The following is a 142,730-nucleotide window of genomic DNA, read 5'->3' as shown; positions in this document are numbered from 1 at the left end:
TACAACACCTGTTTGGAGTCCCTTATAATTCTACTGGCCAAGCAATTATTGAGCGTGCACACCGCACATTGAAAAATCTTTTGTCTGTTTTGAAAAAACAAGGCAGAATTGATGTGAGCCCAGAAGAGATATTGATGAAGGCATTGTATGTGCTGAACTGGCTTAATCCTAAAAGTGAAACTGAAATGGAACCTGTTGTTATGCACCATATCAAAAATGTCAAAGATTTTTCTGAAAATGTACCTAAGGTTAGTGTGTTTAATCTGACAACACAACAATGGGAAGGTCCTATGTCACTAATAACCTGGGGAAGGGGATATGCTTGTGTTTCTACAGGTAACCACAAAAATTCGTGGATCCCAGCAAAGTGGGTGAGACCTTGGCTAGCTAACAGAGAAGAAAACGATTGCAATGATGACAACCCTTAACCTCAGAATTATTATCACTTTTAGCAAAGGATGTAGCCAATGTTGAGAATACCACGCTGTAAAACAGAGCAGCAATTTTTTGTTATTGGCCATGGTCACAGTTATGAAGAGATTGATTGTATGTGCTGTTTGAACTTAAAAGATAAAAAGATAAAAGATTTGCAGAACAAGAAAATAACAGAAGATGTTGGGTTTTTTGGGTTGGATGCCTTGTTTGGTTAAAAGGAATATTGAAAACAGGTCTGTTCTTGTTAATTGTAATTGTATTAGCCTTAATATTCTCACCCTGTATTTTGCACTGTCTTTAAAGCATGATACGGTGTATTGTTAATATTATATTAAATAAAAGAGGGGGAGATGTAGTGACAGAGACGCCCCCGGTCCCGGGGGGTTGGGGTTGTCGCCAGCCTGGCTGAGAGGTGAAGCCAGAGACAAAAGAAACTAAAGGAGCACTATTAGAAGGTAACAATGAGTGAGCAATCGCTGGACACACGCGTGCAGAGCGCGTGGACAGTACATGCAGCCTATCACATTATTGTATAGCACGAGTTACAACCAATCACATTGTTGTAAGGCGCGTGGAGAGGGCAGCTTTACTATAAAGCTAGCCCAGTCCGACAACAAAGCCAACTCTGTGAACATCACATTGATGTGTCAGGTTCCGTGTCTCGCATGGAAAAAGCAACAATCAGCAAGTTTGCTGATGACACCAACCTGGGAGGAGTGGCTGACACGCCAGAAGGCTGTGCTGCCATCCAGCGTGACCTGGACAGGCTAGAGAACTGGGCGGGGTAAAATTTAATGAAATATAACAAGGGCAAATGTAGAGTATTGCATCTGGGCAAGAACAACCCCAGGTTCCAGTATAAGTTGGGGGATGATCCATTAGAGAGCAGTGTAGGGGAGAGGGACCTGGGGATCCTGGTAGACAGCAGGATGACCATGAGCCAGCACTGTGCCATTGTGGCCAAGAGGGCCAATGGCATCCTGGGGTGTATTAGAAGGGGAGTGGTTAGTAGGTTGATAGAGGTTCTCCTTCCTCTCTACTCTGCCCTGGTGAGACCACACCTGGAATATTTTGTCCAGTTCTGGGCCCCTCAGTTCAAGAAGGACAGGGAACTGCTGGAGAGAGTCCAGTGTAGGGCAACCAAGATGATGAAGGGAGTGGAGTACCTCCCTTATGAGGAAAGACTGAGGGAGCTGGGTCTCTTTAGTTCTGAGAAGAGGAGACTGAGGGGTGACCTCATTCATGTTTACAAATATGCAAAGGGTGAGTGTCACGAGGATGGAGTCAGGCTCTTCTCGGTGACAAACAATGGTAGGACAAGGGGTAATGGGTTCAAACTGGAACACAAGAGGTTCCACCTAAATTTGAGAAGAAACTTCTTCTCAGTGAGGGTAACAGAGCATTGGAACAGGCTGCCCAGGGAGGTTGTGGAGTCTCCTACCCTGAAGACATGCAAAACCCACCTGGACACATTCTTGTGTAGCCTCATCTAGGTGTTTCTGCTCTGGCAGGGGGATTGGACTAGATGATCTTTCGAGGTCCCTTCCAATCCCTAGCATTCTATGATTCTATGATTCTATGAAACCCTTACAAAACCCTCTGACTGGAAACACATTGTCAACCTCATTGTCACTGTCATTATATAAGAACCAGCAAATTATGCAGGTGGCTTTTACACATCAGAAGGACTTTACTTAGGGGTTTCTTGCTTTAGAACAATTTGTTGCGTTATCGTCATGGAATGCTTATACCAAAGAGTACCTCATGCTGTCACTCATCCCATTGCATCAATGACACTATCTAGGACAATGGTGCTGCTGCAAAGACACTGGTAGGTCTTTTTGTGTGAGACACAAGACTCTTCATGCCAAACCTGAAATATTCCATTACGGAAAGCTATATAGTAAATAAGTTGCATATAGTAAATAAATTTCATTTGTATCCTGCTTGTTCATCCCTTTACATTTTTGTCTTCAAAATATGTATGGTTTCTGGAGTATATTAGGCCTTACTTACCTGTTCATATTAAGACTTACCTCAAAGTCAGAGAGAACAACAAAACTTTGAATGAAGAATATCACAAAGTTTCCTGGGAAGAAAAAAACCCTCAGAACTCATCTGTAGAGAGAAGGAATAAACCAGATTAATATAGACTGTTTTGCTGCTTATTAAGCTGTGAAAGATGTAAAAGTATGAGGCATAAAGAGATAGATGTGATACACACAGTGGTATGTGCTTCACTACATAGTCAGAAGTAAACTAGATAATCAGAATGATTTCTGAATAAATGGAAATCTACATGTTATTTTTCTTGAATGTGAATTCAATCTAAGTTGTATACTACTTTGTACTATCTCTCTTCCTTATATCTTGCACATACATATAACTTTAAAAGACGTGCCTATGCACTTGCAGACCATGATAATGGTTGCTCTTCAGTCATTTTAATCCAATCTGTAGCATATTACTTCTATTTAGCTTCTATTCTTACATCATCTTTTGTTCAGGCCCCTTCTCATTGCTTTTGATAATCTTGATTCTACAGATTTGTTGTGATTAGGGTAAGCTTTTCAAGCACAGTGGCTTTCACTGCTTGATGGTATTCAGAGAGGGATGAAAGTGCACATACAAGTCACTATCTCTAAAGTATTTCAGACCTAGACATATGTATGTTTCAAGTAACTGTTCTGTGTCAGATAAGAAAATTGCTTAGGGGACAATAATTTGTGGCTGTGAAGATTGTACTCTCCATTTCCTTTATGTCTGCATTTGGTTAACAATCTTTATTGATGATTTAGAGAATAAATGGCTGATCAGGAAAGAAGAGTTCAGCAATTAACCTGCACTTCAATGCCTCTCTTGTTCCAGTTTATCAGCATATTCTGGTTTGTGAATAATCTGTTGTCTTACATGCCCTTTTCCTGTGCTGAAAGCAGCTTGCTTCTGAGGGAAGGTACTGGAAAGAAGTTTATGTAAAGAAAACAACTTTGAAGTGTTATGTCCAAAGTGCTGGTACTGAAATAAATAGCTGAATGGTTCGCTTTCACAGACAAAATATCCAAATAGAAGTCTGTGAGGTTTAACTGTTTAGCTTTGTAACCAGTGTGAATGTCACCCTCTTGTTCCTGGTTTTACGCCATCCCTGGAAACATTCAAGGCCAGGCTGGACAGGGCTCCGAGTGACCTGATATAGTTGAAGGTGTCCCTGCTCATTGCAGGGGAATTGGACTATATGACCTTTGAAGATCTCTTTCAATACAAACTATTTGATGTTTCTATGATTTTACTTCTAGGACTACTAAATGTGGGCAGTTGGAGGGAGAAACATCATTACATAATCATGGGACTGAATTTGTTGGGAGGTTGGACTTCCTGATGAAGTTGTAAAAATAAAAATATCAAAATGTCTTGCTGCGACTCTGAGCCTAACATCACCTGAGTAATCATTTGCTCAAGGCTGTGATAGGCTTACTTCCTTCTCAGTGGGAATGAATGTCTTCAAAATGGGCTTAATGAATTTGGTATCCAGGAACATATGACAGCTACATCTGAGGGTATATAAAGTAACGGTTTTGAAAAACTACAGCACTGCTATCTGTGGAACCAGGCCACTGAACACTGCTACATCCTAACAAGCTGTTGTACAAAGCTGGACCATAATATTCAGATACTGTATGCTCTATGTATATAGGATACATGTGAATACGTTTATAACCATGTACCATAAATTTACCATTCCCCACAAATGCCATGATTACGTTTTCAGTCAGTTATTTTGAGATTTTCGTGTGACTGAAGCTACAAGCTGTGAAAAAAAGTATTATTAGCAAGGTTAATATTCACAAGAACAAAACATGCTGGGAACATCTTCAGTAAACACAAATACATTTTCTAAGAAAAAAAAATTGCACCCACAATTTGAAAAATTAAGAAAAAATACTGCTTTTTCCCTTAACTATCATTCTGTCCGGTAAAAAAGCTGAAGATGAAATGTAGAAAACATGCCCTTTTATATATATATATATATTCCTCCAATTCATTCAAAAATCAGTGCCACATTTGCCACCTTCCTGTCATAGGTATCAAGAACATTTTACATGAGCGTTTACACATTCCGGTCTGTAAACCAGCTGTTTCAGAATTGTGTTGTCGTAGGATTTTTATTTGAAAAAGATCTGATGATTTAGTATTTAGCAATTCAGTATCATTTTCTTGCTCCATAACCTCTTCTCCAGTCAATTCAATTTCAGAACACACATCTGGTGAAGGCCAGTTACACAAAGAAGTATTTCAGCATGAGTTTCAGCATGGATTTCATCTATTTCATAGCATCAACAGATGTTGATAAATAATTTAACTCATTTGCAGGGTTTTTTTTGAGTACTACTGTTATTCAAGGCTGTGTGATAGGTCTCATTTTGGGACATCCCTCAACTCATTGATAGTGTGTCTGCTTCAGTATTACCCGTTCAATGTACCTGAGAGTCATGGAAGTTTCAGCATAGCACAAGACTGCTAGGTCACTGGCAATGTAGGTCTGGTACTATCCTCTTCCCACTCAGTCCTAGAATTTCAATCCACATTCATTGAGATGGTTGCTTTTTTCATTTGAACCCGTTCTAAATCCTTATTACAGATAGTATTGCTCCACCATCAGCACAACTGATCTTGACTGAATATTGTCTATTCTCTGTTACATTATCCTGGTCACTCCAGTCTTTCCTTCAAATTTCTGATCTAACTTATGTCAAATTCACTTAGGGCTACACATACCTCTTATTTTTTTAGACAATTTTAATGTAAGAAAACCCAGATATATCACTGTTTTGTTCCCTTGTGAACATCTTATTTCAATAGTATTATTTCCCAGTTCTCCATCTGATTAATTCCATCCTCTGATTTAACCATCTTCTAAGGTTAAAGAATTTCCATTACTTTGATCATAATTTTGAAACCTCTTCTGCACTTGTGATAAGATATGAAAATGCATTGATGTAGTTTGAATCACAGTGCAAAATTAAATAGAGACACCAATACAGGTACTTGTTAAGACTTGAGAAATCAGGTAGCCCAATAGTGGTGAGGCTGCTGCATCTCTCTGTCTCTAGGTTCACCCACTAGCAAAGCTGAATGTGTATTCTCAATAGGCAAACAAACACATACACAATATAAATATATGTATACACAAAGCCAACCACACAAACCGATACAGACAGAAACACTCATGCAAACAGAGATGCTACTAACAAACCTGGATGTATGAACCCCTGAGACCTGCAGCCCCATGACGCTTCCCGGTACAGACCCCCCTCACTCACAGATACAAATCCCCATACAATCCTTCACACACACATATGCACACCCACACACACACTGGATCTCATTAATTGGCCTGGGACACTCAATCTGCCCTGCAACTGGCACTGAACTCCACAGTCCTCCAGTTACCTCAGACACTCACAGACACACTGGAGCCCACACAGGCAAATTAGATAGATTGGTGCCTTGGGTAATCATCAATCATCAATGAAATCTAATAAGAACAAATACCAGATTCTGCACCTGGGACAGAGGAGTAACAGACACAAGTATAAACTGGGAGAGGAGTGGCTGGAAAGTAGCCCTGCAGAAAGCGATGTGGGGGTGTTGATTGACAATGTAAGTCATCAGTCTGTGCCCTGACAGCCAAGAGGGCAAACCATAGCCTGGAGTGCATTAAAGACAGTATAACCAGCTAGGTGATTGTCTCACTGTATACCTTCAGTACTGTGTGCCATTCTGAGTCCCACAATTTAAGAAATATGCATCCAGAGGAGGGCAACAAAGCTGGTGAAATGGCTGCAAGGTATGTCCTGTGAGGAGTGGCCAAGGACACCAGGTTTGTCTAGTGCGGAGAAAAGGAGGCTGAGGGGTGACCTCGTCACTCTCTACAGCTTCCTGAGGAGGGGACGTGGAAAGTGAGTTGCTGCCCTCTTCTGCCTGGGATGCAGTGACAGGATGTGTGGGAATGATTCAAAGCTGCTTCAGGGATGCTCAGTCTTGACATTAGGAAACATTTATTTACTGAGAGGGTGGTAAAACACTGGAACAGGCTTCCTAGAGAGGTGGTCAAACCTGCAAGCCTGTCAGTGTTTAAGAAGCATTTGGACAATGCCCTTTCTAACATGCTTTAACTTTTGGTGAGCCCTGAAGTGATCAGGCAGCTGGACTACATGATCATTGTAAGTCCATTCCAACTCAAATTATTCCATTCCATTCCATTCCATTCCATTCCATTCCATTCCATTCCATTCCATTCCATTCCATTCCATTCCATTCCATTCCACTCTGTTCTATATACACTCTGGATCTCCCAGAAACTGGCCTTAGACATGCAGTCTCCTTGCTAGGGTCACAAAAGTGATTTGGATCGTTCATTGACCAAGGAGGAAAGGAACACAAGGGTAAAATTACACAAGTTTTATTTCATAACAATGAGACAGATACACCACCTCCATAAGGGAAGGAAATGTGTTCGTAGGGATGTTACAATATGTCTTGAAATGAAATACTGAGCATAATCATCCAATAACATAAGAAAATCACGTTCACTTCCTTTGAAGTATCCTCAAGGATTCTGCTATGTGCTTCCTATGCAGTCTGGTTGTTAAAACATGACCTTCTGTGGTACAGATGTTCCTCTTCACCTGCCAAATATGAGTTAATGTATGTTCTTCTTCTCTAGGGTATCCTGCTCATGTCTCCAGTTGCTTGGCTCTCTGACTTGTAGTATCCACTGCCAGCTGCTGCCACTCAAGACCTTCACTCACTCCATCTGATGGCATCACAATCACATGGGCATAGGACTTGTTGTCTGACTCTAATTGTTGGCAATTACACCTCCAGTCACACAGAAGTGAGAGCCCACTTAACCACAAAACCAGTCAGTAATTGATTTTAATAAGACAGGACAGACTATGGCGATCAGACATTGGGCACGGCCAGACAAGTACATGAACCAGCAATCTGTTTACATGTGACTGGTGTCTTTTGTCCCTTAATTCCAATTTCCCATGCTTCTTCCTCCCCAAGCAACTGTGATCCCTCCTATTCCCCACCTTTAGTTCCTCCCTTAAACCAAGGAACCATCCTCTGATCAAGTTTTGTACAATACTCAAATGCTTTTCTCCTGCATCCTGTGTTAAGTCTCAGACCCATGTAGATAGCAACACTTGTGTCTGCAAAGTGATGCAAAGAAGCTGTCTCCTTTACTCACCTGAGTGGCTTTCATGCCTGGACAATGGTCTAATCACCTTCCTATGACAGCTCCATGAGGAGCTAAACGAGGTTGTGCCAATTTCTCCCAAGGTTAGAGGTAGTTCTCCAGCCTCTCATTTTTCCTCTGACTATGTGATTGTGGAGATGAGTCTTTAATCATTAATGTAACTGTATCTATACAAACAGATCAAAATGAAATGTACATTTAAAAACTAGGAAATTTATCTGTTCTGCTAGTCTGGGATTGAAATAATGATGTCATACTGAGGATGAATTTTTAAAGCCTTGTTATCCATTCACAGATGAATTGTTTCAGCAATTTCTGTCAAATCTTTCACAGTGGCTGAACACAACCCTTTTGCTTTTCCACTAGTAACAGTCTCCTACATTGGAATGCATCATAATGTTATATGACTGTAGAATGAGTCAGAACACTTTACTGACCATAGAAAACTAACATGCATAAAACATATCCATACATCGAAATTATTCATTTTCCATGTGAGGAGTAAGAAGATCTGGGTCACACAGTAGTCCACTAATCATTAGGTATGAGGCAACAGAAGGGTGGGAGCCTGTGATGGGAGGTGGCGGGAAACAGGATTCACTCCCTTTGGTGATACCTTCTCTGAAGTCTGCCAAGTTCTAACATGAAACTGCATTTTCAATTCATTATATAATAATATTAACACAGCTTAAAATATGTCAGATATAATGTACACATTTTCATGTTCTCTATAAAACATTAGGAATTCTTTCTTCTTGTCTGTCCAAACTATGTAGTTGTCATTTCCTTGGTCTTTCTTGTGGCAGGTTGGACAACAGTAATGGGCCTCACCAAGTGATACTCCACACATAAGAGAAGTTACAAAAAGCATGCCCTTTATGATAACAGGGAAACAATCTGCCCTGCCTTCCTCCAGCTCATCAACAGCAGTAGATGATTAGAAAATGACACAGATCTAATTGCAAGATTTCTCAGTTCATACTGGAAGGTCTTATGCCTCAAAGAGCCTATCAGCACGCATATGGAATAAGGTCATCTTCCTCTAGAGGTAAGAGCTGTAAAATTCCAGCATGCACATTAGCTTCCAGGAACACGTGTTTCAGAAACAGGGCCACAGTGTTTCATTTCAGTTTTCCATGTTTCTCTGGGGTTAAATTTGGGGCTTTTAATAGTTGGGGGAATAAATTACAATCATTCTTTAAAGGGACAAGGAAGTCTTCTATGGAAGAGAGGAGAAGGGAGGGAGGGAAGAAGGAGGGAAGGGAGGAAGGAGGGAAGGGAGGAAGGGAGGGAGGAAGGGAGGGAGGGAGGAAGGGAGGAAGGGAGGAAGGGAGGGAGGAAGGAAGGGAGGGAGGAAGGGAGGGAGGGAGGGAGGGAGGGAGGGAGGGAGGGAGGAAGGAAGGAAGGAAGGAAGGAAGGAAGGAAGGAAGGAAGGAAGGAAGGAAGGAAGGAAGGAAGGAAGGAAGGAAGGAAGACTGGTCTGCATTGCTGCTCCTGCAGAAAAGAGGCTTGCCGCTATTTGTGTGCAGAAAAGATCTCAGTTTCTAAGAAGGCTCTGAGGGAAAGAAGTGGAATGTCTGGAGTAACTAAAATGCTACCTACAGCAGAGCCTTTTAATTCATTATATAATAGAATTAAGGATTGGATCCTGAGGAACATTGATGAGGGTGAAAGAGAAAGAAACTGGCCTACTGATTGAAGCTTGGTTTGTTCAGCTCCTCACAGCTGAGTAAAGGAGGAGTTTTGTTTGGTTGTTTTTTTGTTTGTTTTTCTGTCACAGACGTTGCATATGCTTGGTCATACTGAAGGCTCCTGGCACAATAATACACACCTCTATGTACCAAAACGTGTTATCTGAGCTCCCTGAACTCGTTGGAACCACTACATGCAAGATTGCCTCCGCACTCCTCCTGTTAGAGAACTGAATCTGTCCACCTGTAAAAGAAAGAAAGAGAGAAATGAAGAGGGAAGAAGTAAAAAAAAACAAAACAAAACACACATGCACACACACACAAACCCACACCAAAAAAAAAAAAAGGAAAAGGTCTCACAGCTCATAACTCTCATAACTCTCATTTCTGCTCATACCTGTAGTGAATGTCATGACAAAAAGGAGAAGCAATGGCTATCCAGGTATCTTCCTTTCCCTCAACACCACTGATCTCAGATACGTAACCTTCCTTCAATCAAGTGAAAACTACAGATCAGTTGAATCAAATATCATTTCAGACCTTCTGTGTCCCCCTGTCATTTGTGGTATCCTTATGCTTATCCCTTATGTGCTCTACAATTTCCATACAACACCCCTTACAGATTACTTCCTTTCTCCCCTCTTCTTTTTACTTTTTGTCTTCCCACTCAAGTAAAACTCATCATTTCTAAATGTGTTTTCTGTAACAACTAAACAACCCTTTTGCATCAAGCCCTGCCAAGCTTCACAGTTGTGATCAGACTGTAGTTTTGTTTGTCTCCAGATAACAAAGCAACCTTTTAAAATTTCCCATTATTAGATCTTCAGACAACTACTTTTTGTCATCTTATAAATGCTTGGGAACACAAGAAAGTCTTGGACTTCCCCCATCACTTACCTCGTCCTACGAATCCTACCTTCTGTTCTTTCAAACACACATCAGTATGAGAAGTATTATACTGAAGGCTGAAGGCCTCCTTCGATTTGGCAAAACAAAACTAGAACAAACCATGTTCTCCTTGCCATGAGTATCCTGTCCTGCAGTACTGATGACTCCTTGGCCAGCTGATCCCAACTTCTCTTACAGTTTGCCTCCTCTTTCAACTACCAGCATCAAACATGCAGGCCTACCACTTCTTTGATTCTGCCCAATACACCAGTTTGTGTGTGTTTTAAAAATGAGATCCAGTGGGAGAATGTACAGCGTTATGAGTGGAATAGTAAAAGAGAAAGTTTCGCATAAAGCTAAGTCTTCTTGTCTATCAACAGAGCAACTATGTTGGTGACAGAGAAGACAAAACTGGAAAGAGCACAGAGAGGAGACATACATTGTTTCAGTCAGAAGAGGGCTAGATGGAGGCTTAGAGAGATATTGAAATAAAAAGACAAGGAAAGCGTAAGTTTAGTGACTTGCAATACCACAGGCTGAGATGTAGCAAGTATATATGCATGTCTTTCACTTAATCAATATCTAACATTCAAAATATGAATATTGAGTATATTTGTTGTCACTGAAGTTGAAAAAATACTTCCTTAGCTTCCTTGACACTCTGCAAACAATTAAGTGTAGTAGCTTTGCTTCCTTACAATATACAAATAACATATACCCAGTCAGTGAATAAAGTGAGGGTCACACACTAGCAGGTCTAAGAAACATAAGTTGCATTTTATGAGGTCAGTGGGACTATATGGGTGGGGAAGGAAGTCTCTCTGGCTGACAGTATTTAAGGTACTTTTAATTAACACATATAGCTACATATTTGATCATGCAGTGGGTTGAATCTGAATTACATTAATAACCTTTCCAAGTTTGATGAGTGTAATCTGTTTATCAGACTGCTGTGCAACAATGCACACAAACTCTATTATATTTCGTAATTCTTATCACACCCTGCGAAAATAACTTATATGGTTAGTTACACTCACTTTAGAACATTTCTCTGGCAAAGAAGAAGGGAGTGATAAATAAGAATTAAGTCCATAAATACACATATTTATGGTGATGTTCTGTCAGTAACCAGGCTACTTCTTATAAGAGAAAAATATCTCACAAGCTAAAGTCCACATGCAACTTTACTGCTCCATTTTTAAACTGGAGTGCCTTGACTTCTTCGTAGAGAAAGATAAAGGACTTTAAATTAAAATTAATGGACATCCATAACTAAAATATACATATCTTGGGTCAGAAAACTGCCCCCATATGTAGGATGTGTGCATGTTAGGCCTGGGCACGTGAATGAGTGAGTCAGAACGCCGCCCACAAGATATGCATGGGAATGTGACTGAAAACAGTCACAACATGAGTGTGGTGTGTTTGGGATAACATTTTTTGAAAAAACATCCAGGCTTATATCTGTAAATTTATAAATTGAGAACTGTTAATAAAAGTCAACTCAGCCTGGCTCAGCTCTGCCTGGCTCTGCTCTCACTGCTAACAAGAACTCTGTGCCTGTGCGTCTCTGTCTGCATCTGTATGAATCATTCTCATCGCTGCAGTGCATAGTTTTGTAGTAACAGTATTAGAGTTTCTTTGCTTTGTTGAGGTGTAAAGAGAAATATAAAAACAATATTTTTTATTAATAGATCAACTGTATTTTCAGAAGGAAACATGGAAGTTGAAGCCTGCATGAAAGGCAAGATTAGAGCCATGACAGCTGTTCTCTCTGCCTGACACTTTGGAGCATACTGAAAGGATGCAAATGAAATCTAACTATGTACAGTTCTCAGAAGTGTAACTGTCATTGATAGGCCTTGCAAAAGTATCTCCACAAGATTTCCCATAAGAGCTACTGTATTTCTAGGATGACATCTCCCTGCTCTTATCTGTACAATGACTGAATTGTTGTCTCAGTAATGCTAAGGGGATCTAAGAAGGGTTTCAATCAGTGTTTGTATTTTGGCAAAGTAACATAGCCTTGTGTCATTGGCAAAGACCTTGAGCTGGCATTTCCTGAATGACACTCTGCCTTTAAAATGCTCCCAAGAATCTTTTTGCACCAATCCAGTGGTCATTAAGTAGGAGAGAAAGCATTTAGATGAGCCAGCAAGAAAGTCAACATGAGAACAGGCAAATTGTAAATATGTTCCATGGAAGATCACTAGTGCTTTTTCTAACAGCAAACCCAAAGCAGAATCTGCAGGATAATGGTGCATCTCACCCAGCAACACAACAAAAAGCACCTCCCAGGTAGGCAGCATGCAGCATCTCCTAGTAACTGAATGCACCCTGGCACTTCAAGGAGACTCCAGTGTTGCTGCTTGAATAAAAATGACTCCCTCACTAATGCTCAGACTGAGCTGCCTTTCACTCTGGTTTTGCTTTAGAACTCAACATCACCTTCCTTCTGCACACCTCATGTGACTTTCTTTAAAAGGTGTCTCTCCTAAGTTACGGGCTCTGGATGTGGACTCCTGCTGCCTTCTAGTGCTATATATATATGTATGGGGTTTTTTGTTTGTTTTGTTTTGTTTTGTTGTGGGGTTTTTTTTTTGTGTTTTTTTTTTTTTTTTTTTTCTGTCTGCAAAGAAGATAATATTAACACTAGCTGAAGGGGCTTTGGATCATGTGGCAGTGGTGCACAACTTTGAACAGATTTCTATGCCTAGATCCCTTGTTTTTTAAAGTGTTTAGTCTAGTCTTCATGTATGCATTTATTCATCAATTAGTTAGCACAAAAGACCAAATCCTTATAGTATCACGTTGTTAAACTTGTTTTCACGTGAAGACAAATTCTCAAAATGAACTTTGAGATTAATTTTTTTCTATGGTTCTGACTGGTAGATCAAAACAAACCACACACTAATCAAGAAGAAGCTGATAAAATGTGAAAGTATTCTGGTATCGGGCCTGTGAGAAACTGCAAGAGTCAACAGCGTGACAACAAGTGTTGGTGGAAAAATACAAGAAGCAAGCACTGTATGCTACTTGATACATCAACGATAGAGGTATTGATACAGGATTGACACATCAAGGACAGAGAGGTATTTCGTGACAGACAAAAAGTGCTTTTATGGCAGTAACTTTGGTGAGAACACAAAATATATCACTTACGTAATGACTAACTTACCCCAAAGTACACACACCAGACTTTAAAGGCTGTACCTTCTAGAGATTATTCAAAATGTGCAAAATGCAGGCACTGGGTGAGTGAATGTCGTTCAAGGGTTAATATAAAGGGGGAGCCAATTAACCCTTCTCAGGGAAAGAGAAGGTGGGGGCCGGGATCACATGCCCAAACAATCAAATAAATGCAAGTGGAAATTCATGGCCCGTGATCTCCTCCCCACAACACCTGGAAGTGCAGTGGTGCACTTGGCCACCAGCCAATCAGTGACAATAATTACTACTGCAGTAGTGCTTATTCCCGCAGGAGTGTGGCGGTCTTTAGGACCTACCATGCATGCTTTGTTAACAGGTCGATCATCTGCTACCAAATTGGGTTTATTTGTCTTACCTGTAGTAATTGACTCTGATTATCAAGGTGAAATCAAAGTTACGACATGGACACCCATGCCACCTTGCTACATCCCTCAAGATCAGCGACTTGCTTAGTTAATACCCTTCTATAGTGTTACCCCTGCAGGGAAAGGGCACCAAGGAGATGGTAGCTTTGGAAGTGCAGGTCAGCCCCAGATTTTCTGGTCAAAAACTATTCAGGCAGCACAATCTATGCTTACTTGTTCCATAGATGGTCAGAAGTTTCAGGGTCTCCTAGATACTGGGGCTGATGTCTCTATCATTTGCAGCTCTGAATGGCCTGTTGAGTGGTCCACTGTCACTCCCGCATCCACTATTATTGGAATGGGTGGTATTCAACAGCCACATCAGAGTGCATATCTGTTAACTGTACTTGGGCCTGAGGGGCAGCATGCACAAATTGCACCATTTATCATGCCTATACCATGTACTTTATGGGGTAGGGATGTATTAGGCCAGTTTGGCACTGTAGTACACATTGATTCTGAACAGCCAAAGTCTTTTTCCTAGGGGTCATTTATCAGCTGTTCCAAACATCCATGCAGGATGTATGCAAATCGAAATAGACAACAGATAGTCCAGTTTGGGTAGATCAATGGCCCCTAAAAAGGGAGCGGTTGGAACAGTTATAGAAATTAGTTCAAGAACAGCTAGCTGCAGGACATATTTTTCCAATGTCAAGTCCTTGGAATACCCCAGTGATTTGTATTCCAAAGAAAAATGGGAAATGACTGCTTCTTTACCATATTGCTACATCCTGAGGATGCCCCCAGATTTGCATTTTCTGTTACTTCACTTAATCAAGCAGAGCCTATGAAAATATACTATTGGGCAATATTACCACAAGGGATGAGAAATAATCTAACCATTTGCCAGACAGCAGTTGCAGAAACCTTACAACCCGTAAGGAAGCTGTATCCCTCAGCTTGTATCTGTCATTATATGGATGATATTTTGGTTGCCATGTCATAAGAACAGGAACTACAAGAAGTAATGGAAGACTTACATAATGCTATACAAAAGGTTGGATTACAAATTGCACCAGAAAAAAATTAAAAACTGCCCCATGGAAATATTTGGGATGGCAAATAACAAAACAAGAAATCATTCCTCAGCCAGTAACTTTTAAATTCCATAATGTCATGACCATAAATGACTTACAAAAATTGCTAGGAGTCATAAATTGGCTCCCACCTATTTTGGGTATCACCATGGAAGAACTGCATCCACTTTTTATACTTTGGAAAGGAGACCCAAATTTATTATCTACTCGGGTTTTGGATGACAAAGCTCAGTACGCTATACAGAGAGTATCCGATGCTATTGAACAAAAACAGGGATGGCGACGCAATTTGCAACTGCCTATTTGGCTGGCACTCATAGCCAGTAAATTCCAACCATTTGCAGTACTGTTTCAATGGGACAAATCCTTAAGTGATTCTGTAAGAGTGCTGGAATGGGTTTTTGTAGCTCACACACCAACAAAAACAGTTTGGACAATTAACGAAATGTATGAAAAACTGAGGGATTGAAGGCACGGACTCTCAGTGCGGGTGAACCAAGAGACCCTTTATTTTGGCAAAGCACTTAAATTTATAGTTAGTATCTGTTGTACACGCATTTAACTTTCTGTTTTAATTGGCTTATGGCAGCTGTCCACGCACTCAAAGTTATCTTACCATTGGTCTACTTAATTTTTCACGCACTCTGGCAGTTTGGCTAACACATTGTAAATATATTTTCTTGTACAAAAACATTCTGGTTTCTCATTCTATTTTGGTCAAGGTCATTCCAGTAACTCAAGATGACTGTAAGATAGTCCACAATTCCCCCTTTTTGTTTTTCAACTAGCCATAGACCTTTCATGTTGGCTAAAGTTATCCAAATATTAGTCTTCGGTTGAGAGGGAAGCCAAAAAGCATTGCTCATGTCCAACAATACTAAGATGATGCTTACGACACATTGTAATACTCACAACATCGACATGCTCTACAGATGATCAGAGAGGCTACATTATGTAGTCCCAAAGGGTTGGGACTAGTCGATTGTGGATCACACCTCTTTGTCATCTAGCTGAATGTCAGGTAGCAAATCTCTGTCACCACCAGGTGCCGCTTCTGCTTCTTCAACTGTTGACTTCAGCTTCTTCAGGGACGGTCTTACACAATGTGCAAGCACCCACTGCGAACCTTGATCTATAACGACATAAGCATAACCTTTTCCCCATGTTATCAATTGATGTGGCCCTTCACATTGACCATTAACTAGTGATTTGATTTAGCATGTTTTAGGTCATACTTGTAAAGTATTTCATCACAGGGGGAATTAGGGCTGCACCACTTAGATATAAGTGATTCATCACATACAATGCTTTTGACAATCAGCTTTGTGGTGTTTCCCCTACTTCTCCCCCTTTTTGTTTTTACAAAAAACATTTCAGAATCAGATGCGTGCGTTGGACCTTGACTATGTACTCAGAATCACAAACCAAATTTAGAGGTTCCTCCTTAAAAAGCTCCAAGTAATGTAAAGCTGTGCCAAGTTCTAATATTGGGTTGAACCTTCAATAATTTTTAAGCATGACGCTAATTGTTATCTTCACACCAGACCACGACAGCTTTATGAGACTTCCCAGAACCACCAACAAAAACTGTGCAAGCATGTGGGATCGGACCAAATACAAGTATGGTATGTGACCTGATGTCAAAGATTTGCAGGTTCTGCAGCAATTTACATTTAGGCATGCCAAAAGCTGTGCTGTTAAGAAAATCAGCTAATGCAATTTACAAGGACAGAGACTGCAGATTAAAAAAATAAAAAATAAAATCAAATTAGACTTCACATATATGACAAAAGGATCATGGCTTATTAAGACATAAATACATTCCCTGCATTTTTTGATCGGAGTAACAATCAGTATATCAGTCTGTTAGCAATCTCATCCTACCATCCCACAATAGCCACAGGTTGTTTCTACATTGTTACTCTAAATAGACAAATCTGCAAGTCCAATCAAATGCAGTCAGCCTCTAAGGTTGTAATAAAATTATTCATCAAAATCTAACTCCATTTTGTCTGTCATGTTTATTGGATATTGTTTTTCCTTACCAGATCGAAGTCCTTTTTCAGTTCTTTCAATGTAGTGTTGGCTTTACCGAAATTTTGGCTGCCATTACTGATAGAAATACAGTATTCAAAATTTTCTTGGAGATTTCTCGCTTGCAGCAAGCAGATCTACTTCACAAATCTTGACCTGAAAGATGTATAGGGCTTTCTGGCAAATACAAGAATTCATCTGTTAAAACTTTGTTCCAAATTTGGCAGTTCATTGGTTTCAAAAAATGACCTCTCTTGCTTTCTTTCCCATGACCTCAAAATCTAGCATGGTGAATTTACTTAGAATTCTCTTACAACCAGTTACCACAGAATAAATCTATTAAAAGTTTTTTGGTTTAATTTCACAGCTTCATTAGAACCACGGATCTGCTAGGGATGCCTTTAAATTTCACCCTTAGACTCCTTCATTCAGTGTTACAGTTCTCCAGCAGCAATATTGCTGGTGTGGGGGGGGGGGCATAATAAAGCTCCCCTTTCATAGGCTTTATTTAAGAACTAAATTAATTTTCCACAGTGGAACATCACCTGTATGTCACTAGGATAATGCTAGCTTTAAATAGAGAGCACCCATTGCTTCAAAATACTTTCTGTAGCACTGGGAAGACCAGCAGGGTAGTAGTTAATGGTTATTCATAGTAATTTAGAATAATTAGTATCTTTGCAATGCTAGCAACACAGTAGATAGTTTCAAAATAATTTATCTAGCAAGTTCAGTTCATTGAAGGAAATAAACTGATGCTGAACTGTGCAGTGCTCATAAGTACCCTTAAACAGAGTTAACTTTTTTCCCATGGAATGTGTAGAATTTTTATACACAATGCTTTTGTACCTCACCTTCATGTGAAGCATAATCTGGAGGACAGTGAAACCTGACACCCCTGTCTTCAGGTTTTCTTGTGCTTTGGGATGCGTGGATGTTAAGCAGCATGCTTTTCTATTCTCTAAGATGCCATTTCTGTCCACCAAGTAGCACTGTTCAATTACAGAAATGCACAGTAGCATCCTCTGGCCATAATACATGGGTTTTCAACTAGAATTCCATGCTGGCTTGAAAGAACTAGAGAAATGCTAGAGCCTCCATTTCTGAGCCCCTGTATGCAGATTTAAGTACACGGAAGATTGTATTACTTATTCTCAAACACCTCCGCTGGCTCTCTGTTCTCTTGAGATCCAGTTCTAAAGTACATTCTCTTCTCCAAGTTCTTCCTCAATTCTTTCTGCTTATCTTTTTCACAGATCTTAGTTGTCATGGATTAACCCCAGCTAGCAGTCAAGACCATGATAGCCATTCACTCACTTGCCATCAACCCCTAAGTGGGACAGGGGAGAGAACCGAAAGGGAAGGGAGAAACTTGTGAGTTGAGATAAAAACAATACAACAACAACAATAATAATAATGACAATAACAACAAAAACAACAGCAATAATAACACTACTACTACTCAGTGTAATCCCTCATGAAACTCCAGTCATGACAAACAGCCAGTCCTGGAAAGGTAACCAACTTGGTCCTGAACAGCTGATCCCAGAAATTGAAAGCAAAAAGGCAAAAGGTAGAAAGGCCAAAGGACCAGCCATAAACTGTCAGAATGACAAAAGTCCAAATTAACACCAAAATCCAAATGCAACAGAACTCCTAAAAAGAACTAATCAAACTAACTGGAAAACTTGAACTAATGGAACAGACCAGCCAGAAAAGCCAACTCCAATTATGTACCAAGCATGACACTAATTGTAGGGAATATTTGATTGATCAACCTGGATGTCAGTTTAGGTGCTGTCATGTCTGTGTCCCTTCCATACCAATTTGCACCTGCAGCTGGATGGCCAAAGAAGTCCTGGTCTCTCTGACAACAGCCAGGATATCAGTGAGTTCTCACATTCCTTTCATACCAAATCCCAAAGACTGGAAAGATACTAGAAGAAAATACTAACTCTGTCCTAGGGAAGAAGCAGCATTACTTCACTATTCTCATAGTAAATCTAAACCAAAAGACTGTGCTAGCTACTAAGAAGAGAAGATTCTAACTGTGCAGAAAATTAACTCAATTTCAGTCAAACCAGCACATCAGTCTTTTCTGTTCACACCCTGGACTGTAGTACTTACAAACTGGGGGATGAGAGGCTGGAGAGCAGCCTTGCAGAAAGGATCTGGGGGTTTGAGTTGAGGGCAAGTTGAACATGAGCCAACTGTGTGCCCTGGCAGCAAAAAGGACTGACCATGTCCTGGGGTGCATCAAGTGCAGCATAGCTAGGTTGTCAAGGGAGGTGATTGTTCCACTCTACACCGCACTGTTGCAGTTTTGGGTGCCTCATTATAAGAAGGACATCAAACTATTAGAGTGTGTCCAGAGGAGGATGACCAAGATTGTGAAATGTCACTTGGTTGTCTACCTTAGAGAACAGAAGGCTGAGCAGGGACCTCATTGCAGTCTACAGATTCCTCTAGGGGGGCAGCAGAGGGCAAGGTGCTGATCTGCTCTCTCTGGTGACAGTGACAGGACATGAGGAAATGGAATTAAGCTACATCAGGGGAAGTTCAAACTGGACATTAGGAAAAGGTTCTTTACCGAGAAGGTGGTCTGCCACTGGAACAGGCTCCCCAGGGAAGAGGTCATGGCTCCAAGCCTGTCAGAGTTCAAGGAGCATCTGTAGGATGCTCTTAGTCATATGGTTTAGGTTTAGGTAGTCCTGCAAGGGGCACAGAGTTGGACTCAATGATCCTTACGGGTCCCTTCCAACTTGAGATATTCCATGATTCTATTATTCTAATAAACCTTCAGGAAAATAAGCAAGACAGCTGAGAAGATTACAATAGATCATTCCCCACTGTGACAAACAGAAGCAGTTTTCAGTTGTTACTGCTACCTTCTGCAAGAGAACTGCCAAATACATGGGAGTTTTATACCTTTCATTTTACACTGTGGTTAAATCTGAGTAATTTCCCACCTCACACTTCCAGCATGTAGCAGATTTACTGAACAATGGCATTTCAACAATTTTTGGAGGGATTGTCAAGTTTAGCTTTGATTTCCTGTATAGTTTCTGAAGGACTTTCTTCTCTCATGTTTATGTTTGTTGGGAAGAGAACAGCTTCAGTCACAGACTGCAAGAGCAAGAGGCAGTGAAAACCCATCCCTATTATGGGATAATCAATATTAAAGGCATTATATTCTGGAGATTGGCATATCACAGAATCACAGAATGTTAGGGATTGGAAGGGACCTCGAAAGATCATCTAGCCCATTCCCCCCACCAGAGCAGGAACACCTAGATGAGGTTACACAGGAAGGCATCCAGGCGGGTTTTGAATGTCTCCAGAGAAGGAGATTCCACAACCTCCCTGGGCAACCTGTTCCAGTGTTCTGTCACCCTCAGTGTGAAGAAGTTTCTTCTCAAATTTAAGTGGAAGCTCCTGTCTTCCAATTTGTACCCACTGCCCCTTGTCCTATCATTGGTTGTCACTGAGAAGAGCCTGGCTCCATCCTTGTGACACTCACCCTTTACATATTTATAAACATTAATGAGGTCACCCCTCAGTCTCCTCCAAACTAAAGAGACCCAACTCCCTCAACCTTTCCTCATAAGGGAGATGTTCCACTCCCTTACTTATATTTGTGGATCTGCGCTGGACTGTCTCAAGCAGTTCCCTGTCTTTCTTGAACTGAGGGGTCCAGAACTGGACACAATATTCCAGGTGTGGTCTCCCCAGGGCAGAGTAGAGGGGCAGGAGAACCTCTCTCAATCTACTAACCACTCCCCTTCTAATACACCCCAGGATGCCATTGGCCTTCTCGGTCATAAGGGCACAGTGCTGGCTCATGGTCATCCTGCTGTCCACCAGGACCCCCAGGTCCTTTTCCCCTACACTGCTCTCTAATGGGTCATTCCCCAACTTATACTGGGACCTGGGGTTGTTCCTGCCCAGATGCAAGACTCTATACTTGCCCTTGTTATATTTCATTAAATTTTTCCCTGCCCAGCTCTCTAGCCTGTTAAGGTCTCGCTGTCTCTAGACTGTCCAGGTCCACTTTAAACATATATCAATTGGGTTACTGCTAAAAGGGACAGTCTTTTCTGTCCCTTCCCAACCTGCACATCCTCTGCTTTCCCATTCATACTCCAGTTGTAGCATTCATACAACTCCATGAAGTCTCCTACTCATAGTCCAGAATTTTACATATAACTTTAGCTGAAATTGTTTTCAGTGAGATCAGTTCCTTGATCTAGGTCACTGCACAAATCTTTGCTGTCAGCACAGATAAGTTGATGAGGATATACAGCTGCAAGCAGAGGAAAGAAAGAGTAAGATTGTCTGTCTCAGCAGAGGCTTGTATTCTTGTGGAGTTGAAATGTTTGTGGGATCACAGCCTCAGAAGGAGCTCTCATTTTGCGCTACAGTGTTTTAAAGCTGTTTTCTACGAATATGTTGTCACCAGCAGGTTCCTGAGCATACCAGTCTGTACATGGGAGATGGAATGAGTGAAGGGAAAAATCATGTTTCCCGTTGAGATGTTTCCACATTTGACCAGTATTTAAGCGCTCCCTGGGGAAGAAACTGGTACCCAGGAACTACCAGGCTTGTTCTGTTCATGAAACACTTCTTCTGCCAGCAGTTTTATGCATCTAGCTATTCATTTCCTTCTCTGAAGAGCTCAGGAAATACGTAAGTTAAACGGAGTGTTTCACAGTAAACAGAATTAATTGTTCTGACACTTCCCATGTTCTTTTTCTCTCAGAAAGAAAAGAAATAATTTTATTCCAATCCAAACTGGAGTTATAGTTTGTCTTTTCCACTAATTTTTCCAGCCAAAAGCTAGGCTTATATTGTGGTCATTTTGTCTAACCCCTTACTATAATCTTGTACAGTCTCAGAGACACTGTACTCTGACATAGAGTGGTGCAAGGTACCCAGATTGAGATCCAAAGACAAAAAGCCCATTGGTACCTTACATTATCTTACAGAACCACAGCTCCATTCCCTTTCAGCTTCCTAAGATTCTTTAACCTTCACTGCTTTGCCTTTCAACTCCAGTAACTTACTGTGCTTATTTTTCTGCTGGGCTTCTTAGAAGAGAACAAGTTGTATGTTATGGGATTGTTTTAGCAGGGCAATTTTGCCTAAATCCCAGGGTATTTAGGAAATGTAACTTCCCATCCCATCTGCACAACTGTTGGTCTATTTGCTCTGCTTGAGCATAAGCATGCAACAGAAAACAGACCTTTTTGAAATATTAAGTAGCTTTCTGGAGTCACTCTACAGATGAGCAACAGTGACCTGAATCTAGCACAGATCTGCTCTAAGTATGGAATAATTCCAAACACTCTTATTGAAGCAACAAAACACTGTGATAATTGCAGTTTATTTGTCCCCCTCTTCCTCTCAAGTCAAACAGACAATATAGAAAAAAAGTACAGTGCTATTCCAACAAGCATTTGCAGTTCCTGTTCACAAATCCATCAAAAATTAGAAATCTTATGCTTGGTCAAGAATCAGGGACATAGCACACCTCTAAAGGAAATGAGTGAAGCTTGGGACATGGATCAACAGAGATTAGCAGATAGAAAAGGCCAATCTCAGATGTTTGAAAGAATACAAAGATTGTGAGAGATGTGTGTAACTTTATAAGAGATATACCTATACATTCATACTTTCTAGGGAGTTCATAGGATTTCAGTAACAACACACACAAGATAAATACACATTTCTCACTTATGGCTGTACATTTCTATTGCTAAGACATGGCTGTGCGGTTCATGAATTTTATTTTTCCCCCTTTTGCATCTTCAGAAAACCTGTAGTGGCCCATATCCCAGTAGTCTGCGAGTTAATTTAGTAGGTCTGGGCATTTGGGTAAAAAAAGCTAGCAGCAAGTATTGAATTTACCCAGCTGGACTGCAGATTGCTGACTGGGGGATCTCCAAAAACCACCAAAGCACCCAGGCAGAGGTACACAAGTGGGAACGCAGGCGCTGCAGATCTCAGTCCTTGCTAGAAGATCTACAAGCCTGCTGGTTCCACCTGTATATCAGGGATTCATGCATGCACAGTTTACAATGCTGCTTTGATCTTTGCCTGCAGTAGAGCAGGAATTTCAGGGATGTTCGATAAGGTGCCTTTAAGACTTTTACAGGCCTATGTTAACTAAACATAGAGGTTCTACTTGTGAAACACACAAGGCTAAAGAACAATTAGTGTGATATATGTGTTTTTCTGCTCTCCATCTGCAGTTCCTTGAGAGTATTTACAGTTCTTCTCCACACCAATCTTGGGTTATATTCCCACAAACTGATACACATACTTAGTAGTCATTAAAAATACAAGCAGGTGCATACTCAGCTAATGTACATAAGGGTTTTCCTCTCTCTGGTTTAGATTTAGGTCCATTAAAGCTCAGGAAACTATGCTCTAAGCAGAAGTGAGTGATGGCAGAGAAGTAATAAAGCAGAGAACAAGTCTGCTCTCTAGGCAGAAACACACTGCTTATTTCAAGCGAGAACCAAAACACATAAGAAGTCTAGATATAGCATCCAGAAAGATATTATAAGGTTTTAATTTACTGATATATGTGATTATTTTCCAGCAATCTGGGAAGGAAAATGTGCTATTTTAGGCTTCTGAAGTGATAAATCTGCCATTGAAAAGATCTTGAAAATTTTATCCACTGAAAACAGTTCTACTTCAAAACTGCCTGTTAAACATGTCCTCTCATGTATAAGTAGTACACTTCTTACTCTTTGCCTGCTATTCTATTTGCTGTTCCCAGCTCCTCCCTTTCTTCTTCATTCCCCTTTCTTTCCTTGTCTGTCTTCTATAGCTGCTGTGTGTGTATCTTGCTTTCTCTACCTCTGTCTCCCCGCTCTCTCTCTCACCCTATTTTTTTTTTCTCTTTTTCCTTTGAAACTCTATTCCCCTTGGCTTAGCCTCACCCCTCTCTTTTATTCTCCCCAGCTATTCTGTCATGGGTGGTTTTCTTCGCTTTGGCTTGTGTGCACATTCCAGCTCTTTTCTCTTCAAGACTTAACATGTTTCACACAGTGAGATTACTTATGAAACAGATTATGCTTTGCTATTCTGACCATTGTTTTAATAAGTAACCTTCTTCTTTTGCTTTAAACATTATGAGATCTGTTTGTGTGTCTGGATATTTGCAACTCACTATTGTGTAGAATTCTGTGTCTGTAAAATCTCTGTTTAAGTTGGAGCACATAATTGACTACATCAGTGTTGGAGACTTTTTAGTTCATGTACCCCTATTGGGAAAAAAAAAAAAAAAGTATACACTCCCAATATGCATATATTTACTTATTTACGAATTATATAAATGTACTACTGAAGTTCTAATATTTTTTTCCTGCACCACAATGGGTCTTACACCTCACTGTAGTGATCACTGATCTATATCACGCATCCACACTGTTGCATAAGGTATACTGATTTTGTTACCTTTAAGATTGATCTGAGAATCTGATCTATCCATTGCAGTTTGGGATAGAGAGCTCTTGTTTCTCCATTTCTGCCATGCCTTGCCTGTGATTATTTACATTTTGTGAGCAGTAAATTTTTCTGGTATGATGTGGTAATCTGCTTAGTAGAGGAAGGTTTCAGAAACTGGAAAAGTTTTTGAATGCATGCATTGCAAAATCCTGCAGCATTGAAGAAAGAACATTTAAACACTGCCTTAAAATTAATCCCTAGTAAAGGACTGAATGTCGTCTTGCCTTTCACCAAGTGCGATTTTAAACAGGGTTTGGATGTTGCATGAGCATGCATGTGTCCCTGTAGCACAGGAACTTTTCCCGAACTCCCCCATTCAGTAGCAGCTCACTCATTCTTGACCTTCATTCCACAAGAAGGCGGAGGTTTGGGGGGGAATATTCCATTACCATAGGGGGGAGGAAGTGTTTCTGCAGCTATCAACCAAAGCAGCTAGTTGACCTTTTTCCTGACCGCGGTGCAATGGTACAGTCCCACAGCTCCTTTCTAGGGACATAGGGCCACAGTACTGAAACGAGGAAGAACGGAAAATTTCTCCTGAAGTCAGTTTATTTTTTAGAATAGAATGGGGGGGGAGGGAGGAGGGGGAGAGGGGAAAAGGGGGGGAAAGAGAAGGAAAGAGGTCTGTTGTGATTAGTGTCTACAACCCCTACAACCCCCCACAGAGAAGATTAGGAAAGAAACTATACTGTCTGGGAAAATGTAGGTATTTCTGTTATTCTGCATATATATAGGACTGCTAGAAAAGGCTGTGCTGTGTAGAAACTAGCCCTAGCTTTTTGAGCTCTGGTATGTATCACTATCTGCTGATAGTATTTTAAGCAGAACTTTATACGTTTTATGATGGAGAGGGATGTCTAATGTGCATTTGTGCTTCTCTGTATGTACCAGTGTTCTACATTTAAGGGAATCATGGTCACTTTATTGTATGTAACATGAAGCTCATGCTTCAAACCAAAGTTACTTTGGCAGCAGAACCCCAAAATTGCCCTCTGTGCTGCCACATAAATATTTTCAAATTGTAAGGCCCTGAGTTTTGATATATTTTCCATTCTGTCCAAATGGGCACACTCTGCTTACTCTGTAGCTTGCAGCACCTTAATTTGCTGCCACTTGTCTATGTACCTCACTGAACAGTAGGTACAATCAGGGGGCTTTGCAACATGCCCCATGCTCTAGCATTTCTCCATGTTCAGCCCAGTGACATTTGTAGATTGACGAGGTAGATTCTTGTTCTTCTAGTCGCAGGAGCCAGGAGCGACCCAGAAAGATGCTTCTAGCCCTTTGTTCCTACACTGGGAGCTGAGGTTGTCCTTTCAGGAGAACTGAAGAACCCTGGTTGATTCATCCACACCATTGCTAGTTGAGTTAAGGTGTGTTACTACCTAGAATCAAGGAAGCACCTCGACTATGTGACGTTCGATCTTGAACATTTGGAAGTGGAGTGCAAGTAACGATGTAACGAGCTAACTTTAAGCCACAACACAACAACAGCCACAAAACAACAGCAGGTGCCATACAGCAACATGGATTTCAACAATGTCAAGAGAGACTGATCAAGGATGTTCATGCTGCTACTCCTGCACTGCCAGGATTCCTTTTGGCGTGAACCTAGCACGGAGCCTGAGCAGAAAAGACTTGAATCGCGGATGGAAGCCGGTGCCGCCCAGCGGAGTGGCTAAGGGAGGGGGATGGCTCTGCACCCCGCTCCATCCCTGCGAGCCCCTGCTGCAGCAGCCGGAGTCCGCGGCGGCAGGGAACGAGAGAGCGGGGGGGGTGTGGGGGGGTTGGGAGAGAGGATGGTGACAGCCGCGAAAGTGACAGGAGTGGCTGACCGCCGCCTGACAGTGTGGAGCCTCAGAGCACAGGCGCCCCCAACCCCCCACCTACCCCCCATTTGCAGTCGTATGCTGCTTCGCTAGGCCGGGCCTCTGCAAAAGAAAGCAGGTCGAGGAGGGAAGGGGGGGCTAGGGAGAGAAGGAGGGGCACGGCGAGAAGGGGAGGGAGGGGAGAGAGAAAGCGAGCGAGCGAGAGGAGCCTGGAGAAAGGGACAAGGCGGATGTTAGGAAGCAGCAGGAGGAAAGACTCCTGCAGGAGAGGAATCCTGGTCGGGGAGAGGAGAGGAAAAACGTTCGCAGAGAAGGGCCTGGAGAGGAGCGCAAGAATCGGGAGTGCTCGCAAGCATCCGACTTACTTAAGGCATGGATTGAGGGCCAAGGGCTGTGCCCGGGGAACAAAGTTGCTGTATAGGTGCAGAGCGAAAGCGACCGGGCGCAGGCCCATCGAGATGGTCTTTCCCCAACTTTTCTGGTGCCAGGAGGCACGGCTTTAGAGGGAAGGGCTCCTGCGAAAACTGCCTGAGTAATGCTGGAAAGTGACGGGGGTGTTTCTGGAGTCCTGCAAAAGGTATTGTGGCGGGTGACCGGGCCGGTGGGGAAGTGCTTTGTGAGCCTGGCTGAAGAGGTCGGAGGAAGAGAGCCATGACTGAGGATATAGTTGGGTCTCTACCATCCAGGGTGGGAAGAGGGGGAGACACAGAACAAATGAGTACTACTTTTGAAAGGGATTAAAATTCCTAAGGATTTTTTTTTTCTCCTTTCCTGCTCTTCCTCTTTAACGGCTGTGTTAGTGGGACTTGGAGTGCTCAGAAGGACCCTGTCCTAAACCCGTATCTCCTGTCAAATGCCATGTGTAGGCAAAGAGAGAAATGCTGTATGAAATTGTTCATGGTTCCCAGCTCACAGAAATTACTATAAAACCCAGATATCTTCCACACATACGCGGTTTGTTTCGTCTGCTCCTATGCTAATTTTTTTCTTGCTCTAGCTACTTGAAGAGCCTTAGGTAAATGGTGCTTTTGAGGTCTCTGCAGGGGTAGATGTATGCTGATGTACATTCCTGATTCTCAAGGAATGAAACAAGGAAGGCTTTGTGGCCTTCTCTGTGTGTAGGGTTGTTTAATGGGGACAGATGGCTGTATGAGTGCTTGTGGCAGAGAAGAGCTGTGTTAACCTATTTTTCAAGGAGATGATGCAAGTTACTCATGCTAAATAAATCTGAATGTGGGAGGGGCTGTTGTGATGCGTAATTTTAAATTTGCATTTCATGGATCCACTGAGATGATTTCACTTACTCTGAAGTTTGTCTTGCCATTGCCACACTTGTTTGGCTGGGGAGAAGAGAGAATATCAGCTACCTCCCCTGTAAGTTCTAGAAATAAGAGAATAAGGATGTGGAAGCAAATCTCCCAAAGGGCATCCTTTCATTAGCAGTGATATCAAGTCATGCAGATTGATGTAAAACGAGAGTGAGAGGGCAAATGGAAACAACAAAGTCAAGACAGTGGGAATTAATAGATGCCACCAGACACATCTGTTATAGAGACAGGTCTGTAGCCTCACCTGGGATGAAGAAGGGAGGCTCCCTTCTTTGTTATGTGAATTTTAGTCAGAAACATGGAAACTGGACATGGGTGCATCTCTTGTTTAGTCACAACTGATACACTGCCTCAAGCCACTAATGCAAGATTTAGTGATTATTTTTAGGCCTTTCTTCATTCCCAGTTTGAAATAATTCCGATGCTGATGTTCATTGGGAGCAGGAAAGGAAGAGATAATCTACAATATAATAATCATTTTTCTTTGATGTTAGCCAATCCCTGTGCTGGAAAAAAGAAAAAAAAAAAGTGTTTTTCTCTAGAAGCTCATTCCCTTAATTCAACAGCTTGCACCATTTCAGTTTATTTTGCTAGTGTTTTGGCAAGTCTCAGATAACTGCATGCAATCACATCCTTTACTGCCTTTTGCATGTATGTCCTCTTAGCCAAATTGCACATGTGCAGTGTACCCCTCTAGCCACTAAATGTTTTTTCTTGCCTTCTGAGTTCTATTTTACTTTTTTGCACCTGCACTGAGGTGCACATAAGTGTTTGTATGGCCATGTGTTTTGATACTTGGAAATACTTCGGGACATTGGAGCTTGTATGAACCGGGATTGTATCCTTTCTACTTTAATCACTGAGACCCTGCAGAAAGGCATGTTTTCTTGCTTTGTTCTGAGGTCCTCAGCTCTTCCAAGATGTCACCTGTGGCAAGAACAGCTTGGCTTATAGAAACTGATTTTGGAGAAGGCTGGGCAAGAGATGTCTCTTCTCTTTTGCCCATGGCTGCTACTGTCTTCAGCTTCTCTGTTTGACTTGCAAGGTGACCAATGACACAGTGAAAGTGCCTTGTGGGGGAAAGGCAGCTGGTAGCTCCAAGGAACCAGCTGTGTATTCTCAACTGTACTCCCATAGGTTGCCAGCAGATGTGTCTGACAAGAGAGCTGATCCCCCAATCCATTGAGAATTGTCTTCTTTATGCCCATACAAATTCACCGTGTGCATCCTTCTTTGTGGCCAGGTGCACAAATCTTCCCCTTCTCCCCTTTGATATTGCATGTGCCATATGCAGAGAATCATGTAAGAGATCACTATAGTTTCGCATGCCTTACCTTGTAGAGCCTCCATTAAGATAGAGTTGCTCTGTGGTCAGCTTTTCTTCCCTGGATACCTGTACTATTATGAGATTTATGCACGCTTTTCCTCTGACTTCAGGAATGCCTCTCTCTATAGGTCTGGTCCCCTTACTGTTTTAAAAAAAGAAAATATGTATTTTGTTAGGAAGTTTTATGTCATCTTACAGCAATACAGTTAATGTACTTTTTCCAGCTACTGACTCCACAAATTCAGAAGTTTTTCAGCTCTTTTCAACCTTATAATTTAGCTTCTGCCTGTATACATATTGGGTTGGCCATCCCTCTTCTCTCCCTATTTGCTCTCTTTGGCAACCGTGCAGTGTCATGGACTTCAAGGGTGTGCACCAATGTAGCTTCTGTGGATTTTATACATAATTCCATAGATGATGTACAGCAGGAAACTACACCTCTGTCTCAAGTGGTGCTAACTGTGCTATGTAAACAGACCCCCAAAAGGATAAACTCCTTAAATATTCATGTCAGCCATGGTACTCTGACATGTGAGCAGCAAAACTGCTGAGTAACAAAATGCCATTTCATACTCTTCTTGCATTTGATTGATGCAAGGACTTTTAAACTTAGCAAAGAGAAGAACTACACTAGTACTTTCTTCTCAGAAGCATGTGGTGCTTTGAAGAAATATTCCTTTGCCACCAGGAATAGTATCTTGTTTTAAGTGCACTATTAATACATGTGTTGTTTAAAAAAATAAATTTAAAAGTGTGTACTTTATGAAGGTACTGGCACAGTATTTTTATGGAAGATGCTGCCTTTCCTCTTAAAAAGTCACCATGGAGCAGACTGATGTTCCTGTCGCAGGGGCTACTTGAAAATTGTTCTAGTGACTAGTTCTGAGAAAAGAAGCAGCTTTGGAAGTCAAACACTTCTAGTTACTGGTTTCAATTTTCTGTGCCTCCAGAAGCCCCTGTGCATTCTGCTACTCAGGCCTTGCTTGTCAAGAAAATTTTTAGTCAAATGTTTCATGTGCACACACCCACACACCCCTTCCATATGCATGCATACATACACATGCCCATGTATGCGCACAACAACAGCTGAAAAGGAGAAAAAAAGTAAAATCCTGGACATAGAGAAGATGCTGGATATTATGAGAACATAGCCTATCCAGTCTGAAAACTGCAGCCTTACATATAAAGGTTTGATCCTTAAGGTCTTTAGTTAACTTCCACATGGGAATTCTTACGAGCCCAGACCTCTGTATTGACACATACATGACTTCGTTTTCAGACAGACTTGCCCTTCCTTCCTTCCTTCCTTCCTTCCTTCCTTCCTTCCTTCCTTCCTTCCTTCCTTCCTTCCTTCCTTCCTTCCTTCCTTCCTTCCTTCCTTCCTTCCTTCCTTCCTTCCTTCCTTCCTTCCTTCCTTCCTTCCTTCCTTCCTTCCTTCCTTCCTTCCTTCCTTTCCTTCCTTCCTTCCTTCCTTCCTTCCTTCCTTCCTTCCTTCCTTCCTTCCTTCCTTCCTTCCTTCCTTCCTTCCTTCCTTCCTTCCTTCCTTCCTTCCTTCCTTCCTTCCTTCCTTCCTTTCCTTCCTTCCTTTCCTTCTCCCCTTCCCTTTCTTTCTCTCTTTCTCTCTTTCTCTCTTTCTCTCTTTCTTCTCCCCAAGCTTGCCAAGTAAATGACTCCTCTGTTGATTCTGCAGTTTCTAAGTGCCGTTTTTTTTTTTTTCTCTGTGCCATGTCTCTGGAAAATATCCATTGTGTCCAAAACGCTGGAAGCTAGAGACTGAGAACTACTGACTCTTTGTAACATATTTCTGGTTTAGCATACTAACGTTTCTCCAAGTTACTATGAAGCTTTCAGAGGTCCCTAAATGACCTGATCTCTCTCCCACTTACTGTAAAATACTCACATGACATGAATCTGTTTAACCCTGCTGACCACTTCAGAGACAGTGTGTAGGATACAGATGCCTGCGTGGAGGCATTTAGCATCAGACTTACCACAGGTTCTCTCAGATCCTGAGGATGTCTACAAATGGAAGCAGGATTTTGGCAGAACTTTCTTGCTAACTATTCTTTAAGAAGAGGGTGGTATATCACAAGAGGGATATTGTAGCTGAGATTTCTGGACAGGTTTTAAATAATTTCAGTTTGGAAATTCAAATTTTACTTTTTATAAAACTGTTTGCATTTCCAAATGTTAAGTTTTACTCACAGCTAGGATCTTTTTGATTCCAATAAGCAGAATTTGAAATTTTTTTTGCACCAGGAAAATGTTTGAAAGTATTCCTTCTTGGTTTTGAGCCAAGAAGAAGCTGCTGGAAGCACAGCTGGATTAGGATGCTTGCCTGCAGTTGTTTCCCAGATGGTTCCATCCCTTGCTAATGTCAGTAGGCTTTGAGCTGGTGCCAGCAGCAATGGGAATGCAAATATGTACTAGCATTTTCACTTTTCAGTGAGTTTGCTAATCCCATTTGGGATTTGCCATGTGTTGTTAATAAAGGGGCCATCATATCAGCAGTTGCCACTGCCATCATTATGGTATCAAGAATGGAATAGTTCTGTTGAGGAATGTTCATTTAATTACTAGAGTCTTCTCCTCCTCCAGTGTCTAAGTATGCTAGAAATTGATAAAGATGCAGTACAACATCATTAGAGAACAAACAGTGCTGATCTTAGTATGAATCAGTGGTCTACTCAAATCTAGAAGATAAATAGAGGCTTGATAGAGGGAATTTTCTGTTGTTTGCGTGTGTCTTGGTGGTGTGTTCTGCTGGGACATGCATGTGGAGTCAGATGCTGAGAAGTAATCAGGTTTTTTTTTGGAGCCTTACTGTAGCACCTTTTTGCTCAGGCCTCAGGCTGAGCACCAGAAATACATTTGGTGAAATAATGTAATGGGAATGATGCATGACTTGTGTACTTTGTTTTAGTCAGAAGTCCTCCTACGCTGCATGGAAGAATTCTGTTGACAATTGCATGTTTCTCATGGAGAATTTTACCCGTCTTGAATTTTAAGTGGCTCTGGATGGTCTCAGACAGCGGAAGGTTCCTGCAACTATCAGATTAGTGACTATATCCCTGTTACATGAAGAGAATGGCCTAAAAAATAGTTTCCTAAGTAGATCCTTTTGATTCTGTCTAATTAATTACCCCCAAAAGAATGTGTGTGGTGACAGGACATAAAGAAAATAAATCAGTCTTTGGAAACAGAGTAAAAATAAAAAAATTAAATTCTCTAAAAGAATCAAGCTAAAGCAAGTTTTACTGCCTTTAGTAAAATAATACCAACTAGACAACTCTAACTGAAAGAGTATCAATAGGCTCATGGAATTGTTGTACCTGTCTTGCTTCTCTTGATTGATAGTCTGTACCAGCCCACTGTGTCTAACAGCATTGTAAAGAGTTGTGTGAACAGAGATAAGAGTGTGAAGAGAGAACTTGCCCAAAAACCTCAGAAAGCTCTTCTAAAATAAGTTTTTAGATTATTCTTTTGAAAAAAGCTCTGCTTTCCCCCTACCCTCCCAGATCACAGCAGATCAGTCTAGTGTTTGCTGCTGTATTTTATCTTGTGCTTCTGAACCTGTGATGTTGAAATTGGACAATCCCTGATTTAGCACTAATGCAAATGCACATGTGCTGTTTGTATTTGCCTGTGTGAACTTCTCTGCCACAACTGAGAGCTCAGTGAAGAGCAACAGAAGTGATTAGGAGACTATTGGGAATTTTGGACGTGTTATTAAAAAGTACTAGCTTAATGGTGACTGAAAAAGGGTTGCTCTCGAGTTTCTGTAGTACCTGAGAGACTATTGACAGGGTCCTAGGCAATATAGCTAAAGTAAAAGGACTGGCTCAAATTTCCCAAAGTAGATTATTTCAGATTCAGTATTAAAGCATGTTTTCTTCCAGCTAGCATCTAAGTAGATTGTAGGAAGTCCTGGAAGCCCTATTGCTTATGTAATTTAAAAATATAACTATGAAATCTTAAAGGCATATACAGACAAAAATCCTGAAGTTGCCTGGGGACTGTAGGCCAGATGTTGTCTAAATAAAGATGCCCATTGCCCTCTTTTAGTTCCTGTTATTACAGTCTCATCAGCAACTGGGGGAGGGACTACTTTCCTTGACAGAAAATGCATCTGTCTGTGTTATAAACAAAATCTGCTGTGTTATAAACAAAACTGGTTGGTATCCAAGGAAAGGAAATTGTGTGTTGTACTTGCTCTGTTTTAGGTGCAATCCTTTGTATTTAAAGTTGGACCTGTCTGTAACAAGAGCAGTGAGCTCCAGCATCCACACTGAAATATAAATAAGCCTTTGAAATATTATAGGAGTCAGGATGAGCTCTGAGATTTATATGTTATTGTTTTCATCTCTGGCATGAAAAGTAATACAAATATGCATTACAAAGAGATGCTATGAGCCTGAAATACTTTTCTACTGTAACCTGCTTGGCCTTCCCTTTTCTTCTTAAGACTTTTTCTGTTCTGCTGAAGGATTAGTGGCACATAATGTGCCTGTTTCCTGAGGATGGAAACAATGAACTGGAAATGCAGGATGGAGGAGGAGAAGGGAAGGACCTTAGAATGGAATTGGCTCCTTTGCAGGCTCTGCCAGTGGCAAGTTCAAATTTTTGATGGGGCTCCCTAACTCACACTACGCATGGGCTTCACTATGATGCTTCACTTCACAGCTTGTAGTTCCACCCAGTCATTCCCTTTCAAGTCATTTCTCTCTTCTTTGCAGCCTGGATCTCACTTCTCTTCTTCAAGCTGCTATTTCTGTCTCATTGCTGTCTCAACTGTCTGCCAGACAAGACCCAATTTTGGGCAACCTGATTCCCAAAATCAAAAGTGAGAGCCTGGTCTAAGCCTTGAACCAGCACGAATCATTAATGTTGTCCTCTAAATAAATATCTGTATCTCATTGATAAAAGACAATTAGTGTTAAAGACCAAGTTGAATAGGAACCTCATATTCTCTGTTCCTGTTGCTCAGTTCAGCGATTTTAACGGTGAGACCAAGGTACTATGAGGGAAGAAGACTGAATCTGCATAAAGATTATGGATTTGGAGACTGGAAGAGAGCAAAACTGCAGAAATCATCTATTTTCTTAACATTTTCCCAGAATAAGTTTGAGGTGTCATAGTTCCTGCCTCTGTATTCTTACTGTGATTTGAGAGATTGCTACCAATGTAGCTCCCTAGTTGCTTGTTAGGGCACAGTACAGTAACACTATCTGCAAAAATGGTTATAGACAGACAGTAAGTGTTGGTGTGCAGTTTTGTGGATCATGATCAGAGCAGTGCAGGATTATTTTGTAGAATTTTAGTGCCTAATGGGAGCATGAGACTCAAACTAATTGTGGGACAGACTGAACTCCCATTTAGACAGTGGTCATGTAAGGATGAAAACTGGGTGACAGAACTCTTCTCTGAGCCATTTTCTCTCTCTCATAGCTTTCTAGTTCTGTGCATATATTTCCACATCAAATGCTCTAATTTATGTGCTGGAGCTAAAGCTTGTGTATTGTATAGCCTGTTGGTGCAGTTAGGAAAATTTAAGGGAATCAGCTTGACTGATGATAATTTCATATTCCCACTTCCATTCAGGGAATAGGTTATGTTGCAGGCCACTGTTAGGGCAAGTTTATGAAATCAAAAACTGAAATTTGCAATAGGTGTGGGGGTATAATTGGATGGAAGCTGTCTGATAATCAAATGCACAGATTGGGGCCGAAGGAGGAGGTTTGGATGGCAAGATCAGGGCAACTAACAAGACTGTGCTTCAGTGCATTTCTGCCTTGTTTTTTTTTTTTTGAAGAAGCATTATTTCCTTGCTTCTCTTAAAAGGAATAAAAACAGTGATGATAAATGCTGCTAATAATTAAATAGTTTTAAAAGTTAAAAGCCACTATATGTAAATACATGCAGCCAGCAATTTGAGAACCAAGCTCTATGACACCCCAAGGCTATGAAACTGATTAAAATGGAAAAAAGTAGTTATAATTAACCCTTAAATCATGCAACACATTCTCTGAAAACCCAAGTTGCCTGCTTGAAGCCAGAAAGGAGGTTAATAAAAAGACCAGCACTTAAATGAAGATGTTTTAATATTATTAGTTCTTTCAGTAAACTGTTTTGAAATGTTAATTTCTCTCATGGAACAAAAGGCAATTTCAAAATGCAAGGAATTACCATAGAACAGGAACTTTTTTCTTTTAGCTCACTGTCAGTGCTTCCACTGCCTCGTAATGGACAGCATAAGTCTGGACACTGTGAATATGAATAGTATGCATTTTCTGCTTACGCTAAATATTCCTTACTGTAAACCCCTTATGAAGTCAAAAGCAAAATTAGAGATGAAGACAATAAGTATATTTTTTAAAAAATGAACACTCTTTAGTGCAGCCAAAGAAAGTCTTAATTGTTACTAAAGGGCTCTGCAAACTTTTGTCCATAAATAACAGCTTGAGAAGATTATTCTCAGTTTGTATTTCGCCCTCCATTGTGTGTTTTGAGTGTTTGTGTATAGATCTCAGTACAGGAAAGACATGGACCTGTTGGAGCGGGTCCAGAGGAGGCCACCAATATGATCAGTGGGCTGGAACACCTCTGCTATGAGGACAGGGTGAGAGAGTTGGGGTTGTTCAACCTGGAGAAGAGAAGGCTTCAGGGAGACCTTATTGTGGCCTTTCAGTACTTAAAAGGGGCCTATAAGAAGAATGGGAACAGACTTTCTAGCAGGGGCTCTTGAGACAGGACAAGGGGTAATGGTTTTAAAATAAGGGAGGGAAGATTCAGAGTAGACACGAGGAAGAATTTTTTTACAATGAGGGTGGTAAAATACTGGCACAGGTTGCCCAGAGAGGTGGTAGATGGCCCATCCCTGGAGACATTCAAGACCAGGCTGGACAAGGCTCTGAGCAACCTGATCTAGTTGAAGATGCCTCTGCCCCTGCTCATTGGAGGTTGGACTACATGACCTTTGAAGGTCTCTTTCAACCCAAACAATTGGATTATTAGTATAAATTTCCATTGTCTTAGGTTTATTAATATCTTACTTATGTAAACCACTCTCACTTTTCACCCCACCCAAGCTTTCAGGCCCTTTATTTCCTTTCCAGTGTCCTGACAGTGCCTTTAATGCCCTTTTTCAGCTCTGTGCTTAGTTTAACTATGCAGATTTGCAGATGCTCTCACGGACTTGGTCAGCAAATGTCAAGGTTATTTGTCTGATTTGTGTCATTGCTTTTCTGGCCATTGCAAACACTGTGCTCGACCTCTATCATTTTCCATCTGTCAGCAATCAGATCTTGGTATATAATAAAACTTTCATTTCAGACAAAAAAGAAGCAAGATCAACATTTCTGAGTAGATGAGAACGTGATTTTACATAATACATCCTTTGTTTACTGACTGTGAAAAAGTTTTGGATAATCTGTAAGAAACAGACAATTATTCCAGCTAGAGGAAATCTCTTGTGAGGTACAATACTGAGGAAGAATTCCTTTAAGATTAGTTATGTATTAGCACCTAGAGCCTTTGTCTCAAAATTAAATTAATAAACTGAACAGACCATCAAAAATCCACAAGGCTTTGTTACAAATTCCACTCTTCTCTCAGATATTTTTGAATATTTTGGAGTCATTCAAAATAATCTCACATCACAACTGACCTTAGGTCTCCTGCAGGAATTGGGGGCTATGTGACTACAAGTTCTTCCTGCTGCTTCTGGTTTGCTCTAATTTCACAGAACTCAAGAGAAACAGCTACATTCCATTCATGGAGAGGAAGAACCTCTCAGGCCCTCATCTTTGTTCATGAGGCTTGTGCAGTGCCTGAACAATCCTAGCTTTTTTCTTAATCCTAAAGGCATGCCTGAATTTCTCTGGCAGAACCCAGACAGGTGCATGGTTCAGATAAATGCCTAACTGCTATTTGATGTCAGATTTTGCAACTTCCCAAAGAACTCTTTTCTCTCACTTGTTTAGCTAAGAAACCAGGATGGTGATGATTATATTCATCTGTCATATTGAAATATTGAACATAACTAACTTTTGGTAATCCAGATACCATAGCGATGGTGCCAAAGTGAAAATTGTGATAGTGTTGTTGACTACCATAAGCAGATAACCTGGAGACTTCCATCTCTTCCATCTCTTGGAGCTTGGTACTAAAGCAAAGGTAATATATAACTGGTCTATTCTGATTGATTTGGATCTTCACTGTTTGATATGGTTGAATCATTAAAAGACATTTGGATTCTCAGGAACTGTAATTCTTTTCAGATGCTCTATGATTTTCAGGATTTCCAAGGAATTGGAGATCATTCTACTCGCCAAGGAAGTATATGCCAAAAAGTGGTTTAGAATCCTTTATGGAAGGTTTAGCATAAGAAGGATTGACAGCTGGTACATGGGTGGCAAGTCCTGTGCAGCTGGAAGAGGGAGAGGACAAGAAGGGGTATTTAAGGAAGTCTGCTGAAGGATCCTGTGCAGTGAAGGTGTATTACTTTGCCATTGGATTTGGAGGAGAATGGAGGACAGTGAATTCCGTAGCAAGGAGTGGTAATCTGTCTGAAAGCAGTTTTGGAAGAAATAACAAGCTGAGAAGAGCATGGAAAGATGTTTGTGTGGACAAGAGAAGAGTGTGGTTTAAAAGCTGGAATGGTTTGAGTTTTCTGTTTAAGTAGTTTGGTGTGGGGAAGAAATAGTAGGAAAACTGAAGAATGGAATATTAGTGTCTTTGGGTGTAGTCAAATTCTGCACACATCAAGTGTTGGGGGAAGGGGCAGGGCAGGGGTTAGCAATTTAGGGGCTTGGTACTCTTTAATTCAGAGAGGCTAGCACTTGCCTCCTAGTCTCCCTTAAATGCTTCCATGATGTTCTCTACAGTTCATTGTGGAGTAAGCATTTTTCATTGAGTTGCGGAAGAGGCAGAAAAAAGCAACAAAAAAAACCCACAACAACAACAGATTTGCCTTTTTTAACTGCTAAATCAAAACCAGCTTTTTGGTTTACCCACAATTTATCTCCTGGAAAAATAATTTTCCAGTGTAATCCAGACAAAGGCTGTATGATGCCTCATGAAGAGCAGTGCATACATTGCTAGTGTATAAGGTCTACCAGGGTAAGCTAAACAGATGTTGTAAGAGAGACCTGCAGATAGGGAAGGAAGGAGAACAACTGGATACCATGGAGCTAGAAATTATTTTATGGCTGCTTCTTGGTAGCAGAGATTTTTTTAGTTATATCTGTTTTTTCTCCTTACACATTTCAAGACTTTGACCTGAGATCCAGCAACCAGAGCATGTTTGGGTTATATGTCCTGTTCTGCCACTTGTAAGTTATGTGATGTCAAGAAAGTCTGAAATATGGGCTGTTTTAAAACCTTCTGTAGATGAATGCAGTCCAATTAACTAAAATGAAAGTTTTCTTCCTGTTGCTACATGTATTTGCCTTCTAAATTAATGTTTAAAATGTTTAAAAGTCTCTATCAGGAGTTGGCTGGCCTAAAAAAAAAGGGGTTTTAGGTGATGTAATGTTATGGATTGACTGGCTGTCAAAATGTCTCCATGTAGAAGAGTCATGCAGGCTTGCTTTCAGTGCCTTGTTTTTGGTAGCTCAGGCAGTATTCTTCAGCTTTGTTCCTAAAGAACTCTGCTATGTGCTTGGATAGTTCTTTCTGTAAAGAAGGGGTGTCTGATCATTCAGCCTGGAATTTTCTCCTTTTTAAAGTTATATCCAGTGGTGTTTTTCTTCTGTGATGTATAAACCAATATACAGTACCTGTATTACATCCATCCTCCCATTTAATCTTCATTTTTCATCAGTTATACCAAACTGATTTATTTTTCTTTTTCCTCATAAATCAAAGTTTTTGCTTCTTCTTGAGGTCCCTTTGGTTTCTGTTTATTTTAGTGATGCCCAGGGTGCCTTTGGTTCATCTGTGTTTGGTGTTCTAGGTTCTTATTAGGGGCAGTGTAAGAGAAGTGTTCCATCCTGTCCAGTAGTTTCTCCCCCTCTTTAGTAAAGCAAATCAGATTTCACTCCCTTGCCTTTTCTCATAGTCCCCAGGCTGTTTTTGTCTCTGCTACGCTGAACTTGCTGAAATCCCCCATTGCTAGGTTTTCAGATAACTGCAGCGAGGCTGCCCATTGTAATTACAGCTCTTCTCTCCCTATGTCGGACAAGTTATTGAGCCATTTCTCTATGTTGCCTGAGATGTTTTTCTTTCTCCTTAGCTATGCTTCACTGTCTCACTGAAGACATTGAAGTGTTTTCAATGCTCTGTGCAAAGAGCACCTAAAGAAAAAAAAAAAAACAAACCATAGTGGCTTTATGCGGGTAACCTACATATTACTGTCATATTTCTGTGGTGTGCTGAGAAATGGGCAGATGGAGCCAGGAATACCTTGCTTAGCAAAATTATTGTGCTGGATTGATCCAGTGCAGTGCTGGTTTAGGCTACATACTGCTCCCTGAGTTTGAAATAAGACTTTCTGTTGGGTTCTTAATGGCGATGGTAGAGTTTTGTTTGGTTTTGTTTGGATTTTTCCCCACTTAAGGTAATAGATTTGGATTTGTGTGCTTTTCCTGGCTGTAAAGCCATCCCCCTATTTGACCTTAAATGTCACGTTTGCTACCTCACCTATGACATATTAACAGGAAAAATACTGTTTAGCTTCAGCAGTGTTGTACAGCTGTATGCTGAAAGGGACAAATGCCTGTATCTGAAATGCAGTTTCATGCGTGTCAACAGTGCAAATTTGTCATAAATGGTGAAAACTCTCCTGTCATGACTACTGCCCTGCAGAATCCTGAGAATGCAAAGTGTAATTATAAGAGACAGAATTCGGAAAGCATACAGGGAAAATGGAATGGAGACGTTCCAAAGGACATTGCCAAAGATGCAAAGGGTCAGGACTTAAGTAAGAATACAACCTATACTGTGGGACAGATTAACATCGATCTGGGAACTCTCCCACCACTGATGCCACAAATGTCTCAAAATCTGTGTGTATTGTCAGTGTACAAAACAACCGGGACTGAAGTCTTGAGGGGTGGGAGGTATGGGTATGCGGTAAATACTGGGTCTGTTATCACACCTGTATCTTGGAAGCAGTAAATGCTGGAGTGGGTGTATAAAAACTTCCAGTTCTGTATTATTGTGTCATTGTGACCTGATTTCTGTTTCTACCTTCTTCACAGAAGCCTCTGTACTCTGATTTGGGAAGATATTAAAACACTCCCAGAAATCTCTGACCATTTCAAGGGAGTGGTGTGTATTTTTTGGAGATGGTGGTATCTACAGAGAATCTTCATGGATTCTAATGCTGGCATCAGTGCAAGGAGCGTGGTGGGAATGGGTTGGCTCTGGATGGTCTGCTTCTTTCACCTAGTCATGTCACTAGAAGGTAAGAAAAGATTTATATAATGTCATAACTTAACAAAGTTTTTTCTAGTAAGAAAAAAAAAAGTGTGCTCTCCAGTATGTTTAACCTAGTCCAGATGAGCATTTAAGGACGTCTTCCTGTTTGATGATTGATCCCTATCTCATGAGATGTAAATACATATTAGTAGTGTTTCTAGTGGGACAGCCAAACCCTCTTATGAAGGACCATTTTCTATCTCAGAAGTGACAGTATCAAAGAATAAACCTTTTACCGTGGTAATAAGCTCCTTGTTTATTGATTGTGTGTATTTGATTGTTCTGTTTTCTGCAGAACAGTGTTTAGATTTCTTAAAGCAAGGTGCGACTTAAAAGAGTTCAGTGGCAGTATTTATTATTTACTGCATGGGGGAGATATGCCAAGCCAAATGCGGCTTACTTTCTCTCCAGGTGCCTGTGCTCGTTCATGAAGCAAACTTTCAGGCGTCTTCCCTCCCTGATAACCATTCACTCCAGAGTCTGTGTCCTGGAGGTCTGGAGGCAAACTTTCAGGCAAGGCCTGTATCCGTCACGGTGCAAACTTTTAGGATTCTTTCCTCCCTGATAACCACTCGCTCTGGAGTCTGTATTTTAGAACTCCAGAGGCAAACCTTTAGGCAAGGCCTGATAGTCGTATGCAGAGCACACTTTCAAATAAACAACAAAATTCTCAGAAAAAAAAAGTTAATGGAGTAGAATAGCAGGAGGGCTGGCTCCAGCTGCGTACCTGTGCAGAGGTCCACCCAAGCATAGAAAACCATAGACTTTTGTATTTTTACAAACCATATTTCACTTTGGGTTCTTCTTACTTCTCACTGGATCTTTTTCTCTGATTCCACATGGGCCTTTGTTTTGTCAACTGTAGACATTGTTTATTGTCCATAGCCTTGCAGGTACTGTTTTGTGTAAATAAATCCTTTCCTCTCAGTGAAGTGCAAAATAGGCCCTATTTTGCTGATGTCTGTAATGTCTCCGCGTTAGCCTTGGATCGTTGTTTTTCCCAGTCAGTTCTGTTTTTCCCAGTCAGTTCTGTTTTTCCCAGCAAAGTGCAAAATAGACTTATTTTGCAAGTGTTCAGTGTAGTTTGTCGTTGCTTTTGGTAAATATGAGCAGAACTTTACAGCTTGTAATTTTAGCAAATCCAGCTTACTAAATAACATGAAGGGAGGCATACATTAAACATCATATAAGCTTATATCTCTAAATAATTCATTATGTTTAATGTGCATCTACTTAAGCTAAATGATTAATATTAAACTTGAATTGGGCTCATCCACTGACCTGTTATTAGTGAAATCATTGCCATACAACCCACTTATTTAGCAGGGAGAGCTCAAAGTGAGCTCATCTAGGCTGTTGTATTTATAGAATAATGTGGTTGACTCGTAGTCAAATTGCATACAGTAGGAAAGGTATGCACGAGACTCCCTGTGCCCACAAGTTACCGGTGTTCAGTGTGCTGTTCTGCTTCCTTGTGGGTCTCCTGGAAGGAGTTCTTAGTCTGGCTATGGCTCAGGTCCTTAACTCCCCTGGAGCCTGAACCAAACTGTTCTTGGTTTGGCTGGGGGAGGTCAAGTGCATCCACCACACCATCTGAACAACTTGCATCGTATAATAGACATGGAGACAATACTTTGCACTAGCAAGAAGAGGCAGTTTGTGTTGAGCTAGCAGAGGAAAGGGAGCAGAGAGCAGTGAAGACAGGATAGAGAAAAGGTGATTGGGGAAAAGATAGGCCAAGAAAACTGGAGAAAAAAGAACAGATGATAGGAGGGAGGGTCATGAAAAGTGGGACATAAGACAAGGGCTATGAACGAGAGTTAGAGAAGGGCAGGGGTATTGTAAACAATTATTTTGTTTGTTCCAAGAAATCTCCTTGCAGCTACATGTGCTTGATGAACTGCACTGCTTTGTGATGAATGTTCATCTCCTACATATGTGAAAGCCTCTGAAAAAGGAGAGGAGGGAGAGAGGGAATCAAAGGGAGACAAGGAAGCAAAGACCTAGAGGGAAGGAAAGGAGAATAGCTTGACATCTAAGAAGAGGGCAAAGATTGTGAAGAAAAAACATTACTTTTTCTTCTTAATAATGAAGAGGAAGGCTTGTTAAATCACCGCTTCTCTAGATAGAAGAGGAATGGAGTGGGAGACAGTTCAGACAGGAAAAAAATGATGTAAGATACAAATTCTTAAATAACTGCAAGTCTGTTAGTTGCTGACTGAAAAATGATTTTACAAAGTACTATTTTATTCCTTAGTATAATTGGTAGAGGAACTGAGACAGAAAAGCGAGAGAAAATGCCCATTCTTGGCAAATATGAAGTAACTCAGCGATGCCTGTAGGAACTAACATTTTTGGAATTCAGTGATCACTCCTGTAAGTTTGTAGAGATAAAATAATTTTGAGGACACTGTGATACAACTTCACACGTCACATGGGTGAATTGCCTGGATTAAAATAGGACAGTAAAATTCTGCCTATGCAAATGAAGCAGTAAAGGTGCCCATGAGCTGAATTTCAACATTCAATTCAGAGTCAGGGGAGTCAACACCTTGCATTGTGATGGTACTACATGATTGTAGGATTGCACTCCAAAGCTAATTTAAATCTCAGAGGTATGTATTATTGTTGTGGTCAAAAGGCAAGGAAGAATTATGCATTAGGGGAATGAAAGATAACTATATAGAAAGCTTTGCTTTACTGTAGAGTTATCTATAAGAAATATAAATGCCTGTATCCATTTTTTTGACTCATTATTATATACAGTAGAAACTCAAAATTCAGGTTTCAGATTTAAGTTGAAAAATATAGGGAATATCCATTTTGGTCTTTAGTTTTTGTATGGTTTCTTAGATGTTTTAGGTGGTGTCTAAAATATGTCTTACCTCTACCTGAAGAGGATTGACTGAGTGGAAAAATCGATCAAGGTAATTTTTCTTCCAAGTGTTTCTCAGGCTTTTGGGTTAGATTTAAACAGTATGAATGTGAATCACTATTTGTCTCAAACTAAGCTTGGTTTGAAATTTTCTAATGGTAGAAAAACAATGTTCATAGAATCTTAATGTAGATGGTTAAGGAAAGAAGGAGAACTGTAGAGATTAGAAGAAAAGTAGCCAAAGTATTGAAACCATCTTTCTATGCATTATGAAGAGAGCAAATACTTTTAATGCAGAATTATTATAGAAGAAAGGCAGTACTCTTTTATAGGACCTAGTGGGACTCTAAACTCCTTCATGACTCAGAAGTAAAGAAGTTCTTATACGCAATTGAAAATGTTTTTGTTGTTGTTGTTTTTAATGCATAAAAAGGAATTGTTAGGCTCAACTTATGTGATACAGATGTAGTATTTTGACATACTGATTTCACTAGAAATGATTGTGTCTGTCCAGAATTTGCCATAACTACTTTTAGACTAGAAAAAAAACCTGCATGGGAAGCAGGAGGGAAAACTGTTTTAGAAACAGAAGATATTTGTAAACTTATTATTTCAGCTTTATGAAATGAAACAAGATTGCACAAAAGTTTTCATTTGGATTACATTTCCTGATGCTTATGGCTCTGAAGAGTTTTTGAGGTTTTAATTTGGGAAGCATTATTTTTGAGCTACATACTGTGTGAAAAATATATTTTTTTCCTTTTTCTCAAAAATATATGAAGAAATACAAAGTAATCTTATTTCTGAGAGTATCTATATGTAGGTAAATACTGTATGCAGTTTATAATTTCAGTTTTTTTAAGTTAACCTCTCTGATTATGAAAGTGAAGCACAGAACTTAAGAATGCCTGATGGGCTACAGTTGAAGTAGCTGAGAGCAAGTGATAACTTGCTAATGAAATAGCTCTTACTAAGGCACAGAGTTGAATTTTCCGTGGAATATTGTTTCTGATTTGACTGAGTAAAACTGTAAAAATTCAACTGTTAACACAAGCAGTTTCAAAGGAACAATGTGCTCTTTATGTTAGTGGCTGCATTTATTTTATAACAAACTCTCCAGCCTGCAGAATGGGTGGACAGACAGCCTTTCTAAATATCTTCTGGAAGTTCAAGATATAGAGAGGATAATTCTTCTGCTTTGATTGAAACTTTTTGTGTTAAGTGTCTCCTTGGCAAAAAGTGAATGTGCAGGAAAAAGGTTGTGAGGTCAGGCATTCTTATTTTTCCCGTATCTTTTCTATTAACTGTCATCTTAGGTTGTTGTAAATAATGTATTGAGTGCTCAAATTGGCTGGATTTTAAAGTGTAGGAAAACTATATTTTCCTCAAAAGTAATGTTCAGAGTAAAAAATACAATTGCTTTTTGTTCTATTTTATAGAAAGAACGTTATTTTACTGAAGGAAAAACAAAACAAAACAAACTTTTTACTTCAGTTGCTTGTGATTTGTGAGTTATTAAAATCCTAGCAAAGATTTTCTGTTATGTTCTTCCCAGTTCTTTCCTGATACTTCCCTGCATGCCAGAATCTTTACCACAGGCCCGGAAAGCCCAGAGCAGAGGAATCTCTCGTTGACATCCGGAAGGTGAAAGGGACTGGGCTGGATATGCATCTTGTTTGTAAGGGGAGGGGTGTCTGAGTTATCCCATCGGTCGATCTCAACAGCTCCACTTGATTTGCTTTCTCCCATAATATTAGGTTGATACAAAAGTAATTGTGGTTTTTGCATTGTTGAAATTGGCCATTTGATGTTGGAATACATTCTTAAATAACTGTGGTTGCACTATATGTCCTTTTAATGCACTTTTCTCACTCTGTGTTTTTTTACTACTGACTTACTACTTGCTGTTTATTTTATATTTACTTTAGACTATGGAAATGATGTTAGACAAAAAGCAAATCTGAGCGATTTTCTTATTTGAGTTTAAAATGGGTTGTAAAGCAGCAAAAACAACTCGCAACATCAACAATGCATTTGGCCCAGGAACTGCTAATGAATGTACAGTACAATGGTGGTTCAAGAAGTTTCACAAAGGAGACAAGAGTCTTGAAGATAAGGAGCATGGTGGCTGGCCATCTGAAGTTGACAATGACCAACTGAGAACAATCATCAAAACTGATCCTCTTAAAACTGCGTGAGAAGTTCACAGTATCACACAGTATCACAGTATGTTTGGGATTGGAAGGGACCTCAAAAGATCATCTAGTCCAATCCCCCTGCTGGAGCAGGAACGCCTAGGTGAGGTCACACAGGAATGTGTCCAGGCGGGCTTTGAATGTCTCCAGGGAAGGAGACTCCACAACCTCCCTGGGCAGCCTGTTCCAGTGCTCTGTTACCCTCACTGAGAAGAAGTTCTTTCTCAAATTTAAGTGGAACCTCTTGTGTTCCAGCTTGATCCCATTGCCCCTTGTCCTATCATTGTTTGCCACTGAGAAGAGCCTGACTCCATCCTCGTGGCACTCACCCTTTATATATTTATAAACATTAATAAGGTCACCCCTCAGTCTCCTCTTCTCCAAACTAAAGTTGCTGAAGAGCTTATTGTCGACTCTTCTATGGTCATTCAGCATTTGAAGCAAATTGGAAAGGTGAAAAAGCTCAATAAGTGGGTGCCTCATGAGCTGACTGAAAATTCTAAAAAAATCATGATTTGACATGTTGTTTTCTCTTATTCTATGCAATAACAATGAACCAAATCTCAATTGGATTGTGACATGCGACGAAAAGTGGATTTTATACAACAACCGGCGATGACCAGCTCAGGGGTTGGATCGAGAAGAACCTCCAAAGCACTTCCCAAAGCCAAACTTGCAATAAAAAAGGTCATGAACACTGTTTGGTGGTCTGCCAGTCTGATCCACTCCAGCTTTCTGAATCCCAGCAAAACCATTACATCTGAGAAGTAGACTCAGCAAATCAATGAGATGCACTGAAAACTGGAACTCCTGCTGCTGGCATTGGTCAACATAAAGGACCCAATTATTCTCCATTATGGTGTCCAACCACACGTTGCACAACCAGTGCTTCAAAAGCTCAACAAATTGGGCTACGCAGTTTTGCTACATCCACAATATTCACCTGACCTCTCACCAGCTGACTGCCACTTCTTCAAGCATCTCAACAAGTTTTTGCAGGGCAAATGCTTCCACATCCAACAGGATGCAGAAAACGCTTTCCAAGAGTTTGTCGAATCCCGAAGCACAGATTTTTATGCTACAGGAATAAACTTATTTCTCGTTGGCAAAAAATGTGTTGATTGTAATTGTTATTATTTTGATAAATAAAGATGTGTTTGAGCCTATTTACAATTATTTAAAGTTCACATTCCAAGCCTGTGTTTACTTTTGCACCAACTTAGATTATTCTGTAGTCCCTGTACTAGGACATCCCCATTCCCAGGTATGTACCATGGCCCTGTGTTGAAACTGTTCGCAAGCCTCAGGCTGACTCTTGCTGCTTGGAGGACAATAGAAACTATTCATGCTGCAACCAATACTGTTTATATTCAAAGCTAATTAAAACTTCAAAGAAAAGTAACAGCGCCGTTGTAATATATGATATATGAGACTTTCAGTATGTGCTTCAGTGAAACTTTGGAAGACCCAAGCTCACTTAAAAATAGTCATTCATAAAGCTTAAAAGCTGTGCTACCTTGCGAATATCTCTGCATTTCCATATCATAGACCATTTGCCTGTCATTTCTCTCTTTCACAGATGGTACATTACTTCTGATTTGGGTGTGAGAATTCCTCTATGCGGATGACAACTTCAGTGTTCTGATAGTGTCAGCATTTTGCTCTGACATAGCGAGTAGTCAAAAAATATTATACTTCATGGAATTCACTAAATACATATCCCATTGGCTTCAAATAGCTTTTTTTATTAATTGCTTGTCAGTACAGAAGTAATACAGGAGCATTCATTGAAGGAATGACTTCACAATATAGATTTATCCAAGACAAAAATAAAACTAATTTTCACATAGAGGTTGGGTTAGTATATGTTCACTTGTATTAGGAGGCATATTTTCTAAGTGTATCTTGTTTTTTCATGTTAAGTCACTGATGAACTGGAAAAAAGACTTTTTTGTTACAAAAATAGTTATGAGCAAGTGGGATTTTTTTGGCTACTTTTATTTTGTTTTTTACTTGTTTCATCAACTGATTCTTGAAAAGTAAAATAGTTGTTACAGTTGCATGTGTCAGTAGCCACTGATATGTTATTTACTTTGAAACAAGGAAACAAATTCAACAGCAAAGTCAATTATACTGTTAAGCGGGCAGTCTTTATTGTATCAGCACTGGGCAACACAGGGGATGTTCCATCATAAGTGCTCCAATGACTGGATGCTCTTGCATTGCTTATATTCACACAATTATTGCATATTCATTATGATTTTGGAAATGTTTAACATACAATACATCTAATACTAAGAAATAATTGCATAATCATAAGGTTAGTATGAAGTTAGTTAAAATTAATTGTTTCTTACTCGAAATACATCTGTTAATTACTAGTCAAATATAAGCTAAGCGCTCTGCTTCTAAACAATGTATTACTTAATCTTCTGTCTCCTTCTTGTCATGCAAAAGGATCTAAAACTTGAAAAATATCTTCTCATTTTGCAGGTGGTTAGAAAGCATTTATCATGTCAATTGATAAATGATGGGTACATCTTTTATAACTTAATCGCAGTATACATTAATTAAGCAGTTTCTCTTCATTTCACCCCTTTTCAATATACTTGCAAAATCTTTTGCAATGTAGATCTACAAAATATTATGATCTTGTGTTGCAGTACAGCATAACTATCTGTTACCCGATAGCAGTACCAAAAAGAACATTGTAGCATGTTGAACATTAAAATTGGAATCACAAACATAAACAACTACTTTAACTAAGTCAAACTGGGTAACTGTGAAGTAAGCTTATACCACATTTCTTCAGAACTCCAAGGTGTATCATCTTTATCAACTTCACGTAATACTTTAGTTTATTCCAAAAAATATTTGCAATTGCTCATATTTCAATAAGGGTCTTTAGTTTGTAACAAAATTCAACTTTATCAAGACTATAATTACCACCAATAATGCTAACAAGTGATGTTTTGCAGTTTCAGATTTGACCTGTCCAGACATTTCTTTTAGTTCCATTCAGGCTATAATAGTTTCTACTAGAGACTCGTGTAAAGGCCAACTTGGAATAAAAGAATTTTTTACTTCAGTTATACTTTTTAGAGTCACTAAGATCAACATGAAGAGAACTGTAAGGTGTTAGGTCCTACTGGTTCCGACATCTGTTTCTTATCTGGTGCTTTCTTCACTCTTGAATAGTGAACCTAGGCAGGTTGCTCTTTGATCTTGATTGCAGTAAAGGCCATCAGCAACCCCTGGAACAGTCCATTCCACTAAAGGTTGACCTGAAAAATCTTTGACATAAACTTAATGTCTTGGCTTGAAAGAAAAGATTTAAGTTTTCCTTGGCTCAAGCCTTTACTCTAATTCTGAGCAGCACTAAAGGTAGTGCTTGATTCTACTTCAAATTAGTTTCTTGACAAATTTTATTTAACTACTGTTTGATTATATGATTCATATTTTTTCTACCTGCCCACTTGCTCAAGGCTTGTAGGGAGTATGCAACTGGTAATCAATCTCTAATGCTTTACTGAGTTGCAGCACTACCTGTGCAACAAAATGTGGACCTCTATCAGAGGACATCACAGTGGGTACTCCAAATCAGGATATGATTTTATTTAACAAAGCTTTAGTTACTTTTCTGGCTTTACTAGTTCAACAGGGCAATGTTCTGCCAACTTGAGAAGGTGTCTGTTAATACTAGCAAATACTGATACCCACCTTTTCTAGGTAGACTTTGGAGAAATATATTTGCTAATGTTGCCCTGGTACATTTCTTTTTCTAATTGTTCCTATTTGTACCCTACTTATACTGTTAAGATTGTTATCCAGGCATACTGCAAGGTATAGTTTACTGATGTTGTTTCAAGCAGACAGCCATCCAGAATCAGAGACATCACTCTCAGATCTGTCTCTGTCTTTCCAGCAGCTTGTCTTGCAGTATAGTCTGCCAATTTATTTCCAATTTCCTGATCAGTGTTTCCCTTTGATGCTCCTTGAAATGCGTGGTGGCAACTTTGCTAGTAAGAGCACAGCTTCCAACAATTGGAGGATTACGTTTAATCTGTTTTCCTTGTGCTGTTAATAAACTTTGTTCTTTTCAAATGGCTTCATGGGCATGCACCACTCCAAAAGCATACTTTGAATCAGTCCAAATATTCTCTTTGTATAACTCTAAAGCTTGTGTGAGTGCACCTTTCTGGCCAGAAGTCCTGGGAGGCAAAAGTTTAACTTTGATTACCTTGTGGGTAGTTGTTACGGCATACCCAGCTCTGTGTACTCCTTGCTTTAAAAAGCTACTTCCACCGGTGAACCAGGAGTCTTCATTGTCTTCCAGTGGCTGTTCCTTTAAATCCGGTCTTCTGAAGTAAACAGCTTCCATTGTTTCAAAGCAATCGTGGGCCACAGGCTCTGAAACAGATCCACTAAGCAAAGAGACTGGATTGACAATGTTAGTAGTGACAATATTCACATCATCTTGTTCCACCAATACCACCTGATATTCAGGAATCTTGAGGGAGATAACAATGATTACCTTTTTGTTCCGGTACTGTTGTGACTGTATGGGAACTAATACAGTCATTTTCTTTCCCATAGTGAATTTACGAGCTTCAAGTACAACAGCTGCCACAGCTCAAAGACATCCAGGCCAGTCTTTGCTCACTTCATCTAATTGCTTAGGGAAACAGGCTACCACTCATTTCTGAGGTCTTAATTGCTATGCTAGAACACTCAAAGCAATGCATTGCTTTTCGTGTGAGTACAACCAAAATGGCTTGGTGACATCTGGGAGATCAGGGCTGGTCACAGGATCTGTGTATATGTGACGCCCGCAACTGGAGCGAGTGACCTTATGTGAGTCTGTCATCTCTAGCCAATATCAAGCCAGTAAGTGGGTTGGGAAGGTAGTGGGAGATCAGAGAATCTAGGGGATGAATGGGATACATGTTTGTATTTGTGTGCCTCTGTGAGCAAGTCAGCTGGAGGAGCTATCTACTGAGGGGATCATGAAGTTCAGACCAGCTACTGGGGAGACCATAAATTCTGAGAGTTCTTTTAAAGACTAGTCAATATATTGTATATCACTGTGCAACTGCAGACAAGATGATCCAAGAGGCAGCTCCTGGTTCGGCTGAGTGTCTAAGGTCAGTTACTGGAGGGATCCATAGTGTGTGTGCCTGTGCACATATGTGTAAGTGGGGTTCTGTGGAGTGCGGCAATGCTTCAGCAACTGGCTGCAGGCCTTGGGGGCTCACACATCCAAGTGCCAGCAACCTGAGAGAACAAGAATCCAGTGCCGGGTACTGGGTAGACTCATGCCTCAGTCCGGTTAGTAGAGGATCCATGGTGTGCCTGTATGTATGTGTGAAGGGATGTACTACAAGCTTCTGGTGCTTATATATACAGGTGCGAGCAAATGGGGAGACCACAGATCCAGAGGTCAGCTACTGGAGACTAAAAGTTTAAGAACAGTTCTTGCAGGGATCCGTATTTTATATAAATACATATAAATTTCCCACTAACAGACCTTCATCCTGAGCAGCCTGAAAGGGAAGCAGGATGAGGCCGTTGATGGTGCTGTTTCTGTTTGCATGACTGGTGAGTGTTTCTGTCTGTGTTGACCTTTGTAGCTGGCCATTTGTATATATGCAGTGCCTACATGTGTTTGTGTGTGTGCTTATTGGGAATACACACTCGACCTATTGGCTGGACCTGGGTACATGCAGCTGCAGCAGCCTTGCTTATGTGAGGTTACTGGATTTGGCAACCCCTAACAATATTTTTGCTCAAGACCAGAGAATGCTTTCTCTTTCCAGGACTCTTAGAGAGCATTCACTGTCTTCTTCATGTTCAAGGCATGATCATACAAGGCAGAATAAGCCCAGTAATATTTCAGTTGTTTTCCAAAAGTCTCTTAAGTCAGAGAGCTTTGCTACTTGTGGCATTTAGCTGCAGACCAAAGCAAACTGAATATTACCTTATACGCTATTTACCCTATCTACTGTAATTTAGCCTGGCCTTGAGAGGGGTGTTGATAAAGATGACTTCTATACCTCCCTTCCATCTTATTTAATTCTGTGTTTCTATGGTCTGGTGATTCCTAGCACCAGGTTCTAATCCCACAGGTAAAGGGATTCTTTCACTGTCTTCTCAGGATCAACTTTCTCTTCAGTGGCTATAAATTACCTAGACTTGTGTTCTATAATTCCCTCTTGCACCACTCCACTATGAATACACTGAGGACAAGTGTTCTTCAGTCTGGAAAGCTGTTAGGTGATCTCTGCCTTCATGAAGGTTGTCCAAAGGTCAATCATCCTTGGGTGAATAGTCATCCTTTGGCATCAAGGGAACGTTTTGCCTATAACAGAAGCACTAAAGTGCGTAGTTTGAAAGTATAGGCTAACCAAAATGGGCAATCATTAACATACCTATTCTGAACAGCCTGATCTGTAGTATTGTAGCAACTTCCAACCTCTGCCCAGTTGATCTTCATGTTGACATTATAGTATAGTGCAGGCCAAGAGATTGATTTGTGGTGTAAATATAGACTGGTAGTAGCATAAGTCTTTGCACATTTTTTGACCCTTTCAAGGACAGAGGACACTGAAATGAGTGTGTAGTTTAGTTTGGGTTTGTTGTTTGTTTTGTTCTATTTTGGTGGTTTGTGTGTGTGATTTTTTGTTTGTTTGTTTATTTGTTTGTTTAGTTTAGGGGAGAGAAATATATTACAATCTCTGATCAGCTACTTTTCCTTGAACTAAAATCTTAATAAGAATCTTAATAAGAAATCGGAATCTCATTCTTCAAATATGTAATATTGAAACAGAAGTAAAAGAAGAAATGTCATCATTTTATGTGTTTAAAAGACTCCACATTGCTCAGGTACCTTGATTATTCCTAATTTTTAACCCAAGGTGGAATATTGTTCTGTTGATACTCTGAGGTTACCTCAGTAAGTCTTGTCTCTAGCAGTATCATTGACTGTCCTGAGTCTGGGTCCAATCTGATCTTAGAAGACCCTTGATTTTGAGCCAGATAGAAAGACTGTAAGCCATTTTTCTTCCAGGTTGGAAATAAAAATAGTGAGGGACTTCTGACCATAGTTCATCAAATGAGATTTATGCACAAAAAATTCTTGTGTACTTTTCTTATTTTTCTAATGCTTCCTGATATAAAATATTCACTGTGAGAAGGACAGTTCTGTTTTCTTCAGGCTGCCTATGAAATATTAATGTACTTGAATGACTACATACCAGTGTACAGGTATAAGCCACTTTGTTAGTACTGAGGTAGCATTCCATGTCCTCAGTGTGCTGGGCCAGACTAGTATTATGCTTTTCTTCAGTGCGGATAGCAATGATCTGTTCAGCTGAATTTACCAACCTGTGAAATGTTCATGTGCTTGATAAAGATTACCTTGCTCACTGGTGAAAAGCTGTATAGAGAATATGCTTCCTGATAGTCATGGAAGAGCCCAGGCTACTGAGCAAGTCTTTTCTATTTTGTCTCTTCTCCTTTCCTTTCTCACTTTCCATCTGCCTTCCCATGCCCTAATTATTTTATTTTCACATAGATTTTCCATGGGGGAGTTGCATTATATTAATACATTAGTAAATTGGAGACTCAGACTTGATTAGAAAATAAGGTCTTTGTTGGAAAATGACCTTGTTAATTATTCCAGCATATCAAAACCAGGTTTGGGAACCCAATGGCAGAGTACTGACATAACAGAGTGCAACCCTGCACTCTCTAAAAAAAAGAAAAAGAAAACTCGCTAGAAGAAAAACATTGAGATAATGGAGCGAGTTCAGAGAAAGACAACAAAGCTGGTGAAGAGTCTAGAGAACAAGTCTTATGAGGAGCAGCTGAGGGAACTGGGGCTGTGTAGCCTGGGGAAAGGAGGCTCTCTACAACTATCACTCTCTACAACTACCTGAAAGGAGTGATAGGACAAGAGGAAATGGCCTCAAGTCGTGCCAGGGGAGGTTCCGATTGGATATTAGGAAAATTTTTTTATGGAAAGAGTTGTCAGGCATTGGAACAGGCTGCCCAGGGAAATGATGGAGTCACCATACCTGGAGGCGGTTAGAAGACGCATAGATGAGCTTCTTAGGGACATGGTTTAGTGCCAGAGATAGGTTGACTGTTTGACTTGGTGATTCTGAGGGTCTCTTCCAACCAAAATGATGCTGTGATTATAACCCCTGTGCAAGACTGTGCAACTGAGACAATAATGTGCATGGGAGAATGCCAAGTCCCTCTGCTGCCAGGACAGCCTTTCTTAGATGTTTTGCTGCTCAGTGGAGCCCTCTAAGCTGAGCTATCCTCAAGTACTGAGCTGCTCAGCATTTTTAAGGTCTGTTAGGTAATTTTAGTGGGGTTGTGCTTTGGCTGTAACCAGTAACTCTTTCCAGTACTGGCAAGTCAGCCCAGGTATTTTGCACAACTTTCAAAGCAAGGAACTGCATCGGCTCCTCAGGAAGATCTAAGAAATATTAATATACGATCTCCTGTAGGAGTATAGGAGACATAATTTCAGGGACACTGAAGAAACCTGATGTCTTGATAAACTTGCACACTTGATCCTGGTTGCTTTCGGATGAGTCTACTCTTTCTGCTGATTGATGTGGAGTGAATCCTCAGGAGCATTAATAGGGGCAGTGAAATCAGCAGTCCATTGGGTTTTGGGTTTTTCTGTTTGGGTTTTTTGGGGTTTTCCTTAAATGGTTGCGGTTTAGCCCCAGTCCCCCATCACCAGCCAGCAACTAGAACCATGTGCTGCTTGCTCACCCGTTTCCCACATCTGGTGGGATGGAGAGCAGAATCAGGAAACAAAAGTCAAAATTCATGAGTTGGGATAAGAACAGTTTAATGGAACAGTGAAAAGGAAAACTAAACTAAACAAAAAACCCCCAAAACCACAAACAAACAAAAACACCCAATGGCAATAATAATAATGAAAGAACATAGAAAGCTAAGGATTCACAATACAATCTCTCACTATGTGGCAACATGGATGTGTGGCTTGTTTTCCAAGTAACTGTTCCTCTGAGAACAGTTCAGCTCACACCGAAACCTGCCCCCTGTCTGGGACAGCAGCTGCTGGTTGAAACAACAGCACTGGATTGTGATCTCCCAAAGAACATCCTGGCCCACCACATTCCTCAGCAGTGAGACTTAGTGCCTCACCCCCTTACAGCCAGCCCCCAGTTTTAGATGGACCATTACCTTATATAGTATTGAATACCCCTTTGACTAGTTTTGGATCGGCTGTCCTGGCTGTGTTGTACCCTCAGCTTTCTGTGGAAAGATAACTCTGTCTTGGTCGATGAAGCACATAAACAAAGCAACAAGATAGAAAAATGAAAATGACAATAAACAAACAAGAGATTGACCTTCCAGAATTTAAGAAAAATAAGTTAATTTGTATAGTATGTACCAACACATGTAAATACCTATTTGATGGAGTTGTTGTCTTCCCTTGTGTCCTTACTATAAATTAAATGTGAACAGAAAAGTGCACGTGCTTCCATGCTAGTAACTTCCAGGGTGGTCTCAGATCTTGACGTTCACTTCTGGAGAATACTATGTGTATAGCTTGTGCTTTATACCCGAGCAGAGAATAACATCTCTAAGAGCAGTCAAGCCTGGTACCTGTCTCCAGTGGTAGATTTAATAACAAAGGAAATGCAGATAGTTGTTGGGATAAGTCAGGTCTGTGAAATTCTGCATGTACACTACTCATGAGCAGTATGTTGCAAGAGACTATTTAATACCAATCTGATAAAACTGAAACTTGTACACAGGCTTGCAACCTAATGCCCAACTCCAGAACAAAGTGAATCCATTGCAGGATCCAACTGGGTCATCATCCTCAGCTCCCACTGAAAATTGGTTCCAGAGCTGGAAACAAAAGTATCTTGACCTTGTGTCCACATTTACACCTATAAACAAAATGGTCAACCATGATCCTTAGGAGACTGGCATGCATTTATATAACTTACCTCTCTGTCCCACCCTTTCCTTTCTAAAAGAGAATGGCCTTATCTGTACTGCTCATTATGACAACTCTGTTCCACATTGTCAGTGTGTTTACAGTTTGCCTGGGAAAGTTTTTTGTCTGTCCAGAATATTGCCAAGCAACTTGCTAATCATGAGTTAGCTTGATTATGTGCCCAGTGCCTCTGCTCCTGTCTTGGCCCTGCTTAATTTGTTAGCATGAACGTAGCCTGTCATATTTAATCTCAAAACATGAATCTATATTCTGTTTGTAAGCCCTCTACAGGATATATTTTGTGGTTTGGTTTCCTGTGTTTGTTTTTGTGTTGTTTAGTGCGGTTTTTTGTTTGTTTGGTTGGTTGGTTTTGATTTTTGTGCTTTTTTTGTTTGTTTGTTTGTGTGTGTTTTTTCTCTTTTGTTTGTTTGGTTTTGTTTGGGTTTTTTGTTTTGTTTTGTTTTGTTTTTTTTTCTGGAGGCAGTCTTGTGAAGGACAGATAAGATTTTAGCCTGACCTTTTTTTTTTTTTTTTTTTTTTAATATATATATATATATATAAATATATACATATATAAACAGAAATACTTCTGGATACAACTGGAGAAACATCAGAGATTGGCTGGACCACCCACCCTTCTAATGGGGTAAGTATTTCTCTTGTCCTCGTGATTGCAACTCTGCTGGGAAGACATGCATGCCACTGATGAAGAAAGGGAAACTGTAACCAATGAGACTTTTTAAATGCATTTTGTACATATAACAATTTGAACATGGTATGTTATGCAAAGCCAGAATGTTAAAGAGAAGGATACTGTGTGGGATACTATTGCCACCTCCTTATGCTTTTCTACCTTCCGCTCCTGGGGTCTCCAGCCATCCCTTCACACAGATTAGACTAGACTAGACTAGACTAGACTAGACTAGACTAGAATAGAAGTAGAATAATTTCAGCTGGAAGGGACCTACAATGATCATCTAGTCCAACTGCCTAACCACTTCAGAGCTCACCCAGAGTTAAAGTGTATTATTAAGGGCATTGTCCAAATGCCTCTTACACACTGACATGCATAGAGCGTCGACCACCTCTCCAAGAAGCCTGTTTGAATGTTTGACCTCCCTCTCAGTAAAGTAATGTTTCCTGATGTCAATTCTGAACAGGTCTCCTGTCACTCCCTAACAACCTGTAGCCCTCCATCCAGGCACTCCAATTGTGTGACTCATTTCACCAAGTCTCACTAATACCAGTGAGATCATGGCTCTGGGAACTGACCAATGCTTCCAGTTCATCCTGTCTGTTTTTCATACTGTATACATGGGTGTGCAAGCATTTCAGATATGCTTCTGAGCTCTCCATGCTCTCAGGAGCAGCATAAGTGTTCCCACTAGCATTGCCACCCTCAGGTGCTGCCATGCCAACCTTTGGCTTACCTTCAGCTCTCCTGTTGGTATCCCCTTCCCCCATCAATTCTAGATTAAAACTGTCTCAATTAGTCCTGCCAGCTTATGAGCAAAGATGCAATTCCCTCACTGGGACAGGTGGATCCTATCAGGCCCCAGCATACTTTGTGCCTTGAAGACTCTTCCATGGTTATAAAACCAATGTTTTGGTGGAGGCATCATTCCTGAAGCCAGGTATTGATGTCTTGGGATCACCTGTTTCTTCCAAAGTCTTTCCCCATTACTGGGAAGATCGAGGAAAACACTGCCTGTGCTCCTGAATTTTTTAGCATTCTTCCCAGGGCCCTGACATCTCTTTTGATCAACCTTAGACTTTTTGTTGCAACATCACCAGTACCCACCTGAAAGGGCTAAAGTGGATAATAGTCTGAAAGCTGTCTGGTGACATCACTAATCAGAGCCACAGGGAGGCATCAAACTGCCCTGAAAAGAGGGTCAAGTCTGCAAATGGGTGCTTCCGTTTTGCATAGAATGGAATCACCGATGGCCATAATTTGCTGCTTTTTCTTCTTGGCACTGGTCTTAATGCAGGTCTTGTTGAGAGGAGTTAGTCGATCTGACCTTGGCAAGAGTACTTGCACTGGTTTCTCCTCTTCTATTTCATTATGTCTTTCATCTCTCATACCCAGGGCCTTGTACCTATTCCGTAAAACTAGTTGAGAGGGTAAGGAGGGGTTTCTCTTACAGCTTCATTCGGTAGCCTGCTTCCACCTCTCCCTGTCCCTCCCTTGTGTGTTCCTGCTGGCACAAATCAGATCCTGGACTTGCCCTCATAATGACCATCCTGATTTGGCTTTTGTGCATTGGCGATGACAGAGCACAGGTCCAACTGTGGTGAAGTTGGATAGGAGGGACTTCTGCTTTAATGTTTTATCCAAAGAACAGGGTCTTGTTTATCTGCCTCATTTGTTTGTATTGTGCATCTTGTCTCTGGAGATAAGAGAGGGGAAAACAGGAGGGAAGAAAGTGTGACTCTCTGATTTTAAGATTCTCAATACCATGTGACAGGTTTGCATGAATTACATTTTCTGTCACAACAGTTCTTAGTTGCAGGTTTCAACAGCTCTTCTTTACAGGGTCATATTTGTCCTGTCTAGAGCCCTATGCCGCACATGCCATAAGCAGGTTCAGTTCTTGGCAAGGAGAAGGGAGGAGAAGAAGAAGGCCTGTCCAATATTTTTGGTGCAGTTGAAAACTGAATCAATTTTTTTTTAACTATTTCTTCTTCCTTTTGTCTCCCATATATCCATTGTAGTGGGATGAGGTAAGTGTACTGGATGACAAGAAACGTCTGATCCGAACCTTTGATGTCTGTAATGTGGCTGAACCAGGTCAGAATAACTGGTTGCGCACTCACTTCATAGAGCGACGTGGAGCCCACCGAGTCCATGTCCGCCTCCGTTTCTCAGTGAGAGACTGTGCCAGCATGCGCATTGTAGCTTCTTCTTGCAAGGAGACTTTCACACTCTACTACCACCAGTCAGAGGCTGACTTAGCCTCTCAGGAATTGCCAGAGTGGCGTGAGGGCCCCTGGACCAAAGTGGACACTATTGCGGCTGATGAGAGCTTTTCCCAGGTGGACAGCACTGGGAAGGTGGTGAAGATGAATGTTAAAGTCCGTAGCTTTGGGCCACTAACCAAGCATGGCTTCTACCTGGCCTTCCAGGACTCAGGAGCCTGCATGTCCCTGGTGGCAGTCCAAGTCTTTTTCTACAAGTGCCCAGCTGTTGTGAAAGGATTTGCCTCCTTCCCTGAAACTTTTGCTGGAGGGGAGAGAACCTCGCTGGTGGAATCACCAGGGATATGTGTACCAAACGCTGAAGAGACAAGCACGACTGGATCTTCAGGTGTTCGGCTGCACTGTAATGGAGAAGGAGAGTGGATGGTGGCCATTGGACAATGCGTCTGCAAGGCCGGTTACCAGCCTATTGATGATGAACGAGTCTGCCAAGGTGAGAGACCTTTTTTCCCCACCTCTTAGACAGACTATTCTTTGTTGGTGTTAGTACTATTTGACATTTGCCAAAAGTTCACAGAGCTAGGATATTAAATAATTTTTCACAGAGAACGCTGATTGCAGCCTTTTCTGACATATTTAGTGCCCCAGACTGCAGCTGGAGTGACCACTTCTTGGTGCTGAGAACATCATTGGAAACCCCACTCAGGCCTTAGTTCAAGCTGCCACCACAGACAGCCTGTTGTGCTACATATACCAAATTATCAGGACTTGTAACTAACCAACTCTAACATAGTTCCACTACTTTACCAAGGGGCAAGAGCATTAAAGGAGAGATGTTACATGGAGCAAAGCTGAGCCTGGAGCTAATACACTCTACCATCCTAACTCATTTTGGCCCTTTTGCTTATGCTGTTGGAACTAGTCATAAAAAAAAGGAAGGGGAAAAGGCAGCAACCTGTTTATGGGACAGGAAACATATAGCAGGGTTCTATGAGGCTGACTTGGGAAGAAAAAAACAGTTATAATGGTATTATCATTACCTCTAATGTGCTCTCTGCCCTGGGGTTCATGGTATTTTCTGTGAAATGCTTATAGGAATAAGTATTATTATGTGTCACCCAGTAATGACATTGGGCCAAAATCTGGCCAACCGTGAACACCCAGTCTAATGTCATGACTGTCTTCCTTTGTTAAGCTGGAGACAGTCCATTAGACCAAACTGCTAATGTTGGTTATATAATTTTGTTTACAATATTCTTCTGGTACTTTGTTGGTTTTAATCCACATCTACTCAAAATCTATCATCAGTGTAAAATGTTGCTGCACCACCACTACTCTAAAAATTAAATGTAATGTGGAACATAGTTTTGGCTGCAGACAAAATTTTAAAGTTGGATTGTAATTTATTCGAATAAGAGTTTGGCTGGGACATTGAGAGTACAAATATTCTGATTAACACCAAGTGCAATGTGGATAGTTAATGGTTGTCAATGTTACTTTAAATTCCTGTTTCATGAAGTGATTGGGGTAAAGCAAAATAACTTTATTAAAACAGAGTTCATTGTGCTGGAGGCTTATAAAGCAATCAATAAAGGTAAGTGACTTTTATTTGTTTGAGCTTTGAGAATGATTAAAATGTGTGTGCCTTTTTATCCTGCTCTTTTCTGAGAGAAGTGTAACTACATCCATATAGTGCTGCTACTGAGACAGAAAGCTCAAACAGACATAGAGCAGCTCTATAAGGCATTAGCTTTGCTGTGTGCATCAGTTGCATGATTATTTCAGTATGCAGGTAAAGTGTCAGTCAAGAATTCAGTATCAAATAGTAGTCTTAAGCACTCAAAAATGTGGAAATTAGGCTTGACAAATAAAAATAGGGATTTAAAAAAAATATGTCTTGGTTTTTTTGAAGTATTCAATGAAAGCTTATATTCCCTTGCAGCCCCATTATCACGATGATGAAAATGGTAAATATTTTAAAGAATAAATGAAATTATGAAAGTCTGTCAAACTACAAAACACTGCTCCCATCATTTACTTGCTGATATTCCATAAGCAGCTTACAATAGCCAAACACAACCATATAATGTGGAGCTGGTGAAGGGTCTAGAAAACAACTCTTATGAGGAACAGCTGAGGGAACTGGCACTGCTTAGCCTGGAGAAAGGAGGCTGGGGAGATACCTTATTGCTCTCTACAACTATCTGAAAGGAGGTTATAGCATGAAGGGTTTTAGTCTCTTCTCCGAAATAGCAAGTGATAGGATGAGAGAAAATGGCTTCAAGTGGTGCCAGGGGAGGTTCATACAGGATATTAGGAAATTTTTTTCATGGAAAGGGTTGTCAGGCATTGAAACAGGCTGCCCAGGGAAGTGATGGAGTCACCATCCATGGAGCTGTTTAAAAGATGTGTAGGTGACGTTTGTAGGGACATGGTTTAGTGCCAGTGTTTGACTCAGTGATCTTGAGGGTCTCTTCCAACAAAATGATTCTATATTTCTATGATTCTGCCCACAAGCTTTCTCATCCTATTTTCTCAGTATGTCTTGCTGAGAAGGGGGAGTAAGAGAGTGGCTGGGTGGGCTTTTGGCTGTTTGCCAAGGTTAATCCACCGCATGGCTTCTCCTTTCTTCTTTCGCTGGATGTTTCTGAGAGTACTGAGGAAGCAAAAGATCTGCCTTCTCTTCTGTAGGAGCTGTAATTGGCTCTTCCTCTGTAGGTTGCAAGTATGTACAAAGAAATCAGATGGAGAAGAGGATTCTATAAAATTGCCTATGACCTGTGGCTCTATATAGTTCCTTCTGATTGCAGGATGAATCACATCTGTCTTATTGATAACTGCAGAAGCCAGTAACTGTGCACACAGCTGTTTGAGGGCTCATTTGGGAAGAATATTGCATGATTATTTTTGTGTTATTAAAAGATGTCCTTCCTCACCAGCCCGCATAAACTTTTTTCAGTATGTGAGGCTGAGGAAATGTTAAGATTTATGTTAAAGCATAAGCCTCAGTAGTCTGCTAAAAGTATGCATATACTATTAGTGAAAATAGAAGAAAATACACAACAAGTTCATCTCAAATTTTAATGGCTTAAAAGTTTCTTCCTTTAAAACCATACAATAAGTTACATTGCAGGGACCTGTGGAAGTCATCTGCTCCAACCCCGTGCTCAAAGCAGGACCAAATTGGGTTAGGTCACTCAAGACCTATTCTAGTCTAGTTTTCATTATTCATAAAGTTGAAGATTTCACAATGTCCCTGGGTAACTGTTCCAATGTTTGATGACTCCCATGATTAAATTTATTTTTCCTATATAGAAGATTGTAATTAGATGTAATAAGATGTTATTACAACTCGTGTCTGTTCTCCCATGTTCTTCCACTTTGTGCCTACACCTCTTTATTATCCCCCCATTTCATGGCTGCCATAAGTTCCACGATCCCCCCAGCCTTATCTTCAGTGTATTTTTCTGCTCCTGAGTAAGAGCTTTAACTTAAAGGTAAACTCACTGTTGATAATAATGTTTGGTGTCTTGTGCTAGGTTACATATTTTTTTTTCCTTACATTTTGCTCCTTTCACCAGCTTCTCCAGCCTTATACTGCTACATGCACAAACATTTTTGTGCTTTTCAAGTAGTTTGCTTATTTTCTATATCTAGCTAATCATAGGTTTATTTCTTGGCGAGGGGTTCGGGGGGGAAGGAGTGTTTTATCTAAGAGTTACCTAGATTTTTATTTTCTAATGTGTCTTCTGCATGCTACTTATGCCATCTTTCTTGCATTATAACAGCAATGTCTAAATTGTATTTCTACAATATGATCAATTATTAAATCCTTTCCATTGTCCTACCCTCTGTAACTGCCGAACTCTGTCCCTCTTTGCAGTTGATTCAACTCGGGGCTTATTCTAGCAGCGCATCCCATTATCTAGTTAAAGCAAGTGGCATAGCCCATACTGCATGCTGATCTTGCTTTGCCTAGAGTAGTTCTCATTTGAGCTCTGCATAGCTCTGCACATCCAGTTTTCCCTAGGCCTCAAATTCGGCTATGTCCATTTATCCCTGCAAGTTTGAGTCCAATGACAGCTTTGACACACTCTCAATACTCTTATGTCTGGTAATCATTCTTGCTGCCCCACAGTACACCTGGAAGCAGAATTCCCATATGAGAAACAGATTGCTTGTCTCAGTCAAGAAGAGAGCAATTTATGCTGCTCTAAATGTCTTCCTATGTCTCAGCTCAGTTCCAGGTCATACCTGGGTACAAAAAGTCAAAGTGTCACCTCTATCACATTCCCTGAGAACACTGCTGGGGGTACCTAAGGCTCTGTTGAAGTTTCCAGCTGCCCTTTGTGGTCCTTCTCCCCTTGCTGTGTTTTGTTTTGTTTTGCTTGGAATATTTTTTTTCTCTGCCCTTATTGTCCAAATGAGCTTTTTGGTGACTTTTTCTCTCTGAACTTCTTTGGTTCTTGGTCTGTCCCCACCTCATTTTCATTTTCTTGACACACAGCCCCCACTACACATTCCATTATTCCAGCACTTTTCTATGCCTGTTTTGATATTTGTTATTGTTACATGTCTGTCAGAAATTGCTCCTCTGTCCTCCCAGGTAGAACTTGTCTCCAGTGAGCAGTCGGGTCAATACAAGCAACAGAAGGGCAAGTATTGTAGGGGGGAGCTGAGGAAAACTGGGTCAGTGTCTTTGAGATGAGCTGTACCCAGCTGTTGTGGCATTCTTACACTGTGTCAAGATATGAAAAGTAATTGAGAAAACCTGAGAGAAAAGCATTTGCACAATCTGAACTCTGCTTTCTCCTTTCTTAGTAACCTTGTCTTGATGGAAAGTGGCAACTTGCTTTGCCCCCTGAGGTGCTAGCTCTCCAATCCTCTATTCTTGCATTAGATGTTGTGAATAAATGAGAACTAAATCTGTGTTTTCTTGGAAAGTACTGGTGCCTGGGGGATGATCAAGTCATACTATCCCCAGTGACAAGGCCTGTGGTTTAACTGGTGTTCACAGAATCATAGAATGTCCTGAGTTGGAAGGGACCCACGAGGATCATCAGTTCCAACTCCTGTCCCTGCAAATGACAATTCTACAGTTCACACCGTGTGTCTGAGGGCGTTGTTCAGTCTCTTCTTGAAAACTTTCAAGCTTGGGGCTGTGACTACCTCCCTGGGGATCCTGTTTCAGTGCTTCACCACCCTCTGGGTGAAGAACCTTTTACTAATGTCTAACCTAAACCTCTGCTGGCACATCTTCCTGCCATTCTCTTGGCTTCTGTCATTGGTTGCTGAAGAGAAGAGATCAGCACCTGCCCCTCCTCCTCTCCTTGTAAGAAAGCTGTAGACTGTCAGGAGATCTCCCCTTAGTCTCCTCATCTCAAGGCTGAACAAACCAAGTGACTTTAGTCACTCCTCATACAGCTTCTTCTCCAAACCCTTCACCGACATTTTAGACCTCTTCTGGACACTCTCCAGCAGCTTCATATATTTTTTATACTGTGGTGCCCAGAACTGCACACAGTACTCCAGGGAGGCCACACCAGTGCAGAGTAGACCGGGACAATCAGCTCCCTTGTCTGGCTGGCAATGCTGTGCTTGATGCACCCCAGGACGTGGTTAGCCCTCTTGGCTGCCAGGGCACACTGCTTGCTCGTGTTCAACTTGCCATCGACCAGAACCCCCAGATCCCTCTCTGCAGAACTGCATGTTCAGCAAGGGTTGCCATGTCCCAGGTGCAATTTTTGGCCCTTGCCTTTGTTAAACTTCATGTGGTTGGTGGTTGCCCATTTCTTCGGTTTATTCAGATCCCTCTACAGTGCCTCTCTGCCCTTGAGAGTGTCAACAGCTCCTCCCAATTTTGTGTCATCGGCAGACTTACTAAGTATTCCCTCTAGTCTTATGTCCAAGTCATTTATAAAGACATTGAAGAGTGCTGGCCCTAAGATGGATCCCTGCGGAACCCCATTATGGACTGGTTGCCAGCCCGACATATCCCCATTCACTAGAACCCTCTGAGCCTGGCCCATCAGCCAATTGCTCACCCACTGCATTATGCATTTATCCAGCTGTATGCTGGACATCTTGTTCAGGAGGATACTGTGAGAGACAGTATCAAAGGCTTAATTGAAATCCAAAAAGATCACACCGGCAGGCCTCCTTTAGTCCACTAGGTGGATAACCTTCTTGTAGAACAAAATTAAATTTGTTAAGCAGTAAGAAGGGAATGTAAGGTACATGAAAACTGAAAAATGTCATAATGAGAGATGGAATCTGTCTGTGTGTGGAAAGACAACCCGAGGCTAACTTTAACTGCTGGAATAAAAGGAAGTGTCTTTTGCCTATTCTTCTTGCCCTCTGTGGGCTGAAGTCCTGAGTGCAGTCAGGTAGCATATCTTAGGGAATTTTGAAAGAATAAAAGTACTCATGGATGTAAGCAGTTCCTTGACTAGATGCAGAGGCAGGGGCAGGGCTTAGGTGGAAGCAGAATGCGTGTGACAGCTGTATGGCCTGTGAAGGCCATTCTTTAGCTACATGGAGGCCAGTGAGGGTCTAATGTAGGCAGTCCAGCCTTATTTGCCAAAATTGCAAATGTTAAATATAAGTTACTATGAATTTTAGGTCATAGTCTTTTTTTTTTTTTTTAAGGTGAGCTTATAATTAGGAAGGTGGAGGAGATGTGAGTCATGTATAATCACTGCGAACTGGCTTTGCTTGTGGCATGCTGTATGATTTAATTTTGCTATTCTTCTTCTGGAAGTAGAAATACCCAAGGGCAGAAAGAGGGTTTCAAAGCATGATCCTTTGACCGTATCTGCCATGCCTCCTAGAAATACCAGTATGAGTTTATAGGTTTATACAGTCATTTTTTTTTCTCTAGACAATACAAAAGCAATCACTGCAGAGAGATCTTTCTTCCTAAGTTGCTCTGGGTTCCACTCCATAGTTCTTCAGCTGTAATTTCTGTTGTCTGAGTTGAACTGGGCAGGTGAGTCTCTTCCTTATTGCTTTTCTTTACACTTTTTTCAGTCTCCTTTAAACTCTTTTCTTGGGTTTCTCCCTCAGGGGAACTTCTGAACATCTGAAATGACATGTAGCCTAGTGCAAAGAACTTCCCATTCAGTGTTCCCTGTCCACCCACAATCCTGTCGCTATCCTCTTTGGATCCTTTCTTGAAGTATTTGTGTACATTGATGAGATGCCTGGAAGCCTTCTCTTCTCCAGGCTGAATGGTCCCCGGTGTGTCAGGCTCTCCTCCTAAGAGAGATGCTCTAGTGCCTTAATCATCTTTGTGGCCCTTTGCTGGATTCTTTCCAGTATGTCCGTGACTCTCTTGTACCAGAGAGCCCAGAACTGGACACATGACTCCAAGCGTGGCCCATACTATGTTGTCCAGGAGGGTATTATGAGAGACAGTGTTGAAAGCCTAACTTGAAGTCAAGGTAGTCACTATCTACTGGTCTTGCCTCATCTACCAAGCCAGTAATTTCATCATAGAAGATTGGTCAAGCCTGAGTTTCCCTTTGAGGATCCGTGCTGGCTACTCACAGTTACCTTCTTGTCCTTCATGTGTGTGGAGGAGGTTTCCAGGACTCGTTTCTCTGCCATCTTCCCAGGGATCAAGGTGAGGCTGAGCTGTCTCCATTTCCCTGTGTCCTCATTTTGCCCTTCTTGGAGAAAGGAGTGACATTAGTTTTCCTCCAGTCCTCAGGCACCTCTAACAGTCACCACAGTTGTTTAAATATTATCAAAGGTGGCCTCAGAACGGCATCAGACAGCTCCCTCATGGGCATATCCTGTCAGGGCCCATAGAATTATGTAGGTCCAGTTTGCTTAAATATTCTTTCACCTGATCTTGCACCAGGAGGAAGATCTTCCTTGTTCCAGACTTCCTCTTGGTCTTGCTAGTCAAGACTGATGTGAAGAAAATGTCCCTTATCAATTGCACCACCCAGCAGTGGGCCCACATTTTCTTTAGTCTTCCTTTACTCACTTATGTACTTAGAGAAGCCCTTCTTGTTTTTGACATCCCTTACCAGTTTGTTTCCAGGTAGGCTCTGGCTTTCCTAACCATATCTCTGCAGGCTTGGACAGTGCCTTCATGTTTCTCCTGGGTTACCCGTCTCTGCTTCCACCTTCTGTGTACTTCCTTTTTATGTTGGAGTTTAGCTGGAAGCATCCTGGTCAAACCTTCTTCCCTCCATGGCCTTATCCCATGGGACTTCTCCAAGCAGATCCCCAAACAGATCTAATCTGTTCTCCTGAAGTCCAGGGCTGAGAGTTTTCTTTTTACCCTGCTCACTCCTCTCAGGATCTTGAACTCCACTATCTCATGGTCACTGCAGGCAAGGTTGCCTTCAGCGTTCACATTGCCAGTGAGCCCTCCCTAGTTTGTGAGAATGAGGTCCATCAGGACACCTCCTTCATTGCCTCCTGTATTGCTTGGGTCAGGAGGTAGTCACTAATGCTTTCCAGGAGCTTCCTGGATTGCTTATGCCCCACTGTCTTGCCCCTCCAGCAGACATTAGGGTGGTTGAAGTCCCCCTTGAGGATCACTGCCTCCAAACATGAGGCTGTTTCCAGCTGTCAGCTCTCAACTCTATTCAGTTTTTCACATGTAAGCATCCAAGGCCATCTGAGACACCCTGGTATAGCCAAGACATCTACTCAGGACTTGCAGAAATGACACAGGAATAGCAGAAGACTCAGCACCTAATGGAGTGCTAGGTGGCTGAAAATTGATGGCACGTATTAATAATGCCATCTGGATAACAGAGAGAATGGAAACCAGGAGCAATTGAATTTTTCCTTGGGTCTTTGCTTTAGTGTGAGCCAAATTGCTCATTAGGTTCCACTGATTGGATTGACTGGCAGTGGGACTGAGCAGCTTGTCATGGATATCTGCACAGGATATGGACAGAAATGTTCATGGGCTACTGAGAATGCCACATGACTGTGCTCTGCGTAAGTGGAGATTGACATGTACTGTTACACTAGTCTGCTCTCTTGATTTTTTCTTACACAGAGGCTTAAGATCCTTCCTCTCTGTCATGTGGTAAATTAACTTTTGTTTGTTTGTTTGTTTGTTTTTAATAGAAAACAAATTACCCCTCACAGCCTGTGTTTTGTACTTGAGTCATCTAGTAAAAATGACACATCTTTATAGAGACTTTAACTCACTGTTTGTATCCCACTTTCATCTATTTCTTTGGGTCACTGAGGAATATGTTAGCTAAAATGGCATAAATTCCACCTCTTCTCCCAAAAGGGAGGAAACATGTGAGGACAGAGAAGTATTACTGAAATTTGTTTTCTTGCTGCAGTAGAATTTTATTTGTCCAGTTTACTCAGATGTAGTGTAGTGCTTATAAATGAGCCTATGTGCCTGCTTTACATTCTGCTTATGTTAAATATGGGATAAGGCATTCAGTCTGCTACTTTGCTCTCAATGGCAAAATCTCTTCAGAAGCAGGCCCAGTTCCTTCATAAATGTGGTTAGGCGTGTTTTTTTTTTTTTTTCTTAATGTCTGCTGCTTGTATTGGAAGTCTTTCTCAGAAGCCTGTTGCTTCAGTTGGTGGAAACATTGTTCTGATTTAAACCCGTAATTTGCTGTAAAGTCACCTGTTTTCATGCTGACAGCGCTCTTCAGCATAAACAAACAGTTTTTCATTCACTGACTTTTACTGTTCTGGGATTACATTAAAGAATGGATGCTGCCTCAACGAGTAAGAAGGAGAATAGATAACAAGAAACCACCTAAGTGTGACAGCACAAAAAGCATAGCACATTGGGCAGTGCTATGGGAGTCAGCAGTAACCTGCCTTTGCAAGCATATAAAGGAAAACAAGGTGCATTGATAAAGAAATTAGATTTTGTGAGGCAAATATGGCAAAATAGCTGTATGCATTTGATCTCTAGCATTTGTTAAGATTACCTTTTCCAAATCATTGTCTCTATAGTATTGTACTACATTTGTGGTATAAGTAAATAACATTGTTATCCATTAGCAGATGCCGTATCCCTATACAAAGGTTTGCATTTTTGTTGTGTTGTGTGGTTGGTTGGTTTCTACAAGCAGCTGTTGACTGCATCTGGTCACTTGGAGTGACTGTCCACAGTACTAATTAAATCTTGCATAGCCTTTTATGCAATACACTTGCTCTGCCTTGCATAAACTGGCTTTCTTTACTGACATAGTAGTGCTGCTGGGATGTTCATTCCATTACGTAAAACCTACAACCTTGCACTTTTGCTTAATACCTTTGTCGAACTCATCAGCAGTGTGCGAACCCTGCACACTTCATCCCTGTATCCCCAGGCTCAACAGCAAGTTGTCGTTAGACTTCAAAGCACCATGTAAAATTAAAGGTTTATTTTTAACACAATCATGTTTATTTTAAAATAAATGTTATTTACTAAATTTCAGACTTCCTTCTTCATTCACAGTTTTGTTTAGCTTTCCGTATCATCTACAATTTAGCTAGAAATTAATATACCTGAATTCTCTTAGCACTGCCCTTGCAGGGTAAATATGGTTTTGTACTGCAGAGCTATAATGTGTATCCTCTACAGATTTCCTTTTAGCATCACACAGACTTCAGGCATTATCATTATCTGTTCATTTTCACTATTATGACTAGAAGCAGTCATTGTTCCATTTCATGTCAGACTCTAGTACTGGATTAAAAAAAAAAGAACTATTCTCCAGAGTCTACCTTGAGAAGTGGAATGAATGTGGCATTAATCCTAAGCCTTGACAAAAGCTTGAGGAGCGGTTTGATGTGAGAAAAAGATGGATGAGATAAAAAGACTTGTAAGAAAATAAAGACGTTCACATTCAGTTCAACATTCTCAAATTTGAAATAGATAAAGGACTATCCCTGAAAGTGATAAGTTTTGGTTAAATGACTATGCAGTGAGGTGGATTAAAACTTCACATTCATAATACTCGTGGTTTCAGTACAGATACATTTGTCAAGAAATGTGAAAATTATATTCTACATCAGCAACTGTTAGCAGAGCCTTAAACTGCAGGGGACATAATTCATAAAGTGAACAGCTTACTTTTTTGGCCATAGCAACATAGGGACAGATCTTTCCATATGAGAATAATTTGATTTTCTGATGTATAAAGGCCTGAAGGCAAAAGCAGTTGCTCTTTTCTTACCATCATCCATCATATGCAAATTTACAATCTCTTCTTCATTCCTTTCCATATGGCAATGTATCACGTGCTGGATGTTGTAATTTTCTCAGTGCTGGGAAGAATCACTATTCTCCTATCTAATAGCTATCATTCAGAGTTACTGAAGTCCCTTTTGTGGTGTGACCTGTTGGAGGACTTGCCATTATTAGCACAGCACATGTGGAGGTTACTCTGCAGCCAAGACACCTTCCGACAGAGAAGATGAAGTAATATAACAAATGTAAAGCTTGATGAGACTCTGCAGAAATTATTGGTTATTATGTCTGGACTACAGCTGTAATCTTTTCGGCTTTGTTAAGATTTGCTTCCCTGCAGTCCCGTAGTCCCATCAAAAATTCTACAATGGGCTTTGAAAACCCAAAGCAAACAGAATTGAACACATCTGAGAAGAGGGTTAGATAAGCAAGTGACTCTGTTTTTCTGAAGTTGTTGATTTGCTAAGAAAGATGCATCAGTGTCCACTCAGCCCCTATATAAGTTAGAAACATTTCCAAATACCTGTTATTTGAGGTGAAAGTCTGTAAGTACAGTAAGTAGCAGCCAGATGGGCTAATTCTGCAGGTTCTTGCTGTGGTATTCCATTTTGAATATTCATTAGATACCCTAATTTCATATTGGCACCCATATACAGTATTCTTCTCTTACACGTTTTCTTTTTTTAGGTAACTATTTGCTATTTGCTATTTTGCTTATGGTAATCACTAGGACAGTTCGAGTGTGTCCCATGTGTCTTTTGTCATCAAATGCTCATCTAGGGTCTATCTGAAACTTTCCCATTGCCTGTAAATGCATTTTATTGTGAAGTTAACTAACTGAATGTCACTCCACAAATGAACTTTCACCTCAGCTTGTTAACCCATAAAATCTAAGAGAGCTATTTATTTGGAAAATCAGGTTTAGAAAACTTACATAAAAATTGTAAAAGATTTATCATAGAACTTCAGTGGAAGATCCAAGCACCTTCTGTTAAGTAATGCAACATAGCTGCATAGCTTGCCAAACCTGGAATGTACTATTCTCCCATATTGTTAATAAGTTATTATGTTTTCATTTTCTTTCACTTTGGGATGGATTTCTGTCCTTGTTTCAGTTTTTTGCATAGACAGATTCCTACGCATTTACAGATTAAGTTTGACCAAGCTAGGAGGCTTTTGTCCATTATTGGTAAGCTTTCCAACTTACGGGAGAACAGTAGGACTGTCAATCTGTGTGCCTGCTCCTAATTTTTTTGCAAAATCAACTATGGTAGCTTATATTACTTGAAGCAATGAAACTGTTGAAGGCAGCATAAAAAATCCATTTTTGTGGCTGTGTTGGGTGGGGAGAAGGAGGTGTGGGGAATACCTGTAACTGTTACGACTCTTTCCAGACAGATAATGTGACTATGCTCTTTGGCTTCTCCAATACCAAGGCTCTTTGAGTGAGTAATGAGAAGACAATTATTTCAGGTGGCCAAAGCTGTCTCTGGACTGGTCCTCTTTCATCTGCCAGTGAATCAATTAAAAACCCCTTGTATGGAATAAAATAAGCTTTTTGAAATTATACCTTTAACAGTACATGCTCCATAAAGCAACAAAAACAGTAGTAGCTACTCTATGTAACAATTTCTCCCTACAGCGGCATGAGTTAAATGTAAATAAGTTTGCATTGTTTCTGGAGTGTGAATTAATGAGTTTCCTACTTTTGCCTCTCTCATTTTTCTCCTTTCAGCCTGTCCCCTTGGTTTCTTTAAAGTATCTGTGGGACATGACCCCTGCCTTCCATGCCCTGCCCACAGCCACGCTCCACTGCCAGGTTCCCGTGAATGTGTGTGTCAGAACAGCTACTATCGATCTCCTATGGACAATTCTGATGCTCCCTGCACTGGTAAGTATTTGGATGGAGTGTTTGAAAACAAGAAGGGCAGTTAATGAGAGAGAATGTGCCTGAGTAATTCAGGGAAGTCACAGTTCACCTCTTTCCATGATCTTTGAAATAACCCAAAACTTCCTTTTGCTTTTGCAGTTGACTACAGGGTGTATCTATTCACTGAATGTAGATGAGAATGTTCCCACATGCTTTTTACAATGTTGATACATTGGTGAAACTGTGTTTTGAGAATACTGGAGTGTTGCAATGCTAGATGCTCAGAAATGAAAAAAGGTCCAATTTTAGGTGACTCATGCAACCTTAAATAAGTCCATTGCAAGTATGCATAAGGTACAGTTTTAATGAGAGAGTAATAGACTAATTTCTTGTGAAATGCTAAGCTCATTTCATACAAGGGATAAATATTGTTCTTTGAAGGAGTTAACCAATATTTTCTTTAGCACTGAAAGTGTGAAGAACATCTTTACAGGACAGAATTTAAACTCTGCAAATTCTGTTTATGGGAAAATAATGGTTTCATTGGCTTCCCTGTGGTTCTCATCCTTTATGACTTTTCACAGTCATTGATTATGAATATTAATAGGTCAAGAAAGAATAATTAGATGCAGAAAATGAAATAAGGTTAATGTTAGGACTCAAAAATATAGTTTAAATGATATATCAAATGTCATCCTTGAACTTTGTGGAAGTGACAGGGAAAAAAAAATGTCCTAAAGTATCTTGCAAACACTTTATGGCTCTGAAATTAAACACTCAAAAATCAGGAAATATCATTGTGGCTTTTTCTGTAATCCTTTGCTTCCTATACTGCACAGAATCCATCTTCAACAGCATCAAGCAATCTTTACTCCACAGGGATTATTTTTCCCAAGCAGTTGTCTTTACATTGACTGTAATAAGACTCCTCAGGGAGAACTAACTATACTATACCACAATGCAAATACTGGGTGGCTTAGTTAAGATCACAAAACAAAATTTAATTCTGACATTTCCTGATGTGCAAATGCTTCATCTTGTCAGTAAGACATTTTTTTAAACAGTCTTCTGTGTGTAATTTTCCAACATAATTTATTTTTAACAGCATTGGAAATGTGACGCCCCAAGGAAATATAGCTATTGAAAATACTCAAATGCTCCACCAGGGACCTAGATTTGCAGCTGGAGAGACTTCCTACAAAGATCTCATCCACTTGTACTAGTAGAGTTGTTATAATTTGCATTGATCAGCATTAGAGAAAAGGTTTTGCCCATAGTTTTCTTCAACATTTCTTGACTATAGATTATGAGGATTCTTGGATTTCATTACAGCCTTTGGAGGGAAATGTTCTGTAAATCGTGTTTTCCTTGTCACTTCCTGTTCCTGAGCTCAGCCTCTCTATCCCTGCCATTCCAGTCTTGCTTTGTGTCTATGCCCAGGTTTAGCAGTGCAACACTGCTGCTTATTTTTACCTGTCTGAGCTTTTTACTTTCTAGCTCCAATGTCTTGTCCCATTCTCATAACCATGCCATCTTCTCACCATGTGCATTTTCCTTCTTGTCTTCACTGTCTCTGTGCCAGCAGGGGAAGTTTTTCAGCTGTCAGAGTTTACTCCTGATGCCATTCAGAAATCTGATTGTCAGCAGGAATAATCATGGGGAAATGGGGTGTCCTGTTTGCGTAACAGATGGCACAGGCTAACTGAAGTCTGAGAATGTTCAGAGATACTAAGTGCCAAAGCAAAGAATTAGAGGTCTAAGTAGAGACAAATCCATACTAAGCTTGTGCAAAATTTAAAATTTCAAAGGCTTAGAGTTGCCCTGAACACTGACTGTTCTTTTAGGGAACTTAAAAGTCACCCTTGAAACAAAGACCCTTCTTGTTAATTTGGTTTCTCTAAAATATTATAGTACAGTTACTCCTTCATGTCTCTAAGTATGATGTAGGAAAGAATGTTTTTATTAACTTTATTCAGAGAAACAACTAGAGAAGAATAAGAATGAGAAGACAAGCAACTTATTCTTCTGTTCTTTTCCCCATGCTTTATCTCTTTATCCTCTCCTCCACATCTCTGCTATTCTTTCACGGGATTCTGATCTTTCATTCTGTCTTCTAGGTATCCCCTCTGCTCCTCGTGACCTTAGCTATGAAATTGTTGGCTCCAGTGTGTTCCTGACTTGGCGGCTCCCCAAGGATCTGGGTGGCCGCAAGGATATTTTTTTCAATGTCATCTGCAAAGTGTGCCCAGCAGGATCCTCGGGGCCATGTGTGCGCTGTGGGGACAGAGTACAATTTGAACCACGCCAAGTGGGCCTGACAGAAAGTCGTGTGCAGGTCTCCAACCTCCTGGCCCGTGTGCACTACACCTTTGAGATCCAGGCTGTCAACTTGGTGAGTGAACTGAGTCCAGAAGCACCCCACTCTGCCACCATCAATGTTAGCACCAGCCAGACAGGTGAGGAGACCCCTGCATCTGTGTCCCAAAATTTCGACCTCTGTCTCTCATTTGATTTGTTTTTATCTTTTGAATCCTGAAGCTTTGTTTTCATGTGTGCTGTGCCTTTTTTATCTTGCCCTGCTTCATGGTACAAGACAGGACATGCAGTCTGGGTTTGATGGGGATTTTGTGAGCTTTCCACAGCAGCTCTTAGGGAGCATGTCTTCATTTCCTCTTCACCTTCTCTTTCTCCTAGTCTCCTCGATTTCATCTTTCCTAGCACTTTTTACCTGTTCAGTTTTCTTTTTTTCTTTCTGTGGTTTGAGATACTCTCTTTTTCCATCCATTCTTGATTCTATATACCACCTTCCATTTTCCTTGTCTCAGTTCATGCTCAGGTACGCTATAACAAGTAGTATTGGGTATTTCATCAAATCTCCCCACTCTTTCATTGCTGCACATCAAAGTAAGGAACGTGAAAATTGAGAGGCATATAGGCATTGTCTAAAGATGAAGATACAGTTAAAGATACAGATAGGTGCTGTATCACAAGAAAGATTGTATACAATGATCATCACCTAAATATACATGACTCTGGGATGCTGTGTGTTCTTACTTTGTAAGTCCTGTGGGTCATAAAAGGATATGAAAACTACAGTTTTTACAGTTCCTGGAAAGGTGTTAAATGGAATTTTGACAAAAGATCCAGAAGCAGAATCACCATTCCTATTTTACTGAAATTGCTCTGGGTTCTTCTGCATGCCATGTATCTTCTTTTACCTTGTTCTTGCCTTTTCAACCTTGCTGTTCTGTTAAGTGGTCTTGGAGTTTTGTTCTCCTGTCAACAGCACACAAATATTTTTATACTGTTTTGCCTTTTGCGTGGTAGCAATTTTAAAATGTGTTGTATAGTTGTATGAAAGGTGTTGTGATCCTTTTGACTAGGAACTATATGTCAGGGATGACTAAACTAAAATACTAATGCGTTCTGTGGGCAGTCGAAGGGAAGAGATTAAGAGAGTTGACAAGTACGTCAGGCTGATGGCTAGCATACAGAAAACTTGTATATATGGAGGAAATTGGAGAACAGCATCAAGCAAATTCTGATTTTCTGTAAATATCATATACAAGTACAATAGCTGGCCAGAGCCACATGCATACAAGCATACAGTTATGCTAAATGTCAACAATAAGAGACTGGGCATATGTTGTTCTTTACAAGATTGTATAAGCTGGCATGGAGAGGAATTGTACACAGCTTGTTTAAGAAGATATAATAAGTAAAGTGAGGAGGGAAAAGAAGGAGAACAATTTGAACTGAGTGACAGAAAATATCTGTAAACATTTATAGATATGTAAATGTGAAACTCAAACAAATTCCTCATCAGTAAAGCCCGAGAGAAAACCTGCGAAAGCAGATGTAGCATCATGATCTTGGTTAAATCACATCTTTTCATTTCTGCTTCTATGCTATGGAAAGGAAGTGAATATATATACACCCAAAGTAATTTCCTACTGTTAGCAGATGCCAGGGGTTTGACAACATCTGTTTCTTCACTTGAGTAGCAGTGCACATATAGGATACCCATTCTCCTTAAGAGGCTGGCTGCAAGTGATTAGTTTTTGTTTATAGTAAAAATTATGCCTGGGTGATTTGTATGGCAATTCCAGGGAGTTCCTTTGGCTTCTGGTCGAGACAGGTCGGTGTTCTATTTACATCCTAAAGAATTCTCTTTCTTTGTGCTTCTCATCTCAGCCGCCTTCATCTATATCTGAGGTAATTTAATTGAGTAGCTGCTTTCTTCTCTTGCCTGGAATCACCAAATCTACCCTCTTCTTTTGCTTCTGTTTGACTTTTCTGACCACTCCTATTCCTCCATGTGTCTGTGGGTGTGTGTCCTGGTTTTGTTAAAAACAGGTTTCTCTCTTAGTGAATTTTCCTTTCAGCTAAAGTCTTCCTTACCGCTTTTCTGAAAGCTACATACATCTTTTGGTAGACATAACAATGGAATGCAAGGGCGCTGATAAGGATGCACATCCTGTGAGAGGGGCAAGCAGGAGGTGACTAAAACGGACCAACTAAGTATTCCATCCCATTCACATGATACTTCATATAAAAGTAGGAGATCATGAGGATCTCGTCCCTTTTTTTCCTATGACCGACATTAGGAGAGGACCTTGTGAGTTGTCCCTGCAAACTGAGGCCCAGTGACAGACTGAATCCAGTTCTGGTTTGCTGCAGAGTCCAATCCAGGACTTCTGGGTGTAGGCTCTGCTGCTACTGGAGCTGTGCTGGTCGTTGTCGGGACTTTCAAGATTGGTTTTGTATATTTTGTATTATTTTCTCTATTTTATTAGTAACATTAGTAAAACATTTGTATTTTTTTCCAACTCTCTCTTTTTTGCTCCTTTGCCTTCCAGTTACCTGTACTTAGTGGGAAAGGGGGGGGAAGACAGGGTTGACAAAACATCTGCCACAGTGTATTGTCACCCTGCAATCAAACCATGACAGTGTAGGAGGGTGTCTCTCTTTAAGGTGCCTCTCTTGTTCGCTGAAACTGTTTCAGGGGAGGACAATTTTCTTAAAAAGCAGTGTGTACTGAATGGCTTCTTTTTGTGTTTTTCTTTTTTTTTTTCTTGCTCTTCCTCAAGATCATTAGGAGTAAGCTTGAGATGAGCTGCCCTCGATTTGTAGTGACAGCTTATACTAACAAGGCCCTGCTTCCTCCATCACGTGGCCTGTCTCGTCCACACCCCCTGCCTTCAATGCCTTCAGCAATTTTTCACTTCAACATGGCTTATTGTTGTTGGTGGTGTTATTATAACTATTATTATTTTTTTACTATTATTATTATTCTACAAGCAGAGATGGACATTTCAGAACCTTATGTTCTGAAGGAGACAAGGAGAGGACAGTAAGGCATAAAGGGTATAAAAAAAGCAAAGTGGAGAAAGATAAACTTTCAGAATAAATGGCCATAGCAAAAAAATTTCACTCCATTGAATTAAAGGTGACCAAAGAAAGACCTTCCAGCCCTTGCAGTTTCTGAATATTCTGCTTATTCATACATCAGTCAGAGTTCTCTCACTTCTTCCAGAGACCGATCCAAAAAATCCTCCTCCCCACCCTCTGTCCCTCTGTTGGAGATATCTTAGGCAATATTCTGTGCTGGAACAGTTACACTTTCCTTCTTCTTTTTCCTCTGCTGCTTCTTTGCTCTTCATCTTCGCTTCCAAAACACTGTTCATCTAAGAGCTGGCTTACTCCTAAGTCTGCTAGCCCTGCTTCAAAGTATGATAGGATCCTTTGGTTACACAATCACATTTTTCTGTGGTAGCCTGATTATGATGTGCCTACTCTTCAGTGACTACATGTTTGAAGACAGAATAAGAAGGGCTGGCACTGAAAAGCTTCCTTTAATATAGTAAGACTTAATCTTCTGTAGCAAAAAGCATCTGGAACCTGTTTGGATAGTAATAGTATGACACACAAATAAGATATGCAAATTACCAGAAGGAAAAACTGTCCGGACAAGAGAGAAGGGAGTTGCTCTCAACTCAGGTTTGAAGTGCTGAGGGTGAGTACTTAGAGAAGTGTCAAAATATGCAGAAAGATGTTGGGAGGCCGTTGCAGATGGCATGAACTGCATGAGAAAAGGCTATTATGTAACTGTAGTGGCATTCTGCTTCTTCACAGAGGGGAAACTGACACAAAGAAAGCAAGGAACTTAAAATCCAATCATATTATTTAAGAAAATCTGACTAAAATTTTAATGATCATTTTAACATCTTCAGGTGTGCTCATCAGGTAAACAAATAATCTCAAGTGTCAGGATAGAAGTCATGTTTTCATTTAAAGGATTGTGAAAAATCTTTCTCTGTGCATAGCTGTAACTCTTTTTCCATTTTTTTCCCCTGCACCTTCCATTGAACCATGTAGTAATGTCTGTTGCCAGAGACATGCTACTGAACTTATTCATTCAGGCACTTGTTACATTCGTAGAAAGAAGAGGAAGAGATAAAGACAGTAGAGACTCAAATGTTGGAGTAATTCTATGCAGACTTTTAAAAACAAGTAGATTTTTTTTTTTTTTTTTCTGAATCCAGACCTTATGAAAACTAATGGAGATAAGTGGGGATAAAGGTTATGTGACCTAGGTTGCCTTGTACCTGTGAAAAGATACGTAGCAGCCTTCTGCATCAGTTGGATTCAGAGTGGTGGGACCTGGCAAAACCAAAAATCTGTAGAACTGCAGAAATGAAAGCTAGACAATCCGAGGCGTGTGTAGGAGGCTGCAGACCTGACAGAAGATTGTCACGTGAAATGGTGTAAGAACAGGAAAATAATTAAATGCCAAGTTTGATTATGAGATTATTAAAGGAAATGGATGAGTTGCTTGAAGATGTTGCCGTTTCCAAAGAGAGACAAAAGAGTCCAGTAGACTTATTTGGCAAGACCAGGGACACATGCAAGCCATTTTCTTGATCAAAACCACAAAAGGAATACAGAGAGCTGTCAAAAGTTACATACTACTATGTTTAGCCAGGTTAAAAGAAACAGGTAAAGCAAGTGGAGTGTGAGCTCTGTGTTCATTGTCCTCTGAACAAACTAGTTAAACTAATTAAACTAATAAACATTAATTTTCAAAGTAACAACTGTTTGTTTATTTATGATCTAATTGCCAACACAGAGCACTTGGCAAAGGCCCCTAAGAATTTAGCTGTATTGTTTACTTCTTACCTACAAAACACAAAAATACTCTTAAGGTTTAATTTTTCCCTTAGTGACGTTTGTCAGCTCTGCCATCATTAGCAGATTTACCCAGTTATGACTGGGATTTAATGAAAATTTCTATGGTCACTTCACAAAAAAAAAAAAAAAATTCCAGTTTCTCTCTTTACTATGCCCTGTGTCTGCAGCATGAACAGAGAATTAAATGTGCTTATTTTCACATGCCAGGTTTCAGCAACTGGTTAAATGAATACTGAAACTTTTTGAGCAAGTAGAAATAGGAGGTGCATAGTAAAACATGGCATCATGTGGCATAAAAGATTTTTTCCTGTTTATTAGGCATGAGTGGAAACCATACACAAAAAGTAGTAATAACAGAGGTAAGGGAAGTGAAAGTAACTAACAAGTTTGCTTTTCTAAAGCACTCTTCATCCATGGGAAGTACAAGGTTATAACAGAAGACAACACAGGATACGTTTAAAGGTTTTTCAGGTAGTTAGAGAAAGGGTTAGAACTAAACTGAAGTCTGTGGAAAAGACACAGGACATTTTCAAAATAAAGATACTAAATGCTAAAGAAGGAAATTTCCATACTGCATTCAGACTAATCTTCCTTGAAGATCATAGGTGGGAAGATGTGTGCAACAAAGCTAGGGTCTAGAGGCATAGATGAATTTGATCAAACCATGTGAAATATGATGGGAGAGACACTGGATGCTTTCAGAAGCATATGGAATAAGACAGAATGGGAAAAAGGTCCAAAAATAACTAGAAAGAAAACACAGGCACTGGCAAGGTTTCATTTGAATCCCAATTAAGTGATAACCTCTGAGCCAGCTGTCTGAATTCCTGTTGTAGTCCATGGATGTCTAGTCAGTACTGCTCAGTGAATTGATTGAACCATCTGGTCAGAATCAGAAAATGGCTTAACTCATAAGAGACCTCTGGAGGACATCTCTAACACCCCTGCTGGAGCAGGATCACCTCAAGCAGGCTGCCCAGGACTATGTCCAGACCACTTTTTAATATCCCCAAGGATGGAGACTCAACAATCCCTCTTGATAACCTGCTCCAGTGCTAAGTCACCATCATGGTAAAACGTGTTTCCTTGTGTTCAGAGGGAACCTCCTGTGTTTCAGTTTGTGCCCATTGCCTCTGAGCCTGTCATTGGGCACCACTGAAAAGAGCCTGGCTCTGTCTTCTTTACATCCTTCCTTGAAGTATTTGTGCACATTCATGAGATCCTTGGAAGCCTTCTCTTCTTCAGGCTGAATAGTCCCAGGTTTCTCAGGCTCTCTTCCTCTCACCTGAGACACCCTGGCATAGCCAAAACATCTACTCAGGAGTGCAGAAATGGCCTAGGAACAGCAGAAGACCCCGCACCTACTGAAATGCTGGGTCGTTGAAAACTGATAGTCCATATTAACATCAGAATGGATATGTTTTAACTAAAACAGGAGTCAAACTTTGCTAATTGACTTTGAGTATTTCTTCTAGGTAGGGGAGATATTGTAGATTGGGAAGAAATGAGAAGGCTGGGAAGAATAACTGTTGGAGGTGGGAAGGAAAGGAGTGAAAAGAGGTGAGGGGACAGGAATTGAGGGGAGATTGAACTCTGATCATTCTGCAAAATTTTCATTCGATACTAGAAGGAAGTGGGCTATTCCCTGGCAGTGTAACTGTGTACTTAGGTTTGCACCTCTCCCTGTGTGTGCTTTACGTCCCATCAGAAGAATGTTAAATTTTTCAGAACACTAAAATGTCATGGAATCTGCCTTGATGAAATGTTAACTGCTCAGTTATCCCGTTGTCCTCACATTATCATTTGAATTCAGTGTTCTTCGTTTTTGTCTTAATTGCTACATGTGGTCTTAATTGCTGCTGCCTTCCATCCTTGTCACAATATTGTCATTCACAGGTGTAGTAGTTGTACAATCTTGTTTGAAAGAGAAGCAGTTGTAAGAAATGAAAGGAGTAAGGATAAGTAAAAGCATTTTACTGTTTATACTCTTATATTTTTGTTTTATTTATATTTTTAACTGGTTCCCACTTGCCTGAGCTATTTGACACCCATTTCATTTGTGTCTTTCAGCATAACTGTGTGTTGTTATTAAAAACAGTCCTTCTCTTTTTGACAATTATGAGGGAAGAAAATGCTATTCCACAGTTTTTGATGATTTGTCTGTGCTTTATTCCTCATATTGAGGAATTTTATGTCTGTGGTCTAAAACCAGTGGAGTTAGATGGCAGCTTTTCATTGACATGCTTTTTCTGGAAAATTTTAATGTTGCTGAAAATGTTACTTCCATTAGGAAAATGAGGGTTCCCTAGCTGCCTACCTAAAGGTTTCTTGGCAACATGACTTTTTACTTGCAGAGAGAAAGCAAAACTTGAGAAGAGCTTTGTGGACAGACATCTGTCAGACTGAAAGATCCTCTTTCAATTATCCTGAAATTTTTACTTGGAAATCTCTTCCTAAGTAGAAACTCATATTCTTTTTGCTTTTGCATGAACCTGGAGAGTGTATGTGTATGTATAAATTCATGGATGTTTTTTGAATAAGTGGATTTTAATTCTCCAGAAAGCTTCACGTGCACGTGGCTTTAACAACCATTCATCTCCCTTTCTGATCTGAGGACATTTTTTAGAAGAACTAACTACTTCAGGAAAGGGTCTGATATTAAATAGGTGTTTTGTACTTCTTCTGTCTTCAGAACATATGAATGGTGCCTCTAGGAGGACAAAAAGAAGAAAAAACTACCCCACATAGTAGCTTGGATTGTTTCTCATTGTAATCTAATTTTAATTCCGTGATCAGTGTTTGAAATCATTAATTATATTATCTTCAAGATAAAATTTGGTTTCCTTCCTATTGATTTAGTGAGTTTCAGCTTAGAGAGAAGTAATTGCAATTACACAAGTCTCAAAGTCTTTAACTGACCTTCAAGCTTTTAGAATAGCCAATAGAAAGATTTCTAGGATTGGTACACACAAGTTTGTACTTGCTTTCTTTTTTAGATTCATGATTCCAAAGCCCTTTTTTATGTTTGATATCCAGATCCTGCTTTGTGTATGAAGGAAAGTGTGTATTTTCCCACAGTAATTAATATCTGACATAGACTATAAGCACTTAATATCATAATGGAATCAAGGAAGCTAACAGACCCATCTGAGTAGTACACCAGGCTGGCCTGTTCAGAAAAAAAACAAACAGAAACTTAGCAAGCTATTTAAGAACATACAGAAAAAACTGTGTGTGAAGCTTCCACACTTCCACACTTAACAGGGACCTTTAACTGATGGTTCCAAGCTGCAGTGCTGGGTAGAAGCCAATTCAGGCTGGGTTTTGTGGTTCAAAGGCCCGGACTGGGACTGGAAGTCTCAAATATAGTGGTAGTTTTGACATCTGGGCAACAGTCCTGACAGGGTTTGGCCTGAGATCCAGGAGCCAATCTGAACACAAGGCTGCATATCAGGCTATGAAAATGAGTTGCTTTCGTTCTCTATGATCGACATCTGAACCAGGACCATTGAACTGAAGAATGCTTCACAGTCTGTTCCTTAATGCATCAGTGTCCTTATCTGCCTCCATCTTCTGGTTTGCAACAGTGATCCAGTAGTGAAAGGCCTCCGTTACTCTAATAGCCCATACTTGATTTTTTTCCCAAAGTAAAGAATTACTAACTGGGGGAGAAGCAGAAGAGAGGTAGTATGCTCTTCTTTTGCTCTGACCACTATTACATTGTTTGTCCAAGCATGATGCTAAGAAGGAGGCAGTGGCACTGAACACCTTGTCATCTTCTATGCAAAAATTGCAGCTTTGAAGGTCAGAATGATGTTTCACTGCAATATATATAATTTCGTAATTCCTGTGCATGATCAGTTGGATGTGGATTTCTTCATTTTATTTCTGTCCAAGTTGTCAGTGACTGTATCTCACAGTAGAGTTGAATTGTGCCTGGATTTCTTCTGATTATTTTACAAAGTACTTCAAAAATGCAAATTAATGGCAATTGAAGGAAGAGCTGACATAAGTTATTAACTCATCATATGAATATTAAATTATCTTTGTTGTTAAGCCTATCCCTTCGCAATCTCTCCTTCCTCTCTTTTATTCTAGTCCCCTCTGCTGTCCCTATGATGCATCAGGTGAGTCGTACTGCCAGTAGCATCACACTGTCATGGCCTCAGCCAGACCAGCCCAATGGGATCATCCTGGATTACCAACTACGCTACTTTGACAAGGTGAGCAGAAAGTGATGTAGTGGTGGTCGTTGTATAGCTGTTATGCAAAAAAGAACAGGGAAATATTCTGTCTGGAGGTGCACCCCTGGATCGGGATGGATAACATGGAGAAGAATGCTTCGATTATGAGGGAAGAATAAGCTGTAGCGAAACCAGAAGTTCATAATATATGCTTCATCTGACATCAGTCCATCTGCATTTTCTACCTTGGAACCATATAGGGACAATGCAAATAAAAAAAGTGAAAACACTTGTAGCTAAGCTAAAAAGTTGTGGCTAACAATCTTGCTAGGTTGTTTAGTACCAGCTGACACAGTGGAAGGAGCTGAAGTTTCAAATGTATATATTGGAGTTTGACTCACTGCAACATTCTGTAATGTTTTTATGGAGGGAAGTCCTGTGTCCATATATATGCCTGAACAGACATCTCTAAGAAATTTTGGGAGGAGGAATGGACTCTTTCCTTCACTAAGTGGCAGGTATCAGTTACCTGTTTATGTGCTGGAATTACAGGATGGTAAATAGTAAGTTGATCTCCATTCACATCTTTCATGACTCCTAATGCAACTGATTTGACAAGAAGAGGCATGTAGGGCTATTCAGACAAGCTCCCATTCCATATTCTTGATCTTTCGCATAACTGTTTTTGCAGGATTGTGCAGGGCTACTTTTTTTCTATAAGCAAAGAGGCCTGCTATGTGTAATAACATTTCTAGCAGCTTCCTGGATACAGTGTTACTTGGTCTGGATTGTCCTAGAAGAATACATGAGATTGTAGGAGAGAGCTTGTAGAAGGGAAAATTTCATGACGGGCTAGGGCTTTTTTATGGATATGCTTAGCAAGGAACCACAGGACAAGGTACTTTTATCTCTCACTTCTGTTTAAGTCAAGACTGAGGGCCTTTGACAGAGCTTTGTGGAAGGCCCAGGCCTAAGGTTATGAAAAGAAGCAGTGAAGAACAGTGAGTAGTATGCAAGGAAGTCAGGTCTGGAATAGCAGTTGACAGGCTCTGTAATGAATTCAAAGAATATTGGGCTGACATGGAAATGAGCATTCTGTGATGAGGAGAGACAGCATTGTGGGCAGAAGTCTCACATTCCTTTTTGATCACTGACATTCACAGGCAGAAGATGAGGATAATTCATTCATCTTGACTAGTGAAACCAACATGGCCACTATATCAAATCTGAGCCCAGGCAAGATCTATGCCTTCCAAGTACGAGCTAGAACAGCCGTGGGCTATGGTGCATTCAGTGGAAAGATGTATTTCCAGACTTTAATGGGAGGTAAGTGCTACCATTTTGTACTCAGATCTGCACATAACCATCTTTCACTTGTGTATGCCCTGAGTGTATTAGCTTATCCTCTGGAGGACTACTACCAGACACTGCTACTCAAATTGGATTTCTGTATAATTTGCATATGGGGATTTGTTCGCTCAAAGATGCTGTCAGAGTGTATTGTTTATAGTACCACTGTATTCCCCGGTCCTACTTGTTGTTGCCTCTGCACCTCTGACCAGCCAGAGCAGAGTGTGTCAGCAGAATTATCTTTAGGAGGGTGTTACAGTACATAGCACTATACACTGCTGTGGTTTGGTCTCCAGCTGTCACAGCATATCTTATGGCTGAATGCTCTGTAAAAGTCTAAAGACAGGTGGTACATGGGACATATACCCAGAAGCTTGTCTTCCAGCAGTGTTACCATCCATTCATGCAGAGACCAGCATATTACCTTGTGATACTCTTTGGTCTGCATCAAAGCTACTCATGTCATCTATAAGCTAAATTGATAGGAAACAGTGGGATCAAAACCCTGGTGTAGAGCTAGCCTATACTTAAGTGGCTAGTCAGGTGTCAGTAGACCAGGGAAGAAGTGGATTCTGCGGGAGCACTGGCTTTTCAGAAGTACGAAGGCACTGGAAAAGCACAGTGACTGAGGGGGTGAAGGGATAACCAAGTCAAGCATTTGTTGAACTGTCAGGACAAGGCTGGGAAGCAAAGGGCTGGTAGGGATGGAATTGTGGGTAAGAACTAGTGGAGTAGAAGGAAAACTCTAACAGTTCCTGTCCTCTACATTTGTGTTTGTGTATGCGTGTGTCTTCCTTGCTAGGGGAGCACTCGGACATGGTGCAGGACCGTCTGCCGCTTATCGTGGGCTCAGCACTCGGTGGTCTAGCCTTCTTGGTAATTGCTGCCATTTCCACCCTTGCCATCATCTTCAAGAGGTGAATTCCTTGACCTGCTCATGTGCACTGCAGACAGTGGAACTTTCTTACCCCTGCTACATAACCCATGCCAAGGGAAACAGCCTGATCTACCTTTATCCAGATGTGCTTGAAATGCCATTTCCTAATTAAGGAAAAATTCTGCCCCATTACTGCTATCTGAGGAGCATCTCCTTTGGTAAACCACTCATGTTCTTAGCTAGTTATCTAAGTTGGTTAGTTAGCAATATGAATGCAAGGAAAGCATTTTAAAACTGGTGATCAAAAGGTATTTAGATGCATCGCTGTAAAGAAGGGACTGTAAATTGCATTTTAGGCAAGCGGAGGGGAAAGCAATGTAGTGAAGAAGGACTGGTGGAATAAGAATTTAGATTCACTTATTTAGAAGGTTCTAAATACCCTTTAACCAAGGACCAAGAGACAGGAGTTCATTTGCTGAAGAATGAAATCTGTACAACCCCAGTGGTTTCATGGAACACTGACTCATAAAATATTGGTTAAAGAAAACAAATACAACTTACCATTTTGGGAAGAAAAAAGGACAGATAAGTCAATGTAATCTGTTATGTCAAAAAAAGGACAGATGTTTGAAAGAGAAAGAGAGACAAGTAAGGCTTGCTACTTTTGTACAGGAAAAACCAAAAACAATGGCGATTTTGCTGTTTAAAGAAAGAGTCATTACTTGCTTCTTGAATTTACTGAGGTGAACTTAATCCCTTAGACTGCCAGTAATGGATGTTTGTATCTTTGCTCTGCTCTACCTCTGCATAAGAGGCACTTTTTAGGTTTTTCTGCTGACCTAAAAAAATGTATAAACTACCTAACTTTAGAAATTACATCTAATTTTAGTTATTTCTTTTTTATTCTGTTCCCTTTACTACATTTGTTTTCTCCTTCTGTGTATATTCTCTCTTAATATTTTTCTTTCTGAAAAGAAAAGAACTATCAAATATTGTTGTATTTGCATTGGTTTTTGTAGCTTTGAACTGTTAAAAATATAATTTTTTGTTACAGCTGGAAATGTGGTATTATGTGCATAAGTCAATAAGGTGTATATTTTTCTAAAAACTGAAACAAACCCAGAAAAAATTAATATTACCAGAACTGTGTTGGGGAAGGACAGTAATGGGTTTCTGTAAATGGATCTACATAAAAGGAAATACAAAAAATAGCTTCATTTATACTTGAAGGATCACAGACAGTTGTTCAGAAAAAAAGTGGAGATAACAAATTTTAAATTTGTGCTTGACAACAAAAGTAAGTTTGAAGATGTAGGAAATGAGGAATACCCAATGAAATAAGTAGTTCTTTTCAAGATTTAATATATGTAGAGTCAAATGCTATAATTTTAACTTGTTTTTGTAAATTGTTGGTGCACATTTTCCAGGCAATATAAAATGTGAAACACCTATTTTACCAAGTTTATTTTTTTTCTTTTTTTTAATGATGAAAAAACATTATTATGTTAGATAACCTATAAAAAAAACATGAATGTAGAACTGACTTTCAGATACAACAACAGAGTTAGAGCTCTTAGATACAGGCCCTCAGTAAAGCTGATTTCTTTCCACAACAGAGCAGATTTAGAAGGTAGAACTGTTTTTTTGCAATCTTAGCAGCGTTTAAAGAGATAAGCCTGAATAAAAGAATAATACACAAAGTTACCTGTTAGAATGACAGAATTAGTTATGTCAGTAAAGAAAAGTAACTTTTCATGATAGTGTCTTCAGAAGCTAATTGAATCAGTAGCTAGAAGGTCTTGTGCTGAAACAGCAAAGCATTTAAGTTGACTCATCCATACATACAGCAGGGATGCCACAGGATACCACAGTTTGATTTACAATCTGGTCTAATTAACATGATCTAGAAAAGACTGAAACTAGCATGAATTTTACATTTTGGGGAAAAATATTAACACTGTTGGGAACAAAGTGACTTGAAAATAGAAGGTATGTTTAGAGCAAACCAGTAACAGGATGAAACTTACAAAACAACAAGATCATGTGGGAAAAAAAAAAAAGCCTGAATCACACACAGTTAAGACTATGAAATCTGAGAAACACCTATGCTAAGATGTATACTTACTGAAAGTTAAATGTATTTGTGCAATAAATATTACAGTAAGAAAGACCATACCTTTCTTGTTCTGCACATGCAAAAATGACATCATGGGACAGATTTCTGTCCATCTGGCTCTGTGTGGTTGACTTTGAGTGCCATACTTATGAAAACAGTCAAAATAAATGCTTTTAAGAGACCAGGAACGAAAATAGAGAAGAATTAATCCTTGGGGAAAATTTATACAAATTAGACATTAGAGTAAATGGCTCTGAGAATGTTTTTGAAAAACTTAAATAGACATCACGGAAGATGCTTTAGATTAGTATGGAAAAATAATAACTTGTTATAATTAAATGACATTAAAATGCAAATTTAGTCTGACTAGCAAGATAACTTCCAACACAATAAAGGTAAACTGCAATATTTTTTTTCAGGCTAGTACTGGAGGCCCTGTAATTCGTCATATCTAAAGTAGGGATGCAAACAATGCTGTAAAAACTAGCACATTGAAAACAAGCATGCACTAGTTTTCAAGAGATGGGCAGGATCTTAATACCCATCTTCTGTCCCTAAACTGAAGGGTATTCTGAGTCTTGCATTGAGAAGGCTATCTCAACATCCTATGAGGGACTCCTGTGTGTATTTTGACTTTCCTTTCCTTTATGTCCTGCAGTAAAAGGCAAGAGACTCCATACACAGATCGCCTGCAGCAGTATATTAGTGCACGAGGTAAGTGGTCTTGAGCAACTGATGGTAAGGTCCTCATGAACACCCATGTCTCTCAGGGTTTGATTCTGGTAATGTTTTGGGCTGTCTTCTCCACTGCAGGGCTTGGAGTGAAGTATTACATTGATCCTTCAACCTATGAAGATCCCAATGAAGCTATTCGAGAATTTGCCAAAGAGATTGATGTGTCCTTCATCAAGATTGAGGAGGTCATTGGATCAGGTAGTGTGAGAATCTGCAGATTTTGAAGTGTCTTCTTGTTTACCTTGAGATCTGGCACACTGCTGGCCTGAGGTGGACCCAATCATGGTATATTAAGTGTCTCAGGAAACTTACCTTCATTTTTACCAAAATTCATCTTAACCTACTTGCATTTTGATGCTGACTCCAAACCCGGTTTAAAACAGTCTTTGAAAACTCAGAGCTCCTAATTTGAACCCTGAAGATGTAGTCTCCAACCTGACTGAATTCAGAGCCTTCATCAAGAACTCTACCTTAATCCAAACAGTCCTAGTAACCATATTTCCAAGCAGTGCCTGGAGTTTTCTACAGTAGAATGTTTTAGTGCACCTGACTAAAATTCTTTGCTGTGTTTCCTTACTTGAGGTGTATTTCTTCCCTCCTGACAGGTGAGTTTGGACAGGTGTGCTTTGGGCGCCTGAAACACCCAGGGAAGCGTGAATACACAGTAGCTATTAAGACCCTGAAGTCAGGTTACACAGATGAGCAGTGGCGGGAGTTCCTGAGCGAGGCCAGCATCATGGGGCAATTTGAGCATCCCAATGTCATCCATCTGGAGGGTGTGGTCACCAAGAACCGACCAGTCATGATTGTCACAGAGTTCATGGAGAATGGATCACTGGATTCCTTCCTCAGGGTACCACAATCAGAGCCTCCTACAACTGTTACCTCTTCATCTTACTGTGTGCCAGTCTCAGATCTGATAATTTTGCCTGTTCTTCCTCTTCACTCCTGTCTCTATAAGTCCTCAGTTTCCCTGTTCAGGTGCAATAGAAATTATAGCAAATTACCGCAGTAAGTGGTTTGGGGCCAACATGGTGAAAATATTCCAAAAGCACACTCATAATACAAAATTTCTTCATTATTTTAGACTTCTCCAGCTCAAATAATTAGTGGTAAATAGCAATAAGCCATTTGTGTTTGTACGTAGCCTTCCAGTTCCTTATGTGCACGCTCCAAAGGCTGTTTTTCTACTAATGTTATTCAGACGTTATTCCACTGAAAGTTTTAAGGTTTCAACATTGTAATGAAGTAATGAAACTTGTTATTTTTTGACTCAGTTTCTAGTAATAAAACATAAATACAGACATTTTTATACTATAGATGCTTCACTTTTTTTTTTTTTAATGATTCATATGCTAATTCAACCACAAATGCTTTGGCAGGTGCATTTTGAAAAGCACATGTACCCATAGAAGCCATTGTGAAGGTCCTAAGACACTAAGAGCACATTTGTCTGGTCTGATGGTCCCAATCATTTAGCCGTCTTAGTAGTTAATGAGACTAGGTGTAGGATGTTATAGGAGGATATGGCCACATGATGAGATTTGTCTTCATTTGAGATTCATTACCTTAAACCGACCCTCCTTTCTTATTTACTGTCCCTGAACCTTCAGATTTTGGCCAAAGTTAAGATGTATGTTCTCAAACTTCATAAATCCACCTTGTTACCTTGCTCTTTGTTAGTCTTCCCTTTTAGCTTTATGGTCTGTGGTCACAAAAGCCTATTTTTGCCTCCTTACTTACAGCAGAAGGAGGGACAGTTCAGTGTGTTACAGCTGGTGGGAATGCTACGGGGGATTGCAGCTGGCATGCGCTACCTTTCAGACATGAACTATGTTCATCGTGACCTGGCAGCACGGAACATCTTAGTCAACAGTAACCTTGTGTGCAAGGTGTCAGACTTTGGTTTGTCCCGTTTTCTGGAGGATGATGCTTCAAATCCCACTTATACTGGAGCCCTGGTGAGTTACCGCTATGGAGTGCATTACTGCAGTGCTGCCAGATGTTGTTCTGTTCTCCTCCTTGATTTAGTGTACCCTTTTCAGTCCGTCTTGAGACCAGAGAGATTAGTGGGGTAGAGCCTTCTGTCTTGTGGGCTACCTGTTCCAAAGCAGTAAAAACCAAAAATAACTGAATATCTGATCCACTCTGCCATGTGAAACAGAGACTCAGTGCCTTTTTTGTGGAATGATGGTGAACAGGACAAACCTCATAACCTGATATAGGTGTAATCTTTCCCCTTTCGTTAGCTTCTTACAGAAAGTATAAAGGACTGAAGGAGAGATTGATCCTGTACTACCACCCTTTGAGGAAAGAGGTATTTTTTTCCTACAGAAAAGATAACTGGCATAAGTATATTTATGGGCTTACAACCAACCATCAAATGAACTTATTGCCTATGAAGTTCTGACATTTGTTATACATACCACAAAAGGGGCGGGTGTATAACAAGTGAGTTGAAACTACCATTTGGTATGCAGGGGATGAGAATAATTCAGTCACTGAAAACTGAAACAAGTTTTTGATGTATGTTTTTTGAAGAACCAACATCTGAATGATATTTTGTCTGGCAGGTCATACCCACAGTCAGAGAGGTCAAGATGGAAAAAGGAAGGAGTTAATGCTAGCCACTCAGTGTATCTGTCCTTGGTGTTGCTGCACATTGAGACTGTTTAAATGGCCTTAGATTTCCAAATGGTTGTGACTTTTGGAGCGTTTTGCTATCTGCCACCTCTCAAATGCTGCAAAGAAGAGGTATAAAAGTTTAAATCTACAACATCATGGGATTTGTAGGAGCAAGGAGGCATGATTCTGTTTTCTCATTCTATTGTCAATAGAACAAGGTGGAAACCTTGAACATAGTTTGAATTTAAACCAACAATGTCTGCAAGACAGCATCAACTGGACTGGTACCCCATGCTCAGAGTTGTGTCATGCTACAAGCGTCTGATTCGTTCAGTGATGTAATTTTCTGAAATAGTCCTTATCTCACTAACGTTCTGGTTGCTCTGTGACCATTTTCTAGGGCTGCAAAATCCCCATTCGTTGGACTGCCCCTGAAGCTATCCAGTATCGCAAGTTCACCTCCTCCAGTGATGTCTGGAGCTATGGCATTGTCATGTGGGAGGTGATGTCCTATGGTGAGAGGCCTTACTGGGACATGTCCAATCAGGATGTAAGTATCATAAGTAGTGAAAATGTACATCTCCCTCTCTGCCCTATATCAATTAAAGTAGAAGAAAGTCATACACCACCAAGAGATTCAAGCCTGCCTTATGTTTTCTTAGCTGTGATAGAACTCGGTTCTTCATTCCCTGCAGGTAATTAATGCCATTGATCAGGACTATCGCCTGCCACCACCCCCAGACTGTCCAACTGTTTTGCACCTGCTGATGCTCGACTGCTGGCAGAAGGAGCGGGTCCAGAGACCCAGATTCGAGCAAATAGTCAGTGCCCTAGATAAAATGATCCGCAAGCCATCTGCCCTGAAAGCCACTGGCACTGGGAGCAACAGGTGAGATAAGCATTTAGTGCAAAATAATAGGACTTGTCTCTTGGTAGGCATAATGAGGAAAAGAAGCAGTAAATCAGACTATATAGTATTTTTTCCAACTCTCTCATCTGAGACTGGGAATAAATAGAAAGGAAAAAAATGAGAAGGAGAGTTGGAAGAACCTGATTCACTTAGTGGGTGATGAGGAGTTGTGAGTGATAAATGTGAGGGGAGATAAATCTCTTGATGAGGTGCACTGAGGATAAACATGAGTGAGGGATATTAGGGAAAGAAGAGAGGGGCACATCCGCGTGCAGCTACCCAAGATATTCTGTGATCACACAATACTGTGTGATCACAAGCAGTGATGAAGGAGGAGAAGAAGAGGGAAGAAAATGTGTAGCTAAGACTATTTAGAATTGCAGCTTGCATCCCATATTTTCCCAACTGCACTTTGCAGCTGGAAGTCAGCAAAGGAGAAATCTCTAGGGGAGTAAATGGCACCAAGATTAGATGGTTGTTGAGCTGATGATGGAATTACTTCCTGCTGGCATGAGGGTTTGTTCTCATTGTTATAAGCCTTGTCTCAGTGGAATGTACTCCACAGCTGAGGGAGGACAAAAGTGCCTAGTCATGCCCAGTTTACTAAAAAAAGCACATAAAGAGAGCTATAGCTTTGAGATTCATATGATGAGGGAAAGAGCTAATGCCGTATATAAACAGTAATTTATTTGGCCTTTTACTACTGTACTTTAAGTGAAGGGTGTTGGAGCTGAAACAATGCACTCATTGTCTCATAGGTTACTTTCTGATCCAAGGAGTGCATCTAGGAAAAGGAGAGGTAATCACAAAGGTAAAAAGGTATAAGATCTCATCTCTGCCTCAGAAAATTCCCCACTGCAACTCTTTGCCCTAATAGGGGCAAATTAGTGGCCAGTAGGTCTAGACCCAGAAAGTGTGGAAAGATCTGGGGCAACAAGAGAATGTGCCTGAGAGAGTATAAAACAGGAAGGAAGGATCAGTTTCTTGGGTTGGGTTAATTGTTTTCAGGCAGAAGAAGGAACATAGGTAGTCTAGAAACTGGGCATCAAGGTGAGACTCTAGGAATCAGGTCATGAAGAACAAATACCATTGTTCTCCCATTCTGTGCTCTTCAGAAGTTGCATTCTCTCCTTCTCATAACTCTTAGCTTACTAGTGTGTTCAGCTGATGTTGATAACGTGGGTTTTTAGAACCTATCTCTTTTGCAGACCATCTCAGCCTCTCCTGAGCAACTGTCCTCCAGATTTCCCTTCACTCAACAATGCCCATGAATGGCTGGATGCTATCAAGATGGGCCGTTACAAGGAGAATTTTGACCAGGCTGGTCTGATTACATTTGATGTCATATCACGCATGACTCTGGAGTAAGTAGAGGAGCAGAGAGAGGAAGAAAGCAGACACTCATTTTTCCATGCAGAAAGTGAAAGCAGTCTGAGAAATATTTAATGAGGGCTATATGAAGAATACATAGACATGGAAAAGGAGAGGGAAGCCAGGGCAAAGCAGCTACTGTTTCTTGCATCATATGATGGCCTCTGAACACTGTCCATACCAGTGTACATTTGTAATCTATTTCTATAAGCACTAATATCCATCTCGTGTACACTACAAAACATACTGCCAGAGACTGTTACATCAGAATGTTCATGATACCTACCACAGGTAATATCCACTTTTAAGGGATTGTGTAGAACCAACCATGCCATATGCTGGGTTCAAGTGTTATGCAGAAGACTGGAGCCAGCAAAAGGAATATTCTTGTAATCATAGAGTCATAGAATGGTTCAGGTTGGAAGGGACCTTTAAAGATCATCTACTCCAACCCTGCTGCCATGGGCAGGCTCATTTTTCACTAGATCAGGTTGCTCAGAGGCCAATCCAACTTGGCTTTGAACACTTCTAATGATGGGACATCAACAACTTTTCTGGGCAACCTGTTTCAGTGCCCCACCACCCTCATCATAACAGTTTTTTTCCTTATATCCAATCTAAAGCTACCCTCTTTCAAATTAAAACCATTGGCCCTTGTCCTGTCACTAAAAACCCTGTTAAAAAGTCTCTCTCCATCTTTCTTGGAAGCCCTTTTATAAATTGAAAGGCCACAAAAAGGTCTTGCCAGAGCCTTCTTTTCATCAGGTTGAACAACCCTGATTCTCTCAGCCTTTCTTCATAAGACAGGTGTTTCAGCCCTCTGATCATTTTCATGGCCCATTTCTACTACTTCTTTTAGTATCATACCTACCAAGCTCTGCTGATACTGTCTACACCCACAAACATTTGCCAGGCAAAAGCAGAAGCCTTGTCAACTGATTCTCAGACGATGATATCCGTACACATTGGTTTGGTTCTACAGCAAATGGTTCAGAACAAGAAGCTCATTTTAACACTTTCCACATCCTCTGTTCTCTTGCAGAGATATCCAGCGCATTGGCATCACCCTCGTTGGTCACCAGAAAAAGATTCTAAACAGCATCCAGCTCATGCGAGTCCATTTGAATCAACTTGAACCAGTTGAAGTGTGATGTTTACATCATCCTTATTCCACTAGTTTCAACCTCTGGAAAGGTTCTGGGGAAATTCAGGGGAATTTTCACTGTAAGAAAAAGAGATGTCAGTATGCTACTTGAAGACTTAATGCACCCAGAGAGTGCACACAACATGTCCTGTTCCATGAACAAAACCAAAGCCTTGCCGTGATTTGAAAGTGGAACTAAATAACTGGTGGCATATAAATGTGGCTGATGCATGTACTGGGAACAGGATGGGGGAGGGAAAGTTATAATATGGGAAGGAGATGGATAGTAGCTTCGACAGATCAGAATTACCTGTTGCCTCTTTTCTGCCAACAAAAGGTATCAGACAAATTTACAAAGCCATCTGCAGATTTAATCTGTGGCTGGGAGCCCAGCAAAGCTACAAAGACAGAATAAAGTCAACAGAAAGTTTTTTACAAACAAATCCTATCATGGTATGAGAGATTATTACTCAGATGCAGATGAGCACCAGTCTATCACTTGGTATGACAGCTTGGTGGGGAATTCAAATTCCAGTTAGTGCATAATAAGACATAAGTAAGCAATAAGTAAGCAATAAGACATATTACCTGGTAAAGAGGTTGAGGGTAAAGGGCTCCAAATTGCATGCTATTTTGTGTGCAGTTGAGTCAGCTCCGTGATCTGGGAGGGAAATTTAGCAATCCATTGTGCTGACACAAGGAACAGCAAGTGCCTCATGCTATACAGCTTTGTTTATGGGACTGCAACAGAACGGAACAATAAGGACTCCTAGAATCCATCCTGCTGGATGTGCATGTGGAGACAGAAAACATAGATTCTGGTCCTTGCAAACTCATCTTAAGAGGAAAGGCATAGGCTCTGATATTCTGAAATCCTGTGCACCCAAAATTTCTGATTTGTGCTCTTCTGACCCCCTTACAGACATTGAAGAGTGTGACAGAAAAAAATAGTAGGCCCTTTGATGCTGAAAAATACTTGCTCTTTTTCTCACCCCAGCCAGCAACATCAATGGACACAGTTGGTTGAATATTGTTTCTCAAGGAAATGCAGACCTTCAGTAGTCAGCTCCAAATAGACAACTGGAACAAAGGAGTTGAAACTCTTTCACAAGTTCTTGTCAACAGTGATCAGGGAAGGGTACAGAATCACACAGAATGTGTCCAGGTGGGTTTTGAATGTCTCCTGAGAAGGAGACTCCACAACCTATCTGGACAGCCTGTTCCAGTGCTCTGTCACCCTCAATGGAAAGAAGTTTTTCCTTATATTCAGATGGAACCTCCTATGCTTCAGTCTGTGCCCATTGCCCCTCATCCTATCATTGGGCACCACTGAAAGGGGTCTGGTCCCATCCTCTTGACATCCACCCTTGAGTTATTTATAAACATTTATGAGATCCCTTCTCAGTCTTCTCCAGGCTGAACAGACTCAGCTGTCTCAGTCTCTACTCATAAGAAAGGTGCTCTAGGCCCCTAATCATCTTTGTAGCCCACTGCTGGACTCTCTCCAGTAATTCTCTGTCCTTAAACTGGGTAGCCCAAAACTGGACACAATACTTCAGCTGCAGCCTCACCAAGGCAGAGTAGAGGGGGAGGATAACCTCCCTCAACCTGCTGGTCACACTTTTCTTAATGTACCCCAGTATACCATTGGCCTTCCTGGCCTCAAGGGCACATTGTTGACTCATGGTCAACCTGTTGTCTGCCAGAACTCACAAGTCCTTCTCTGCAGTGCTGCTTTCCAGCAGGTCTGCCCCTAACCTGTACTGGTGCCTGGGGTTGTTCCTCCCCAAGTGCAGGACCCTATATTTGCCCTTGTTGAACTTCATTAGGTTCTTCTTTGCTCAGTGCTCCAACCTGTCCAGGTCTCACTGAATGGCAGCACAGCCTTCTGGTGTGTTGACCGTTCCTCACAGTTTGGTATCACCAGTAAATTTGCTGAGGCTACACTCAGTCTCTTCATCCAGGTCACTGATGAACAGGTTGAACAGGTTGAACCTAACACTGACCCCTGGGGAATCCCACTAACTATACAGGTCTCCAACCAGACTTTGCACCATTGATCACAACCCTCTGAGCCCTGCCATCCAACCAGTTTATGATCCATCTCACCATGCTTTCATCCAGCCCACACTTCCTGAGCTTACCTGTGAAGAGGTTGTGAGAGAGCCTTGCTGAATCAAGGTATACAATGTCCACTGCTCCTCCGTTGTCTGCCCAGCCAGTCGTACCATCATAGAAGGCTATCAGGTTGGTCAAACATGATTACCCTTTGGTGAACCCATGCTGGCTAGTCCTGATAACCTTCTTTTCATCCACATGCTTGGAGATGATGTCCAGAAGGAGCTGTTCCATCACCTTTCCTGGGATGGAGGTGAGGCTGACTGGCTTCTGGTTTATAGTTTCCTGGGTCACTCTTCTTGTCCTTTTTGAACACTGAAGTGACGTTGGCTTTCTTCCAGTCCTCAGACACCTCTCCTGTTCTCTAAGACCTTTCAACGATGACGGAGAATGGCTTTGCAATAACATCTGCCAACTCTCTCTGCACTCGTGGGTGCGTCCTATTGGGACCCATGGATTTGTGGATGTCCAGTTTGTCTAAACAATCTCTAACCTGATCTTCTTCAACCAAGGGAAAGTCTTCGTTTTGCCAGACTTTCTCTCCTGTCTCTGGGGTCTGGGATACCTGAGGGACAGTTTTAGCAGTAAAGACTGAAGCAAAGAAGGCATTCAGTTACTCTGCCTTCTCTGTATCATGTGTCACCAGGGCACCCTCCTCATTCAGCAGCGGACCCACATTTTCCCTAACCTTCCTTTTGCCACTGATATACTAGCCCTTCTTGTTGTCCTTGACATCCCTGGTCAGATTTGCTTCCCTTCAGACAGACCAGTGTCTGCTTAAGGAAAGGTCTGCTTTGAGAACGAGCAGAGCTTCAGGACTGTATCTCTGTATCTATCTCTGTGCAGGTGTCTGAAAACATGAAACTGAGCTTGAGAGAAAAGAACATAAACTATACACTTGTCCATCTCACCAACACATAGGAAGGGAAATTGAGATGGCCTTGTTAAGCAAGACCCTAGTGAAGATATTGCATGAAAAGACACCTTTTTTGTGTTTAGAGAGGAAATGACCCTAGCTCTTCTGATCTGTGCCCATATGTTGGCTAACTGTGAGCTAGCCATCAACATACTATATTTATCCTGTTGTCAAAGTTAGACTATCACAATATCTGCAGATACCACTCCTGTATGGATTTAAGGATTTCCCCAAGCCAACCTAGCAATTGAAGACTGAGTAACCACATTTGATAGTTACTGAAGACTCCCATAATATGATAGGAAGTCCTCCAAAGTACTTGCACTAGAATAGCCAACCAAGTTCAGAATCTTTATTACAGAGAACAGTTCCATTTGAGAAGAAAACATTATTCAACAGTACGGATACATTTTCACAGTCTGCCCTTTATTCTTCAGATCATTTTTATGCTGACTTGAGTTTGGTATAACTCTCCACACACATCAGAATTTCATATTGCATAATTCCATTCACAGTTGAGGTTGTTGATTTTTTTCATAGTTGAATATGGAAAAGCACAAGAGAAAATGTTATCAAGTTTCGCATTAGTTGTATTACTGCTGTAATGGGTGATAGCGAAGTCATTAACAGCTTTTGCTGGTATCATTATATTATAGACAGAGAGTTAACACCCAGGATTAAAGTTTGGTGGTTTTTTTTAACAGTTACCCATGGGTAACAGTTCCACTTTGGAACATGGACTAAAGACTACTTCCTTTTCTAATGAAGATCAAATATCTGGAGCAAAGTTGTCTGACAAAATTTACCTTCTTTGGAATTCTGAAGTTCGGGTTCATGCTACTGATTAGACAGATTGATAGAGGAAGAAAAGAAGGACAAATGCAGAGACACCTAGCTAGCATGTCAGAAATAAAGGTATCGTAGCAGTTTAGTCTATCAAAGTGTAATAGATAAGATTGTAACTGTTGTGTCCTGAGGATTCTTGATATTAGCTCTCTTTTCCATTATTGCCTTCACTAAATAGATGGTTTCTTTTACCACAGCAATATGAAGAGCAGTTTCCCTTGCAGCACACAATTTCCTTGTTGTCTATCACACCATACCAAATGTGCCAGAAGCACTTGAACAGTTGAAGCCCACAGCACAGCCACAAGTATTTTATTAGTGAAAAACTGAAACATACTTGGGAAAATACAGGATATTCAAAGATTTCCATGGTAAGGAGTAGTGTATATCCATGGAACTAGGGAGAGGAAGTGTATGATTTCTTTAGTCTCCTGAAATTCTCAATTCAGACTCTCATCTCATTTAGATGTTAGGAGTTACTTTGTAGATGATGTTCTGCATCTTGTCCTGTGAGAAGGGCCACAGGATCTGGCCTGTTTTCTCATCCATGCAGTCTTTAATTTGTTTTGACCCAAAGGCAGATACTACAATAAAGAAATGTATTGCCACTCGGAATGAACAATACTCACTCTCAGCAATTCTCATTAAAATATTTTACCACTTTGTTTATTCGACTTATGTTCATATTCATATTTTTACACATCAGTAATAGCTTTTATGTAAATACCTCAAGCACTTGGAAATGGTATTTCACCAAATTTTACATCAACTGTTGTTTATGGCTCTGAAATAATTAATTATATTTTATAGATGGAGAAACTGAGGCATGGAGAAATGAAGAACTTTGTTCAGGGACAGGCAAATGACCATAGCTATGTTCCCCACATAAATCACTATATTTCCTACATTTTTCAGTCTTTTTCTGAATTAGTAGGATGAAATTCTCACACAATACACAAAATTTCTGTGAAATCATTCTAAAAAAGTGACATCTTCCTTGAAAAAATCAGAGTTAGATGTAATGTTTACCCTGCAATTTAGGCAAAACAACAGAATCAGTACTTCTGCTTCTGAGGGCTACATGAATATACAAGAGTTTCAGATACATTCTCCTGTCACTGAGTGTTTTTGGTCAGGGAGTAGGCTCCTCCTGCTGTCATGTCTCTTTGTAGCAACATCTGTGAGAATGAGATGTAAAAAGCATCATCTTCTGAATCCATACTGCTTTTTGCAGCACTGAAACATATATGTAGAGGTTATCACAAAGTGATATCAGTCCAGAAAAATCAAATGGGAATGAGAAACGGAGAAAGACAGTTGAGAACAGGATATATTTCAATCACAAAATTACGAGGTTTTTTTAGGTCAGTGTATGTACACAGTTTAGGTACACGGATGTTTTAGTTCGCCTTAGGTACACAGTTTACTTCTCAGGGTGAAAACAGAGTATCTGGAGGTGTCAAGTAACTGAGTCAGGGAACAATAAAATATAACATCTTGGAGCAGGTCATTGTCCCTGCCTGTTTGATATCCTAAGTGAATCTCTAACATGGATGTGGACCATTATTGCACTCAGCCTTTTTACCTGCTTGCAATTCAGATGTTATTATTTCATTGACAAGCTGAGCAGCATCCACATTGTCACACAAGGCAGCCACATGAAGGGCTGTCTCCCTCACTGCATCTAGAGAGACAATAATAAATTAACTATCTCAGTTGCTGGATACTGATCATTCAGCTGTTTCCATGCCACCCTGGCAAGTGTATTCTCTGCCACAGCTACAGCCGTGTACCTATTATCCAAACTTGCACACCCCAGAAGTTTTCTTCTCGAAAGTATTTCAAACAAGGCTAGTACAAGAAGAGGCACTACCCCTCTCATGGATGCCACAGGCTTTACAAGCAATGAGTTTCTGAATAACTTGCAAATCATTATCCTTTGAGGTCTGGAGTAGTGAAGATTCACAGAGACTGGAACAATAGAAATTGCTCGTTCATCATCTTTAAATAAATAAAGTGGTTATAAGAAACATGTCAGAAGGGAAATATAACTCTGAATCAAGTGGTAATTTAGCATTCCAGGCTTATTGCATATTTACTGTACCTGACTAGACTTTGTACAAGATGTCAAATTACTTTCAAATCTTAGACTGCCAGGCCTCAACATTTTCTGGTAGGTGACATCTGAGATCCATGCAGAAATTGTACATATTCCCTGCATTATTTCTGGCTGTCTGTTCCCTTTTCAAGTTCATCAGCCAGGCTCGAGTAGGCTGAATCATTGATTCGTGTCATAATACAAAATTCAGTAACGAAGTCCTTTCTTTCTGACAGATGGAAATACACTGGCAGAACACAAATCTGTCTCTTTGAGTCCCAGACCTCTGCTCTAACCAGGAGACACAGGTAGAAAAAGAATGCTAATTAAATATTCAAACCTTTCTTATCCAGAATAGGAGCTTCACTTGAATATGGTACATAATGATCCCTCTGGAAAGTCTGAAAATAAAGACATCATTGTTAACAGAAATTAATAATCTTAAGGAAAGATAAAGTTTGGCTGCATGCCCATTTTAATTATCTCTGATGCTGAGAGCCACAGGGATCCTGTCTGTATGTACCCAGACAGCTTATTCTGCCAAAAAGGAAAATTTAACAAAAAAAAAAAAAAAAAATCATCTTCTTCATCAGCTTATTAACTGAAGTAAAACAAGGTGATACCCCAAGGAAATGTACTAACAACATCCCGCATCGTGCTTTTCATGAGGAGAGAATGAAAGCCCTCTACCTGCTTTTAATGAAATGGACTGTGCCTAAGAAAAAGAGAAGTCAAGCCTGAAGCTACTGACAAAGCATCTGAAAGGGCAATATTGGGGTAACAGAGAATCTTGCCAACATGTATTACACCACAGCTATACAGCATTGAAGAACTAAATTATGAAAAGGGCTGTGTCTCCGTGCTGACCTGCATCTGCAAAATGGTATGCAGAAACCAAAGAAGGAAGAGCAGAAAAGATACAGAAGGGGACTAGAATATGCTTGAATATATCGTCAACACTTGTTCAGCATTCACTGGCACTGCATAACACTAGGTAGTGCTGTCAACTAATCTTTACCAACAGTCCAATACCTGTTGTATTTAAAATATAAGATAAAATGGTTGTAATAGTTCCATGATAGTTCAATGGGTAATACAAACATCTGCAGTTACAACCCAGGACCTCTGTTTTGCTGCCTCTCAATGCACAGTGAAAGAAATGTATTATGGATGTGTATTTGGATGCTAGTCTCAATGAAACACTGAAAGAAGACATAGGGCTCATCATTTACACTAAATCGATTGTGAAAAGTGGGCTCAGATCCTCCATAAGTATCCCAGAAAAAGACGGGAGAAATCTTTCTATCAAGCCTTGTATGCTCCTTTCATATGTTTCTCCTTGGTTTCCATGTGCTTCATAGAAAAGACGACTGCTCTGAAGTCTATACAACTCCTCTCTATCTATAGAGACTGTGATATCTTTGGTGATTAGAAATAGGTAGCAATGTAGATGGCATTAACTAGCTCTCTGTTTCAAGGCATGGAATAGTTCAACAAAAAATAGCTTTTGTTCTTCAGTGAGTCACAATGAAACTTCTGGGCTGAGATCGCAGCTGCAGAAAGCATGCATGATATGCAGAGACTGGAAAAGAAACAGTTCTCTCACAAACCACCATTTTAGGATTTCCCTTCAACGTGAAGTTAGTTGCCTGAACCAACTGTGAAAGAACAGTTTGTTCACACAAGACATCTTTGAGTATTCCTCAGTTTAGCAGGTTACTCGCGAACATTGATGAAGTCTTTGCAATCACCATCACTTCCTGTCAGTTGTTACTCCTGGAGAAAGTCAAGATTGAATGAAAGGCATTGGACTTGAATGTTTACAAAAGAGTTGTTAGTATGGAAGTCTGCATTGTGCCTCTGTGCAAATTTTATTTATGGGAGAGATTCCAGTCTCCCAGGTTCTCAGTTGGAGTTCAGCAGTTCAAAATAGAATATATCTAAGGAATCATCACTCTACAAAATAAGAATGCAAGTCCTGAGAGTGAGTCCCCATATTGCAGCTCTTCACCACACAGAATCTGCTCTGGACAGTTTCTGGTCAGGCAAATACCCAAAACATTCTTAAATCTCAGGTACAGATACGCAGTAGATGCACTGGGCAGAACAAGATGCATGAAACACTTGGGACAGGTGGCTGAAATCCAGAGGAAGGAAGTGGCCCAAGGAACACTGTATTTTAGTATATATCCCAAGGGCAAGAGTGAGAAATTAGAGATCTGAGAAGAGCTGGCTGGCTCGGCTGCTTAGGTTGCTTTTATTCTTTCTCCAGAATTGACTCTAAGCCATCTCTGAGAACATAGTGAAATCTCTGCCAAACTAGCAGAATCCAAAACTAATTCACCTGTTGAAAACAAAGTCCCAACCTTCGCAATGGATCACATCATCTGCAATTATATATTATATATTATTTAGAATAATTTTTAAAGCAGTGCTGATCATCTGGTTGGATATGTGCACATAAGGCTGTATAGTTATACAGATCTGATGAGCTTGTCCAACAAGAATCTGGAAGAGTGTATGTGTATTGACACACTAACCGTAAAGTGTCCAGGAGTTAAGAAAATACTTTCTTTTATTATGGAAGCTTATTTTTAGCACGCTAAAACTTGTGCCAAAGGGATTAATCTATTTGGGAAAATAGAAGCCAATGACTGGAAAAGGTAAAAATACATGGTTAATGAGCTAGGGTTCTTCAGTGTTTCTATTCCCACAGTCATTTTACAAGCAACAGAAAGGCTGGTGAGTATTTTCACCCTTCAGTGAGCAAGGATAATCACTTGATCAATCTGTAGACATGCAGCTGTTCAGGAAAGTTGTTCTGATAATGAAAAATGCAAAAAAGACAGATAGAAAAATAGATTGAGAATTATCCTAATACTAATGCATCTACCTAAATTTGCTAGCCATCAGTTTCCATGTGAAAGCTCAAGATTTAGGTTTTGGGCTTTTTTTTTTTTTAAAAAAAGTTAATATAGTGAATTTGGTCTGAGACAAACAGCGATGTAGTCTATTTTGATTTTCACACTAAAATCTGCAAAGAATTTGCTGAGCTGAGAAATGTCTAGCATGACTCAATACAAAAATGATGATTACCTCAAATGCTTCTCTAAACTTAAAACTCTCAATCTTAGTTGTTAGTCCAAGATCCCAGGTAGTTTTGTGGTGAGGAGGATAGCCACTCTACTGCGGTGAAACTGAATTGACCACAAGGTAGCAGCAGAGATCTGAGTGAAAAGCAAGAAGGGCATGAGGAAATTAAACTGCTTGAACTCAAGACTTGTTCAATATATGTCTGTTTAGAGAAGATATTTATATATGTGGCAACCTCAATTGAATACAAACTACTTTAATTAGATAGTAGTTCAAACTGCTACAAACATTAACCTAACACCATCTAAAGTCTCATCCTTACCTGAGCCATTGACACCTGGGTGGAAATCAGACCCTAAGTATAAAATGTGGACTGGCTTTATAAGGCTAGTTTTACAACCTTGGAATGCAACTGCTACCTCTAAATGTCAGGGAGTTTGTCCATAAAACTACATATCTTTTTCTCATTCCCAAGCTTGACTCAGAAAATAAGTCTCACTTGTTTGATGTGAAGATGCTACATTATCAGATCTTAGAGGTCTTGTAATAGAAGAAAAAAGGCAGCCTTTTTCCACTGCCTGATTTTATTCCATTTTCCCTAACTGTGCCATACCTTCAGCTCCTGGACCCCACGGTATAAATTCCTTCCCTGAGTATTACAAACATCATATCCAGGTAGTTATGTATAGTCAATGTTTGGTTAACTGTGTCAGTCAACTAGTCAACTGTGTTTAGTCAAACAAGTGCCATTCAAGTTTTCATTTTTGGTCTTATTTTGTGTTCATAACTAACATTTCAACAAAAGGCAGCTGCTGAACTGTCTTTGACAGAAAGGTGACTGCCTGGTTTGCAAGAACTACAGAGTGTTTTGAAAAGATCAGCCCAATTTGAAATCACTCTATCTCTATGACCATGAACCGCATGTGAATGAAACTCTTACCACTTGAAAGGACAGGGAATAGAGTTTTGAAAGATTAGCACTAGATGCGTATCCCAATGCACAGACAGCCCCTAGCCTCAGTCATTTGCAAGATGGTGATGCTGCAACACAGGGTGTTAAGGGTTCATCTTCATGATGCATCCTGTACTACAAAGACTATGCAGATGTCCACAAGCTGTTTGTGTGTTTTGTTAAGATGAATATTCTCTATTTTTACTTACACATCTTGGGTGGAAGAAGTGCATACTGCTTAGATTTAAGCCATTTTCATGAAAAGAGGACTAATAGCTAAAAAGCAAGCTTTCCCCGAGAAGATCTGGAACATAATGATACACCTTGGAAGAGAAGAATGTCTTGCTCTACATAATGATTTGCACTCTGAGGCACTCAAGAATCCTTCAAAAAGAGTTTTCAGTGAGGTTCCTTTCTCACTGCAAAAATCCTCTCATCTTTGAATAAAATGTGTCACATAACTTCCGTAACTGGGGTTGTTCTCAAGATTCTGAAGCCACAATAGAACTTCCCAGACAGCAGCAGAAGGGAATGAGACAGGTGATGCTAACTAATCATACAACGCATCAGCTGCTGCCTAACTTTTGACTGATGGTGAGTTATGGTTAGCAGACATGAACTCGTTCTACATAGCAAAGTTTTCTGTGCAGACAATACCTGTTGCTCTATGGCTAAGCTCTCCATTGGAATTATAGAATCATAGAATCACAGAATGGTTAGGGTTGAAAGGGACCTCTGGAGATCATCTAGTCCAACCCAGTTAATAGGAGTTTAGCTTTTCTGAAAGATCAGTTGGATATAAAGATAATCATTGTTGAAAATGCTCAGTCAAACCAGAAAATTATTTAATCTGTATTTGTAACATAGAAAGGTTTTGGTATCCATGTCCTACATACTTACTGGACTGATGCTTTCCCTCGAAACAGAATTCTGCTTCAGAAGCAATAACAGCACAATGTGAACTGGTTTTTATTATTTTCTCAACCTGAGATGGTTACATGTTAGCAAATATAAAGGTTTGCTGATTTATTAGATACTTCCTCTGACAATTGTATGACATTTTATTCTGAATATCTTTACAACAATTAGAAAAATTCCAGCAATTCTGAAATTAAAACTCCTGTGGTCAAATCAGATGTCTGAGACTCCCAGGAGAGAGTTTATATTCGCTGCATCAGAGTCATGTTTCTGGTACAGAGTTAAGAAGTTGAATTCTATCCAAAAGAAAACTAACCTAGGCAAATCCCTCAGAGGTTCTGGGGTGTGTTTACACTAATTTCTATTATAATCCTACATCTCTGATTGTCCATGCTGAATATATATTAGTTTGCAATCAGCTGTGATCCAGGTGAGATCCTGAGGCTTTTGTATTCCCTTAGTGAGAGAGTGAACCTGTCCAAGATGCCAAAACCAAGGAATTAATGTGTTTAACCATTTCCTGAAGGGAATTGATGCGTGAACCCTCTTTCTTTCGCATCACAGAAATATTCAAATCAATGCCAGGAACTTGAAACCCACTGAATCCTGCCTTTCATTGGAGATACAAAACAATCTTCAAAATGCATCATGGCTCTGAATACAGGCTGCATAGTCCTAAGACTTCCACATCTCTGCTCTGTGTGTACTGTACTTCCAAACAGCTGACCTATTAAGCTGACAGCAAATACAGCTGTTTTTCTCTCTGAGTAACTGAACGTGTTATTCTACTAAAGGATTTTAAACTGATGTCACTGGTGTCTCTTCCTGTTTGTTTAGCTGAGCTAGCTGTAAATTCACCAAGGCATCACAGACTTCTTTACTCTTTCTTGTCCTGTTGTCTTCTTTTTTTTTGATCTACTGCACATCAAGAGTGATGCAGCATTTAGTCCTTTGTCTACATTAAAAAAACAAACAAACAAACAAACAAAAAAAACAAAACCAAAAAAAACCACACACACACAAAAAACCAACCAAACAAAACAAAACAGGTGAATACTCCAAAAGCCAGCACAACTTGACTAACTTACACCTGGAAATACAGGAAGGAAAAGATGGGATTTTACCTTTACAGATGATAAAATATTTTGAAGGATTTTGAAATACTGAGAAAAATAAGCTGATTCAGAAATTACAGCAACACGATCCAATCAAAATTTGGGCTGTCTTGAGTCCATCTTTTTCCCTTATACCAGTGCTGATATTCATATCTTTGAGCAGAGAATTGATCTCAGGAGACAGTGACTGTGGTTCTGTGGGCTCCTGCCCAAAAAAGGGCACAGGGCCCTGGCACTGCAGCAGCCTTCTTTTCGTTTATGCTACACAGGTATGGAACCCCATCCTTAGTCACAGCAGCAGATTGCATCAAAGTAACACTGCTAGAAAAGGCAAAATCATCAACTGTTATGAAGCAGAAGTTACAAACCTTATCTAAAATTAGATTCTACTTTATCCTGAATGAGAGTTATTTCAAAGAGTGGGTCCCACAGTGGTGAATCCACTCACAGATAAAACATAGGATGTTCTCTCATTGTCATACACACAGTTGTGCCAAGAAACCTGAATTCTGTAACTTTGAAGGCTTTCAACCTTTATCATATCAGTAAAAGAGCATGTAAGAGTTATGGAACAGCAGATACCAATTGTCTTAGCCCCAGACACCGAAACTCAAAATAGTATAATAATCCACTAATCCATACCCATTAATAGCCAGGACAGAGGCCTGTGATTATGCATATTTCAGCTAGATGTGTACTGTGCAAGCAGTTCTTAGATATGTAGAATCATAGAATGGTTTAGGTTGGACGAGGTCTTAAAGGTCATCTAGTTCCACCCACTCTGCCCTAGGCAGGGACATTTTCTACTAGATCAGGTTGTTCAAAGCCCCATCCGACCTGGCCTTGAACACTTCCAGGGATGGGGCATCCACGACTTCTCTGGGCAGCCTGTTCCAGTGCTTCACCACCCTCATTCTTCCTTATATCTAATTGAGATCTAGTTTCTTTGAGTTTAAAGCCATTGCCCTTTGTCTTATCACTACAGGTCCATGTAAAAAGTCCCTCTCCAGCTTTCTTGTAGGCCCCCTTTTAGGTACTAGAAGGCTGCAATAAGGTCTCCTCCAAGCCTTCTCTTTTCTAGGCTGAACAACCCCAACTGTCTCAGCCTGTCTTCATAGGAGAGGTGGTCCAGCTCTCTGGTGATCTTTGTGGTCCTTCTCTGGACTCACTGCAACAGGTTAATGTCCTTCTTACGCTGGGGGCCCCAGAGCTGGATTCGTTATTCTAGGTAGGGTGTCACAAGAGCGAAGGGCAAGAATCGCCTCCCTCAACTTGCTGGTCATGCTGCTTTTAATGCAGCCCAGGATACGACTGGCTTTCTGGGCTGCAAGTGCACATTCCTGGATCATGTTGACCTTCTTGCACAATATACTATCTGAACAGAGACAGAAATCCTTCACTCGACTTATTCTCTTTTTGATATGTAGGTTATCACTATTTTGTGCCATCTTATAGGAAGTAGCTTCATATGTGATTATCAAGCCAGCAAGGTACACGCAACTAATTCAAAGAATTCAAAGTATGAGCAAGACACCTCGTATGACTGACAATCTATGGTCATACCACAGTTAACACACCAGTTAAGAAACTAAACCTCAGCTTCATCTGGATTAATGTTAGATGTCTTCTATAGAATTGTAGATTAGATGCAGATAAACTAGATTTCTAGATTATCATTAACCTGTCATGTCAGCAAATGAAGGTCAAGGTGTGATTCTTCTGTTCACTCATAGATGTCTTGTGTAGAACTAAATGAACTGTGCGCCATTTTATCAAACAAGGGAGGATGCACTGCAGTGGTAGAACACAGTGCAAAACAGTTTCAGCTACAACATCCAAAGAATTTTAAAGCTCACCAGCTTACGAGCATAGTATTGACAGCCTACTCACAGTATGGAGAATTCTCCACCTCTCTTTTTATCCGGGGAAGAAGAAAGGACAAGAACTAAATGGGTTTTATCTCTACCATTTTGGCAGAAGGTGATGCTGTTACATTATAAGTTGAGATCCTGTTTAATTGTAGCTGTTCCTGCTTTCCTTTTTGTTCTCTGCCCTTTCCTTCTGCCCCTGTTCTCACCTAGACGAAGTTTGTGTTTGCTGCTTGTTTAATATTGTGTAATATTATAATAATTTAAGGCCAGAAGCAACCTGAAAGTCTATCTAATCTAACTTTCCATGTATCTTAGACACAATTCTCCACATATGAGGGATTTGGGTAGACATATCTAGATAGAGTTTGTCTTCCAGAAAGTATTGGAGATGAAGAATTCACTGTTTCCTGGGGAAATTTGTTCCCTGGTTAATCAATGTCACTGTTACAGAAAATATCACATTACATTTAAAATTAACATTGGCTTAAGATCCCAGCCATTGCTTCTTGTATATTTCATTCTCAGCTGCTTTACAGAGAGCTGTTGCAAACCTGGCATTTTCTCCTTAGGAAGAACTTACAGTTATAAGGTGGCACTTCTCCTTTGTTTGTTTTTTTTTTTTTTTTTTAGTTACCTGTACAGTCTGTCCTTTAAGTACCAGGCATGTCCTCTATGACCCTAAAATGGTTTTCAGTGGCAATGGTTCTGCCCCACACAGTCTGTTGCTACGGATAGTTTCTTCCTTAATAGCTATAAAACTTGAGTTTCTTTGTCTGTATTATTAAAAAACAAACAAACAAAACCCCAAGACCCAAATCTGACATCTATACTTATAGATCCAGGTTGCCAAAAAAACCCCACAGTTTATTGTAAAACTGCTCTGCTTTAGTCTTTATTTTGTTTATTATCGAATCACTGATGTCATATTGAACAGCACTCCTTGTCTTTTTTTTTCTGATCTCCATGTTATCCAGTTTTGCACTAGGCTTGCAGTAAAACCTGAAAGAGAACCCTGGAGCAAAAGAATGTGGTCTCATTTCACATTCTTCCATATTCACAACAGACTGACTAAACAATAATGGGAGCAATGCCTTGGTCCTAAAGGATTCATGCACAGATACTATCTGCTGCCTTCTTACCTTACCTCCTGCTACAAGCAAGTGCTGTTCTAGAATTTTCATATTTTCCTATACCATCCATTCACCATTCCCCACAGTATGAAGCCAAACTAGAAATGGTTCTCTGTCCCTCTGGAATAAAATAACTAGTTCTAAAGAACAGCAGTTAGTGTTTACTTTCAATTAAGAGCCCCGTAATCTGTATGCATGTCTGGTCAATTATGGTATCAATACACAGCGTTAATTCCTTCCTCTTTAGCTAGGTCACTGTAGATACTAAGCTGAATTTTAAGCCTTTTTCTTCCCCCTTTAGAAAGGCTTTTCAACAGAGTCTAGAAAGGTTTAAACACACACAAAATAGAAGCATTTTTTGAGCTTGAATAATTTCAGTTATTACAACAGTGCAAACAGGGCAACCAATGGAACTGATGTACCTGAAGTTCTGCTTGTTGATGCCCTTTTGTTTAGCCAATGGAATAAATATTTCCATAAGCCTGTGGCAAAATTTCTTAAGAAAAAATAAAAGGAAGAAAGGAGGATGGAAGACAGGGAGGAAGACAAGAAGGAAAAAAGGCCTTGAAAACAGATCATTAGAAGAGACACTGCTTTGATGGTATATTTGTTAAATAATTGTGACAGAATATATATCCGTTCTACACACCATTGTAATATCTTCAGATATAATGGGGATACATATAAATACACATATATAAACATATATATGTGTTCATATATATGTATATATATAATATACATGTATACATATGATGTGCCTAAAGCTATAGACATCTCCATTGCATGTACTAGAACCTGTCCATTTCTAAATAATAGCACAGTGCTGCTCCCAGTTAGCTATAGTGCTCACATTATGCCTCTAGCCCCAAGGGCATAAAAGTATTCAGAATCAGAACTTGCATGATAAAAATATGACTGATTCTTTTTTACATTAGCTCAAAATCAGTTTGTGAGTGTTTTCTCTCTGGTTCCTGGGAATCAAATCAGTTAAGCAGTTTGAAGAGCTGTGGGTAGAAGAGGAGCTTGGCACAGGACTTTTTTTTTTCTGGAGCAGTTCCCTACTTTCACTTCTGTATCTTTGATTCAGACCAGAAGTACAGCAATTCTAGAATGATATAACAGCAGATTGAGACTCATGGATGTTTTCTTAATTTATTCCCATTCCCTATCACTACCCCTCACTACAGATCATCTCTCGGCACAGCCCTGAAGCACAGCACTATCCTATTTTATGTCTATGGTATGCTATTGCTGCAATACTGTTCAGCAAACACTGAGTTCACATGGGTCATGAAGAAAGGCGTTTTGTGACTTGGCAAAGATGTAGATCTGGTTCAGATACTTTGAATAATAAGGGGTGCCTGAACTCAGTGAATTGCCTGATGACAATCCAAAATTTGTTAATTTACCAGAATTTTTGCCATACATTCTCTTCTCTGGCATAGCACAATCCTGATATTGTTCCGCCTAAAAGGCAAAACACTTGTGAAGGACAGCAAAGTCTAGAAATGGCCAGGTAGCCTCTAATGGGAGTGAGTCGCATCCTGTACCAACTCTCAGTCACCTTCATCCTCTCACACTATACTCAGCACAGCCCTCAAAAAAAGGACTTGGTGCTCTCCACAACACACTGAATTTGGACAACACCTGAGCTATAAGCTGTGGGCAGAACATTTATGTTTCAGATGCCCAGATAACCCTTGAAAAGCATCCTTGGAATCCGACATGAAAAATGCTGTGAAAATCATTTGTTGTCATTTCCAATAAGCTTCTCTTTCTGCCAGTAAGCTTGTTGCCACATAAATAGAATGATGCAACAAAAAACCCAGGAACACAGGCCTTCTTGTTTCATTTGTACTTTGCTTCAGGTACACTTGCTGTGCTGCTCATGGTTACCAAGCTAGTCACAGGGTTCAAGAGCAATTTAACTAGATCATGCGGCTCCTGCCTCAGAGTACTTATTAGATATCTTAAACATACCAGTTTGTATGACACTGCCAGCCATTTATGCTGCTAGGGAATGTTCTGTGCTCCACTGAAATAATTGGTGATTCCATATGACTTCCTTCTTGGTACCCTGATTCCCCAGAACATTAGAGGTTTTATCAGAGAATCCTTGGATCCATCCTAGCTGAGATTCAGATGTGATTTCTGTGAATACTTAAAGGTATTTAAGTATAAAAACTTACAGGTTACTCACAGATGTCACCCTAGTTGCAATTGTCCTGAAATTTACAGACTTCCATGATCCTTTTGACTGAACATCAAAACAAAACCAAAAATACAGAAGTGTGTAAAACAGACAATTTTATGTTTACGCTTCCTTTCAGAGAACCCAAGTTTATAAAACTCCCAGAGTTCCTGATATAAACTACAATAATATGCAGATAAAATATATTTTTTTCAGATAGTTTAAATATATTTCTAAAGCATCTTTTGAATAAAATGAAGACCTCATCAAAATTGTTCTGTTGGTCTATAGGAATAAAAAAACTTGCTTATAGTTAGTTTTTGTAATCATTCATCATTTTGATAACAAAAAAGATTACGAGTGATTCTATAATACAGGCATTATTTGCCACAGCAGGAGTTCTCTGGAAAGTGGTCTTCCAACATCCATACACTTTCTACCCAGGAACAGTTTAAACACATATATATGCTGACAGCTGAAGATGTTACAGAAAGGGTCAACACTAACAAGGAATTTCAGCACATAATCTCTTGATGTATTAATACTTTCTGTTGGTCTTTCTGTTCCTCACTCTGAATATGCTTTGGTGACTCCATTGGTATGAAATTAAGCAAACCAAACTAGTGTCTTTCCCCTCTTGCTCCTTTCATTGTCTTGCTCCTCCAAACACACATACAAATATGTAATTTAGGAATTATCCATACAAAGGACTTAATTAGACTTACTGTCTTAGTAAAACCTTATGTAACAGCTGTTCTGCAAGAATCCACAGAACAACACAGATCTTTTTTCAGAGTAAATAAATATTGTTCTTTGGAAGTGTACGCTGTTTTGTAAGAAAGGTAACATTAAATCACCAGGAGCCTTTTAGGACTAAGTGTCACACAGATCATTCATTAATAGCTATTTTAGCCAAATTCACTGGAAGGACAAGCTGTTACTTCATCCTTCTGGCTCTTAAGGAATAATGTAACAAGACAGATAGTATCTGCTTGCTTTTTGCCCTCCTCCTCTCCACCTCAGCAGAAACCAGAATTGCCAGGACACTAAGGAGCTGAGGGTACTGGTGGATGAAAAACTGGACATGAGCGGGCAATATGCATTTACAGCCCAGAAAGCCAGTCATATCCTGGGCTACGTCAAAAGGACCATGGCCAGCAGGTCAAGGAAGGTGATTCTGCCTCCCTACTCTGCTCTCGTGACACCCTACCTGGGGTACTGTGTCCAGCTCTGGAGTTCTCAACACAGGAAAAACATGAACCTGTTGAAGAGAGTCCAGAGGAGGGTCACAAAATCAGAGGGATCAAACACCTCTCTTATGAAGAAAAGCTTGGATAGTTGGGGTTGTTCCACTCGGAGAACAGAAGGCTCCAGAGAAACCTTATTGCAGCCTTTCAGTACGTAAAAGGGAGTTTATAAGAAAGATGGGGACAAACTTTATAGCATGGTCTGTTGTGATATGACAAAAGGTAATAGTTTTTAACTAAAAGGGTAGATTTAGACTAGATACAAGGAAGAAATTTTTTACAGTTAGGGTGGTGAAACACTGGAACATATTGCCCAGAGAGGTGGTAGTTACCTCATTCCCTGGAAACATTCAGGGTCATGTTGGACAGGGCTCTGAGCAACCTGATTTAGTTGAAGATGTCCTTGCTTATTGCAGTGGGGGTGGAACAGATGACCTTTAAAGGTCCCTTCCAACCCAAACTATTCTGTGATTCTATATTCAGTTTATTATTGGAAATAATATACCTGGGGCAATTCTTTAGGGACTTTCCGGTAAACCTTGAAAATGTAGCCTTTGTTTCAAAATAAAAGCCAAAAGTGAACAGATTCTTTTCCAAGGTACTGACTGTCAGTACGCTTTTACCTTCTTCAGAATCATATCCAGGTATCAATAGAAATGGTACACTGGATTAGAAATTTGCTGCTCAGAACATGTATTCCCCTTTCTTCAGTTTTCTCAAAATCCAAATGTACCATTGAGTATTGTTTGGCCAGGATACACAATGACATGTAGTGAGGAGGAAACTTAGTGTTCCAGCACTGCATGCTTCTGATCTATTTGCTATGGAGAACTTCTGCCTCTTTCTTTTTCAAGGGATACATGTGACATTAGAAAAGAATGAAAAAATATAAAAGCAGATTAAGTATATATATATATATATATATATAAAATGTAAGCATTCTACCTTTCCATAATTACATGGGTAAAATGTTCTTACGGTGTCTGGAGGAAAAAGATACATTGACAACAACCATGAAATCTTTTCTGATAGAGGAGAAAAGTGAAAGTTATGAGCCTTGATTTTCAAACGGTTATAGAAACAAAAATGATATATGCACTGTGCTATATTATCACACAGACTGAAGTGTCGTTTACTTTCCTAATGTACCATCAGTGTGGGTATACTTATACCAGTCCAGTTTCTGTATATTCACCTTGCTTGTTTCCATTCTTCAATATTCCAGGTAGAGTTGTCTTCTTCTAGGAACTGGAAAAAAACACTGAATAGATGCTGAAAGCAAGTTAGATTCATGGCACTTCAGTGTAGATCATGTTACCTGTTATACTGCAGTGCAAATTATCATCATGGAATTTCTAGCCCAAACTGAGGTATGAAGTTATATATTTCATGTTCATGTTGCTGTTTACAACTGAGCGTCTCATTTTTTTTTTTTTTTTTCTATTTATTATGCAGGGGATGTGTAGAGGTTTTGATTGCGGGGCGACAATAAAACCGTGGTAGATGTATTGTTAACCCCCTCTTCCCACCCTTCTCCCCTTTTAGCCCTTCTCTCTCCCAGCTTCCCACTAAGGACAGGCAATTGGGAGGGAAAGAAGGACAGAGAGAGGACAGTTGGAAATATTAAAAATGTTTTACTAATGCTACCAATAAAAATAGAGAAAATAATACAAAATATACAAAACCAATCTTGAAAGTCCCAGCAACTGCTCAGGCAGGTGTAGTGCCGGTACCTGGCAGTAAGTCCTGGACTGGAGTCTGCAGCCAACTGGAACTGGATTCACTAGGCCTCAGTTCGCAGGGATGACTCACAAGGTCCTCTTCTAATATCTGCCGTAAGGAAAAGGGATAAGATCCTTGTGATCTCCCATTTTTATATGCAGTATCACGTGAATGGGATGGTATACTCAGTTGGTCAGTTTCAGTCACTACTTCTTGTTGCCCCTCTTGCGGTATGTACATCCATGTTTATCAGTCCAGCGACCTTGCATACCATTGCTAAGTCTACCAAAACATGTATCTGGTTTTCAGGAGAATGCAGCTAATAAGAAGGCTTTAGCTGACAGGAAAATTCACTAAAAGAGAAACTTGTTTTTAACAAAAGTAGGACAGGAGGAAATTGTAAATCAAATGATAAGAAAATACTATCGCATACAGTCCCTTAGCATTACTACTGGACTCTGCTGTCATTCCAGAGAGAAAATTTGCCTCTTTGATCTCAGACACCACAGACACAGTCCAATTTTAAAACCAGTAAAATAATAGTTTATTATTTCAGATCAATTTGAGGAAAACAATTCTAAGGAACAGTACTAAATACTCCTCTATTCTGATCATAAAAATCAAAAACTTAGAAAGTTCCAAATAAAACTTGTGATCTTTCCTTACTGGACTGGAGTTATTTTCCAAAATACAACTAGTGATGGTTGGCTGGAAAAATAATATCTACTTCTCTATCTGTTCCAGGTATCTGTAACACTGAAGATAAGGATTTTCTCTCACCTCTGATATATCTTGGTTTTAAAAGTCTTAGGGGTTGAGTTCTTTGAGAAATGTTTTGAAGGGGAAGGATCTTCATTAGAAGGAATCCAGATCCTATGGCGTTATAAGGTACTTGTGTCTATAACACGTTAAATACTATTTTGTCCCAGAAGATTGAGCTTTAAGAAGCACTTGCATACTAAACTTCTGATGCATAAATGCAGCATAGAAGTGAATATGTATGAGGTTCTAATCAGGTTATTTTTAGTTAAGAAAACATATTTGAACATACAAATGTCTATGGAGTATATGACTGTCAAAACAAACAGTATCACACTTGAGCTATTTGATCTGATACACTGGAGAGTGTACCTTATCATATCTTTCAATTTAGTCACCTACACTGTGGCAGTGGAGTTTAAAAACATGTAACATACGATTCAGAGCAGGATTTGAATCAAAGTCTCAGGAAATGGCTATGACAACTCCTCCCAAGTATTCCATATTAAACTGCTTTCAGTGTCCCCAGGTGGAAATGTTAAAAAGATGAAGAATGGCTAATTGTGGAAAAATCCTGTAGTTCAGTAATATGAGCAGTCTCCTGCAAGGAAAGACTCATCCCTACTTTGAATCAAGGACAGTGAATACTAGAACCTGAGTTTCTCACATCACTGTGACAGGCTATCTACATGTTTCTCATAAAGCTGTCCTACAGCTTTTGTTAAAGTAGACCTGCTAAAGACATCTCTTTTTGTAGAGTAGACCACAAAACTGTGTTTAAGTAGATTTTTTCCCCATTTATTTCTATTCACATGTCTGTTTACTTGATGAAGTCATCTACCAAAGGCCTTGGGAATTCAGGTAGGTCATCACTGACTGGAAGCTGGAAGCTAGCCAACATTATTGTACTTTACAAGAAGGTCATATAAAGGAAGATCCAGGAAATTACAGATCTGTTAGTCTAACCTCAGTACCCAGAACATTACAGAGAAAATAATCTAGGTGCTGTTGAAAGGCATTTAAAGGACAATGCAATAATCAGGCACAGTCAACAAGGGTTCACAAAGCAAATGTTCTGTCTAGCTAATTTGATATCCTTCTATGATAAGGTCGCCCACCTAGTGGAGGAAGGAAAGCCAGTAGATGCAATTTTTCTGGATTTTAGTAAGTCTTTTGATACTGTCCGTCACAACATCTTTCTGGACAAGTTGTCTAACAGTGAGATGAGCAAGTACACTGTGAAGTGTGTGAAGAACTACCTGAATGGCATGGCTTGTACTAAGTGGGGCTATATCTGGCTGGTGACAAGTCATCACCAGTGTTCCTCAGGGATCAGTTCTGGGGCCACTTCTGTTTGATGTAATTATCAGTTATCTGGATGCAGGAGTTGAATGCATCATTAGCAAGTTTTCTGGTGATACCAGACTAGGAGATGCTGTTGACTCTTTTGAGGGACAAGAGGCCTTACAGAGGGTTCTGGGTAGATTGGAATATTGGGCAATCATCAACAGCTGAAATTTAAAATGAACAAATGCTAGATTCCGCACTTGAGATGGAATGACACCGGACACAAGTACAAACTGGAAGAGGAGTGGCTGGAGAGCAGCCCTGCAGAAAGGGATGTGGGGGTTCTGGTCGACAGCAGCTCAATATGAGTCAGCAGTGTGTGCCCTGGCAGCCAGAAGGGCAAATCATGCACCAGAGTACAGCAAACATAGTATAACCAGCTGGTCAAAGGAGGTGATTATCCTGCTGTATTCTGCATTGGTGCAGCCTTGCTTTGAATACTGTGTGCAGTTCTGGGCCCCACAATTTCAGAAGTATGTTAAGGTCCTGGAATGCATCCAGCAGAGGGCAACAAACCTGGTGAAAGGGTTGAAGGTATGTCCTATGAGCAGTGGCCAAGGACACCAGGTTTTATCTAGTTTGAATAAAAGAAGACTGAGGGGTGACCTCATTGCTCTCTACAGCTTCCTGAGGAGGGAAAGTGGAGAGGGAGGTAGGTGCTGATATCTTCTCTCTGGGATCCAGTGCTAGGATGTCTGGGAATGGTTCAAAGCTGCAACAGGAGGGGTTTGGCATTGACATTAGGAGACATTTCTTTGCTGAGAGGGTGGTCAAACAATGGAACAGTCTTTATAGAGAGGTAGCCATTGCCCCAAACCTGTCAGTGTTTAAAAGGCATTTGGACAATGCTCTTAATAACATGCTTTAACTTTTGGTGAGCCCTGAAGTGATCAGGCAGTTAGGCTAGATGATGTATGTCCCTTCCGACTAGAATGACACTATTCTAATTTAAAAATAAAATCAAACTGGATTTCGAACATGAAAATACCCTTCAACTATTTGTGAAACCTCATGAGAAAACAGAGTAGGAGGTGAATACTCGTTCAAAGGTCATCCGTTCTTGAACCCACTAGGACACGCTAACTGAGATTGAAGGCATTGGACAGTATCACTGAGAGTAGGATTTAGCTCATAAAAATGTAACAGCTGTGGGCTGTTTGTGTTACATTCTAAACCTTTAGATAAACCTCTTTGAAAAAGTCACTTTTAAAAATGCAGTCACTTATGGTAATGTCTGCTTTCCTAATACTCTATTAGCAGTGCTGCATTCCTCAACGTTATCTATGTAATCATCTAAAAGAATGTCCCAGACAGTTCTACATGAAATTCCAGTTCCTGCTAGGCGGTGGGGTGCTTTTTAGATATCTGAATAAACAACATTGATGTAATATGGAACACTGATAGCACTTGGCCTTAACTACATCAGGAATGCATGCATTGTTGAAAAATGTTATGCATTATCCAACAATACATGCATGATCTAATCATATATAATAATTTTAAAGTGCATAGTCCAAATATAGAGGGTATTTTAAAAATCTGAACCCAATTTCAAAGTAGTAGTGATTTCAAATTTGGTCCATCTTTTTGAAACACCCCATATGTAACAATTTAAAGAAATAAAAACCTTTGAAAGATCAACTCATCTCTATTTTTAATGCAACCAAGAATTATGATATGTTACCCCATAGGTGCATACCATGTGCTAGGAAAAGAAAAAAGTTCAGACAGAAGAATTTTTAAAAGTTTAAATAAAATGTATTGGTGTTATTAATTAAATGTACAAACTGATGCCAAGCATTGCTTAAATTTGGTTAAACTGTAAGTTATTATATTTCTATGGTGTAGATATTTTACCTTTGATTTGAGACTTACCCTAAATTAAGGGAAATTTCAGTAGCTCTTTAAAGACTGGGAAATTTTTTACAGTGATTGTGTGAAACACTGGCCAAGGTTGCCCAGAGATGTTGTAAATGCTCCATCCCTGGAGACATTCAAGGCCAGGTTGGATGGGGCTCTGAGCAACCTGATCTGGTTGAAGATGTCCCTAGATGACCACTGAAGGTCCCTTCCAACCCAAACCATTGTACGACTCTATGAGACAGTCAAAGATTTAATCAACATTGACCTACTGGGAGACATGAGTCAACCAAAAGGGAAGCTCTACCCTGCAGATGTTTAGTTTGAAAATGGGGAGAGGTAATAAAAGTTATTCAAGACCATGCACAACAGTTAAAATTCAGGGTTACATGATGCTTGTAACAATTTCCCTTTTTATTGTGTGAAACTAGGGTAACATAGCCTTGGCCATACTGTGACACAATGGCAGCTCACTAAGTGTTCTGTCAGGGAACACAGCCAGTGACACTTATGCAGAAAGATGCCAGAGTTTTTGTTAAATGCAAATATCAGGATCACATCCACTCATGAAATACATAAGGCAATTTTGTCGGGGAGATATGATGTAAACTAGCGTAACAACATTGATAATAGGAGAATCTACAGTACCTCAAGAATCTGCTTTTCCTTGAGAATGCCATGAAACAAGTTCCTTGCATCTCCGACTGCATTCAGTAGATTTATGCTACTAGCTATGGTATGAATGTAATCGACCTTAAGTACTATAAAACTCCATACTCTAGATTATTTCTTTTTACCCCACTATATCCTGTTCCAGAACTAAATTACACTTCCTGTAAAAAGCACTTTTCAAAATTTGATTGACGATATGTCTTATTTCTTCCATTATACGAAGAACAGGATCATCCTTCTGTTTGCATTCGTTGTCTTAGGAAGTCCTCCCTCTTTGCACACACCCTCCCACTTAGCAGTTTCTAAACCAAACAATTCAACTTCATATCAAATAATTTCTTCATGCTTTAAATAAGTTTTTGTATTCATTCTTACATTCTTCTCATTTTTATGAGATGCAATAACCAAGGCTGAACACATGATTCCAGCAGAAAGTTGTTTCACTCATTTACAGAATGGGATAAAGTTTTCTGAAGGATGTTGGCTCTGAGACTGTTCACTTCTCTTATCAGCTTGTGGCTACTTCTAGCCCTAAGTGTTGCAATATTCTCATTGTTATTATCTTCCTACTTTTAAATAGGCTGACATTTTAAAAAGGAAGTCATTAACAATGAAAATATTCGAACATCTCACCTCTTTACTGTTTTCATACTTGTTATATTAATTTCATTATTCGTTTTGAACAGTTCATTAATTCAGTGGTAGTGAACCTTTATAGTTTCTCCTTGCTAACCTTTTAGTTACTGTACAATTATTGGCCCTCTGGACTTTGGTTCTCAAGCCAAATTTTATTGCCTTCATATTCGTGAATTCCTCAGGTGCAAGCCATCATGATTAAGCCAAATAGAATAAATAACTGGTCAAACCAGTCCTGTGATTCACCTGTTTGGCCACCCACAGGAAATAATCATCAACATTGCAGTACTCAATTTCCCCAAATACCTTGCAAGGGCAGAGTGCACAGCAGCTACGATGTTAGCAACATGATTTTTTTTTTACCTTGACGGAAGTTTTTTTCTCTTGCTGTATTTTGAACTGCCCAGCAGCAGTTCAGCTTGATCATCCCCTCCTTCTCCTAGATGTCTTTTAAGTAGCACTGATGCTATGCCCCTGTGCTATGGATCCTGAAAATTTGTAGCAATTATCCTGCAAATAAGGATGAAATACTTTTCAGATAGCTAAAACTCAGAAGAACTAGTTTGCTATGCATTCAGCAAGCACACGTCAGTGTTGAAGTGGTATTCCCCTTGCTAGCATACTTTCAGACTGTGTGGCTAACCCCCACCTCATTGCATGTCATTATCAAAAGAGGATGACGTCAAAAGCATGGCAGCAGAGCAAGGTGAATCAACAGGTAGTATGTTGTGTCTTGGGTTGCAGCTGCACAACCATTTTGAGTGAGGTGCTCAGCCCCACCCTTGTCTCTGCCCCAGATAGGTATTCTTCTGTATTTTCTGGTGTTGGGGTTAGTTCTTGTTCACTTCACAACATGTCAAGAACCCATCCAGCTGAAAACAAACTTTTTTCTCAGGTTTATAGTCTGCAACAAGCTCACTTCTTTGCCCCATCTCACAGCACAGCCACATTAGCACTAGTCCCGGCACAAGAAGGGTGATGAAGCAGAAAGTTTTGGACAGAGGGAGAAGATTTCTGCTTTCAGTGGCAGCCAAAGCACATAACATCAGTTTACTGTGACCACATAAATTAAGCTTTGTTGAAGAGGCTATACAATTTCTCATTGGCTGCCTTTCTACCTCCTAAGTATTTGCATGTGAATGGTGGAAGATTCCTATAATCTCTGTTTTACTCTCCTCCACAGTCACACAATTTAAAAATACTTTAAAATTTTGTCCCTCTTCAAAAACATTTCAGCACAGAAGAGACATATCATATAGTATATGTAATAAACATGGGTGTGACACATCACATTTCTGGTAGCAATTGGGCCAAAGTTCAAAGTATGGCTCACTCACGACCACAAACTATTAATGATGGCAAAAGATTCCTATGATCCCTGTTGTGCTCTCCCTGACACTTTGGAGCTGCTGAATTCTCAGTTGTCAAATCACCTATGCCATTGTGGCTGCAGTGTCCTTTACTTTGTTCTTTAGGTATGGTTCTGTGCCTTCCTCAGTAGAACTCAGCCAACCACCTCCATCTCTTTCTCCCTCTAGTGTGTGTCTGTAAATGTCACTTTCTCCCCCTGTTCCAACTGGAATAAGGCAATCCAAGCAGGAAGCAGCTGCTTCTGCAGAAAAGGTCAGAGTAGAAGAGTGACAGTGAGTTGCAACACTTGGCGGAGTCAAGCAACTTGGACGAGTTCCAGAGTTAGACAACCTGCTGGAGAGTTGCTGAGTGAAGGAGAGCTAATACACACTGGTCTTCAAAACTACTTCCTGATTTAAAGAGAGGTAGCTTTCTTCAGAAGTTGTAAGAAGTCTGTTGTGTTTCCTGAAGAGTCTTATTTATATTCCATGCAGGACTTCCCGGCACGTATTTTCATGAACAGTTTTTCTTTTCTTTTATTTTTTTTTTTTAAGAGAAACAGCAGAATTAGAAGTGCCAAAGGCTATCGGGTGTTACTTTTGTCTACTTTTCACTTTCTTTCTCTTTCAGGTATATTTTGACACTATCTGCAGAAAAGGCAACAATGATAGTGACAGGAGACCAAATGGGAAGGTTTGCTTGAAGCTCTTCTGGTAAACTTCTCTCCTCTGTCTCCTTCCACCACAAGCAAGGCCCACATACATATGCTTAAAACCCAGCCCCAAGGAACAGCTACCCATGTCCTTCAGCTGTCCTAAGATGTTATTGTCCTTCTGTGTGAGTCATTAAACCTAAAGTTTATCAGCAAAGGGACTGAAAAGGAATCTCTGTGTGTTGTCTTTAATGCAAACTTCTGTTCCATCTATAAAAATATACTTGCAGGTTCTTGCTATCCCTGAACAAAAATTTCATCGTGCTAGATTGATAATTTGTCATGGAGGCACCCCAAAGTTAGTTTAGGCAGACAACAAGGTCCAGAACAAACTTTTATTCTGGTCAAAAGGTGCAGCAAATTAACCGGTAAAGAACGTTTTAGCACTCCAGTAACATAAATACAGGTTCGAATATCAGTTGAGGAAATTATTGGGTGCAGCAAATAACAACAATGGAGATCCACATTGTGCATACATGTGGCTCACAAAAACAACATCAGAACCATCCCTGACTTCAGGAAACAAACTTACGTGCTCATATTTAGGCACAGAATACCCTCACTTTCTCTAGTGAGGAAAAGCACCCACAAATCCTGAGAGGAAATATTAAGTAGGTTATCACTTACCCACACTGTGCGGTGAGGCGGTCCCAATCCCGGGAGATTACCTTAGGCAGCGATCCTGCCTAAGGGGAGGGATCTCAATGACAGTATTCTTGGCCCACGACTCCAAGAGAACATGCCAAAACGCATGCCTCGGTGGGCGTCCCATTTATATAGCTGTGTCTGATCCAACTGTGGGCATTCCAGAAGCTTCTCTACACCCCCACTCTGGCTATAGGGTGCCCTGAAACTTCTTGCTCCTTGGCGCCTCTGCACCCCCTCCTCCTCTCTCTTAACGACCCTGGCAAACGGGCCCTGGGGTCAAACAAAAGAAGCTGTTAACCCCATTGCAGGAGAGGTGAGGGAGATGTGTTGAGGGAGAGGGGGATGTGCCTGCACCTTCCATATGGAAGGAAGTGGGAGGGGGATAGAGGGGGTTGTGCAACTGCCACACAATTTAAAAGAATGTGAGGCCCAGGAGCTGGGCTCTCATTTCTTCTCTCTCATGCTACTCACCTGAATGAGCATGAAAAGTACACCAACTCAGAAACCGACAGGTGAGGCTGAGTTAGGTCACAGATCTCTCGTTAAACAGACACAACAAAGCAACAGTATCGTCTAGCTGTCACCCTAAACCAAGGACAGCAGCCTCATTCTCTAATCATGACCAGAAATCAAATAAAATTTGTTTTGACCTGTAAAGTATGAGTTGGAATGATTGTAATCTGCTGCAGATTTGGCAGGCTGGCTTCAACCAGGTCTCTGGGTACAGTCTGTCTGTTAAAATTTATGAGGATAAATCCCCTGGGAGTCTTGCTACCCTGATGGATGTAAGACAGATTCTTTCCTTTCAAAAGGTTTGCGGGGTGGTAGAGAGAGGGTTTACATGAATAAGTGTGAGAACCTTCGTTACGGGGATCGTGAACCTCTGTTTCCTCCAAGTGATAGGGACAGTCAAGATGAGAGATCTGTCCTCATGCAAATGGATGCATGGTTTTAAAGACCGGTTGTGTGGGGACCTATGCAACTAAGTCTATATAGCTGCCTATCATCTGTCTCACATGGGGGTCTTTGTAAGTGGGTTCAGGTTAGATAGGAACACCAGCAAACTTTATGTCATTTAAGGACAGCAGTGATCCTTGTATTCTCAGGAACACTTATAAAAAAACCCAGACAAACAGCATTTGTTCTAGTTCTTTTAATTGGAGAATAGTCTCTTGAAAAGTGGTTAAACATAAAGAGCCTGACTTTTGACAAGGAAAAGGCCTAGAAGAGATAAAATCCTGTATTGCCTTCTCAAAATGAACTATCACTCACTACTGATCAACCATTTAGGGGCTTCGAAATAGCTGACCCATTATCTGTTCTCAGAAAAGTCAAATGAGACACAGCAGGTAGATAGAATTGGTTTTCCTCACAGTTCAGCAGGCACCAAAACAAAGTACAAGCACAGACAAGTTTGGATGCCACTGCATTCACATTGGTTCATGTACCAAGGGGGAATTTCTACAGAGCAGTGATGGGGCTAAAGTACATGTTACAAACATAGCAATCAAACTGGGAATTATTATTTAAATAAGGTTACTCCAATACACACATAGAAAATGGAAATTTGCTCAGATAAAAAAAAAAAAAAATTATGTAAATAAATGCTCGAGACACTGCTTGACTGACTGATTTTCCTAAGGTTTTTGGGGAAAATATTCTGGAATATCAAAATATTTTTCTACTGTTTTCAAAAAACATTTCCATTATTTGAGTGTAGATAGGCTTTGCCATTATGATTTGAAACTGATCTTTTTCCTCCGAATTTCACAGCATTTTTATTGGTTTGATGGGGTATTTCTATTTCTGACAGCTATTACTCATACTAGAAAATTCAGCTTTGCAGCAGATTGATTTGATTGACATTCTTTTTATCAAGAATTTCGGTGTTTGGAGTGACCTAACAGGAATGAAATCAAGCTGCAAAATGCTAGTGAAATGAAACGATCTATCTCTATCTCTATCTCTATCTCTATCTCTATGCAATACTATTGCTTGCCATCTAGAATATGTTCCCCCTCACACTTATGGGTCTCAAAAATATAGATAACTGATCTAGACTTCTGAATCATATCAAAGTTCGGATTTCAGTGTTCAAATGTTTTGTGTATCTTTAGCACCAACTTAATCAGTGCTACTGAAAAGTATGAAAAGATCTGAGCATCACCAGATGTTTAAGGTTGGAAGAGACCTCTGGAGGTCATCTGGTTCCACCCGTCCTGCTCAAACAGGATCAGGCTGTCCAGAACCATGTCCAGACTGCTTTTGCATATCTCCAAGGATGGAGACTTTGCAGCCTGGGCAACGTGTGCCAGTGCTTTGTAATCCTGAAGAAAAAAAGTGTTTCCTAAAGTTGAAATAGCGCCTTCCATGTTTCAGTTTATATTCATTGCCTCTTGTCCTTTCACTAGGCACCACTGAAAAGAACCTGGCTTGGTCCTCTTTGCATCCTTCCTTCAGGTATTTGTGCACATTGATGTATTCCTCCTGAGCCTTCTCTTCTCCAGGTTGAACAGTCAGCCTCTCCCCATAGGAGGGATGCTCATATTTGTGGCCTTTTGCTGGACTCTTTCAAATATGTTAATGCCTCTCTTGTACTGGTGAATCCGGAACTGGACACAGGGCTCCAGGTACACCCTCACCAGAGCTGAGTAGAGGAGAAAGATCACCTGCCTTGACCTTTTGGTAATACTTTACCTATTGCAGCCCAAGATACCATTAGCTTTTTTCATGGCAGGGGCACATTACTGGGTCCTGCTCAACTTGGTGTCCAACAGGATGTCAAGGTCCTTTTCTGCCAAGCTGCTTTACAGCAAGGTGACCCACAGCATATATTGGTATGTGGGATTGCTTCTATCCGGGTGCAGGACTCTGCACTTCCCCTGTTGAACTTTAGGAGTTTCCTGTCAGACCATTTCTCCAACCTGCCAAGGTCCATCTGGATGTCTGCTTGACCGTAAAGCTGATCTGAGCCCATCCGGTACATATCGTGTATATCCAGCTGGATGGATTGAGGAAAAGGTCTCTTGTATTTCATCTCAGATGTTAAATTAAAGTGCATTAATGTGACAGTAGCTGTGCTGCCAAATACTTTTATTTCATTGGGTAACTCAACTCTATATCTCAATTCCATCGCATGTCAAATGGGAACAATAACACTAAATTGTATTTGTCTTAGTGTGACCAATTAGCTCCCAATCTTCAATGATAATTTCAAATACTCCTGCAGTAAATGGCTTTTATGTCCTTAATATTTGTAACTTTCTGTAGACAAAAGATGCTAGGAAATGGTTAAAAATCATGGTACAAGGCACAGAGAGATCATAAATCAATTCCATTTTGCTGTGCTGATGGCAAGAACTACTGTAGGGAGTAGGGAGGAGGGAGTGGAGGTTACAGTTTGCACTGGAGTTAGCAAGGCAATCAAGCCTAAGTGGGCTATGGTACTCCCTCTTAACTCTAACACTAACAAGAACCTTCACTCAATTAAGACTTTATAATGAGTTAGCTAACTTCAGGGCAGAATTTACTCCTGCATTCCCATTTCATCCCTTCTCTCCATAAAACAAAGCCAAGAGCAAAAATCTGTTATTTGAGGATACTGATTTTATTTTATTATTCAGACATTTTCAAGTGTAATTGAAGTTCACTTCTTTGCGAGGTGAACCCTTCATATGGAGCCTACACAGAACTCTATGCTTATTATACACTCTTTGGTAGTGTTAGTAACAGAATCAATTTTACAAGATGTTCCCTTCTGGAACAGATGCAAAACTGATCTATGCAATGCAAAACTGATTTATCCTTTGCATATTGTGTTTTACCTAATAAGGGATTTAAGTATATTCTTATCTTATCAACCTAGCATTTATCTTAGCCCAAATATGCCTAGAATGAGAAGAAATATACACAGTATCTCTGGAAATTCAGCTAGTCAGCAGTTATGCAATTATAGAGTAGTGCACATGTGCAGTACCCAAAGGTGAAAAGGACAGAAGTGATGAAGACTACTTACTTCATCCTGAAGACCCCCTGAAAGACCACCAGGGGACACTGCACATGATCAAAGTAATTCCAAGGTGTTGCAATCAATGTTGCAATAAATGTTGAGTAACTATTACATATTCTAATAATCCTAAATGAATATATGAATATGTATGTGAATGGACTGCATAAATATTGTGCAACTTAAACTGACCGCTGAAGCCAGCTTTGGGTGCGAACCCCTGTTTTCCCAGTGCTGAAATAAAGCACCGCATATAACTACACCCGTGGTTATGTGTTCTAATTGCTAACATTTTTGGCGACCCAGATGGGACCTCGCGAGCACTGAGGTGGATCGCGTCTCGATCCTGCTCCAGCTAGCACCGAGGTATTCTTGGGGAGCGCATCGGACGCGACCGACCCTCCGCTGCTCACGACGGACCTCTGACTGGTAAGAAGGTGCTTTATCCGTTGTTTTATCTGGATTATTGGGTACCCTTCTGGTCTGGTAGCCTGCTGGTCAGGCATCTGGTAGCCTGCCGGTCAGACGTGGCGAAAGCCACGCTCGGTTGGGCAGGGAGCTCCATTAGACAGAGGGAAACCTCTGCAGGCTCGGCATCTGGTTTGGTTTGGTTATTTATGCCGCAGGCTCGGCACCTAGGGTCTGGTTATTTATGTGCACCTGGTCTGTCATTTGTGTTATTCAGGCTCACCACTTGGTCTGGTTATTTATCTGGTTATTTATGCTGTTCAGCACCTGGTTTATCGTTCTGGTAATTTGATCTGTATTCACTGTTGAAACTGGTGATTTCAAAGTTATCCGTGTGTTATCTTTCTGTATTAACCGTCTGTGTGTTACTCTTTTGTGTTGATGTATGGTACAAAGATGTCACCATTAAATTGTTTATTGAAACATTGGAAGGAGGCTGGATTTGGACAATCAATGAGCAAAAAGAAATTCATTGAATATTGTACTCGCTGGTGGCCTGAATATGACTTGCCTAATGAAGTACGTTGGCCACCGGAGGGTACTTTAGAACATGGAACTATTGTTGAATTAATGAGGTTTTGTCAAAGGGAAGGTAAATGGGATGAGGTACAGTATGTGGATCTCTTTTTCTATCTTGAACAAAAACAGGACTGGAGGAAGGAATGTGGGTTAATGTTAGTCCGGAGGAGCGGTACTAATGATAAATGTATGGGATGTACGGCAGAAAAGAAATGCATGACGTGTTTGGCTGTAGAGAACAGTAGTGGTAACGCTTTAAAATTAGATCTGCCGTGTCTCGATGTTGCGCCTTCAGAAACTGAACCCTCTGCACCTAAACCCCTCAAACCCTCGGCACCTGTGCGTCTTACTGAAAGCGATGTCGATTCCAGTGGGGATGAGGGGGCAGCAGCCGGTGTAAAAGGAGTAACAACTACACCAATATCCCACAGGACTAGGAACAGAGAAAAGGAAGCCCAAAAGGGGGGGTGGACCATCAAATGTAATAGCACCCCTAAGACAAGTGGTAGGAGTCGGGGGGGGAGCCAGTTTATGTAAAAGTCCCGTTTTCACCAGGAGATTTAGTGATCTGGAAACAATCAGCTGGTCCTTACCGGGAAAACCCAGACAAGGTTGCAAGGGTGATTAAAATGATAATTAAAACGCAGAATCCTGATTGGGATGATTTGCAGGTGATTCTTGACACATTAATGGATTCTACAGAAAAAGATACGGTTATACGGTAGAGATAAAGTGAGAGAGGATATTCGGAATGGAACAGTGGGCGGTAATGTTGATGAAAATTTCCCAAAAGAGGATCCCCGGTGGGATTATAATACTGGAGGTGGTCAGCTTCGCCTCCGGAGGTATCAGGACTGGTTATTAATCGGTGTTCAGACTGCTATGCCAAAACAAATGAATTGGTCAAAATTGTATAGTGTTAAGCAGGAAAAGAACGAATCCCCTTCAGCCTTTTTAGAAAGATTAAAGGAAACTGCAAAAAGATATACGGATTTAGATATTGAAACAGAACAAGCAAGGGTTCAGTTGGCTTTAATCTTTTTGGGGCAGTCTCAGGATGATATTTGAAAGAAATTACAGAAACTGGAGGGAGCGCAATTACGAGATCTGGATGTTATGTTAGAAACAGCCTGGAAAGTTTATAATAATAGAGAAAAGGAACAGTCGAGGCGTCATCAACAAGACTTGTTGGCCTTGGTCCAAGGACAAGGCAGGGGATTAGGAATGGGAGTCCGTGGTAGAGGAACTAGAGACAGCCGAGGGCGCGTTTTTCGGAATGTTCAGGGAACTCCTTTGAGGCCTGTTGTAAAGCTTGGTTTAAATCAATGTGCTTATTGTAGGGAGGAAGGACACTGGAAAAATGAATGCCCAAACCGGCCGGGTCCCGTGAGTCGGGTACCAAATGCAGTAGGAAATGCAGTACAAACTATGGTGTTGGGAGAGTATAGTAACAACAGCTGACTATATGGCAGCACGAAAACAGATGCCCAGAATAAGGAGCCCCTGGTGACAATACAAGTGGGGGACCAGGATGTGAGATTTTTAGTGGATACAGGGGCTACCTATTCTGTGCTAAATTCTTTACAGGGAACAGTAAGTCATAAAACGACAACGATTTTTGGTGCCACAGGGAAGGAAGAAGTACGGCCATTCCTACAACCCTTAGATCTGTGTTTTGGAGAAAAGGAATTAACCCATGAGTTCTTATATGTTCCAGACTGTCCAGTTTCCCTTTTAGGACGGGATTTATTGACCAAATCGGATGCTGTAATAACATTCGAGGATGGAAACCTGGTGATGAAAATTCCAGAATCTAAGGTAGGACAAGTTCTGCTATTAAAAGAAAACCCGGTAGCGGAGGTACCACAAGCTGTGGAGGAGGCTGTGATCCCTACGGTATGGGAGACTGACATACCTGGGAAATCGAAAACAGCCCAGCCCGTTAAAGTGGAACTGAAGGAAGATACCAAGCCAGTACAGTTGAGGCAGTACCCACTGAAACTAGAAGCTAGGTTAGGAATAGTGCCTCTAATTGAAAAATTCTTGAGGTATGGAATTCTAGAGGAATGTGAATCAGAATATAATACTCCAATTTTTCCAGTAAAGAAGCCTGATGGTAATTATCGATTAGTCCAAGATTTGCGGGCTGTAAACCAGATCACTAAGGACATTTATCCGGTAGTTGCAAATCCCTACACCTTGTTAACATCTGTGAAAGAGAAATATAAATGGTTTACTGTACTTGATTTAAAAGATGCCTTCTTCTGCATACCCCTCGACCAGGAAAGCAAAAAGCTATTTGCTTTTGAATGGGAAAATCCACACAATGGAAGGAAAACTCAATTAACCTGGACACGCCTTCCGCAAGGATTCAAGAATAGCCCAACCATCTTTGGAAATCAGTTAGCCAAGGACCTCAAGGAATGGACTACGAAAGGTCACGTCGTGATCCCTCGACAATGGTACCTGTTGCTACAATACGTGGATGACATTTTGATTGCAACTGAGACACGAGAACTCTGCATCCAGGTAACGATTGAAATACTGAACCAATTGGGAATGAATGGGTACAAAGTATCGAAAAATAAAGCTCAGATTGCATCCGAGACTGTGATCTATTTAGGATGCGAGCTCTTTCAAGGACAGCAAAAATTGGGTATAAACCGTGTGCATGCTATTTGTGCTATCTCAGAACCACGAAACTTACATGAATTAAGATCTCTTTTAGGAATGACAGGATGGTGCAGGCTCTGGATCATGGACTATGGACTTATTGCCAAACCTTTATATGAGGCACAGAAGAATAAGACCTTAGTGTGGGGAAAGCCACAACGAGAGGCTTTCCAAAAATTGAAACAAGCTTTGATGCAGGCACCTGCTTTGGGCCTGCCGGACTTGAGCAAAGATTTCCAGTTGTTTGTACATGAGCGACAAAGACCTGCCTTGGGAGTATTAACCCAACGACTGGGATCTTGGAAAAGACCTGTTGGCTATTTTTCTAAACAGCTAGATCCGGTAAGTGCCGGGTGGCCAGCGTGCTTACGGGCGGTAGCTGCTACAGTAGTACTGATCCAGGAAGTCTGAAAATTAACTATGGGAAAAAGGATAAAAGCGTTTGTATCCCATATGGTGACAACAGTACTGGAACAAAAGGGGGGGCATTGGCTTTCCCCAAGCAGAATGATGAAATACCAGGTAATTCTGACAGAACAAGATGATGTTCTTCTAAAAACTACTAACTTAATGAATCCTGCTGAGTTTTTGGGTGCAGGTACTGAAGAAGGACACCTGGAACATGATTGCGTGGAAGTCATTGAATATACCCACGCAAGTCGCCCTGATTTGAAAGACGTTCCGCTGGCAGAAACTGACTGGGAACTTTTTACTGATGGCAGTAGCTTTGTGGAAAGTGGAATACGGTATGCAGGATATGCGATCACTACTGCCAAGACAGTAATTGAGGCTAAACCCTTACCGTCAAACACCTCAGCACAAAAAGCGGAGTTAATCGCCTTAACCAGGGCATTGGAATTCAGCGAAAACAAGAAAGTTAACATATGGACTGACTCAAAATATGCTTTCGGAGTTGTTCATGTGCATGGAGCCCTTTGGAAAGAGCGGGGACTGCTCTCTTCACAAGGAACAAACATTAAGTACCAGAAGGAGATACTGAACCTGATCAATGCCATTCAAAAACCATCACAAGTTGCTGTAATGCACTGTAAAGCCCATCAAAGTGGAACATCAAAAATCATCGAGGGAAATTGGCTTGCTGATCAAACAGCTTGGTCAGTAGCACGGCAAGTAAGAACAATGGTGGGTCTTGTCTCCCAGAAGGTAAGAGCAATTGATTTATTACCTTCAGAACCACCTAAATATTCTACAGAAGATGAAAAATTGGCAAGTCTAGTAAGAGCCAGCAACAATAATTCTGGGTGGTATGTAACCACCAATGGACAAGTTGTGGTACCAACCACTATTATGAGAGGAATACTTCAGACGGAACACCAGAAGTGTCACTGGGGTGCAGAAACATTGATAGCTTATCTAAGAAAACAAATTATCTCGGTCCAGATGTTAACAATGGCAAAGTCTATTACAGCTAAGTGTGAAATTTGTTTGAAAAATAATCCTTTAGTAAAAAGAAAAATAGAAATGGGGAAAATAAAGACAGGCATACACCCTGGGGATTATTGGCAAATAGATTATGCGGAACTCCCCAGAACTCAAGGATTTAGGTATATACTAGTTGGGGTAGATACCTTTTCAGGATGGCCGGAAACTTTCCCTTGTCGCACCAACCAGGCAAAAGAAACTGTAAAATGGTTACTAAAGGAAATAATCCCTAGATTTAGGGTACCACTGGGGATATCATCTGATAGGGGACCGCACTTTGTTGCACAATTGGTAAAGGAAGTCAGCAGATGTTTGGGAATTAAGTGGGAGTTACATACCCCATGGAGACCCCAGTCTACTGGACAAGTGGAGAAAATGAATCAAACCCTGAAAAGGCAACTTAGCAAGATCTGTCAGGAAGCAAAAATTCAATGGCCTCAGGCCTTACCAGTAGCATTGTTGCGTATTAGGATTAAACCTAGGAGTGGGATGTCAGTAAGTCCATACGAGATTCTGTACGGCAAACCATATGAAGCACCAAACCCAAACCCAGAGGTACATGTAAAAGGCAATCAGGACTTGTACAATTATGTGTTGTCTCTTGGCAGGACATTAAATCGACTCAGATCCGCACTAGTGTGGAATCGTCCACTAGCGCTTGAGAATCCGGTACATGATATAGAGCCTGGAGACACGGTGTATATAAGAACTTGGAATGAAGAACCCTTTAAAAGAGCGTTGGGACGGACCCTATCAAGTACTCCTAACTACATTCACCGCAGTCAAAGTTGCTGGAGTAGACTCCTGGATACACTATATCCGAGTGAAAAGAGTCCCAAGGCTGTGGCAATTGCAAATAGTGGGTCCTACCACGCTCAAGATTATATCGCAATAATGTCTGGTTTGCATTAGCGAACTGTCACATCTGCCTAATCACCAATCAAATCATAGTAAATGAATCAATAATTGAAGTAATTGATTGAGGTGAAAATGCATTGTCTAAAAATAGAAAAGCATTTTCAAAGTGGGGGAATGTTAGTAACAGAATCAATTTTACAAGATGTTCCCTTCTGGAACAGGTGCAAAACTGATCTATGCAATGCAAAACTGATTTATCCTTTGCATATTGTGTTTTACCTAATAAGGGATTTGAGTATATTCTTATCTTATCAACCTAGCATTTATCTTAGCCCAAATATGCCTAGAATGAGAAGAAATATACACAGTATCTCTGGAAATTCAGCTAGTCAGCAGTTATGCAATTATAGAGTAGTGCACATGTGCAGTACCCAAAGGTGAAAAGGACAGAAGTGATGAAGACTACTTACTTCATCCTGAAGACCCCCTGAAAGACCACCAGGGGACACTGCACATGATCAAAGTAATTCCAAGGTGTTGCAATCAATGTTGCAATAAATGTTGAGTAACTATTACATATTCTAATAATCCTAAATGAATATATGAATATGTATGTGAATGGACTGCATAAATATTGTGCAACTTAAACTGACCGCTGAAGCCAGTTTTGGATGCGAACCCCTGGTTTCCCAGTGCTGAAATAAAGCACCGCATATAACTCTGCCCGTGGTTATTTGTCCTGATTGCTAACAGTAGTACCCTCTCTGATTCAACTTTTTTATTGGTACATTAAAAATGTCTAGCTCCACGTTAACTGTTAATTCTACAAATTTAACCTGGAGACTGAGAGTCAAGAAGTTTTGCTTCTCATTCTCCAAATTTAGTCACCTTATAAAATAAAACATTGCAAAGCATGCTAGATATCAAACCAGTAACAGATCAGCAGTTCATTATGACAGCTTTCACAGATTGATATGATGATTTTACATTGTAGTAAATAAAACAAATATATTCAACTGTGATGGGTTTCAAAATCATATAGTAATGTGTCTACTCCCTGACTGGATTATTGAAATTTTTAAAGTATGGAAGGAACAAATATCTCAAATTAGCAAACTTTTTTGATCAGTTTTTCAGATCCTAATAATCAGACAAACTGAAGGACTGATAGACATATATAAATATAAAAATCTTCTCAATTGAAAAAAAGTATTCCAGGAATAGCAATGGAGTGAGTGATATGATGTTTATAAATTCTTCTCTGGAGTATTCAAAAATTGTCTGTACATACCATATTCAACATTTCAATACCATCCCTGAATGTTATAAAGTCAGATTCCCAAAAGATATTAAATACTAGTAATATTGATAAATCTGGTTAGCTTTGCAACTCCTGCTACTTTCTGAAGTAGAGGATAAGGAGAACAAGATAAAGTAACATCTCATGGTAAGTTGAAGATGAAGAGAACAAGTTGAGTTAAAAAAAAATACAAGGGTAATGAAAGGATTTTGATGGGTGGAAAGGAAGCAAAAGCCCTTCAGAATGTGGAAAATGGTGAGTGAGCAGAACTGAAGACACAGCCCAGAAAAAAAAAAAAAAAAGAAGTAAACAAGCAAATATTCAGAAGAAATTCAGAAAAAAAAGCAAGAATATTAAGAGGAAATAATGCTGGAAGCTGATGTAAGTACAGCCTCTCATTTACTATTTAGGGAGTGGTATTTACAGTATTTTAAATTATAATCTCATTTTGAAGGGAGCTCCTTCCAGTAAATATGAAATTAATGCCTGTGGAATCATGTCCTTCATTAGAACTGAGCTACTATGTGACCAGTAGTTTCCAGTAAGCCTTCCTGGCATGCTAAAAATCCCTTCTGGATTTCTGATTGGAAAGTAGCCCTAAGTTTGAGATTTGGAAGCATTCAGTTCATACCACAAATGCAGCTATTGAAGTCAAAGCGGAAGGCAGGTGTTCAAAGTGATATTGAGCCAGGTGATAAAGTTCAGTTCCTTTTGTTTTCCATAGTTGTAAATTGTGCAAAGTGCAAACATTAAATAAATGGGCACTTTCAGTATAATCTGAAAGGCATCGAAGTAATACCTGTTTAGTTCTGTTGCACTTCTGCTTAGAAAGGGGAAATACTATAAGCTTCCCCTAAAGGGAAATAGAAAGAAAAAACATGAAAGTTTAAGTTTTGCCTAGTTTCTCAATGCCGTTGTGTTTCTGGTTGAAATGCAACTGTCCCTCTTTTAACAGCTGTCTAGATTTCTATCATAATATAGAAAAGGCTCCCAAGTGGGTGAAGTTATTGTTAAAAAGTAGACCACTTGCAGATGAACCAAAGTTGAAATCTACGCTGCTAACTGTTGCTATTTTCAGAGGTCATAAATAATAATTAGTCTGCAGTTACTGTTAATTTAGACTAGTCATACGAGCATACTTTTAAAAGTAACAAGTATCACAGCAAAATTCTGCTAAGCAAGTGAGTGCTAAGGAAAGAAGCTTCCTTGAAGCTCATTGTATTAGACCTCGATTGCTACAGAGGCAGATATCTAATCTAAATGGTGGATATCTATGTAATTAGTTTGATCACCAGCACGTCCTCCCTATAACAGAGAGGTTCCGAAGGATGAGATCCTATCTGAAGCAGTCTCCCATTTTTGACCATTGAGAAAAGTTGCCTAATATTGACATGATTAGAGTTAAGGAAAGTCCACCACCTGATGTCAGAAATGAAATTCTAAGTAGTTTGAGTTGGAAACAAGTAGATGACCTTTTGTACAGAAAGGTGTCTATGTTTACCATTAAAATTGCTTGGTATGTTTTTCACAATCTTGTTTCTGAGATTTCTGTATTTTTTATTGTTTGTGTGATTTCCTTTAAGTTTATTAAGTTTGTGAAAGGATTATATGGTAACATGTTCTTGTGATAGTGATGAATCGAACTCCTTGACCATTTCTGGCATACAGTATATGTAGTTTTCACCATGGAATTTTTCACCTCTCTGCACCAGCAAAAAATCTAACATACCTTCCAGCGTTTAAACCAGTGTCTAAATATAGCTATCTGAACAAACCCTGACATCACCTCTATATAAGAAATGAAGGAAAAGCCTTTGAATGTGTTCTTCGATTACATCAGTTGAGTGCATTGTTAGGTCATCACTGCTCTGAATAGAAAAACACGTTCACTTAGCTATGCATCATTAGCACCACTAGTATCACAACCTAGAACCTGACAGTCATCAGTTAAATGGTTGGTGCTATGTTAACTTTTGTTACTATTAAAACATAAGGTCTGTATATAGAAGACTATAGAAGACTAATGCCTTTAAGATTACATGTAGACAGAGTTGTCTGTATGAGAAACAGGTTTAGAGTGTTCTTACATGAGCAGCAGCGCTACCAATTTCTTAAATGTCCCATGGGAAAAACAAGCTTGAGTAACAGGCAGTTGTAAATTACTTGGTGATTTGTGGACTGAAGAGAGCAGTGCATTGCCAACATGGAAAATTGCCACTGATCAACCTCTACCTGCTGATCCTGGAAACTAAGTGCCAAATTACTCTGTTAAGTCAGATGCCATGGTACATGAAATACTAATTCCTGAGTAGTGTGATCGACTTATTCTAGTTCAGCATAGCTCTCCACAAGGACCCAGATTAAAAATCTCAGTAAAGCTGTGCCACAAGACATTACCATAGAACATCATCACAGGAAGACAGTTCTATGGTTGGAACATGTAAGAACAAACAGAAGAGCAATTTTCTGTGTTGAGGTTTAATAGCAGCTTCTCATGCAGTCTTGGACAGAATTTAGGTTGAACACTCAAGTTTCTTCAGATTTTGTGTGCATGATTTGACACATGCTGTAACTAAACTCCCTCTAAACTGTGGGAATTTTAAATGAGTCTTCTTTTCAGTTCCTTAAATTTGATTATTGCTAAAATGAATAATTATGTTAACTCCTGATTTATTGGATCTATCACATGCATTTATTTATTTGTTTGTTTGTTTGTTTTCAGTTCAACTTATCCATTATCATTTTGCAACATTCATATTTTCCTTGGAGTAAAAGTTTGACTCATACATTGTTTTTTCTCTTTGAAGTACGATGGTCTGAATACTAACATGACTCAACATTAAGAGTTACTGAAACTGTCAACTGTAATTTAACTGTTTATTAAGTAAATTAGGCAGCTGTTACAAGAGACAGTTTTTCATATGACACTACTCAGCTAAAAACATAACCATGCTATAAATGTATCCCTAATAAACTGCCACCAGACTGATGTCCACCTTCCACAGGTACTGAAATGAAAAAATTATGACAAGCTGAAAGTCAGTTCGTACACAACTGTGCACATATGAATATTCACATGGTAACAGGCACACATATGAATGAGTCCAGAGCTTGGAGTCCTCTATATGCTTACCCAAAGGATGACATTTTTTATTTTAATCTTCTGTAATGAAATTCCCACCCCTGGTAAGTGTTGTGGGAACATCCAGACAGTCAGGAGTCATTGAAACTCTGAATAGTCAATAGTTCATCTAGTTCACTTTTCCCTATTTCATTCCATGTCCTCATAGCCACTCCTCTGTCTGCAATGAGAAATTAGAACTATATCCTACTTCTACCTCCTTCATTTTATGCAGGATTTTTTCACGTCTGCATTCTTTGGAAGCACTGAGTTCATAAGGAGAAACACAAATAGTCTGTCTGCCTTTAACCCCTCTGATCCTCTATTATCTTCTTCTTTTATCTTTAAGATTATAAAGGTTAAGCCAGAACATTACTCCCTACTATGCTTGGCAGACCCATTACTGAGGATTGTTGTCTTCTATTTATGCCTTAAGCAGAAAACATAATGGAAAAGACCTGACAGAATCTGATGCGTGCATTGCATTGGGTCCATCCTCATGTCACGATGTTTTAGGGTTTCCTGTTGCATTTGCTCCATGTCTTCGGGAAACATCTCTCTTTCACATATGTATTGCCAGTCTCTGAGCTGGAGAAACAGCTTTTAAGAGATTCAGCTTCCATTGCTCATTTTAGCCATGGGTTGGTCAAGGCTGCTGTTCAGGAGACTCTCAGCCACAAATGCAAATTTCAGAATATCTTTTAATCCCAATTCAGCTGGATCTCTGCTGTGCCAGGATTTCAATATATGCTAAGGAAAATAATTTGCACTTTCGTCTAGCAAATGTTGGACCTAGCAAACTATTGATTCTCTCCTATATTTTCCATCTAGTCTTTTTGAGATGTAGCTTGAAAGAGTAATTACTGCCTTTACCTTCTTTCACATTCTTTCACAATGTCTATTGTCTTAACAAACAGAAGAAGAAACAAGTTATTGGAAAGCTGACTTGTCAAAGAGGATACCACACAGCAGTAGAGGAACAGAAATAATTGACTCCACATCTCTAGGTGGAATGATTGATGTATTTTCTCAAATAAAAAATAAATCACACACACAGCTCTGGAGGAAGCTTAACAGGCACTGAAACAGATACCTGCAAGCTGTCCTTTCATAAAGAAAATACCTTAGATGTTCTTTATTGCTTTGATGAGAAAGGATGAATAATAGGAGTTAGCAATGCTCTGCTGTCTGTGGAAGGAGCACATCCTCTCTCTGTTGGCACATCTACAGATGTTGTTTTTGTGATCTTCAAGTCAAGACTGTATGAACTGAATCCTGCATCACCACTCCAATGACAGTTCAGTCAGTTATGTAGAGCAGAACTTCACTTGCTTACGCATAAACATTCCGTGAAAGTCATGTCTCCTCCAAAACTAATATAACTTTATATCCATGATACTCTCCACTTGCTTCAAGGCTATATTCCCCTTTGCCCAAGATTGCAGCAAAATGGACCACAAAGGACTTTTTTCTGTCACTGACTGTGATGCTTTACTACTTGTAGTTAGATTTTACTATGATAAATTCATGTGTCCCATGCTTAGAAAATGAAAAAAGGAAATCTGAGGAAGTATTTTTATTGTTTCTTTTTTATCTCTGAAGTTGTAACTGCAGAGCACAATATCATTGGCCAGAAATCCCACCCCTTCCTCTTCTGTGGAAGTACTCATCACCACTTCCTGCAGATCTGTCATCCCGTGGGACCCCATACTGCTGTAAACAGGGTTCAAGCTTTGTTTTAGAGCGAGCATTCACTTCCTGTGATGATGTTAGAGAAACTTTTTTAAATTCTCATTTTGGTATAAAATCTTGTAAACCTGATCTAAACCTCTTGGAAATCACTTAATACTTGCCTTTCCCGCCTTTTGTCCTTCTCTTATTTCTGGTCCTATTGTTTTTCCCTTTAACTTCTCCTCATCTTCTTCCAGATGAAGGAACATATTTATTAGAAATGTGGAATGTAAGAAAGTAGAAAGGCAGAATGGAGAAAATCTGATTGTTCTAGTCAGACAGTACTCTGAATCTACAATTGTCCTCTTATAGCTGAAAACTGTATTTCTGCTGTCTTACACTTAACTGTCCAATTTTGAGCCCAGTTTCAAGACTGGATGATTGGAAGCCAATTGCCTAGTCTTCCAGACTTCCTGTATGATATCCTTGAGGTGTTTGGTCTGCTGGTTCTCATCTTGGGAGGCATCTAAGGGATATTTGTCTCTGCTATGGTTGGCCTGGATTATTCCTCAGCTGGATGGAATGAAGTGAGCACTGCCACTTCAGACCTCATCCCCCGAGTCCTTCAGTTCAAAGCCCACGTCATCAAGTTGGCCAGCCTGCTGCGAAATATTTCCTTGCCTCTTCTAGATAGGTGGATTATATAACTTCTAACAGATTATAGTAATCAAAGAATGTTCCATTGTCATAAAAGTCAAAACTCTTATGATGGCATCAGCCATGAAGCCAAGAGTTCATGTGCCTTACATCTCTATTTCTGCCTGCCCCATTTCCTCCAACTGGTAAAATGGAGGAAAAGATGACTTGGGCACCACTATTTTTCACTTGCCAGGACTTTATAGTCTTCCTTGATTCTGCCAAGTTTCTGGCTTACAGTGTCATGTGTGCCCACATGAAAGAGTAGCATTGGATAGAACTCTGTGCTCCTGACAAGTTGTGGCACTTTCTCAGCAACATCTCGAACCTTAGCTCGCAGAAGGCAGCATACTTCACATGACTGCCTGTCAGGATGGCATATGGGCTACTCAGTGCCATGTAACAGGGAATCACCCACTAGAAGCAGCCGTTGTTTCTTGTTATACTATCCACTGTGGGCTACAGGCACAGTTTCTCCTTGCAGACCTTGCTCATGGGTGTCTATACTTGTTAAATCTTCCTATTTGTTTTTGGTTGTGATGATGGAGGGTATAGAGTAAAGTGGAGCGCTGCTTTTGTGGGTCACCAGAGTCCAAGGTGCCTTGTTCTCAGTGATGTTCACTGTAGAAGCATGGTTCTGAAACCACCTCTCTCTGTCTCAGCTCCTCTAATACTCCACAGCCTTTTAATTGTTTGATATCAACACTGTTTCAAACACAAATCTAAACACAGCACCATGTGAAAAACACAGCACCATGCAAGGTACTATGAAGAAATTAACTCTATCTCAAGTAAAACCAGTACATTCAATTAATTTTCCCTGTATATTATTGTGCGGGAAACCTAGGTGGCTAAATGACAGTAGAAGATACCAGCATAGGAGAAATCCCCAAATTAGTACAATACTGATATAAGAACCCACCCCACAAACCTCCAAACTCAGCTCATATGTCTAATGAAGTAATGTGCAGCCTCAGGAGAATGATTCGAAGTAGCCTGCATTAAGTACCCAGTTATCTTATGTGCTTCTATACCCCATTTCCATATTCTTCAGGTATGCCTAGAGAAAATAAAATACTATGGAAATTGCCCAAAATTTTCCGTAAGTCCTATGTTACTCTGTAGTTCTCTAAATGCTGTTGAAGCTTCTATACAATTACCATTAGGATAAAGATTCTAATAATGTAGTGTTTGTGTTAGACCATAAAGACAATTTCAGAAGTAAAACTCTGTAATTTGTGAGAAGAAAATAGATGTTTCATATAAACAGAGGAGAACTTAGGTATAAGTGTCTTGCAAAAATAAAGGTATGTACTTTTAAAAGGATTTCAGCAATTAGGAGTTTGCAAAGATGATAATGAAAAACTGGTTTGTAAATTGGTAAGCTGTCTCATTACTGACCTTCAGCAATGTCACTCTGAATGACAAGCCCGTTATGAGGAGGGATATGGTAGGGTTTTCACTTCATTGTGGAAAATAAAGTTATACCTTTGTTCTCATGGGCCACCTCTTTTTCGTACATTATTATCCACAGCACTACAACAGGTGCAGTTGTGTTTCTCATTATTCCAGTTTTTCTAATTAGATTTCTTTGCTTTTTATTATGAGCCTATACTGATCATACTAGTTTGTGTACCTTTGGCACAGGGCTTGGTGCGTAAGTGGAGGTGCCCCACAGACAAATACAGTTCTAGGCTTTCTTGAATTATATGTTACTTCAGAAAATCCTTGTGTCTGAACATGAAATCGATTTGATTAAGAGATAGACAGAAGATTAGGAGAAGACTTAGGGTAAAGTATGTATGTGAGGAATACCTCACAAGGTTGAAATTTTTTCTGTATTTTAGCCCCAGGGTAAGATCTTCCTATAAATTCTTATTTTCTAAGAGGCTATGCACATTACTTTAAGTATCAGGTTGCATGTGATATTAAAAAAAGGTAGCTTTTATTTGTCACAGAGATGTAAAACCCTCTAAAGCAGATTGTAAGTCTATAATGTAATAAAGCTAGGGAAAGTTGATCATATCTTTTCCTGTCAAGGAGTGACCCGAGTGCTACTGATCAGCAGAAGGCATTTGTGACAAAAAATAGAGAGTTTCAAAAGACGAGTTGGCAGATTATTCAATTCTCAAAGAACTATACGGAAGTATATAGGGAAGGAACTGCTGGAGTAGTAAATGAAGAGAAGGAGAGAAGGACAGAAACAGAAGAATGCTCCTTTCTTCCTACTAAAGAAAATCCAGACATACAGGACGCTAAAATATAACATAAAATATGATGACAAATGCACATCTAGAGGAAGTATTTCTTAGCATAAATTGTCAAAAGGGGTATCAGAACCACTGATCACCAGTAATACAGAAACAGCTGTTGCAAATTAAAGGATTTTTAAAACTAGCTACTAGCAATATCCTCTGATCAGACAATAGCCTCACATAGGCAGACACAGTTAAATATAGAGATTTTATTACTTTAGTATTCAGTCATATGCCTGAATTCTTGGAGTTAGAACTTTGGAAAGCAGTGGTGATAGAAGGTGTTAGAAAAGGTCTTCCCAAGAAAATAGAGAGTTCCTGACTATATTGCTTCCCACTCTTAATAGTGCAGAGTTGTGCTATCATTAGAAAATGCCCTCACTTTTCATCATCCATATATATCCAAGTTTAAATAAGTCACCTATTTTATTGTGAGGAGGTAGTTCTAACAGTAGATCATTTGGTCTGTATTGATTGTTCTGCTAATGAAAGAAGCACCATTCTGGCTGCATTTGTACTTTCCTGAGGGAGTTCTCCCTCAGACTCTCCTAGCACCCAGTTCACCAACTACTGATATTGCAAAGCCTTATTAAAAACACTCAAAAACCACTTCCAATGATGCTTGCTTTATCTGGGCAGTGTTCAAGGCTATAGATCAAAAATTCATTAAGGAAAAATGTTGAACAAAGCCATAAATGGCAACTCCTGTCTGGAGTGACGAAGAAGGGGAATTACATTGCTACCAAAAAGCATTTCAAAATAGCCTACCTTTGCCCTTCATACAGAATAGGAGGAGAACATCCAGGCTTCTTGTGAAAAGGTGGTAGCTAGAGATCTTAGCACAACCAAACAACCTGGACTGATTACATGCTTTCTTCCAGTATGGATTCCACCAGACCATGACTCTGATGAAACTATTACACCGTAAATCCAGCTACGATCACCATCTGTAAGACGGTGATACACTCCTTCCATCAGCCCCTCCCTGGTGAGATTAGTATTTATTAAAGGTCACTTGCTTCAGAATTATGATTGTTATCCAGATATGTGTGTGCAGCCTGTCCAGAGACAGTGCCAGCTGTTGACACAGTGCCATGAAGGTGACCTTCTGCACATTAACATTTAGAATCCATTGTAAATTGTATTTATGTGAAATCCAATCTTGTAAATCCATTGTAAATTGTATTTATGTGATTCTTTTCTGTGATTCTTTTCTCCTTTTTTGACTATAGCAGTACTTTGAAACTCTCAGTACTATGAAACTCTGTGACTGGAAAAAAAAAAACCTTTAAGGAGATGTGGATATTTTTTATTTTTTTTAGAAGTGGCCCTACTGTAATTTATTAAGAAAGGATTTTGACTTGATCAGGTAATAGCATGTCGATTCAACTTCAGCACTTCAGATAAAAAAATAAGTCATATAAACTTTCCTGACAGGAACACTACTCTGGAAACTGTGTGACAGTATGACACAGTGATTGGTTTCTCCTCTGGCATGTGCAGGCCTTTTCATTAGTCTGAGCCCAGCCATGACCAACAAGCTTGAGTGGGGTGCCATTGTAGATGTTACATGTATGTGCTGTAAGCTGGTG

At 40.2% G+C, this 142,730-nt stretch overlaps 1 protein-coding gene and 1 long non-coding RNA gene across 6 annotated transcripts; both read left to right on the top strand.

Annotated features, from left to right (window-relative positions):
• Nucleotides 1–26,489: 26,489 nt before the first annotated feature.
• Nucleotides 26,490–98,478, top strand: LOC136108050 (ephrin type-B receptor 5). 5 transcript variants are annotated; one of them, XM_071814916.1, is made up of 18 exons: nt 40,286–40,372; nt 43,240–43,313; nt 44,817–44,905; nt 56,032–56,096; nt 58,166–58,862; nt 71,287–71,442; nt 73,539–73,877; nt 82,711–82,835; nt 83,960–84,122; nt 84,949–85,063; nt 87,798–87,853; nt 87,953–88,072; nt 88,480–88,727; nt 89,620–89,835; nt 90,900–91,049; nt 91,195–91,388; nt 92,618–92,773; nt 93,823–98,478. In XM_071814916.1, exons 5-18 carry the CDS (start codon nt 58,337–58,339, stop codon nt 93,929–93,931), a joined length of 2,673 nt encoding a protein of 890 aa, XP_071671017.1. In that variant the 5' UTR covers nt 40,286–40,372; nt 43,240–43,313; nt 44,817–44,905; nt 56,032–56,096; nt 58,166–58,336; the 3' UTR covers nt 93,932–98,478. The 5 variants fall into 5 exon arrangements, with proteins under 5 accessions (XP_071671008.1, XP_065705587.2, XP_071671028.1 ...); XM_071814907.1 differs by lacking the exons at nt 43,240–43,313; nt 44,817–44,905 and adding an exon at nt 26,490–26,887 and having other exon boundaries at nt 40,167–40,372; nt 89,623–89,835; XM_065849515.2 differs by lacking the exons at nt 43,240–43,313; nt 44,817–44,905 and adding an exon at nt 26,490–26,887 and having other exon boundaries at nt 40,167–40,372.
• A 14,360-nt stretch (nt 98,479–112,838) lies between these two features.
• On the top strand, nt 112,839–121,648 carry LOC139829128 (uncharacterized). The gene is made up of 3 exons (XR_011741416.1): nt 112,839–113,792; nt 114,889–115,032; nt 121,399–121,648. It is a non-coding gene; the product is annotated as an uncharacterized lncRNA (long non-coding RNA).
• The last annotated feature ends 21,082 nt before the right edge of the window (nt 121,649–142,730 follow it).

This window comes from Patagioenas fasciata, chromosome 1 (genome assembly GCF_037038585.1).
Source record: "Patagioenas fasciata isolate bPatFas1 chromosome 1, bPatFas1.hap1, whole genome shotgun sequence".
NCBI classification, from domain to species: domain Eukaryota; kingdom Metazoa; phylum Chordata; class Aves; order Columbiformes; family Columbidae; genus Patagioenas; species Patagioenas fasciata.
The sequence above is the reverse complement of the archived record's forward strand: the minus strand, read 5'-3'. Positions and strand labels throughout refer to the sequence as shown.

Coding starts and splice junctions, on each gene's coding strand:
- LOC136108050 (XM_065849515.2), top strand. CDS start 40,279: ATGGATTCTAATGCTGGCATCAGTGCAAGGAGCGTGGTGGGAATGGGT. Junction 56,097..58,165: donor CCACCCACCCTTCTAATGGG/GTAAGTATTTCT, acceptor TATCCATTGTAG/TGGGATGAGGTAAGTGTACT. Junction 84,123..84,948: donor TTTCCAGACTTTAATGGGAG/GTAAGTGCTACC, acceptor CTTCCTTGCTAG/GGGAGCACTCGGACATGGTG.